Source organism: Kogia breviceps, chromosome 3 (assembly GCF_026419965.1).
Source record: "Kogia breviceps isolate mKogBre1 chromosome 3, mKogBre1 haplotype 1, whole genome shotgun sequence".
Lineage (NCBI taxonomy): Eukaryota > Metazoa > Chordata > Mammalia > Artiodactyla > Physeteridae > Kogia > Kogia breviceps.
In genome coordinates this window covers 31320008-31464186 of record NC_081312.1, presented here as the reverse complement: position 1 = coordinate 31464186, position 144179 = coordinate 31320008, and the positions used below count along the sequence as shown (strand labels likewise).

Genomic DNA, 144179 nt, shown 5'->3' with positions numbered 1-144179 from the left:
TACACTGGGTCTTTGTTGCTGCACACGGGCTTTCTCTAGTTGCGGCGAGCGGGGGCTACTCTTCGTTGCAGTGCACAGGCTTCTCATTGCAGTGGCTTCTCTTGTTGCGGAGCACAGACTCTAGGCATGCGGGCTTCAGTAGTTGTGACTCGCGGGCTCTAGAGCGCAGGCTCAGTAGTTGTGGCGCACGGGCTTAGTTGTTCCGCGGCATGTGGGATCTTCTTGGACCAGGGCTCAAACCCGTGTCCCCTGCATTGGCAGGCGGACTCTTAACCACTGCACCACCAGGGAAGTCCTCACCCACGTCACTGTTGCCTAAGCATTACAGCTTTTCCCCCTCAAAGCAAAAACTCCTAATTCTGACCATTTTGGTCACTGAGTCTCAGTCGGGAAAAACCAACTATATGGCATGTGACTCCTCCTCCGATAACCCCATAAAGAGTCACCAGCAAACCAGTGTCACTCGTTCAAGCGTCATTTAGGAAACATAGTCTTAAGGGTGATGGTGACCAGTTCAGAAAGATCAGAGGGAGAATTTGGGCTTTCCCATCATTGGCTTGAAGGAATAGCTCCCAGCCTGGCTCCAAGACAGCTGGCAGGCTCTGTGTTGCCACAAAACAAAGATTCCCCTCTGTCCAAAGCTAGGAGAGCTCAAATTCTTTCTCTACAGCCCCTCCTACCAGGCTGATGACCCCAAACAGAGCCAGTTAGAGAAGGGTGACCTGGTGACACTCAAGAAACGATGGGCCACTTCTTCACATCTTCATGCCTTGTCATGCCTATAGCCCTGGAGCTGACAGAAACATTTCATTTGTTTTCTGAAAGACAACTCACAAGAAACAAGAATAAAGACACCTGGCAACAAGAAAACTAAACCCTGCTGGCATCACCTTCTCTCATCCCTCCTTTCTCCTGACTTATTCCTTCTTGCCTCAAAGATGAGCATCTTCCACTCAGGCTGCCAAGCGAGGCCCATTGACAGGAGGATGATGAGCTCTCCAAGCCTTAGCCTGGTAATCTAGCTTGAAGGCATCCTCTCTGTCATCAGGCCATTTTGGAAAACTGTAATTCGCCTGGCTCTCCTGATTTGTAGGAGGCTAATCTTAAAAGAATGAGGACTCTGAAGAAGTCATGGCCAGAGAAGTAAATATCTCAGTTAACAAAATGCTTTTATTGCATAAACTTCACAGGCCTTTAGAACTTAAAAGGAGCTCATCTAATTGAACCCTTTATAAACAGACGGAGGCCCATGGTGACAGGTCTGGGACTCAAATCCATTTCTTTTGGAGCCCGAGCTCCATACTTCTTAGTGGCCCTGGACCTTCCATGTACTTCTACATTGGCAATTTGTTTCCTGGGTTGGGAACTCCCTCCTGGAACCCCTCAATGTGTACCTTAAAACTAAGAAGGGAAGGAAGAAGTGACTTTTGGGCTTCACTGTCAGGTCCCTGAACTGAAAGAGAGCTACCACCATAATAAAAATCCTTCATGCCTCCTCGTGGGGGACTTGGCTTCAGAGTTTCCCAACCACAGGAGCCACGGCTGTGACCTTAGAGATCTTAGCAGTTCTCTACACCTTGGGTCGCCATGGAAAGGGGGTGACCCCTGAGCATGTCTGACAGAGACATGCATGGGAAGGATTGGCTGGCAGGAAGGACCATGTGCCAAGTTATACTTGAGGGCCTGGAATTGGAATTTATGTCACTGCTAGCAAAACACAGCAGTAATTAAGCTGAGCAAATCCCATCACTTCTACTTTCAAAATATATCTAGAATCTGACCACTTCTTTCCACTCCTACTAGTACCACTCTGGTCTGAGACATGATCTCTAGCCCCCTTAACAACACCAGCTGGACCCAGTACTCCTGTGCTTGACTCCCCCAGTCTATTACAAAGTGATTCTGTTAAAACTTGATTCCAGTCATGTAACTCCTCTGCGCAAAACCTTCCATGGCTTCCCTCTCACTCAGAGTAAAAGCTGAACTACGAACCACTTACTATGAATGATAGGATCCAACAGGATCTGGATCTATAGTCTCTGACTTCATCACCTACTGCTCTCCATCTTCTCCAGCAACACTGGTCTCCCTGTGACTCCTTCTTGGTGCTCACCTCAGGGCCTTTACACTAGAAGTTTCCCCTATCCGGAATTCTCTACCCACCCCCATATGCCACCCTCACCCCCATAACATGACTAGCTCTATCACTTCTTTCAAGGTCTTTAATCAAAAGACACCTTCTTAGTGAGGCTCTCCCTGACTATAGCCCCATTTAAAATGTTAACACTCATCCCAGCCGGCTGATATTTCACATATCTCTTTCCCATTTTATTTCTTCTCCTTCACACCTGCCAGTGACACATTACATATTTTATTTATTTATCTTATTTGTCGTCTTCCTCTCCCACTAGAATACAAACACCATGAGGGTTCACTGCTGCATCTCCAGCAACCAGAATGATAATCCAGCACACAGTAGGTATTCAATTACCATCAGTTAATTGTTGAAAGGCCAGTGGATTACCCCCACTATTGTATGCTTATCATCAAGGATGCAAAAGCGAGCTCGACACATGGTCTCTGCCCTTGAAGAACTTGTGTCTAATGGGGGACACAAACATGGAGACTGATAACTAGATGATCAACTTCACTGAACAGCTAGAGATGACTTAAAAAAATTCAACCTGTCTGTTCCTAGAATAAACTAGTTCTTTTCCAGGTCACTGCCCAAACATTCTGTGGCTGAATGAAGGAAAGTGTGGTTTGGGTGCCCTTGACATGGTACCACTGACCTGCCCCCCAGCTGGGAATGAGGAGTCAGGCCCCCTGAAATAACAACATTTGAGCATCCCCATCCGCAACTGTTTACAACTCCGTCTCCCCCTGTAGACGATGAATAAAGACACACTCCCCAGGGACTTCCCTGATGGCGCAGTGGTTAAGAATCCACCTGCCAATGCAGGGGACACGGGTTTGAGCCCTGCTCCAAGAAGATCCCACATACCACGGAGCAACTAAGCCCGTGTGCCACAACCAGTGAACCTGCGCTCTAGAGCCCGTGAGCCACAGCTACTGAAGCCCACGCACCTAGAGTCCGTGCTTCGCAACAAGAGAAGCCACCGCAATGAGAAGCCTGCGGATGGCAACAAAGAGTAGCCCCCGCTCACCACAACTAGAGAAAGCCTACGCGTAGCAACAAAGACCCAATGCAGCCAAAAATAAATAAATAAATTTATTAAAAAAAAAAAAAAAAAAGACATGTTCCCCAAATTCCCATATCCCATCCTTTCAGCCTGACCCTCCTTTCCTACCCAGGCCCATCCAGCCTCAGAGATCTTCCTGTCAAGTCCAGTGAACCTCAACTTGAATAAGAGCAGTTGTTCAAGGTGCAGCATTTACTATGTCAGCCACAATGATAAGCACTTTACGAACAGTATTTCATTTCATCCTCATGAGGTAGGTAATATTCCCATTTTCCTATGAGAAAACAAAAGCTTGAAGACTGCATTGAACACCCAACTGAATGATTTTCCACTTCTTTCTCTTCTTTGAGGACCTGCCATCTACCCACAAAGGTGGGTCATTGCTGGCATGCTGGTACCAAGCATGCCCCACACTCCTCAGGCCACGGTGGAAACTTGACCCCAGAGCAGCAGGTTCAGTTTTGTTTTGTTTTTTTCCCAGAAATGTAGATGTGGATATAGAGACATTACTGTAAGGCCCTTCATGAAGCGGGGACTGGAACATCAGCCTGTAGTCATGTGTACCATGAAGGCTAAGCGAGAAAGAATCAAATGCACTGAAAATCAGGTGCACAGAGAACTTTGCAACTCCAGGGAAGAAAGAGGAGGAAGAAAGAGGCCACGCCATGGTCCATGGTGACTCTTCCACTGGCTCCCAGATTTTCTGAGACTCTTTCAATTAGGTACTCCATTCTGATTAAGATAACCCAAGTGGCTTTCCATTATTTGTAACCAAAGGGGCGTGACTCAGAGAAGTTAAGTAACTTACCAAATTCCACGTAGCCCCAGAAGAATGAAGCTGGACCTTCAAAGCCCATGCATTTCCATAACTGCCAAACCACCACTCGGGCTGTGTCTTCTCCCAGAGGCTGGCAGGACAGCTGTAGGGCATTCTCTACCAGATCACACTCTCCTTGTCTCTTCTTGTCCCTCCTTTCACACCCAATACATTGTCCTAAGGAAAACTGAGGTCACAATAACCTCCAGGGCAGCCTCAAATGAGAAAAGAAGTTAGTTAATGATAAGAATGTGTAGCAAGTAGAAAAGAGCAGCACCATATTGTGGGTAGGGAGGAGACATTATGGGATAATTGATGTTTTTACCAAGTCTCAGGTCTTTGGGGGAGCAGGTGAACCGTTTCCTTCCCTCCATCAGACACAGCTAAGCAGATGGCTAGGGTGAGGAGGGGAGAGCCCAGGAAGGAGTTATGGGGACAGTCTCTGGAGAGGGGACTTTGTCCATGAGGCCTCCAAGCCCAAATCCCCCATGAAGAGAACTGCATCCAGACTTGTCCTCAAATACGCAATCAAGCCAGGTGAAGGCCAAAGAAAAGTGGGCCAAAGGCTTCTCTGGGCAGATCCATTAGAGGTAGCTGCTCCCTCGGAGCCACTTGAAGTCTGCAGCTCCTGGAGCTCTGTTTATTGACTCTTTATTTCTCTAATTTGTCAAGTATTGTCTGCAAGGATGCGCTTGCTTCCTAAGCGCTCAGTTTCTATCCTGCCTCCCAGGCTTCTCCAATTTGATTAGTATACTCTGCCCTCCATCTTTTGAGTCATTAATGAAAACTTTGATGAATATTGGGCATAAGTCAGATCCCTGGGAGGCCTCTCCTCGGCTGCCATGTCTTCTTGACTTACTAACAACCCGGCAGGGATGACCCCTCTTTTCAGACAGGCTTTGCCTGTTGTTCAAGAGTTTTTGTCCCCTATTTTCATTTATCCATTTATTCAATCACTCATTCGTTAACTGTGCTAGGGCTAGAGACTTCCCACAATTTCTGGCAAATGCAAATTCATGGAAAATGCTTAACAAATACTAGTTATCACTACTATGAAGTGCTGTGGGGACACAAAGATGCACAGGACAGACCCCAGCCATCAGTAATGAGAATGAGGATAGGAATAACAGCTGCCACTCGCCAGTGCTAGGTTAAGTATTACACAGATATTATCGAGCCTGTGCTGGACATTATCCACTCTAGGGGGGCAGTTGTTGGTAAGGATTAAGAGTAAGAGTAAGGATTCTAATCTTATAATAGCCTATAATGGAAAAGAATCTGAAAAAGAATGTGTATATATATATATATATATATATATAACACATATATATTTATATATCTTTGAATCACTTTGCTATATATCTGAAACTAACACAATGTTGTAAATCAACTCTAGTTCAATAAAAAATAAAAGTAATAAAGAAAAGAGTAGGATTCTAAAGTCAAACTTTTTATTCTGGCTCTTCCACTTACTGGCTTAAACCTTCTTTATCTTAGATTCTTCTTCTGTAAACTTACTAAACTGGGTTGTTATAAAGGATTTAATTATTAAGTAAGATAATACAGAAAAGGTGCTTAGAGAATAGCCGAGCACATAATGAGCATTCAGTAAATGCTAGCTATTATTATTATTTCATGCCGTACAACTACCTGATATGAACTACTATTATCTGGGTTTTACCAACAAGAAAACTGAAGGTTAGAGAGACTAATTTGCCCAAAGTCCTACAGCCAATAACAGAACTAGGATCCAAGTTTGATGCCAAATCCCATTTGCTTAATTATTATAACCTAGAAAGGACAAAGACATGCATAAATAACTGTTCAACGAGATAGAAAAGCAGATGAGACTGTAAGGCACAGAATACTGTCATGACACAAATAGATTCTCAATAAATACTACCAAGTGGTGATGACGATGACACAATTATAAGTGCCATACTAAAGTTTTAAAAGAAAGTGTTTTAGGGTGTCAGAGGAAAGAGAGATCATTTCTGAACAAGGAAATAGTTGGGGACTTTGAGGGAGGAGGTGCCATTTGAGTAGGACTTAGCATATGGATAGGAGTTGGACACAGTGAGAAAAGAGAAAATGATCCCCCACGTAGAGGACACTGCATGAGCAAAGGCAAGAAGATGGGGACCACGTCGGGTGTGTTTGAAAAAAAAAAATAGCAAGAAGTTCCCTTTAGATAGTATGTGGTATATGCAAGGAAATAGTTGCGAATGAGCCAGAAAGGAAAGAACACACACACACCACCACCACCACACCAGTGGCCTCATTAAATAAATGAGGCCTTGAACAAAAAAATGGCCAGAGCAGAGAGATTCTCACATTCCAAGAGTCTCCTGGAACTCATACTGGGGAAGGAACCATAGTAGGGATTTGGGAAGGAGGAATGGGATTTCTTTGATATTCGGGCAAGAGTAATTTCCAGAACTCCTGTACAACAGGGCTTAAGTTTGAGGTGGAGGCTGGGCAGGGCTGACATGCAGCCAACACACATGCCTAAATATGGGTCCTTAAAACATCAATGGGCTTTGAACCTCGAGGACATCATGCCAAGTGAAATCAGCCAGTCACAAGAGGACAAATACTGTATGATTCCACTCCTATGGAGTATCTAAAGTCATCCAAATCATAGATGTAGAAACTAGAAAGGTGTCACCAGGGGCTGGGGAGAGGGAGGAGGCAGGAATTCGTGTTTAGTGGGTATAGAGTTTCAGTTTCACAAGATGAAAATGTTCCAGAGATCTGTTGCACAACAATGTAAATATACTTAACACTACTGGACTGTACTTTAAAAAGGGCTAAGATGGTACATTTAATATTATGTGTTTTTGACAATAAAGAAAAAAAAATGTGAACACCACCTCCCTCCAAATAGTGTTTCCCTTTCACATGGTAAATGGCACTGCCGTGAGCCTCCTTCCCCTGGACCTCTGGACCTCCCTGACATCCTGCTATAAAAGGATTCATGTCTGGCACTATTTTGAAAATCACCCCTGGGGCTAGGGGACTTGGCTCAAAGATGCTTTTGCACTGCATTTTTCTTAAGATGGAAAAACACAACCATTATATTGATGAATGGGGGAGGTGGGCAGAGCTGCTGCTGAAGAATATGGAAAAAGCAAACAGACCCAACCACTATCCTCTGGCCTCGGATTTTCCTGAGGCGGGATCCCTGCAAAAGTGAGTAAGCACTGCCTGGGACTCTCTTCCTGTTGAGTCACCAGGGTGGTAACCCCACCCAGCCATGCCACTGTGTTCTTTAGGAGTCTGAAGGTACAGACCCTGAGATGGTTCCTTCCTGAGCCCAGGATGATCACAAGGACCATATCAGGACATGAGGCATCGCCACCCCGCTGGGCACACACCCTGACTGTTCACCTTGCGGGCACCTTGTTTTCCTGATGCTCCCAGCATCAGATACCCCTGACCCCTCCATTAGCTTGGAAATGCTGCGGAAGGTGTCAGAAAAAAACAGTGCGAAAGAGTTTGTTCTTGGCAGCTCTGCCTCCGTCATTTCTCTTCCTAATGAACCAGCGGAAAGCTGCATCTGTAGGCACATCACAGCTCCTTGCCCGGCTCCCGGTTCATCATCTGCCAGGCAGGACAGGAGGAGAGGGGAGGTGAAAGCTTAAGGCCCTGCTCTCCCCTCTGCTCTAACTTCCTCCTCCTGCCCCGAGCACCGGCCTCTCTCAGTCCTGTGTTTCACTCTGATTCCACCCACCTCCCACAATCACCTCCCGCCAACCCCCAGTCCTTCACAAAAAGAGAACCAAGAACAGGGAGGAAGGGATCCTGAGACAGAGTCCCTGACTGGCCAGGGTCCGAGGGGTGATGCCGGAGGTCAGAGGTGAGCGGTGCTCCAGGATGGACGGTGGCCCCAAGCCCTGCCTTCAGGGGGCCGTGCGTGCCACATGCTTCTCCTCACGTGGGAAGCAGTAGGAAGAAGCCTAGACCTCCAACATCTGCCCTCCTGCTGGGTGAAGATATTCTTTCTTTAATAAAAGTCAAGGCCTTCCAGTCCTCCCATAGAGAAAACTTAGAAGACGCATAGAAGACCTTATCATTCACCCTCAGCTATGGCTGCGCTCAGGGCTTTTCCAAGGGGTCTCCCCTGGGAGGGGAAAGGAGAGCCCATGAATGGCATTGAGGACCTGAACAAGGGAGAAAGGGCACAGGAAATGGAGGGGAGGCAATTGTGACAATTAAAATGGTCTTTATTACAGTATGGAGGCTCCTCAAAAACCTAAAAATAGAACTACCATATGACCCGGCAATTCCACTCCTGGGTATATCTTAAAAAAAAAAAAAAAAAAAAAAACACTAATTTGAAAAGATACATGCACTGCAATTTCATAGCATCATTATCTACACTTGCCAAGATATGGAAGCAACCTAAGTGTCCATCAACAGATGAATGAATAAACAGATGTGGTGCATATACACAATGGAATACTACTCAGCCATAGAAAAGAATGAAATTTTGCCATTTGCAGCAACATGGATGGACCTAGAGAACATTATGCTAAGTGAAATAATTTAAACAGAGAAAGACAAATACTGTATGATCTCACTTATACGTGGAATCTAAAAGATACAACAAACTAGTGAATATAACAAAAAAGAAGCAGACTCACAAATATAGAGAACAAGCTAGTGGTTGGCGGGGGACTGCAATATAGGGGTGGGGTTAGGGGAGGTACAAACTATTAGGTGTAGGATAGGCTCAAGGATGTATTGTGCAGCACAGGGAATATAGCCAATATTTTGTAATAACTGTAAATGGAAAGTGACCTTTAAAAATTGTATAGAAATTTACAAAAAATTTTTAAAGAAATAACAGGAAAAAAAGGTCTTTTTTGGCACATCAGTCCTCCTTACGCAATGCCTCCTGCCTGCCCGTCTCCAGCAGCTTCCTAGGGAAATATATGTGTTTTCCATTTTGGCCATCCCTCCCCCTGCAGTGGCACACACTCTCTGTTCCCCAGCCCACTGCTGGCCTGATGCTCCAGTGAGTGCTGGAATGACGTCATCCTGCCCGTGCAGAACCCACTTTCCATTCCCTACCTCAGCTCCTCTTCTCTGTCTCAAGCCGACGGTGCTGATTTGGGGATTTGGCTCAGCCTTTCCTGGGCATCACCAATGTTGGCTTGGCCACTCTGATGGCAGCAGACGCTGATCTGCCCCCCCCCCCATAGCCTGGTCACCCCATCGTGGCTTGTGATTCAGCTTGTCATGGCTGGAAGGCGGCCTTTTCTACACAGAGAAGAGCTCTTGTTGAGCTATGGTACTTCGATTCATATTTATACAGATAACAACACCTAATTTTTCTAGAACTTCTCAAGTGCCAGGCACTATCCAGTGTTTACATGTATTATTCATTTAATCCTTACAACTCTGCGAGTTCTATACTATGGTAAGCCCCGATTTATGGATTAAGGAAACTGGTGCATAAACGTTTGCTAATATACGCAGAGCTGCATGTAAGGAATAGAGCCTGGATTCCAACCCAAGCTATTAAACTCCAGAGTGCAGGCATTTTCCAAAACATCATGCCATGAGGCCACTGAAGGTACAGAGGACTGGTACCCAATTCTTTCCTCAAAACAGGTGGCGATACGGTGGATGGAGAAGCGTCTGAGGAGGCAGATACCTGAAAGAGAGAGGGGAAAGAGTGTAGAAAGGGGATTGGAGCCAAAGATTTGGGATTTGCTTTCCTGTTCCCCAAGACTTGGATCCCATGGCAGATGGTAAGCTGTGGGTGGGATTGAGGAGAAGAGGAAATTAAGGACCTGGAAAGACAGTAAATGAGCAGAGGGGGCCTAGAGGTGAGGAACTCAGGCAGGCTTACCTGAGAGAAGCGGTGAGATGGATACAGCACATCCGGGAAGCATGATGGGAAGAGGAGCTGGGGAAGCAGTGCTGACCCCTCTGTTGAGGTCGTTGATCCCGGGCAGAGCCAGGCAGTCGCTGACTTTAGCTGTAAGCCATGAAAGCAATCAGTTTATCACTATAGCCCTCTTATTGACCAAATGTTTCCAAAGGCATGACACACCAGTGACCTCAAAACGGGTCTTGGAGAAAGGAGGGCCAGGGATGCAGAGATGGAGACCAAACACTAACATTTCTGCCAGCAGAGCTCAGGGCGTGCCTGGCAATGCTGGTTCCCTGGCCCTGAAGCAGGCTGCAGGCTGCCAGGCCAGGCCGGGGCCTAGGAAAGGGAGGAAGGCCACCCCCCAATGCCCTTGGGATACCTTGTCAACGGGCCCTTTGGAAAACACTCCAGAAAAAACAGCCAAAGTGAGACAGAGGATTTCCTTCCTCCTCTGACCTGTCAGAAATTCCCTTAGGGCTATTCCGGGAGCCACGTCTGTCTTTATAACAATCCTAGACACTGGTCAAACTTTTTAATCCATCCTGCAAACAGGAAATGGAGAAGGAAGCAAGATGGAAAAGACACGTCAGAGTCTGTCACTGTTGCTGGTTCTTGTCACAGGGGATAAAGCTGAGGAAACACAGATTTTTCTGAGTTGTACTTGATGGGGGTGGAAGCTGAGACCCCCACAGCCTAGAACTGGGGGTCAGGGGGAGACAGAGCACACCTTTACAGGAAGGCGTTAGTAGGAAAGAAAGAGAGTACCAGAGGCAGGTGGGGGAGGCGCTGCAGGGAAAAGAGGGAAAAGGGAGGGATGGGAAAGGAAAGATGGGAAGAGGAGGAGGAAGGGGAGGGAGAGGGGGAGGGGATGGGGGTGTGGCGAAAGGGGAGAGGAGAGATGGAATCCTCATTGGCTAGCCTGCCTTCACTTCTCGCTGCCTCTCCCATCTGCTATATGCTCTCAGTCAGCAAGTTCTTGCCACGGACACTTAAATTCTCTTCACTTTATCGGCTCCACTGCCCACGCCTCCAGGTCCTTCCTGCCTCTCACCTGGACCTTGTCAGTGGTTTCCATTAGTCTCTTCGCTTCAGTGTCTCCCATCTCCAGCTCGTCTTTCCACCCCTCTAGGCTTACCTTCCTAAACTAATTTTTTCATGACTTTCTTATCCTACCGTATCATTTTTTTCATAACCCCCTCTTCAACTCTCACCACCCAATTTGGTGTAACGGAAAGAACATGGGATTTTTGTAGAATAGACCTCAGGGGTTGTCAGTCTCAGCGCTATTGACGTTTGGGACCCGATCATTCTTTATTGTGGGGGGCTGTCTTGCGCATTGTTGAACATTTAGTGCATTCCTATTACCCAGTAGCACACCCCTATCTCCCCACCTGCAACGTGCTACAACCAAAAATTTCTCCAGGCATTGCCAAGTATCTTCTGGGGGACAGAACAGCCCCCAGTTAAGAAACACTGACCTAGATCCAAATCCTGACTCTGTTACCTACTAACTAGATTCCCTTGGTGATGTGATGGATGGAGAAGCATACGAAGAGATGTAACTTATTTCAACCTTTAGTTTCCCTGACATTAACACAGGGCTGATAATAGCTACCTTACTGAGCCATCGTGAGAATTAAATACTTCTAACACTAACACATACCTAAACCTAACACAATGCCTAGTACACAATAAGCACTGAGCAAATGTTTGTTTCTTTCCCTAATGCCCATTCTCTCAACCAAAAGACTTTGGCAGTTATCATCATATACAGTCCAAACCAGAGGTTCCACCAACATTTAGCCCCATCCTGTATGTATTAGTTAGCCATCTGTCTGTTATTATAAGGGAAAAACAACAGTAGATTAAACAACATAGGAGCTTCTCTCTCAAATAACAGTCTAAGCGAGATCAGTCCAGGCCTGATACAGCAGCCGCGTGTTGTCTGCGTGCAGGCTCTGTCTATCTCGTTCCTGCCATTTTCAACATCTCATGGCTTAAGACAGCTGTTTCGGTGCCCATTAGCACATGTCCTTCCAACCAGGGATGAGAAAAGAAGGGTGAAAGGGGAGGTTGCACTTCTTATTTTAGACAGTTTTTACAGTTGGGAGATTGGTCGCATCACTTCTTCCGCTCACATTTTATGGGCCAGAACCCAGTCACATGACCACACCTAACAGCAGAGGACATGTCTGGCCAGGGAGCCAAGTGCTCAGCTAAAGCTTCTATTAGCGTGGATGAGAGAAGAGATCTTGGGAGGACCTGTGGCTGTCATTGTCTGTGGATAGCCCCATCTTCCACAGTTCTCCTGGAGGAGCCACACCTTCGGCCAGCCTGCACTACTCCCTCAACAGACAGCCAGACTATCTCCCTCAACACCTCCCACTTTCTCCTCTCCACCCCTTTGCTAGCCTTGTCCCCCAACGGGGGCTTGCCTTCCCTTTTGCCCTGCCAACCCCAATCCTGTACATGCTTCAAGGCTGAGCTCAATCGCACCTACTCCTTTATTATTTCTTGGTTTTGGCCGTGCTGTGTGGCATGTGGGATCTTAGTTTCCCTGACCAGGGATCCATCCCATGCCCCCTGCGTTGGGAGTGTGGAGCCTTAACCACTGGACCACCGAGGAAGTCCCCCACTTCCTCCTTTAAACGTCCCCCAGATGTCCCCCACCCAGAGCAAGTGCTTGCTTCTCTAACCTCCAAAAGGGTTTATTACCAGCCTGATTACCCAAATCTGAGTCATACTGGCTAGAAGGGCCAGTTGTCAATCTCTGTGCCTCTTCGCTTCCTAAAAGACTTCTAAGTTCTCTGCGAGACTTAGCCCATGGTGTTTGCTTTTTCAAATCCCCACGTAAAGCATTGTATTAATTTGCTAGAGCTGCTACAGACTGGGTGGCTTAAACAACAGAAATCTATTTTCTTACAGTTCTGGAGGTTAGATGTTGGAGGTGAAGGCGTAGGCAGGGTTGGTTTCTTCTGGAGGCCTCTCTCTTTGGCTTGTAGATGGCCATCTTCTCCTTGTCTTCACGTGGTCTTTTCTCTGTGCCTGTCTGAGTCTTAATCTCCTCTTCTTGTAAGGACATCAGTCCTGTTGGATTAGAACCCGCATATACGACCTCGTTTTACCTTAGTTACCCCCATAAAGTCCCTATCTCCAACTACAGTCATATTCTGGTACTAGGGGTTAGGGCTATAACATATCGTTTTGGGGGACACAATTCAGCCCATAGCAACCATACTGTAGATGCTCAGGAAATATTTCTTATCTATCTGATTAAAAGACACTGAAGAAGAAAGAATAATCACACTGTTAACTAACTCCTGTGCCCAGGACCTCTCAGTAATGTTCAACACGGCTACTTCTCTTGCCTCCTCTTAGAACTCAATATTCTTTGGCTTCTATGACTCCACTCTCTCCTAGGTCTCCTTCTTCTCAGGCCACTCCCTCTTCAACTCCCTTGTGAATTCTTCTACCTCTATCATCCTCTAAAAAGTCAGTGTTTGTTGCTGTTCTTTTCTCCTAACCCTAGGCTCTTTCCGTGGTGATCTCATGTACTCCATTGCTGCAGTCATCTTTTGCATCCTGGCGGTTCTCAGACCCATAGCTGCCACCAAGATCTCTTCTGAACAACTCATTCAGAGCACTGCTGCAGAAAACTAATGGGGTACAAGAGGATGGTTATGTCCCAGGTCTCGAGTGCATCCCTGGGATGGGCTGCTAAGTGAAGGGCCTTGGCTTCCAGCAGGAAAGAATTCAAGAGCGAGCCATAGCAAAGGGAAAGCAGGTTTATTTAGTGAGATACACACTCCATAGACAGGGTGTGGGCCGTTGCAGAAGGTGGGAGCAGAAAGCTGGAGCTGCAGCCCCAGGGCCTCAGGTCATCTGGGAATGTGAGAGCAGTGGAGGTGGGGGCGGTGGTTAGTTTTTATGGGTTTAGTAATTTCATAGGCTAATGAGTGGAAGGAATATTCTATCTTGGAGAAGGGGCGGGGATTTCCAGGAATTGGGGCACCACCCACCTTTTGGCCTTTTATGGTTGGCCTTGGAACTGTCATGGTGCTGGTGGATATGTCATTTAGCACGCTAATGTATTATAACGTGCGCATAATGAGGCTCAAGGTCTACTAGAAGTAGTCTTCTGCCATCTTGGGCCTAGTAGGTTCTAACCTGTTTTTGTCGTATCCTGTTCTTTTTTTTTTTTTTTTTCTTGCGGTACGCGGGCCTCTCACTGTTGTGGCCTCTCCCGTTGCGGAGCACAGGCTCCAGACGCACAGGTTCAGCGGCCGTGGCTCACGGGCCCAGCCGCTCCACGGCACGCGGGATCCTCCCAGACCAGGGCACGAACCCGTGTCCCCTGCATTGGCAGGCGGACTCTCAACCACTGCGCCACCAAGGAAGCCCGTATCCTGTTCTTAATGGTTGTGTCATTCTTTTAACTGTTGTGCCTTGCCCCCTTCCTTCCAGTTTTAGCACCAAGTTCTGTTTGGCCATCCTGCTGGTGCCATCACCTCAATATGCACCAAATTGGATTATTTATCAATTCCTTCTGTCTTCTCCATCATGACACACTATCTTCCCCAACACACACACACACACACACACACACACACACACACACACACATTCTTTTTTCTCTAAAGATCCTTATCTCAGTGAACTGTATCACCATCTCCCCAGGACTAAACTCTCCCTCAAGTTTTACCTTCTTAATACTTATTTTCATTGCCTCTTCTACCAGTTGACTTTAGGTCACTGTCATCTCGCACTTAGATTACTGAAAGCAACCTTCTTTGCAATCTCCCTGCCTTTAATCCACTCTCTCCTCTTCCACCAAAGTGATTTTCGGAAACATAAATACAATGATATCACTCCCCTGACTGAGACCTTTTAGGAACTTACCACTGGCCTTAGACAAAATTCCAAATTCATTAGTCTGGCAAAAGAATTCTTCATGCTGTGGGCCCTTTTCTCTTCAGCTTCATCTCTCACCCATCCCCCTTGACACTATTATGTTACATTACTTTATCCCATTACATTATCATATTACATTACTTACAATGTCTCAAAGAGGTCTATACTCTCCTTCAGCCTCCAGCTTTTATACACATTTTTCACTCTGCCTGGACTCCTTTTCTTTTTTTCCTTCTCCTGGTCAATTCTTATTGATATTTCAGGTCTCAGTTCAAGATACTACTTCCTCCAAGAAGCCTGATCATCATTTGAGAAACAGGTTGTCTGCAAACCCTTTCCCAGGAACCAATCACCTCCCCCCACCTTCACACACATTAACATCCTCCCCGGCAGATTTCATTTCCTGACCGCTGAGCTCCTCCTGTCCTTTGCGCATGTCTTTGTTAAAGCATTTATCACACTGTAGTTTGCACTCCTGCCTCCCCTTCTGGTATGCAAGCTCCTGGAGGACGGAGGCTGTGCCTGATTTCTGAGCTAGAAATCTGTTGGTCCTTCCAGCTCCCCGTTCTGCTCTTCTCTGCCCTGCTGGGAACCCCAAGAGGCTGACAAATACCAACTACATCAACAGAGTTCAGCCAATGGAGGGAAGTGAAGGAGGTCAAGGTTTTCACCCCACCAGCAAGATAAGTCCTTCAACCTAAGGCCACACACAGCTCCTGCCAGGTGGCCCTCTCCACATGGCTCTCCCTTTTTGGATTCTGGGAATTTTCTTTCCTTTTACCCCTTTCAGCCCAGGGTTGATAACATCATCCTGATATTACTAGCTCCAGGGTACTACACCAGGCCTTGTTTTTCGACACTCTATCCACCTTTGAAAAGTCTCTTTAGTAACTCTCCTCCAATGACTAATTACCCAATTTAAGTTTGCCAGGATTTGACTAGTTTCCTCTTTGAATCCCTTGCAAATAATCTAGGACACAGAAGTTGAATGAATGAATGATGAGTAAGTGAATGACTCAGTGAGGAGAACCCAAGCCATTGGCTAGCTCAGCTTAATCAACCTCCATATCACCTCCATTTCACAAGGAGGGGGAAAAAAATCTCAGTTTAGAACTTGGAACTAAAGTGAGAGAGTTTTAGGGTTGGCAAATAAGGGGATCCCGGGGGCTCCTTTGGCGGGACGTGTGGTGGGGAATCGGAAAGGGGCTGTTGGGCAGATGAGCTTTTACAAGCAGTGCCCAAGCCCTTCTGCAGAGCTTCCAGAGGGCTGGGCATATCTCCCTGGTGAACCTGCAAGGGAAGTCCATTTCCTGCCGTGATGTTGTCCCAGGCAGTGACTATATGGGTGGGAAGGGCTCTCAAGCCTTCCTTTTGTTTGTTTTTTGTTTTGTTTTTTTGCGGTACGCGGGCCTCTCACTGCTGTGACCTCTCTCGTTGCGGAGCACAGGCTCCGGACGCGCAGGCCCAGCGGCCACGGCTCACGGGCCCAGCCGCTCCGCGGCATGTGGGATCCTCCTAGACCGGGGCACGAACCCGTGTCCCCTGCATCGGCAGGCGGACTCTCAACCACTGCGCCACCAGGGAAGCCCAAGCCTTCCTTTTGGAAGGACCACGTTCCTCTTGGTCTCACCCCTAGAGAAGTGCTTAGAAAATCACTAGACATGTTGCTTCCTCCATCCTCCCCCTCAAATCCAGCAGCCAGAAATTCAAGCTCTAGAGGTGTGGGAGGGGAAAGGCCAGCAATTGTCAAAACAGGATAGACTGTATTATTGAGGAGAGTGGGGTTAAGGCCACAGCTTGGGGGCAGGATGTTCCGTCATGATTCATACACCACACAACCTGGTGGTGTCCTCCCACGGTCCTGAGGGCTGTTTCGAGCTGGGAGAGACCTCAGTGCTCATCAAACCAGTAGAACCTGGGGCCCAGGGAGGGGACGTGATTACCCAAAAATCACACAGTAAGAACAAACCTACCATCTCTCTGCTACGTTTACCACGGTGCCTCCCGAGGACAGGGGATGCTTGCAAGATGTCAGGTTTCAATGGGAAGGACAGGTTCACAACAGAAGAGGGGACAGACGGGCCACAAGCTTCTTACACTCTGTGACTTGGAGAAGGGAATTAGCCCTGCCCAAGCCATGGTTACACAGCAGGCCCTGTGCACGATGCTGTCAGGGTTCCGAGTGCTGGCTCTGGGCTCAAACAAATATGGACCTGAATTGTGTGTGACCCTGGATAGATGACTCAAATTCTCTAAGCCTCAGTTCCTCTTCTGTAAAATGAAGATAAAACGAATGCCTCATAGGATTTGGGGGAGGATGAAACAAAATAATCCACATTAAGCATTTAGCACATTTGAAAACTGGCACTGAATAAGCAAGCACGAAATATATGTCGGCTGTTATTTTTATCTCCAGCAGTTGTCTTACTTAATTCTCACACCATCCTTTAAGAGAGGGAGGACAGGGCTTCCCTGGTGGCGCAGTGGTTGAGAACCCGCCTGCCGATGCAGGGGACACGGGTTCGTGCCCTGGTCCGGGAAGATCCCACATGCCGCGGAGCGGCTGGGCTTGTGAGCCAGGGCCGCTGAGCCTGCGCTCCCCAACGGGAGAGGCCACAACAGTGAGGCCCGCGTACCGCAAAAAAAAAAAAAAAAAAAAAAAAGAGAGGGAGGACATAGGCTCAGAAAGGTAAGTGACCTGCTCAAATTTATGTATCCATTTGTATTTGTTAAGTTCCTACCAATAGCCAGGCACTGTTCCAGACACTGGGGTTGGAGCAGTGAGCAACACAGATGAAAATCCCTGCCCTCATGGAGCTTACATTGTAGTTGGGGAAGACAGACAATAAATAAGAAATATAGGTGAATTGTACAATATGCCAGAGGGTGATAAGTGCTGTGGAGAAACAAAGCAAGGAAGAAGATGGAGTGAGGGCGTGGTGGACTGCAACTTTAGAGAGTGGCTGTGAAAGGCCTCCACCCGATCTCATTGAGCAAAGGCTTGAAGGAGGCACGGGTGTAGGCATGTGGATGTCTGGGGGAAGAGCATTCCAGAGAAAGGAAAGCACACGTGCAAAGACCCTGAGTCAGGCACCAAGGATTAGAGGGATAACCTGGAGGCTAATGCTCTGAAACAGCATTAGAAAAGTGTTGTCAATTATGATGCTGGAAGCTGGGGTTTGAACCCAGAACTGATTCCCAAACCCAGGCTCACAAACACACTCTGTCTTGCTCGGCCCCCGTCACAGCCTCCCTAGATAATTAGCTGGTGTGATTGTGAGGGCGGGGTGTTGATTCTGTTCTTTGTGTGGTTCAATGTCAGATACCAGGAAGGGGGTGAAGAGTTCCACTTCCAAATAAGTGTAATGTCTCTATCTTTAGAACCAAAAACGGGAATATAAATTTCAGTAAGTACAAGAACTTATAAAGACAGAATATTTGAAATCAGGGCATCCAAGACATCCAGGACATGGTCACCATAAACAAACAAAAATGCTTTTCAATCCCAGAGATCCTCAGCTATTTCTCCTTTATCCACCCCTAATAAAGAGCATATGAGAAACTCCTCCTTCACTGGACCGGGGAAGGGGAAACTGGGTCTAGTTCAAATCCTCTATCTGCTGCAGTAGCAACAAGGTCCAAATAGGCATCATGAAGGAGGGGTGGCTGGGAGGCTCAGAGACCCCATGCTGACTTCTGGTCACTCTGGGGAACTTCTGTGTGCCTTCCTTTTTGTCCTCTAGGAAGAGGCCCTCCACCTGCCCCCACCCACCCACATTTCTGAGTGCATTGCTAGGAAGGATCGAAGAGAACCTCTTGAAAGATTCCCACTCCAGATTATTGCCAGGTAAACACACAGTGTATTTATAATGTAATGGGCCTGTGCAGGCAGAGCTGAACAGAGGAAATTGCTCACTTTGGGGAGGGGCAGGAACTCTTCCAGGCCATTACGGTCCACTAAGTAAGTTGCCTTTGCCAAGGTGAAATGGTTCCCTCGTGACTTGAAAAGTGAACTATATCGTCTACCATTTCATAAAGCATTTAAGTTACCTGGGCCATGACCTTCCTCTTCTCTCTCCATGAAACATCTGCAGCAGGGCTGCCATACTTCTGGTCAAAAGACTGGGAGAACAGCAGTATTTCAAGAGGGTGGCAGTTCATGTGGAAGGAGGCTGGGCAGGGAGCAGGATGGAGAAGAGACAGCCTAGAGCTATGGGAGGAGCCTCAGGGTTATACCAGAGAGGACCCTGGGCCCAGGTTCCGGTCCCGGGCATTTCCTGATACCACCCATCACCTGAGCCACCTTCAGGAAGTCCACAACTCTGGCCTCAGATTTCTCATATATAAAGTGAGAAGGTAATTGCCAAGTTCATATTCAGCTCTAAAATGCTGTAATAGGGCTTCCCTGGTGGCGCAGTGGTTGAGAGTCCGCCTGCGATGCAGGGGACACGGGTTCGTGCTCCGGTCCGGGAAGATCCCACGTGCCGCGGAGCGGCAGGGCCCGTGAGCCATGGCCGCTGAGCCTGCGCATCCGGAGCCTGTGCTCCGCAGCGGGAGATGCCACAGCAGTGAGAGGCCCGCGTAGCGCAATAAATAAATAAATTAATTAATTAAAAATAAAAATAAAATAAAATGCTGTAATGATAATCAGAAGAAGACATTGCATGGGAGCATTTGCAATGACTGGGATGTCATGGTTGGGCTAAGATGATCCATCTTTGTTTCCGATCCATAAACCCCTTCCACTGAATGTCACTGCCACAGGACAGACTGAGACCTAGATGGGGTTTTCATCCGGGCACCAAAACAAAACATATGAAGGGAGCTGGTCATTTTTATGTGGAGCTTGGAGGCCCAGAGGGAAATTGTACAAATAGGAGAGGGACACACACACACTCAGCCCCTGAAATTTTAATATCAGAAGATCATAAGCTGTATCAACAACCTGGTATCCCAGTTGGTGCCAACTAAGCCCGCTCGCTTAATTACATGCCGAGAGCACTACAATGTAAAATTCTGGCAACCGTGTTCTATGCAATTAAAAACAAACAAACAGGCCTTCCTTGCGCCCCAGTATTTTGTTAGTTTGCTCCTGCTGTTCTCCCACCTCCCTGGTAACACAATGCTTTTCACCAAACCTCCTCACTCCCCTGTTCCCCTAATGCCTGACCATCATTCTCTGACAAGGGGCCCTTAGTCAGCTATGATTTATTGCCATAAACATTAGCTTTGCTTATTCCCGGCCCCAGCTGCCAGGTCACTGTGCTTCCATTTTTCCCCATTAAGGAACAAGATTCCTGGACTGAGTTGAGGATGCCAAGTGGATTTTGCATCATCACTGGCTTTGAAAGTGAGAATTGAGCATCCAGCCTCAGTTAGCCTCCATTCATTAATCAGCTCTGCTTTTTCTGCCTCTCCGGTTTTTTTTTTTTTTTTTTTTTTTTTTTTTTTTTTTTTTTTGTGGTACGCGGGCCTCTCACCGCTGTGGCCTCTCCCGTTGCGGAGCGCAGGCTCCGGACGCGCAGGCTCAGCGGCCATGGCTCACGGGCCCAGCCGCTCAGCGGCACGTGGGATCCTCCCGGACCGGGGCACGAACCCGTGTCCCCTGCATCGGCAGGCGGACTCTCAACCACTGCGCCACCAGGGAAGCCCGCCTCTCTGGGTTTTTGAGCAGAAATCTTGAGTGCCTAAGAGATGCTCTCCATCGGCCAGAATCATTGGGGACAGACAGCCCTGAGCCCAACACGCACACTTCCAGAGATCATCTCAACCAAAGGTTAACACCAACTACATATTCTCGCGAGAGCTATGAACCAGAAGCTATTGGGTCGGGCGTGAAGTTTAACATCTCCCCAACCTCCCACCCCTTCCTGCCCCAGCAAATACTGACGCTTCACCAGGGAGCAAAGGAGGCCCCATGGGGTACACTTAGGGATGGAATCTCCACATCAAATCCATCAGCAAGACCTGGGTGTTCTCCTTTTCTTCACCTCCGGTGCCACAGCCCCAGTCCAGGCCTTCCTGGGTGTTGGGCAGACAACTGTAACAGCCTTCGTTGACAGCTGTGACTTTCTCTGTTACTCTAGTTAATCCACCCTCCACTCCACAGCCTGAAGGAGCTTTTCAAAATTCAAAGTAGATGATGTCACCCATGACTAAAAACAAGGATTTCTTTCTACTTAGAGTAAAATCCAAACTCTTTACTATGGCCTCAAAGACCCCCAATGCAATCCTCTCTTGAGGGACTCCTCATCTTTCAGGTCTCAGCTTAAATCAGTGGTTCTCAATCAGGAAAAATTTTGGTCCCAAGGGACATTTGGCAATGTCTGGAGCCTTTTTTTTTTTTTTTTTTTTGGTTCTTACAAATGGGAGTGGAGGGTCCTCCTACTGGCATCTCGTGGGCAGAGGCCAGGGATGCTGCCAAATATTCTACAATGTGCAGGATAGTCACCAAAACAAAGAAATGTCTGCCCTGAAATGTCAATGGTGCTGAATTTGAGAAATCTTGGCTTAAATTCACTTTCTCAGAGAGGCCTTCCCTGACCATCTTTATCTCAAGTTGGTTCCACCCCGTTGTCCTTCACATCACTAACCACAATCTGTCAATATGTTTTTGTTGTTGTTTGCCTACTTGTATTGTTATTTATATACTTGTATGCTCCACCAGGTTAGAGACCAAATATGTCTTGTTCAGCTCTTTTGCTTCAGCACCTATCACTTAGGAGATGCTCAATAAATATTTGTGGGAAGAAGAAGGACAGGAAGGAAGGGAAGAAGGAAAAGAGAAAGGACAGCCAAGATTGAACAGCATCCCTTCCTACTATTTAGGAGCCTCTTGCAGTGTCACACCCACCTTCATCTTTATGTGGAAAATCTTCAGCTCAACTTGGCCAATTGCACTGATGGTTTTACTAGAGAATAAGCTTCCTGAACTTTGAAGCGTTTAAAAAAGTCTGTGCTGGGTGGTGGCATGAAGATATCTAGATTTCTTCAGTATTGACTTGGTTTCCATAAGATGTTACGGAAAACCCGAATGAACATTTTGGCCAACCCAATAGGAGTGGAAGGCACATATAAACCCCCAGCCTAGAGGGGAGGGATGGGCGATACCACACTGCATCCATTTCTCTAGCAACTGGTAAACCCATTCAGAGGGCCAGCCCCCACCCCAGTTCAGGCTCTAGTTCCTTTTCTTTGTGACCCTTAAAAGAGCATTGCCAATAAGCACTTCACCTTCGGAAGAGCATTCTGTCCTTTGTCAGCTATTTCAGACTGCCCTTGAAGGAAAAATAAATTTGGCTTCAAGTTTTCCCAACGCCCATTTATAGTGCCTCACACAAAGCCCAGCCATTTACACTATTTTGTCCTCCAGAGGTCAGCTAACTCTCTCAAAGATGACCTTCTCTCCACCTCCACCCAGTCACCTCTCCACCCACTCAGGGCCACCAAAGACCTGTGGGAAGGAGCTGGCAGCTCGGAGGTTACTACAATGCACTCCTTAACTGGAATGAATCTGTCTACATTTCACTCTTAAACCCCAGAGATTAATGTTATCTTATTAACAACATGAAATGGAAAAGACGGAGCTCTTTCAGTTTAATCTGCTTAGTTTCCAAGGCTGCACAGGACTTCTCCAGGGAATGCACTTGGCTTTTGTTAGAGGAAGTAAAAAAAAAAAAAAAAAAAAAAAGTCCAACATATTATTTGGCATAAATCTGCCTATTTAATTTATATTGTGAAAACCCACTGATTAAATCCTGGGCCTGTCACTTTCTTCCTACAGAGTCTACAAATATCATTGCTGTTAGGACGTCTCATACCATAAAACTCCCTACTGCAAATCCCACGTTTATTCACATGCGTGCGCGCGCACGCACACACACACACACACACACACACACACACAAAATCTGCTCTTTATTTTCATCAGCGCCATCTGGTGGTCTCTCAAATCCTCTAGGACTTTTAAAAATTATTGAATCCCCCAGAGTGCCTGTGTATATATGTGCTTTCTACCTATCATATTTGAAAATAAAACCAAGAAATTTTTAAAAAATTATTGATTCATTTAAAAATAACAATAAGAAACTTGTTAAATTTTTTAAAAATCGTATTTATTTATTTTTGGCTGTGTTGGGTCTTCGTTTCCATGCGAGGGCTTTCTCTAGTTGTGTCAAGCGGGGGCCACTCTTCATCGCGGTGCGCGGGCCTCTCACGATCGCGGCCTCTCTTGTTGTGGAGCACAGGCTCCAGACGCACAGGCTCGGTAGTTGTGGCTCACGGGCCCAGTTGCTCCGCGGCATGTGGGATCTTCCCAGACCAGGGCTCGAACCCGTGTCCCCTGCATTAGCAGGCAGATTCTCAACCACTGCGCCACCAGGGAAGCCCAAGAAACTTATTAAATTTTAAACATAAGGTATCTTAATGAAAAATAACTATATTTTTAAAAAATTCTATGAAAAGAGAGTCATTATTTTACATTTTTGCACATCCCTCTAATGTCTGGCTTAATAAAAGGCAGCCGAACTCTCCTATTTGCTTCAACATTCAGTCTGTTTCTGTTTCAACATCTTGTTTGGTTGAAACGTATGAAGAAAACCTGGCCTCACACAGATATGTAGTTGGAAAAGAGAGCCATATTTTAATAGTCTTTTCAGATAATTGTGGGTATTCTGCTTTGATACTATACCAAAACTCAACAAGTTGTAGTTTCTTAAAGATTAGTTGGAATGTAAAATCTGAAACCATATGCATGATCTTTTTATACTATGCTGCATTAGAATCCATTGCTCTATCCTGGGCTTTGAGTGGATTTTTGTTGTTTGTTTGTTTTGGCTGCACCGTGCAGCACACGGGATCTTTCCTGACCAGGGAAAGAACCCACGGCCCCCTACAGTGGAAGCACAGAGTCTTAACCACTGGACCACCAGGGAAGTCCTTGAGTGGGTTTTTGAATGCTTGATTTTGTAGCTTCATTCACTGTATTATGGAAAATATTGGTTCACTGAGTTATGCAGAACTTCTAGATGTTGACACATTTCATTATATGACATAAAAAAATCACAATCATTAATATTGCTACCAATCTCATCAGAAAAATCTTTTAAGTATCAGCAGGCTGTCAAGCACACGACAGACTCAAGTTTTACAAAATCCTGATTTTTACTTGAAAGCTCAAATTTTATCATTGGGGAACAAATACTGTCAGTTGTTTTCCTTGAAGTAACAGTCTCACTTCATTCATTTTCGAGAAAATATCTGCCAAATACTCAAGCCCGAATAACCATGGTTGGCTTGACAATCATCCTCTTGAGTAAAAATGGCGACCTATGAAAAACAGAAGCAGCCAGTGCAGCTAGCAACTCAATCACGTGTGCTTTCCCTCGAGACAACCTCTACAGGCAGCAGACGTGCTTTATGTGAACTTCACATTTCATCACACAGAACCTTCAAAAGATGACCTCGTGAGTCAAGATGTCATTAAGTTGGTAATATTTACTGTTTTATCAAGGATGTTCTTAAGTGGAATTGGCATTTCCTCCATTACTGTAAGCACGTGGTGGTGGAGAATACAGGGAGCTCTGTGCAGTTTGGTGTCGCTGCCATGGCAGGTGCCAAGGTGCCAGGAGTTTTACCTATCATTGTTTTTGTACTCCTGGTGCAGGTGTCAACACAGCAAAAAGACAACTCTTTAATATTATTGGGAAAATGGTTTTGATCTCGCAGATCCCGGGGCGTCTATGGGCCATACTTTGAAAACCATTGCTCTATGGGCTGTGGGACGAAGGAGGGAGGGGCCGTTATTTTCTGTCATTAACATCGTTTGGGGCTTCCCTGGTGGCGCAGTGGTCGAGAATCCTCCTGCCGATGCAGGGGACACGGGTTCGTGCCCCGGTCTGGGAAGATCCCACATGCAGTGGAGCGGCTGGGCCCGTGAGCCATGGCTGCTGAGCCTGCGCGTCTGGAAGCTCCGCAATGGGAGAGGCCACAACAGTGAGAGGCCCGCCTAGCACCAAAAAAAAAAAAAAAAAAAAACATCGTTTGCTCAGAGATGGCATCAGCAATAAGATACCCATGCCCAGAACCCACCTCCTAAACCCCACATCTCATTGCTGGCAGCCTTTTCAGATTCCCTATAGAAAGCCTCCTTAGAGATACATTTTTTCCTCGCTCCTGGGCAGCCTAAATAGCACAGGTGGGAACCCAGCTGGAAGCATCCACCCCCTGCCCCCTCCTCCCCCTTCCCCAGCGTTTATCACCTAACCTAACACAATGATAAAGAAAAGAGGACAAGAACAAAGTACCCTGTGAGTCGAGGAATTCAAGATAAGCAGTCTGGCAGAGACTAAAAGTCCCCTTTACATGGGCTGCTTGCAATCTTGGCATCTCAGTTACCTTCACCACCCAGTGCCTATTTCAGCCTTACTCATCTTTCAGGTCTCAATTTAGACATCACTTCCCACCTCTCCTCTCTCCCTATCCCCCTCTCCCTCCCCCCACCCCATTTCTCCCTCCCCCCTCCCTCTCCTTCTCTCTCTATATGTATATATACATATATATTTGAGAGAGAGAGACAGAGAAACAGTATATTCTCATAGCGCCTCATTTGTCTGTAGCTTACCTGATTTTTCCCCACTAGATGGTAAACTCCCAAAAGGGAGAAGTCATTCACTCTTGGGGTTTAAAACACAGAGGGGACGTGTTTAACACGGTTTTTTTCAGTGGATGCCTTTAGATGGGGCTTGCCTCTCATGTGCCACAGTTCCCCCACCCCCGCCGCCCCCGACTGCATCTTTTTGTCATAAGAATGCATCATTCGTTGACCTGCCTGACCCCCACAAGCCCCCCACATCCTGCATCCCAGACCAGAGTAGGCCCTCAATAAGCATTTATCAGAGGGATGATTTTTTTTTCTTTTCAGGTTGGGTAAAGCACAGAACAAGATGGGAGTCAGTATTTCTTTTATGACCCCTGCCCCTCACTAGCCATGGCCCTCAAGACTGGACTGTCTTTACCTGCAGGAGTCCTTATGCCAAAAGCTCAGCCTCTCTGTACACCTGTGCCAAACTAAATCTAAGAGACAGAGTTTTGGGCGAAGTAGAAAAGGATAACTTTCCTGCTTTGCCAGGCAAAGGGGAACACAGCGGGATCCTGCCTCGAAAAACTGTGTCCCAACCCAGGAGGATTTGATGAGAGGTTTTATAGCAAGAGTTCAAGGGTGGGGTTGCTGACAAGATTAGGGTGTGTGCAGGGCCTCAGGTGGTGGTTCTCCTAATCTTGATGAGCTTCTCTCTCCCATTAATCTTGCCTCAGGTGGTTTCTTGGCTGCTCCTCCCTTGATTAGCAAACGTTCAAATGTGTTCTTTGGAACTCAGGAAAGATCATGGAGGCTGGAGTCTTGCCTACAAGAAACAGGGGACAAAAAGGCCTCCGTGCCTGGGAGCCCCACAGGGCCGCACTCGGTTTCACTCCCATTGTAAACTTCTTCAGTGCATCCTGGTATATGTGGTCTCACCAGGGAGACTTTGAACTTCTAGGGGCAGAATCCAGCCTCTCTTTCTCTGGCCCAATTCTCCATTGCCTCTCCCCTCCCCAACCCAAATGTGGCCACTTAATTTGTCAACCACTTAAGTTACAGTCAGCTTCAACACGTGGGAAGATAGCAGAGAGTCTGCTTGAAACAGGAGGGAAGCGGGTTGGGTACAACTTTTAAAAGAATGGCATAGCCATAGGACATGACAAAAACTGGTTAGAACCAATTAAGTCCAAGATGGCAGAAGATTTGACTTCCAGTAGACCTTGAGCCCTCATTATACACTCATTGTAACACATCAGCATATGCTAAATGACACACCCACAGGCACCATGACAGCTCTGAGGCCAACCATAAAAGGCCAAAAAGTGGGCAGTGGCCCAATTCCTGGAAATCTCCACCCCTTCTCCAAAATAGTTGGAATAATCCTTCCCACTTGTTAGCCTATGAAACTACCCAGCCCATAAAAACTAACCACCCCATATTTCAGAGCCACTCGCCTTCTGAGATGGCCCACTGTCTGTGGAATGTGTTTCTCCCTTGACTGCTCTCACTTTCCAAGATGACCCCATACTTTGAGGATGCTCTCGCCTTTTGAGACAGACCGCATTCTGTCTATGGAATGTCTCTCTCTCTCTAAATAAATCCACTTCTTACCTATCACTTTTTATCTCACTGAATTCTTTCTGTGATGAGACATAAAGAACCTGAGCTTCACTGAGTCCTGAGACCAGGTGTGTGATCTCAGATGACTACAGGTTCAAGTCCCAGTCTGGGTTTCAGCTGGGCTCAAGTCCCGGCGCACGGGTTCAAGTCCGATCTGAGTTGCTCAGTTTCATGCTCATGAAGAAGAGAATGCTCTTCAAGCAGGAGGCCTCTGTTCCTGGAAGATCAAGTCTTACAGAAAACAGAAAGGGGTACAGTCTTATGTGTGGGGAAGGGCTGGGGGCAGGGAAAGTGTGGTAGGAGTTTGGGAAGGTAGGTTAAGAGCAGATCGTGAAGGCCGTGCTAAAGAATGTGGATCTTCTACAGGCGTTGGGGTGTAACATGATCAGACCTGTGTTCTGTGGAAGTCTCCAGAGCCTGCCATTGAGACTGCACAAGAGGCCCTGCTGATTGGGTGGTTGCTGTGTGACCAGCATCTGAGAGGAGGGGCAGGGCTGACGCCCACCCTTCACCACCACCACCCAATGCCCCTATGCCAAAACATGTTCTCCAACTCAAGCTGGTTAGACTAGATCGGGTGGGGACCGGAGGGCTCAGAGGATTAGTACATGCCAGCCTTGAATGAAGCACATTCCATAGTCACGTAAACAGGGTGTGGTGTACCTTGGTCCAGCCCAGCTCCTTTCATGGAGGGGTGTGTCCATGTGTCACAAACCTAAGGGCGCATTGCAGGCCCGACCAGGACCTGACATTCCTAACCAGCTATGCCCTCTAGGAGACCTGCATGTACCTTCTCTCTTAGAACTTTCTCTGTTCATGTAGTCTCACCAGGTTCTGCTTGTATTGTGCAGGTGGCTCACCTCTCTCAGTTGGGAGGAAGAGATGAGGAAGGGGGTGAGGAAGAGATTCCTTTAGGACCAGGAAGCTGGTCCTGGCCCTGGCCCCAATTCTATTTTTCAAGAGCAGGGCTTCTGTAGTTACCTTGCTATATTACTTAGGGCAGGGGGGCAGCCTCGAAGCAAGTGACCTCTGGAACATCTGCAGAGAAACCTGAGATCATGAAGAAGTACACTCAAACTACTGTACTCACCCTTGTTTTGCTGACTGTAAAGGTAACATATATTCACTGAAAAAAAAAAAAAAGGTCTTAAAAGTTCTGGCCTCTCCCATTGCGGAGCACAGGCTCCGGACGTGCAGGCTCAGCGGCCATGGCTCACGGGCCCAGCCGCTCCGTGGCATGTGGGATCCTCCCCGACCGGGGCACGAACTCGTGTCCCCTGCATCGGCAGGCAGATTCTCAACCACTGCGCCACCAGGGAAGCCCCAGAACCATTTTAGATTATCCATATACCTCTCCATAAAGATATCAGTAACTGACTACGTTTCCATCTTTTTCTTATGCCTACCAAGTGGTTATTTTTTTTAAAAGATAGAAAGGAAAGGAAACATTTTTTGTATATAATTGGGATCAAGTTATTTTTGAAGTTTTTGGTATCCTGCCTTTTAACTTTTGAACACTTCCCTATTTCCTAACTATTCTTGAACAATCTAATTTTAATGGCTATGTAACCTCACATATGGTTGAATAATAAAATCAGAGATAGGAATCAAGGGTAAGGTATCGCCTGGGGCCACTTTCACAAAAGGAAGAGACAGGCGTGTGCTGCTTGCTATGGGAGGAAGCCACCTCAAGCCTTTGTGCCTTTGTGCTCCTCCTTCCCTTAGGACTCAACTCAGGCGTCACTGCCTCAGTGAGGTATGTGAAGCCCCAGCTCAGGCTAACGCCAATCCATGGTGTTCCTGTAGCACCATCATAGCACTGACCACATCAGACAGATTTCTGTACATTTCATCTCTTCCAGCAGACCATAAAGTCTGGGAGAACTGGGCTGTATTTGAACAAGCTGTAAATCTCCAGTGTCCAGATGGCACCTGGCCCCAAGAAGATATTCAATAAATGCCTTGCAGAGAGGCAAAGTTTTAGCAATCCTGTTGCCAGGCATTTAGACTGTTTATAATTTGTAATTAAAAACATGCTCTCATTGGGACTTCCCTGGTGGCACAGTGGTTAAGAATCCGCCTGCCAATGCAGGGGACACGGGTTCGATCCCTGGTCCGGGAAGATCCCACATGCCATGGAGCAACTAAGCCCATGTGCCACAGCTACTGAGCCTGCGCTCTAGAGCCCGCGAGCCACAACTACTGAAGCCTGTGTGCCTAGAGCCTATGCTCCGCAAAGAGAGAAGCCACCACAATGAGAAGCCCCCGCACTGCAACGAAGAGTAGCCCCCGCTCACCGCAACTAGAGAAAGCCCAGCAACGAAGACCCAATGCAGCCAAAAATAAATAAATAATTAAATAAAGTTAAAAAAAAAAAAAACAACATGCTCTCTTGGGCTTCCCTGGTGGTGCAGTGGTTGAGAGTCTGCCTGCCGATGCAGGGGACACGGGTTTGTGCCCCGGTCCGGGAAGATCCCACGTGCCGTGCAGCGGCTGGGCCCATGAGCCATGGCCACTGAGCCTGTGCGTCCGGACCCTGTGCTCCGCAATGGGAGAGACCACAACAGCGAGAGGCCCGCGTACCGCAAAACAAAAAACAAAAAACAAAAAAAAAACAGAAACCACACGCTCATGTTCTCAGATTCCATGTTGACTGAGGAAGAGGGTAGAAGTAGACCCCCCCAAATCTTGTTTGGGTCATTTGTAGTCACTAGAACCCTCCTGTAAATAATGTTGAGATGACTTGTAAACAAGTCTTTGCATCTGACTCATTCTTTGATATGAGTGCAGAGGCTAGAATCAGACAAATCTCAGCTTCACTGTTTGAGAGTTCTGTGGCCTTGGGCCTGTTACTTGACTCCAGTCTTCATGTTTCTCAGTATAAAATGGAGAGAATAATGGGATCTACTCTTAGGATGTTGAGATGTTGTAAATGAGATAATGCAGGTCAAGTCTTAGCGCAAGGCCTGGCACGTTGTAGCTAGTTGTTATTATGAAATGAAATTTCTGGGCCCACGTTATAGAATTAATGTCACATGGTCAAACTGCTTTGCAGAAACATGGAGCAATTTATATATATACTCCTCTCATGGCATCTTCTCAAGCAAGGAGTTGGGTCAATTTTTCATCTTTGCCCAATCAGCCTGACAAAGGTTATGTGGCCCTGGTCAAGCCTACTTTGAAGTCCAGCACAAGGTCACCTTTCTCCTTGCAGTCTTAGCATCCAGCACCCACTTAGCATCCAGTCACTGTCCGTGGGTAGCAGAGGAAGGGGCTAAGATGGAGGGAGTGAGTGAAGGTCACAGTATTAAAGCGTGAAAGGGTCAATATAGAAATTCAGAAGCCACTTTTCCACATGCGGCTGAATAATGAAACAGTGGACTAAAGTGCCAAAGAATGCCCCCAAACAAGATTCTTCCATCTGTTTTCACCCTCTTCCCCACCCAACGCACAATCACGGAAAGTGAGAGCACAAAGGCTGCTCTGTGGTCAGCCTGCTCCAGAGGAGACCCAGAGAGATTAAGTGATTTGCCCAAGGTCACAGCGCTGGCAAGTGCCATTAAGAGTTATCAAGACCACAAGGAACCCATGACTCACAGCTGGCAAACCTCGTCCACAAGTGTACAAGTCCATTGGTGTTTGTCCTCTTAGCCACATTCACAGCTTCACCAGCAATGTCAGGGTGGACAGTGATAGGGGGTGAGAGACAGCACATACTTGCTAGGAGCTCTGAAAGCCAAAATTCACGACCTGTGCGAAAGGCGGTTATGCGAAGAAACTGAACTGCCCGGGGAAGGCACTGGTCAGTGCTATGCTTCAGAAAGGCTCCTGTGGTCCAGCTGGGGGCTCTAGGACCTTCAGGGAGGTTCCTCAGCCACCTCCTCTTTCCTGCACCATATCTGCCCCTCTCTCCAGTTATTTTACCCCTACATATGGAAATTCTCGAGAAACAGCCAGTTACTTGGACATCTTGTATAATTACAAAGAAAAGAGGGGGAAAAGGACAAGTTTACAAAGCACCACAGCAAACCAGAAGTCATTATTGTAATCGTTTTATTCAAGTCTGTGTGTGCTCTGGTGATGAGACCAGGCTGAGATCAGCATCACACTGTAATACGATAAGAGGTTTAGCCATTGAACCAAGCCTGCTTGGCATTCCTAGTTAACAATTTACAGTACCTTGAAAAACAAAAAAAAGCCAAAGAAAAGAACCTGATAAGTTTCCTTCAGGACTTTTCTATTTTTAAATATTGTTGACAAATTACAATAACTTAAATCCCAAAGCAAAATGGGAATTCAAGGACACGGGGTCATCACACATGGACAAGACACTGGAGCAGAGAAGGCTTAAGATGAAAACTAGGAGCTACACACTGAGGAACAAAACTAACGTGTATGTGAACTTCCACTTTACCTAGACTTGAAGGCTCTAAGGGGGAGGAAAATCCCAAAGAAAGGTTTTCTGTGAATTAAATAAAACCCATCTCCAGCTCCTTTCCTTAACCCTCTAGAAGATACAGATAAAGTCTCAGACTAAATCTCCGTGTGAGTGTGTGAACATGCATGTGTGAGATTGTGAGCGTGTGAGAGCGTGAGTGTGTGTGTGTGTGTGTGTGTGTGTGTGTGTGTGTATCATGGGTAGTTAGAGGAGAACGTTGACAGGTTCATCACCTCCCTTCTTTGCTACAAGTGGGTATCAAGAGCCTGTGGCTCAATACAATAAAAAGACAAAAGCCTGATTTCAAGTTCCCAAAAGGAGCTACAGTAAGGCTTCCAAACTCCAGAGGCCGGGAGGGATGTGGGTTGAAGCTGTGCTAAAGGGCAGTCATGGGGCAACTATGGGCTGGAAACAGAGGCAAGAGACACATAGGCCTTCAGTGGTCCTGGGAGAAGAGCTACAGGATGGACACGTTCAACCCTCGCCCCCGTGGAACAGGTCCCTGAACAACCGTGGAGAGGAAATGATGGAGGAGGAAGCAACAGGAGCAGAGAGGAGGTCGGCTGAGCTCCAGGGAGATTGCAAGTCCTGCTGGGCGTTTGCAGTCACAAAGGGAGGGGATGGGCTAGCCACAGGACAACTCCTCCCTGGACAGAGAGCTACCTCAGAGCCTCAGTGGACCTAAGCTAGGCTGATTTTATCCCAGAGCTTCTAAACAGTGCCCTGAAATGTGCTCAGAGGAAAATAAAGAGATGGCTTTGGAGCCAAACAGGTCAGCAACACTGCTTCCTAGCCATGTGACCTTGGGCATGTTTCACAACCATCTGAGCTGCAGTTTCCACATCCTTAGATGGAGGTAATATCCCCCACCCCACCCCACCCTCCCAGGATTATTGTGAGTCCAAAAAAAAAAATAAGAAGAAGAAAGAAAAGAATATAAACCTTTAGGACAGCACCTCTCACCTAGAAGAAATATAATGGTTTCATATAATTTATTGTTAGTCCCCATACCCAGGCCAGGATAAACCCATGCCTCATTCTGACAGGGATGAAGAAAAGAGCCATAGCCAGCATGGCTTCTGGAACTGGAGGGAAAGATAAAGGAGGAGAGTAACATAAAGATGACAGAGAATAATAATGGTATCGAAAAGGATCCCAAGGGAGGTGATATGACGGCTGAAAGTCACTGTAGGCCAGGCACAGTGCTAGGCAGGCAAAGGAGTAAAAACACCTCTAACTTCTGTCCTTTCTGGAACTGGGAGAGAGAATGATTTATTCACTTCTCTGCAAGTTCAAAGACGTCCCAAAGAGGTTTCAAATGAGACTCTGAAGAATCCCCTCCACTGTAATCCCTTCCCTTTCCCTTAAAACACACATACACTTCTAAGTGGCCTCAGGGTTTCAGAGAGGCTGAAAGGAAGCTGGGGGACATCCAGGAAGAGGCATCTCAGTCACAGGTCCAAGGCTGAAAAGGGCTCTAGGTGTTTCGCTGCTGTTAAGTCAACACATTCCTATTCAAACGCAAATACTTCCAGAGGGCTGCCACCTGACTCGGGACTGAAGGAAAGGCCAACCAGGAAAGACCTAACCCTACCTCACAGTTCTGCCTGAGCTTGTTCAGAGGAGGAACAAGTAGGGCTCAGACTAGGATAAGGTGAGGCACACGCCTTGGATACAGAATTTAAGGGGTCACCAAAAACAAAACAAAACTCAGTTATCCAGATGAATCGTATTTCAATGCAATACTTTTAAAAATTAAAGTTAATGAAAAGTGCATGATGAACGCAATATCAAAATTTTAAATAAAGTCGGGATCTGTCAAAGCAAGTACCTGGGTGTGAAGGATTTCAGGAACGTGGGCAGCACAGTACGGTCTTGGACTACAGGAAGTGCAGAGCAAGACCACCATATCCATGAGGCCATCACTCACCAGGACCCCTCTTGATAAATCAATCTGACCTCTGGGTTCAGATTTCCTGAATGTCTCCCTCACACGTCCCAATAGGAAAGGCCTATCTCTGAACCTCTGAAATTGTACTCTGGTGTCTGTCCTGAGATACCTATCTAGCTGCCAGGTTCACGCCTGCCAATCAGGCTAGTAAAACTAGGTTGTGGGTGTTTGCAGGGAGGGTGGGTCAGACCAGTCAGGAAGGAGACTGGGTCAGGGAAAAGGCAAGTCTGTTTCCAAGAGAAACAAAGAGAGGAGTAGAAAAGCTCATGCCTCTGCTAACCAGCTGGGCTCCGAGGCTCTTCTCTATTTCTAGCTGTGGTCATGAGCGAAAGACCCAAAGAAAGGCCATGGGCAGGGGATGCAGGGAACCACACAGCCAGTAAGAATCAGGAAGAACCAGTGCTACTGGCTCCAGATCAAGGAGCAGCCCAACCTTCGGAAGAAGAGATCAGGGCTCCCTGAAATGGACAAGGGACGGGGTGAGGCCTGTCAATAGTGTATCAGGACAAATGGAAAATAATCTCAGTGAAGAGAGAGACTCACCTGGCCCATATAGCCAACCAGAAGCCCAGGGCCGGGTCAGGCTAATTAGACACCTAAGCCCCGTTAATTAGCCTTAATCAGCTAGGACTCCAGTTTCTGCCTCCTGCCCTTCCAAAGCCAGTGCCTGGGGTGGCGGGCACCCAGGAGGCAAGGCCAGGGCAAAGCCAGGGACTGAGGGCTCCCTGGAAGTAGCACTGGGTTTCCCCTTCTGATGTGGATTTTTATTCATTTGAATTCCTGATCTAAGAAAACAATGATCTGTCTGAACAAAGAGAGACGTTTGGGAATGTGTTCCTCACAACAGCTGGGGCTTGAAAAGGAGTCACCTCAGGCCTGAAGCCAAGGAGAAGAGGCAGGTGGTCTAGTGGGTCAAACCACATGAAATTGCCAATATATGACTTTCTGACTTCCAACCACACGCGTACACACAGTGTTCTCCACAAAAGGAAGCAACCCAGCAAGGGGAGGCTTACCAGTGCTAGACCAGGGGCCCCAGGACCACAGATCTTCAAGCTAGAAAGGCTTCATGCTTCATCATCCTCAGTTCACAGCTGGGCTCAGAGGTCCAGAGCGGGGAGAGATGTTTGCGACATCACACAACTTGCAGGCGGGTAGCTCCGATCACCAGATCCCTGCCGCCCCTGCCGCCACGTTCACTTACAAGGCACCGTGAGCTCTCTCCCCCTGGCCCCGGTCTACAGTCTCCGGCAGAGTCCTCAGGAAAAGCCTGCCACTACGGAAGCGGCAGCATCTGCTCCTTCCCCGAAATTCTTCAAGAGACAATAATGTTTCTGACCCACCCGACCCACGCCTGAGTCAAAGGCACAGGCTAAACGAAACACATGCAGAAAAGGTCAAGGTTCTGCATTCACGGAGGGGCCTGCCGCACGGACATTTCAACCATGCAGTGTACCACTCAGAGCCCCCCAGCCCTCAGTACCCTCTGCTCTGTGCTTTGTGAAAATCGAGCTGGAAGAATTAGGAATGCTCAGGAGGGGCTCTTTCCCTGTGGCCTAGGGAGCAGGGAAGGAGCCTCCAAAGGGGGGCTGTGGAGTCAGAGTATTGATACCACTTCAGGCCTAGATGCCCTTGGGGTGTCTTATGGCGTCCGTCCCTGAGCAACTGTGGTCTGAGGCAAAAGGGGCCTTGTGAGGAAGCCCACACCATGAGCCGTGTCCCAAGCGCCAGAGGACCCTTTCCCAAGGATTCCTTCCGGAACCGGCCTGATTCCAGCCTCTAAACACATCAGACTTTGGGAATGACTCCGAGAAACAAGAGACCCCGAATCATCATTCGGATGCTGCCTCCAGCTCCCCGCCTCCCATCGCCCCCTCCGTAAGACACTGATGGTTGGACCATCAGCCTGACAAATTAGGTGGGGGAATTAGGAGGGATGCTTGTAAACACCAGGGGCTACGTAATGCAGTAGAAGAGCGTGTGCCTGACCACGGTCCGCATTAGTCATGCTAAGCCAACCCCAAATCGTTGTTCCTCTTCCAGAAGCCAGAGGAAGTAGGCAAGTCCCCTAGAGGCAAAGGCGGTAAGAACTGCACTGTCAACTTCAGCAGTTTGTCCTATTCGCTGGCAGGGAGCCATGGGCTTCACGGACCTGCTCTGATGCACACTCTCTTGCCCTTGTGAGGGAAGCAGGTGATGGTTGCTCTTACAGGAAGGAAATGTGAGAGGGACTAAGAGACAGGCCCAAGGTCAGACAGCAGGAGCAGAACGGAGAACAGAGCCAATCTGCTCAGGTCTCAGAGTCTGGTGCCCGACTCAGCAATCAGTCCAAGCAGCTTTCTAACTTCTCTTCACTTGAATCTTCATCTTTAAGCATTGCCCCTTCTCTACCAGTGAGTATAACAAATGTAGAAGGCAAATAACGTAATTTTGTAAAGGTCAGGAGGAAAGGTTAGCACAATTCTGAGTCATCCAAATGCAAGGGACCACCGTCATCACCATCATCATCTTCACTACCAGACCTCCGGATACTAAAAGATGCGAAGATAAGAGCATCTGTCAAAGCCTCTTAGACATAACATATGAAAATAACTGGGACATCTACTGAGCCCCTGGCAGTGGCCTGGATCCCCAAGGACAGAGGACAGTCCTGTGCAAAATCAGTGGAAGCAACTGAAGGAGCCAAGGAGAAGGGGCAGAGAGCAGTATCTGTTTCCCATCACCATCTTCCATGTCGCAGCACCTGCCAAGAGGGCTGGGAAAGTGTCTGAGGAAAGGGAAAGGGGGTCAGCTACTGCTGCTGCAGGGCTTTGACCCCCCGCTCCCAGGCCTGCCCCTGCCCATGACCATGGAGACAAGGGAAGCTGAGTGGACAGAAAGCAACCCACACCTGTTACTATATAGGATCCTTATCCCACCTGAGCCTTGCCCCACAGAGACAGAGAGAGTGTGGCAGGCAGGGGCCCCTCGGAGACCTGGTTTGGAGGAGCTGAGAGATGGTAAGTCCTCCATCTTCGTGGAAGCCCACAGACGCATCTTCAGAACAACCCCGCTTCTGCCTCTTGCGGGTATAATCGCTCCCTTAGCAGACACCCAGCCTTCCCTTGTCTTCCCCTGGATGGATGAGGAAGAACCGGGTTCAACCTCTTACTCAGCGGCAGCGAGCCATCAGTCTAATCCACACCAGTTACACTACACTTCCAAGACAGACAGCTGCAAGCCAACAAAAGGACAAAAAGCAGAAAATGAGCAAAGGAAGACTCCCTGCCTCCTTCCACAGAGCGCTGTCCGGAGCCAGCACGGTCTGGACTACACTGTATGCTGCACCCACCAGGGGGCCACTTAGTGGGGCTAAGGGTTTAGAGATGTGTTAGTGGCTTAGCGCCTGCGGCCCTGGAGAGTCCTGGGAAAGGGCACAGAACAGGCCACCTGTGTCCCTCTCCCCATCAGGAATCAAGGGGGGTCACGTGGTTGGCTGGAACTGCTGACGGGATTCACACTTTCCCCCTCCTGGCCGAGGAGTGGGGCACGGGGGCAAAAATAACCTCTTACATCCTGTCTTCGCTGAACAAAGAGACGGAGAGAGATGAGATGCAACAACAGAACCCTGGACAACAAAACCAACAGTGCCTCCCCACCCAAGACTACATGGGGCCCTTGAACCAAAGTGTCTGCCAGTGGGCTCGTAAAACAACGAACAACTTGAAAGCCAAGGTCTCCCCTTTTGTCATCCCCAGGGCAGGACTTCTATCGTAGTTACAGAGCGAGCAATGACCAAACCCATCACTCGTGCCCGGATGGCTGCTCTCCTGTCCTGGCATCCAGGCAGCAAACGCAAGGAACCTGCAGGTGGCCCTCCAACACCTGCAGAGAAATAGTCCAGGATAAAAGACAGTGGAGTGATGTGTAGAGTCTGGAGCGGGGAGGCGCATGACCTAAGGACTCTACTCCTGTCAAGCTGTTATTCTCACGCAAAGACAACTGTTCACACTTGCTGCAGGAGCCTGAGGGTAAGAGGAAGAGTGGAGATACACGTGAGAAAGCTCCAGAAGAAGCTCAACATTCAAGTTAAGGAAACGAATTCCAGAAAAGTCGGGGTTGGCCTCTGTTGTCCTTCCTACCCAGCTCTTGGTCCAGAGCCCAGCAGGAGGGGCTATCTGTGCACAGAGACAAGAGGCCTTGGTTGGTCTCCAGTGCTCGGGACTTGAAGGTTCCTGTACATCAGGGGCTCACTGAGCACCTTACAGACATCACTCACCACATCCATTCACGCAAGGAACTAAAAAGTGCTCCGTTTTACTTCAAGGGCATCGCAGAGTAATGATGGATGAGAAGGAATCCTCGCAGCTCCAACTCCCAGGGTCCAGGACCCCCCCCCCCCCATGTGCTATTCTGGTGCAGTGCAGAGATATCTCCCCGCCAAACACATAACCTGAAGTCCACTAATTCCAGGGGTTGGAAGAAAGATCAAGGGAAGGGAAGAACACATACAGATCAGATGACCCAATGGACAAACACCAGAACTTTGTCTCTGGTTTCAGAACTGTCACCAGTGAGTCTCCCTGGAAACTATTCCTGGGATGAGAGTGTGTTTGTATCAGAACCTGGTCGGACCACATTTGGACCCCAGGTAGGAGATGAGTGCCGTCAACAGGGGCTGGTTTCTGCCCTTCTTTGAGTGTTTACAGAAGGAATGAGGACAGACAGACTCCGTTACCCTCTTTACTGCAACTCAACTGTATTTCCTAATTCCCTCCCCTCCCCACCCCCACCCCCCACCCTGCCCCGGTCTCACAGAGGCAGGTCCCTACCACTGGGAGGCTCAAATGAATAAGTGGGGCGCCTGGAAGTGCAGTAGGTGGTGCTAGCTCCATCAATTCCTGTGCCCGACCCTTGGGCACTTTGCCTTCAGTCCTCCGGCCGGCACCGAAGGGCTCAGGGCACAGAAAAGCTCACATCTCACACCAACGAGATTCTGATTCATGAGTGTCAGGGAAGAATGAGGAAGAGGAGCAAAATCAATCACAGAACATCCAATACTGGTGTTTGGAAAGGCTGAACTCAGGGCCACCAGAGGGAGCCCGGGAGGGCACACCCAGGGGTCTGAGGAGAGGGGGCAACAGACAGATTCGGCTGAGTGACTCTGCAGGGTCACCGTGAAGGCAAGGAAGGCTGTGGAGGGTGGAGGACATGCACGCACCCCTCCCTGCCCTACACAGCCACGGTCCCCTCCAGTGGACCTGGGGAGAAGGGCCCTGCAGGGCACGAAGCCCCCTCCAGGGGCCCTGCTTCCATCCCTTCCATCTTCAAAGTGCATTATCAGTGCAAGAAGTAGAGCGGGAGCTCAGGGGGTCCAATTCTGAGACAGGGCTGTGCCAGCCAGCTCCCCCCACCTCCTCCTGCTTCCCCCTTGCCCGCCCCCGACCCTTTTTGTGCTAAGACCAGAACTCCTGCTGGATCTCGTAAGGGGCAGGCCTGTGTGTGTTCAGTGCGGCTCTGCACAGCGGCACGGTGCCGTCCTGACTCTGGCCCTCTGCGTCCAGGTCCAGAAGCGTCCGCTCGGCGGGCGGCAGCGGCCCCGCCTGGAAGGGGAGCAGGGCTGGCAGCCCAGGCCGCTCCTCCACGGTACTGCTGCTGCTTGCCAAGCACGAGTCCAGGTTGCTGGGCGTCTCCGTGCTGGAACTGTTGGCTGGCGAGGCGCTACGGGCGTGGCTGGGAGACACGAACCACCAAGGGTCCAGTCGCTGCCGGTTAGCAGAAGGACGCGGCCGAGGCAGAAACTCCAGGGTCTTGGGTCTCTCCAAGGCAGAGTCCTGCTGTGCGTTCCAGCGCCTTGGGGTCGGCGGAAAGACCACATTGGGGTCAGGGAGACGGGGGAATTCACCTGGGTCTCGGCTGGGGCTGGGAGTTTTCAACATTCCTGGTCAAAGAGACAAAGGGAGAGGCGTTCGATGACGGCACCACACTTCTGGGCCACACACGCTGCTTCCTCCCCACCTCGCCATGTCCCTGTCCACTTGGGATAACGCGAATTACGAGCGCCTACTATTTTTCATGCAGTGTGTTGGCAGGCACTGGGGATGTAACAGTGGACTACAAGGCCACAGTCCCTGTATCTGATAATAGTGGGACACACGGGGCTCGTATCTGTCATGAAACAACTTGAGCAAATGTCTGTTCATCCGCAGTGCATCCATTTAATAAACGTGTGACAAGAACAAAGCTAGGTGTCAGAAATCTAAAGACGAGAAATCTAGGGGTCGCTTTTCCCAAAGAGGTCGCCTATCTGATTGTAACAAAACAATCTCAGCAGGGGAAGGGCAAGCTGAATGGTCAAGTCCTAATTGTTATTCACACTCAAATCTCACTGAGAGTGTATTGCCATGTTCTCTTCTCCTACGGGATCCGAGGTGGTTTCTAGGTCAGACTGAGGTCTTCTAGGGTGCGAGGGACAGGATGCGGAAGGCCCAGGGTGACAGCGCACGTCCGGGTGTGTCGGACTTCAGACGGAGAAGGCGAGCGTGTGCACCGGCACAGCAGTTCACCTGGACTCATCTCCGCGTCTGAGCGATGGGCTGAGTGTGACTAAGGGGTGAGTGGTGGAGGGCGTGACGCCCGGGAGGAAGCTCGCCTTCCGAGAGCGTCTGGACTCACGCTGTAATCAGAGGCAAGAGCCCAGCTGCGGGGCGGAAAATACCCTCCTGCGTGCCGGGCAGGATTGCTCTCGGTATCTGCAGCCTCCTCTTCAGGGAACAAACAGAGCTGGACTCCTGCCCCCTTTGTCCTGAAAGCACCGCGCCGCACACTCCCAGACCCAGGGCCTGAGCATCCCACCGGAGGCCTGATGGGATTCTTCCCAGAACCTGCCTGTCTGCTCTCCCTCCTCGGGGCAGACTCCCCCTGAGGCACAGGATGGAGAGAAGTCGGTCACCTCCCGCGGCCCAGAGCAACCTGTCTTGACTGGCTGAGCCAGAGCAGAAGCGGAGCTGACCCCGGTATCTCCACTCCTGGGGGAAGCACGAAGGTGGACAAGAGGAAGGAGGGGGCGGGCAGGCCTCACCTGCTCCAGGGCTGGGGCTCAGCCCGTTGCTGGAGGGGCTCCTGCTGGCTCGAGGGGCCGCCGGCTTGAGGGCCCCATCGGAAGGAGTCCGCCGGTGAGCGCCGGGCTCGGCGCGGGGGGCCGTGAGGGTGACATGGGTGGGGGTCAGGGACTGCCTCGGGTCTCGCTTGAAGCGCTCCACTCGGACGTTGACCAGGGGGTTGCGGGTGCAGGGGCTCAGGGGTGGGGGCTCCCCGGGGCTGACGGGCATCTCGTACACCACAATCTCATCACTGTCAGAACGCAGCAGGGAGCGGGTGGAGTTGCACTCGGAGATGGAGGAGAGAGAGAGCAGTGTGAGGGAGGCCGAGGGGTCTCCTAGCAACAGCACGGGCTCCTCCTTCTTGAAGAGCTTCCGGGATGGGGGGCTGGTGCTCCGACGGGGACGGCTGGCTCTCTGGAAAAGGCCCTCGCGCCTCTTCTTCTCCTCCCGGGCTGGCGGCTCGGGCTCCTCCGGGGGGAGCAGCTGGCACTTGCCAGCTTCCAGCAGGTCACAGCCGAGGCCCGTGGCTGCCAGGACGGCCCCACAGCTGAGCAGCGCCACCTCACAGCGGCGGTGGTGGGGGCCGCCCCGCTTGAGGCTGTTGGTTGGCGTCAGCTGAGGGGTACTGGTGGCCGAGTTGACTGGGGTGGGCTCCTCGTGGACGCCGTCGCCAGGGTGGCCGTCCCCATCCTCTCCACGAGGGAATGGGATACAGAGGTAGGACTGGTTGGGTGACGGCTGCGGACGACTCTCCCCACCCCGCGGACCTTCGCTGTCCTCGTCCTCTGCAAAGACGAGAGGAGTGGAGGGGAAACAGAAAATGGGAAACGAAGCGGCAAGAATAAGAACCTGGTCCTTCTCCCCAGCCCCAGGCCCCTGGCCTAGTGCCAGGGAGGCCGACGTTGAACAGTCTGAGGTGCAGGACAAAGAGCCAACAGGACTTCATGCCTCCACACTCAACTGTGACCAACGTGGGGAAATCACTCTCCACTCCACAGCCTGTTTCCCTATGTGCAGAAAAGACGATCTGCTAAATTGCTCCTACTGTCGTAGGGACCCCTCAACACAAGAAGTGCGGTATGAGTTTCCTAGAACAGATAGATCCCTAATTATTTTACAACTTGAAACTGGAAGGGACCTTGGATTTCTAGGATAATGGCCTACAGACTTGTCTTAAGATTAGCATCCTGCAGGACGTCCCTGGTGGCCCAGTGGTTACGACTCCACGCTCCCAATGCAGGGGACCCAGGTTCGATCCCTGGTCAGGGAACTAGATCCCACATGCATGCTGCAACTAAGAGTTCGCATGACCCAACTAAGGAGCCCACAAGCCACAACTAAGGAGCCCACTGGCCACAACTAAGGAGCCGGCAAGCTGCAACTAAGCGCTGGTGCAACCAAAACTTTAAAAAAAAGAGAAAGACTAGTCTCCTGCAAAGGATTAGAATCCCCTGCATGGGTGAATGCCCATCTACTCTATGGACTGACTTATTATGATCTTGGAATTCTAGAGAGAAGAGTACTTTCTGAGAGAGCCTGGAGAAGGCCTTACCCATGCCACAATCACAGGGCAACACTGGAAAAGCTTCCTTGGAGGAAGCTAGCCTTGGTGTCTTCTATCACCATCTCCCATTCTGTGGACTCCCCACATTAAAATACACAGAAATAGACCCAGGAAAGGAAACTGCCTGATTCCAGGTCTCCCCCTTCTTCACTGCCCTAAGGAGACTATAACTGGCCCCTTGGGATAGGAGGCCAAAGGCAGGTTCCATGGCAGCAGTAGTGATTTGAGAAGACTTAATGGAATGGGAGTAGAGCAAACTGAGAAGGAACAAGCAGTGTGTCGGGTGGGGCGGGACCAGGAGTTGAGGAAAAGAGGAAACACCCCCATGAAGCCGTACTAGCGGTCCTTAAAGAGTCCGAGAAGCTTGGACAAGAATTCCCTGAGGGAACAGGAGGAGAGTCAAGACAAAGGCAGTCCTTACCCATCTCCATAAGGCTGGTGAACCCTGGCAGGGCTGGACTATTCCTCGGCCCCTTCCCCAGGTTGGGGGCACTGGACGACCACTGTTTGTATCCATCTACCAGGGACTTGAGGCTGAATGAGAGGAAGTGAGGAAACTGTGAGAACTGGGTACTTCCTTTACCCTCAGCTCCCTGGGCCTACGGAAATGCCTCTCCCTGTCTGCTTGATTACAGCAAAGCCCAAGAGCCTCGGGGTAAAGGCAAGAAGCCTTATTGAGCCCACCCGCTTCATTAGCAAAAGTGCACATGCTCTAGGGAGTGAAAAGCAGAGACATAACCCACCCCTCACATGCTGCTATGGAGCTGTGGGAAGACCTGCTGGGCAGGCTGGCAAGAGGACAGCAAGAATAAGGACTGCCCGGCACTGGCCGGGGTCTTGTCGAAGCCCAACTTAAGGGAGAGGCAATCACTCCGCAGGCGCTGATTACAACACACTGGTGACATTAGAAAAACTGCAGTGCTGAGATTTGCAATGCAAGGCAAGCACCGGGCAATGAGCTAGCAGAGATGCGCCAGGCCGGGCCACTCCACTCACACCCTTTCTCAATTTCTCCTTCCAAGCTTACGGCATGCTTAGGCAACTTTCAAAGCCATCCATGTTTCAAAAACAAAAATCAACCAACAAAGCTGCACCAACCCAGTGCACTTTGGGACAGACCTATGTGGGCAGTACCTAATGCTGGATTCAAACCCTCGGTTTGTCTGGGAATGGAGAGGAAAATGACAGGAGCTTGCTTTCAAAACCCTGTAATCAGCTCACAGTTGCAAGCCAGTAACTCCAAGGTCACTGACTGGGTACCCCGCTAACTCTCTTATAGGATAGGGGCATGCATCAGAGGCCCAGAAGCACTGGTCTTTCCCCTAAAGGACAGTAAAGAAGGAGGACTGAGGAATCTGTGGGCTATGACTGCCCTGGAGATACCAGTATATAACCAGGGGTGGCTCTCATTTTAGGGCTAGAGAGAGCCATTCAACTAAAGCCCACTCTTCCCAGCCCATCTTGAGGGAGGGAGAAGGACCAACTTTTTCCCTGGCTGCAGACCTCTGCTTCAAGTGCTATCAGAAATACCACTGAATTAAAGTACCTCCCAGCCACCAGTGGTTTCAACCAAAATACACAGCCAGAGAGAAGCGTGCTGCCCAACCCACAGCCTGAGACTTCTCACTGCAAGTCTTATAACATCACCTCCAGCTCTGGGTCCAAGGAATCCAGATCAGCAGAGTCAAAGCCAGTGCTGACGACCAAAGGATAAACAGCCATGGACTGTCTCCCTAAAACTAAGGATGCTGGGAGAATCCCAACAACAGGAGTGGTCAGGGGAACAAGGAAACGTCAAGTCAGACCGACACAGGAATTTTCCCAAGGTGCACGATGGTACCGCTTCCAAAAAAAAAAAAATACGAAGTCAGCATGGCCCTGGCAATAATGAGGCTTGATTCTGCGGGGTGCGCTGTGAGGACAAGGAAACGGAGGGACGGTTATTACCAGTACATGTGATGAGAGGGTGAAGATGAGACTCACCCCAAGTGGAAATGTGGAGATTCTGATGGGGTACTTAAACCATTAGCTTTCTCACGTCTCTGAGGGGATCTTCAATGAATAAAGAGAATCAGTAGCAGGCAACAGTGGGTACATGCAGCTCAGCCTCTCCCACATGAAAACCCTCAAGGCTGGGCTCCAGCCATGTCGCCAGCTGCCCTCCCCTTGTCTGGTCAGCAAAGCCCCACACCATGAAGGAATCTTAACAAGATGACCATGCCGGAACTACCACAGGCCCAGGACCTCCCAATCTGTGGGACAAACATCGCTGGGCAGCCACAGCTTACTTACAGGGGGCTTGTGAATCCATAGATCCCCGCTGTCTACAGACAGTGCACCTGTTTCCTACATATATGTACTATTTTTTTTAAAGGATGGATGGAGATGCAAATTCACTTAACATTACTGAGGTCAATACAGCTTTTTGTCATTACATATCTTCTTCAGTCAACAGGGACTAACATTAGAAATAGTATCATATAGAGGCTCTCAAAATTTTCTGACATGGAAGAGGTCTTTTCTTGAGACTGGGTGGATTTTCCTTATTTCTTCAATAGGAACTGAGAATCATGAGAAATTAAGTCACATATGTGGAACTGCTTCAAAAGTTTTGAGGGCAAATCTATGTAAGTTAATGTAATGTAAGAAAATTCCAAAGTTAATGTTTTGTGTAATGTGAAATGCAGTTAATTTACCAGCAGGACAAAAAGTACCTTTAAATGAAGCAGAACCAGAGAAACTAATGGGATCCACAGCCAACCTGGTAAAGCCTATCTGGAAACACACTAATGTCAGAAATACCAAGGGACTCAGGGTGACGGAGTTCCTCAGGCCCAGCTCAACCCTACTTCTAGCCAAGCTCAAAGGACAAACTGAGGAGTGCTTGTACCTACAGAACTTAGTATAGCAGAGCAACCTGCAATCCCCAGAGGACTCAATCACTGAATTCTTATACAGCTTAGGCAGTCTGCCCTACATATCTAAATATTCTGCTCTAAGGTAGCTAGTGATTTCCAAAGCCTGGCTTCAAAGAGTCCATCCTTCATAAACTAACCTTTTATTTTCACCTTCAGCACAGATCTGACATGGGGAAGTAGATTTTGGACATGAAATCATAGTATTCAGAGAAATACCAAGGCTAGTTACAGGTTCAGGGCACCTCTAAGTCTAATAGTCAACCTTAGAAGCTCTTTGAAAAGCCACTAAAAAGGATGAAGGGGGCCACTGCTTATCCTCCCACTTGGAAAAGTCAAGAAATATGGTTCTAGATTCTAACACAAGAATAAGAAGTATAGGGCTTCCCTGGTGGTGCAGTGGTTGAGAATCCACCTGCCGATGCAGGGGACACGGGTTCGTGCCCCGGTCCGGGAAGATCCCACATGCCGCGGAGCGGCTGGGCCCGTGAGCCATGGCCGCTGCGCCTGCACGTCCGGAGCCTGTGCTCCGCAACGGGAGAGGCCACAACAGTGAAAGGCCCGCGTACCACAAACCAAAAAAAGAATAAGAAGTATATCCCATGACAAGCATTCTTCGAGTATGAAGGAGCATTGCACGTAGAAGCACGGACGCATCATGAGAGCAAGTATTTACATATGCTTACTATGAGCCAGCCCATCTTCTAGGGACTTCCCAAATAAGAGCTTATTCATGATCAACTCCATGAGATGGGTATGGAGAGAATCCCCATCTGATAGATGAGAAAACGTAAGGTCCCACAGCTGGGCATGGAGGAGCCAGGATTCACACCCCGGCAGCCTGGGCTCAGCATCCATGCTCTTCACTACTACACTACAAGCAACTGGTCTGTGAAGGACTAGGACCCCTGGGTCATAAGCCCACAGTGAGAACACAAGCACATCCAAGGCACCGGGGCGTGCCATGCGCTTTGCCTAGAGCGGGCACTCATACACGTCGGCGTGGCTAGGGGGTGGGGTCATAAGGAAGTGCTAGTGGCCCTGGAGTCACCTCCAACTGCACCTCCAGGGCTGGGTTATTCTGCCTGCCCCTGCTTCAGGATGAGCCTCCATTCAAGAGGTGTGTCACCTCTGTCCTTCCTTCTCTCTCCTCTGGGCAGACGTTTTAAGGGGAAGAGCCAGGTGTAAACAGAACACTCAGGCTGAACTCCTCACACGTAGTGAATGCTTGGGCTACTTGCTACTCTGAACAGAAGGCCTCCAGGCCTGGGCAAACCGTAACTCATGGGCTAAATCCTGCCCATCCCTTGTTTTTGTACAGTTTTACTGGAACACAGCCATGCTCGTTCATTTACATATTGTCCATGGTCTGTGGCTGCTTCTGTACTACCACAGTAGTTACTACAGAGACCACGTGGCCCACAAAGCCTAAAATACTTACTATCCGGCCCTTTATGGAAAAAGTATGCCAACTCCTGTCCTAGGAGGTTCCAGGGAACAAGGGGATTGGAAAACCCTATTGTAAAGATCAAGAAGCTTGTCATTTCTCTGAACACAGCGAAACACGCAACAGGGGAAAAGGTATTCCACATCATATTTTTAAAGGATTTCCCATCATCTAGCTCTTACCCTTCATCTCCTGAGGCAAACTCCTTCTGACCGAGTGTACCTGGCCCCCACGTCCGTCCCTTCTTCTTGGGGGCCCTCTTCTCCTCCTCCTCCCCTTCCTCCTTGGGGACGACACAGCTCCGGCCCCAGGTTTTGCTGCTTTCGCCTGGTGTCACTGTGAATACCAAAGGTCGAATGGGAGCTGGAAAGCAGAGAGGTCCCCGCAAACTAGCCTCTCCCCTACCAGACACGCACGCTCACATAATTGGAGCTGCGGGGGATAGTCAGACCTTGTCAAAAACTCTGTGCCCGAGTGGAGCCTGCCAGGCGAGTAAAGGAGTTCCCAGCCACCTCTCACTCTGCTTTCAAAGTACCAAACGTGAGAAAACATCCCAGATTCTCCCGAGTCCAGCATAAAGTGGGCACTCAGGCCGGCCAGTCACCAGGGCTCCAAGCACACCTGACTTAGGGAACATGTTTTGTTGCCGGGGACTGGCTTGGGGGGCAAGGTGGCGGGTGAGGAAGTAGGTGAGAGATAAGGGGTAAGGAAGATGTAGAAGTGAAGATATTTTGGTAAAGTGCTGGAAAGGAAGAAAGTGAGGAATTCAACACCGTGGAGAAGGAAGTCAGGGGTAGGAGAGGGGGAAGGAACAGGCCTGGAGAAATATAACAGATAGGAGAGGAGGAGCCTTCTTCTGACCCTGATACCTTAGAGCAAGGGTTGAAAGCCAAATGCTTCAGAGACTGGTCTTATATCATAAATGAATGGAGTGACCCAGTTACCAGGAAGCAGGGAGTTGAGGGGACTGGGGCAAAATACAGAGCATACGAAAAAAAGAATCCACTGATTTGATTTGATTTTTCAAGGAAAGCCAGAAATCTAGGTCTTGGGGTTTTTTTGGATGAAATCTCTCTATCTTTAAATTAGGCCATATACACACTTTACATATATGCATCTGTGTGTGTTTGTGTAAGTTCTTTTTAATAAACACCGTCATAAAATAAAATCGGTTCGGATTTGGCCTATCATAAAGTAGGTGGCAAGTTTACCTCGGAACCTACACTTTGACAAAGCCCTTTCCTGGGAAGCATGGAAAAGGAAAACCAAGATGCCCCAAATACGGCAGCGAGTGCACAAGGTCCCCAGGCCAGGGTACCTTCATCGCATCCCAAATTGCTCTGTAATTCACTAAAGAGCCCGCGGATACCCACAAACCCCTTTGCTGGTATCTGACTAAGAGTGAAAGGGTCAAGGTCATGGAGAGACGAGGTGGGGGGTAAGGGTCTGCGTACACATGTCATGTATATACATATTGTGGAGGAGAGGTGGCAGAGTTATGGACAGAGCCAGTCTGGACCGGTTGGTGGCTGGACAGAGCAGGGGACAGGTGCCCCTGGATGTGTTCTGGCCCCAGCTAATTTGGGAAACAGCCTCACACTGGATGGCTCGCAGGCGAGGAATGATGGTGGGGCTTGCAGGAGGGCTAGAGCGGCTGTTGATGAGACTCTTCCTTTTATCCATGGTGGGCGAGGCCTGTACCGTGAACTTGTGCTGGAAATCTGCTTGGGGAAAGACAAACAGATGCGTGTGCATTAGAATTTTCCCATTATCAAAGTCCTATGAGCTACAAGGATATATACTGCAACACAGGGAATATAGCCAATATTTTATAATAACTATAAATGGAGTATATAACCTTTAAAAATTGTGAGTCACTATGTTGTACACCTGAAACTTGTATAATATTGTACACCAACTATACCTCAGTTAAAAAAAAAAAATTCATATGAGAGAACTGATACTTCCTGGCAGGCTTGAGGGACAGGCCCTATTTCCTGAGAAGCTCCTTTTCACCTGGGAAATGTTCTCTTTCAGAATCATTTCTTTCTCCCATAGGGACGTGGCAAGATGGACATATGAAGAGAAGGAGACTTCGTTACCCAAGTGAACTTCATTATATGGTTTTCATAAAGCCGTCTATATAATGTACTTATGTCTATACAATGTATATAGGTGTAGCAAGTACGTGTTTAGAATAGTTTTTAAAAATATCATGAGACCTTGTCGATTATTCTAGGAAATCTAACTTAAAATTCTCCATCTCATATAGTCTACCCGTATATGCCTCCTTTTCTCAGGGACCAAAGCGGGGAGACTGATGTTCTTTGCTAAGTGCGGGGTAATAGGACTAACCCAGAGAACCTGGGGAAGTGAGGGAGAAGCGGTTGATGGTCCAAATTCTGATGTATTCCAAAGGCATTTATAGCATATACATGAGGAGTGTAACATGTACTTTCTCTGAGTTTCTGAGTTTCATTCTCCCCATCTATCAAAAGGCTATAAAAAAGATCTGCATGTTTGCACCAAGGTCTCCCCTCTAGACTGTGATCTCCCTGTAGGTGAGCTCCATGGCTTTTCTATCTGCTTCCTTAGCACACAGCAAGATGCTGGCACGTGCCAGATGCTCCAGAGGTGCTTAAAGACTCTGTGTTGCCTGAAAAAAAAAAAAAAAAATGTGCAACGACGCATTCACTGAATTTCACTAGATGGATTCTCTTGTCTGTCCCTAAGCCACCATCCCACTGCTTAAAATCATCCACTACTACTCCTATTATGCCACTTCCCCTTGGTTCCTTATACTTCTAATAAGCTTGCTTCCTGGGGCCTTACAGACTCAGAATACAATGAACTTTATTTACATACCACACACTTGAGTGACTTACCTCCCTCTGTGGGTACGTTACGCCCCGCGGAGATTCTAATTCATAGTTTCATATTTCTTTGCATTTTCCCAAGGCTGTACCTACTGCAAATGTACCTTTGTTCAGCTAACGTGTGTCTGAAAGGTTATGTGTAAATCAAATTCTTAAACGTTCATCCTAATCTCAACTGCACACAGAGAGCTAATTATTTACAGAAACCCTGAGATGAGTTATTTTGCAGACTCACACGCACATACACACATACCCTGGGGTTTTCTTCCCCCAGTGACATATCCCTTCTCCAGGTTTGCCTAAAGTGAGATGTGCCTGTGTGCAAGGCCGTGCTTCTAGCAGCCTGGACAGAGCCTGCCTGTCACATTCAGGACCTTCCCCTCACATTCGGAGTGTAGTCACGCTACAGAGTCCCCCCGGAAGGCGGAAGCTTTCCAGCAGCCCAGGCTTTCCATGGAATAGAATGGACCTTCCTAAACCGGCTCCATGATGAGCCCCGGGGTCTCACGTTTCTGAGCTCAGTCCCTGGTTTCCACAGAACCCTTGCCACACCAGCCCCTCGGTCCACTTCCACTTCCCCCAGGTCCCCGGCCACCAACCCGAAGGGAGGCTGATGCGGTTTCCATCCTTGAGCTTCAGTCGGTTCTTCCTGAACTTGCCCTTGCGTTTCTTGACCCGGGGCTTCTCCTGGCACAGCTGGTGGATGATGATGTTGAGCTCCCGCTCCAGGATGTCGATCTCCCGCTCGGCCAGCTCCTGTTCCCGGCGCCGCAGCAGCTCCTCCTGGTTCTTCTGCTGGAGTGCGGCCCGCGTCAGCTCCTCCTCCCAGGTGTGCAGCTCCTGCCGAGCAGGTAGAACCATGGAGGGGGGGTGGGTGTGTAGCAAGTGGTCCATGCAGAGGGGGCTCACCCCTGGGGGGCCAGTGCTCACAGCAACCTGGACAGCTCTCCTCTAACGCCCCATGCTTCAGTCCCCGGCAGAGATGGAGGCTCAATAGCTGGCTGGAAGATGAACACCTGACCACCGCAAATTGAGGAAAGGCAGGCTCAGAAGAGCCATCCTGAGGATACAGCTAGAGCAGCCACAGGCCAAGCCCTGGAGACGGGGGCTGATAGTTCCCTGTGGCCCTTGATTGAGTGATTAAAATGACCTGTGACCAGGAAAAACGATGGAGTTTGGGTAGAAAATATAATCATATACTCACATTTTACAGATTTGGTTCTATTTCGATTTTTTTTTTCTGTTACATAAAGGAAAGTTTTTAAAAACCAGAGCCAACTTAATGTGATCTAGCTTAAAATGTGCGTGCTGTGAATGAATCACCCTCCAGGCATCGCCTAACATTCAAATGGAAATAAATATATTTCCAGGGTGGCTGTTCAAAAGGTTCGTGAGGTGCATCATCTAAATCTTTGTTCACTTGGTGAGTGAATCCACTGAGCGTGTGGTTTAAACTTGCATTTTATCTTAAAGGACAACCATTTGCTCTGGAAGGATGGGGACAGCACAGCAAAGAGAAGAGGGAACGTTTCCTGAAGTCTTTGCCAGGCACTTTCTCTAGAAGGTGGGCAGAACCTCTTCCCTCCCTCCCCTTTTTCCTCCTGCATAAATTTACAAATTCACCATGGAATTCCTGGAAAGAGGTGGGGGCTTATGGCATCAGGAGATAGGAGAGAGCCCAGGAAAGAGAACAAAGCATGCGTATAACATTTAAACATGTGGACTCTAAACTGTTAACACTGGTTACCGCAGGCCTAGGATTGAAGTGGGGTGGAGGCAGAGGACTAAAACTTAAGAAGCTTTCATGTCAACAACCTGAGACAACCATGTCTAAAAAGGGAGAAGTTTTTTTCAATAAAGCAGCCAGAGTAACACTTCTGTGCTTGAAATTCAAAATTCTCCATGAAATGCTCCCCTATAAGAAGTCATTCTGGACTAGAACAAAATATAGAAATGGAACCCAGGGCTAGAAAAAAGTATGTGAACACATAGCAGGGAAGCAGAGCAGCAGGCAGAGAGCAGAAGAGAAAACAGAAACAAAATGGGAATAAAATATTCTGATGAAAGGAGTTTTCTGTTCAACTTGCCTTCTATTCTCAAGAGTATATGAAAATGACCATAAAAATGACAGAAAGGAGAAAAATGAGAAGAGGATGAGCACCTTGAAAGTTGTCTGGTGCATGGTAGGTCCTCAGTAGTTGCTGATTAACTGTTGAGTCGATGAATGAATGAGAGAAAGGAGGAGGAGGAGAGAGAAGACAATTTTATAAATGCAGTCCTTCTTTATGAGAACATGGATTCATCACAGTGCCTGAGAAATGAGGCTGAATTTTGAACTTCTCCTTCTTTGATGAAATAAGCCCCAAATAAGCCCCAAAGATTAACGGTTGTACGCCCTCCACATCCTTGGCTTCCCGGTTTCACCATCAGAACAAAAACACATAGAAGATTCAGAAAAATTATTCCTGGTTGGTTATTTTGCTGCTAAATGGGAAAGCTGAAAATTAGTTCGAGCTAATCTCAGCCTTCCTAAGTCCTCTCTCCTGCATGCTCTTGTCTAAGGGATGACTTGGGTTTAAGCTCCTTCCTTTAAGGGAACTTGAACCCCAGCCCAGAGACCAATCCATCCTCACATACACAGAAGCAGTAGTAGGTTGAGCCAACCTGAAGAGTGAATCATATGGAAAAACAGGACATTTATGGAGTACTCAACTATGTCACCATATACCTGGAAACCCTCCAGCATGGTAAATCCCCTTCTTGCGAAACACCTATTTGGGTATCAACTACATAGTAGGCAAATCACATCTTCCACATACAATGATTTAAGAGGAATCTCTCCAGGGAGAAAGCTCATTATCCATTTCACCCTCACTTGCCCAACTCCAAGCCTTATAATGGAGAGGTATCACAGCATTGGTGTTAAAAGCAAGGACTCTGGAACAAAGTGGCTGATTTGTGGCCTTGAGCAAGTTAAAATGGGCATCACATGTTATATGGAGTTAATAGCACCAATATCACAGGACTGTATTAATTACATAAGGCAATTATTACCTTATTATGCAAGATTATGTAAGAATTCATATAAATTACTCATAAGAGAGCATGGCAAATAGCACATGCTCTACAAATGTTAGCTATTACGAGAATTGGTTTGACTTCTTCTAGTAACTACTTCCTGACAAAATCCAACTTTCATTTTTCTTATTGGCTGTTACCCTTATAATTTCATCAATCAAAAGAAATAACCACAGAACTATATTCAATATCCTGTGATAAACCATAATGGAAAAGAATATGAAAAAGAATGTAAAACTACCACTGGCATTTTTTACAGAACTAGAACAAAAAATTTCACAATTTGTATGGGAACACAAAAGACCCCGAATAGCCAAAGCAATCTTGAGAACAAAAAATGGAGCTGGAGGAATCAGGCTCCCTGACTTCAGACTATACTACAAGGCCACAGTAATCAAGACAGTATGGTACTGGCACAAAGACAGACATATACATCAATGGAACAGGATAGAAAGCCCAGAGATAAACCCACACACATATGGTCACCTTATCTTTGATAAAGGAGGGAAGGATATACAGTGGAGAAAAGACAGCCTCTTCAATAAGTGGTGCTGGGAAAACTGGACAGCTACATGTAAAAGAATGAAATTAGAACACTCCCTAACACCATACACTAAAATAAGCTCAAAATGGGTTAAAGACCTAAATGTAAGGCCAGACACTATCAAACTCTTAGAGGAAAACATAGGCAGAACACTCTAGGACATAAATCACAGCAAGATCCTTTTTGACCCACCTCCTAGAGAAATGGAAATAAAAACAAAAATAAACAAATGGAACATAATGAAACTTAAAAGCTTTTGCACAGCAAAGGATACCATAAACGACCAAAAGACAACCCTCAGATAGGGAGAAAATACTTTCAAATGAAGCAACTGACAAAGGATTAATCTCCAAGATTTATAAGCAGCTCAATAACAAAAAAAACCAACAACCCAATCCAAAAATGGACAGAAGAACTAAATAGACATTTCTCCAAAGAAGATATACAGATTGCCACCAAACACATGAAAGAATGCTCAACATCATTAATCATTAGAGAAATGCAAATCAAAACTACAATGAGATATAATCTCACACCAGTCAGAATGGCCATCATCAAAAAATCTAGAAACAATAAATGCTGGAGAGGGTGTGGAGAAAAGGGAACACTCTTGCACTGCTGGTGGGAATGTAAATTGATACAGCCACTATGGAGAACAGTATGGAGGTTCCTTAAAGAACTACAAATAGAACTACCATACGACCCCGCAATCCCACTACTGGGCATATACCCTGAGAAAACCATAATTCAAAAAGAGACATGTACCACAATGTTCACTGCAGCTCTGTTTACAATAGCCAAGACATGGAAGCAACCTAAGTGTCCATCAACAGATGAATGGATAAAGAAGATGTGGCACATATATACAATGGAATATTACTCAGCCATAAAAAGAAATGAAACTGAGTTGTTTGTAATGAGGTGGATAGACCTGGAGTCTGTCATACAGAGTGAAGTAAGTCAGAAGGAGAAAAACAAATACCGTATGCTAACACATATATATGGAATCTAAGAAAAAAAATGTCATGAAGAGACTAAGGGTAGGACAGGAATAAAACACAGACCTACTAGAGCATGGACTCAAGGATATGGGGAAGGGGAAGGATAAGCTGTGACGAAGTGAGAGAGTGGCGTGGACGTATATACACTACCAAATGTAAAATAGATGGCTAGTGGGAAGCAGCCGCACAGCATAGGGAGATCAGCTCGGTGCTTTGTGACCACCTAGAGGGGTGGGATAGGGAGGGTGGGAGGGAGGGAGACGCAAGAGGGAAGAGATATGGGAACGTATGTATATGTATAACTGATTCACTCTGTTGTAAAGCAGAAACTAACACACCATTGTAAAACAGTTATACTCCAATAAAGGTGTTAAAAAAAGAATGCATATATATAAATATAAATATATATATATAATATATAACTGAGTCACTTTGCTGTATAGCAGTAATTAACACAACATTGTAATTCAACTATACTTCAGTAAAAAATAAATTTAAAAAAAGAAAAAGAAATAAGCAGGAGTCAGTGATTCAGCAATCTCAAAAAAGGCCAGGAACTCTGGGGTTCTTCTAGTTGGAATAGAACTAGTCATTGGAACAGTCTCTTTTAATCATTGTGCTCAGTGGTCAGTACAGATGCACCCCTCTCTCCCCCTGGGTCCCTAAAGAATTGTCATAAGCTCACTGCATCCCCCTGCTGAATGCTCCTTGACTTGCCGAACAGTACAAGGATTGCTATGTTGCATCAAAAGAGTTATATCTTCAAATCAGCTCCAGAAATGATTTTTAAGTCCTTTGTTTAGGGAAACTATGATAATGGAAAGAAAATGGTTTTGGAATCAGAAGACCCCAGTTCAAGATTCTGCCTCCTCACTTACTAGCTGTGTGACTTTAGACAGACAGACCCTCAGCTCTGAGATGAAAAAGTTAATAACACCTGCCCTACATGCTGGCAGCAGGGGCCATAAGACTCCTGGATAAAATGGGTCCAAAGGTCTCATCAGACCTTCCAAGTGAAAGAACTGGGAAGCCATAAAGATAAGTTTAGATTCTACTATTATTGTACCGCTTCCCAAATTTCCACAGAGGGGAGTGAGAAGGGAAAGAAGAAATTAACCAAGTCTATCCATGGACATCCCTCGTGCCCCTGGCCACTGGCCCCGCAGGATAAACAACATAACTGCTTTGATTAGCTTCCTCTGTATGATGCTGACTGCTAGCCAGACACTACGGGCATAGAGAGGGGCCATTTAAGGAATGGTCTCCAAAACAAAAAGGCAGATCTCTAACGGGTTATGAGTCTCTGAACTCCTCAGCTGGTTCAGCCTTTGAGCCCTTTTCATAAAAACATGAAAAATGCCAAACAATTTCAGACTCATGGTATTTTTAGCCCATATGCTGTTTCTGATTCTGATCCCCAAAGACACTGGCAGGATGTTCTGATAATTGCTCTCAGTATTGAAGGATCCCTACATCCAATTAAACCCCTTCTACAAGTCCACTGCAGAACAAAGAAAGCTTTCTAGAACGCTCTCGTATTTCTAGCCGGCGGGGCGAGACACCCTGCTGGTACTTGCCCAGTGGTGCTCCTCCTCCAGTTTGGACAATGAAGTAGATACTCTGCAAGGAGAGCTTTGGATTCATGACTCCCCCCACTTATTCCTGCCACATCCCCAAAAGAAAGAAAAATTCTCGATCGTTTCAGGTCACACCTGAGGCCTGGAGAACTCTCCATGTAAAGCCAGGCAGGAAAAAGCTGCTCTGCCGCCACAAACCAAGCAGGAACGTGGTCGTGTCAGAATCGGTCCAGAGGCCCCAGTGGAGAAGATCCACTAATTCAATGCATGCCTTTTGCTTCTCTTTCGTACCTTTTCTTTGGCCCTGAGTTGGTCAAACATCTCCTGAATCTCATGTTTCCAGTCATCCTGCAGGCAGTGGAAGGAGTCCTTGGGCATTTCAAAGAAACCAGACTCCTCTATGGTAGTTAGCTGGTCCAGGATATTCGTGAAAGATGGTCGTGAATGGGGGTCAGGATTCCAGCAATCTGCATGGGGCACATGAGTCAGCAGGAAGCATTAGCGGACAGAGGCAAACGTAGTAAGGCTTAGGATATTACATGACCTCATTTGACAGAAAACCACCTCTCGTTTCTCCTTCCAGAAATAGAGACTGGGACTTAGGGAACCCCAAACAGGGCTCAGGAAGTAAACCAATCTGCCCCATATCACAATCATCAAGAGTGAAGCTGGAAACACGATGCAGCAGCTCTGCACCCATTCCATTCTGACTACTGATTTCACATAAGTAAGGCAAGTCCAAAGCATTTTCTTGAATGAACTACAGCTACCACAGTCTATCAAATTACTATACGATTCCGGTCCTGACAACGGGTAACTACACCTTGGGCCCCAATTTCCCATAAATAAATGAGCTACCCTTCCCCAACTCAACATGCTGATGAGAAGGCAAGGATGAAAAGCACTGGCGTGGGAGTCAGGAAAAGTGAATTCTACCTACTCTCAGCTGAGCCACTAACCAATGGAGTGACCACCTATCCATTTAACCTCTCTCAGCTTAGGATTTCTCACTGACAAAATCACAGGGCTTGCCTAGAGGAATTTTAGAATTCCTTTCTTCTTAGATCTTCATTTCTACATGTAAGACACTCAGAGGTCTTGAGATAAAAGTTGCTCTACCTTCTTACTTTGGATTAAATAATAACATTCTGAAGCACTGGATAGCAGCCTTCAGTTTCTAAGCTACGTTCTACAGTCACTAGATGGACAGAAGAGACATCGGTGACACCAGTGTAGCAGGGTGCTGACATCATCTTGAAGTAGCTCTTCCAACCATCCTCTGGATTCCTCCTTGACTGACTCATACTTCACCTCCTCTTTCAGTTACTGATCCTGCAGCACTGGCCACAATCTATCGAGTGCCGACAGAAAAATAAACGGTCTCCAGTTTTGTTCCAGCCAAGGGTCACTCACCTTCCATGAGTTTGGCAAAAGGTTCCGGGCATGTAGAAGGAACGGGAAGGGCAAGCTTGTTCATGGCCACTCCATAAGCGACTGCTAAGCCATCGATTCCTCGGAAGGGCACCTCACCAGTCAGGAGCTCCCAAAGCAGCACCCCATAGCTAAGGAGAGGAAGAAGACAGAAGCCGCACCATGAACCATAGGTGCAACTTCATGCAAATATCTCGCGAGGCTTTGACGAGCATCCCACATCCTCTCTGACATGTAGGGAGACTAACAAAACAGAAGTACTGCTATAATATAAAAGGGAGACCATAAAGCCTACTGGCTATAAGCGAAAACTCTGGAGTTAAGCACACTTGGTCTTATTCCTCAAATTCCTCATCTGTGAAGTGCAAATAACACAAGCAGTCTGACAAGGTTGTCATGAAATGAAATGCACTGCTCTCGTGTTTTAATCAGTGCTCAAGGGCCACATCTATTTTGTGGCTGCTGTTGTGAATGTAATAAACTGGAAGAAGAGGCACCCTTCTGGGAATACATTTTTTCCTGCTTTAAGAAAACTTCAGCTTAAGTCACAGATACATTATTTTTTATTTTTTAAAATTGCATTGAAGTATAGTTGACTTACAATGCTGTGTTTAATTTCTGCTGTATAGCAAAATGATTCACTTATACATATATATATTCTTTTTCATATTCTTTTCCATTATGGTTTATCACTATATTGAATATAGTTCCCTGTGCTATACAGTAGGACCTTGTTGTTTATCCATCCTATATACAATAGTTTGCATCTGCTAATCCCAAACTCCCAATCCTTTTCTCCCTCACCCCCTACCCCTTGGCAACCACAAGTCTGTTCTCTATGTCTATGAGTCTGTTTTTGTTTCATTGATATGTTCATTTGTGTTGTATTATAGCTTCCACATATAAGTGATATCATATGGTATTTTTCTTTCTCTTTCTGACTTAGCTTCACTTAGTATGATAATCTCTAGGTCCATCCATGTTGCTGCAAATGGCATTATTTCATTCTTTTCAGTGGCTGAGTAACATTCCATTGTGTATATATACCACAACTTCTTAAACCAATCATCTGTTGATGGGCACATGGGTTGTTTCCATGTCTTGGCTAATTCAAACAGTGCTGCTATGAACATAGGGGTGCATATATCTTTTCGAATTATAATTTTGTATGGATATATGCCCAGAAGTGGGATCACTGGATCATATAGCAACAGATACATTTCTTTTTAGCTTTACCAAAGGAGAGAGATGACCACCCGAAACAAACATATTTTGCTCCTGTGAAAGATTTCTTTCAGTGCCCACTAGGTTGAATAGACTCCTGCCCCCATCAGCGTGACTGCATCCTTAACGGTGACCTCTGTCTAATTCAAAGGGGAAAGTTTCATAAGGGTGGACTGCATCGGTGGAGCAGAGCAGCGCATCAGCTGTGAGGGCTTCGAGTTCTTTCCCTACCTTTCAAGTCCACATGAAGAATTTCTTTTCACATGTTCTGTGAGTTAGGGAATGGGGAGCACAAAGCTTACAGAATAATTATTCTATGAATTCACAATCAGAACCAGGCAAACTCATGTAGTGTTTAATCCTTCCAGGAATAAGTCAGGACCAGAAACCACAAGGCCATGAACAGTTGCAAGAGGGCCTCTCCTTATATTTTCAACACAAAGCTCAATTTTTTGGTAATACTCATCAGTAGTTTACAACCAACAAGAAGACATATTTATTAAAAAATAATAATAATAAACCCAGCAACTATTCGATCATGGTACCTTGTATGTGCAGCATGCTAAGATATTTACAAATATGATCTTGAATCCCTACAACAAACCTGCAAGATAAGTACTATCATCATTTTGCAGATGAGGAAAGCAAGTTTTAGACAGGGTTAGCAGCATATATTAAGGGCATATGTGGAGTAAGTCACGGTGGACCTGAACCAATTCTCAATTCTTTCTCCCTAGAATGCCCTTCGACCAGTTCTCTGCTTGGTAAACTCTACTAATCATCTTTCAAGATATGATTCAAATGCACCACCATTTATTCATTCATTTTAAACATCTACTAAATATTTACTATGCATCAAACTCAATGCCAAGAACTGGGATACAGGATAAAAAAACACAGATCGTATCCACAAAGAGACTAAAAAGAGGAATAGAAAAAGCATCAATTAGAATATGGAAAGAGGAGTCACAACAGAGATACTGTGACAGCACAAAGGAGGGTCACCTACACCACACCAGGATGGAGGCAGAAGGTAGCTGAACCCTGAGTGAAACTTTGCTAACAGAGGGAGGAGCCAGGGCTCCAGAGACAGGGATCAGAGAGCACAACAGCATGGGCTTGCCCTCAGAGGATCCCATGGCATGGCCTTGCATGGCTCCAAAGGAGAGCAATGTGCCCACCAATGTGCCAGGGCGTCCCGGGGGTCTCTATAGAGGGACCCTCAGAGTGGACTGGCCTGTGTCCTTGGACAATGGCTTTCCCCGAGTGAGCCCTCCAGATACTATCATTTTCTTTATGTATTTTGACAGGAAAAAAAAAAAAAGCCTAGCAGACTGGTAGTTGCAGGTCTTGTCTTGTCCTGACAAGAAGGCGGATCTTAGTCTGAGGCTGATGGGAACAGCTGGACACTTTAGGAAGCCTCCTGACATCCCAGCATGTTACTCAGCCCTTGTTTGTGCTGTCAGGTACTCTAGTTGTTTTTTTACCAGCCTGTGGGCTCCTAAGGGGCAGGGACAGTAGTTCCTAATCTTTGCATTCTCAGGGTCTTGCCCAGGCTCTGGGATGCCTAGGCCCTCACATAATGAATGAACTGGTGGGTGGGTGTAAGAGTGAGTGTGTAGTCAGATGGTCCTGCAGGCTGCACTGGGTGCCCCAGAGTAAGCTCCAAATATCATCAAGAACTACACTAGGACACTTCCTGACAAACCTTTCATGTGACTTATCCAGACAGCAGTCATGCTGGGCAGCGTCCACCAAGTGACCTCTACGAGCTCTCAGCGTTGCTAACTAGATTCCCGGTTAGAGAGACTCCCATCTTCAGTTGCCTGCTCTTGGCATTACTGCCCACTTCCACCCTGAGGAACAAAAACTCAAGGTTCCCAAAACCCCTTTCTTCCATCCAGGCAAAGGCAATCAATGTCTCAAGCCTAACTATCTGGAAAGACAGGGTGTTTTCGAAGATCCAAACACTTGTCCTGTTTGTGTCCTGGCGTTTCCTCTGTGATGGTGTTTACACTAAGCTCTACTCAGATGTCTCAGGCCACCTGGAAGGGAAAGGAGCCAGGGACCCTCCCCTCCCAGCTTCCACAAGGGCAGCTCTGCTCTCACCTGGCTTGGTCCTGTGTTCCTGGGCATTCCATTCCATTTGAAGGGCTCTACAAGTAGGAAAAGTGGGAGGAGTGCTGCTCAAGAAAGACTTAGGTAGACTTGAGTCGAATGCCTGCTTTACCACTTACGGCCGTGGGACCTTAAGAAAGCAAGTTCACCTCTCCAAACCTGTTTCCTCATCTGTGTAACAGAGACAGCAATCCCTACCTCACAGAAGAGCTGCAAGGTAAGAATAACAATTACTACCCTGCATCCTGAAACCGCCGTCTATGACTCGTAAACACCGTGGGCTTCCCTCTCGGAAAGGCCTGAAATGAGAAAGCGGCTGGGGAGAGCCATGCTGAGGGGTACCAGCATTCAGGGAAGAAGGCTTTCTGGGGATGACTAAACCAGTCAAAGTGTTCCTCTGCCAGTGTTCCTCTGTATTTTTATAACAGAAGGTGGGTGATGTAAATAAGGCCTGGTGCTCCTCTGGCAGGAACTGAGTCCAAAAAGGGGACTGGAGAAACACACATTAGATGGATCTGAGCCTCAGGGGGAGGTGGACAGTAGAAGTCCACATGATTTACCTGAGGTGTAGCCTACTTTCTTGTCCTCCCAGGGTTAAGAGAAGGTCAAGAGGTCTGTTCAAGACTGTTTACAAGCAGCCTCAAAGTACCAGCTCAGCTAGAACTCTGCCTCGGAGTCCCTTCCCCCCAGAGAAGGGCCAGCTCCCACAGTGCTGCCAATGATTTCCCAAGAGTCATAGCCTAAACCCAATCCCTCAGAAATGCACCCTGTGTCAATAACTAACCACCTCCAGAGGTGCAGTAATCTTTTCCACTGTTTGATAATATTGGATGTGGGAGAAGGATGTTTTTATTTTTTTTCAAAATGAAGGAAAGCCCTAGAGCGAATAGCAACCCTTCCCAACCGAAGGTGCAGCAATTCTGTACCTGTGCTGGGCCAGGGCTGTTTTTCTTATTAACCTGCATGGACTTTAAGACTGTCAACTCAGGGACCCACCCTCCAAGAGGAGAGGGTGTCCCTTGAATGGGCCCAGCATCCCAGGAACCAAGCTGACTGTTTAATAATCTTTGGCAAAGACAACTGAACTACCATATGTGAAAGTACTTTGTAAACTGTTAGGTAACACACAATTTACTATTCTTGCTGTTAACCAGACCCTCATTCAAAATGACAACATATTTACTAACTAATGTATAAATGTATATGTTAATATATTTATTGACATAATAAATACTTATTAACATGGCAATATGTTCATGCTCTGTTACATTCAAAAAGCAGCTTACAAAACAGAATGATCCCATTTTAAGGGATGGGTGGGTGATCACAGGAACAGGAATAAACACACCAAAATGTCCACATAGATTATCTTTAGAGGTGCGTTGTGGGTGATTTTTTTTTCTTTCCTTTTCTTTTTCTTTTTTTGTTTATCCATATTTTCTAATTTTTTTCTATAGTGAACATGTTTTCCTTCCGTAATTTAAAAAACGTAAAATGATTAATTAACAAAATGCCTCCACCTCATCCTACACACGACAGGCAGAGAGTCACCTTGGGACGATGGCCTCTGGCTGTCACCAGTGCCATCCCTGCACAACACAACCAAAGGGCAAGAACTGCTCTTCTTGAGGGGGTCTGGGCCATTCTTATCCTACGCTCCACCACAGCACAGAGGAGGCCTAGAGAACTATACTCGAAGAACAGTGAGACAAACTCAGCTGGCCCTGGGCACCCATCAACTGCAGAAGCCCAAGGCCCCGGATGAGCTCCAGGAGGGGAGTGGGAGGGAAGGGGGTTGGATTCAGGCTCAGCCCTGTACCTGACACTGAAGCCATACCCTTACCTTACACACTCAAGGCCCAAAAGGTAGAAACAAGATAGAAATAAAATGATACACGGAAGACACCAAGCTTGTTTTGCAGAATACCAGGGAAACCACAGATATGCAAACAACCTGCTGACAGCCCCTTCAGGCACACTGCGGGACTAGGACAACCAACAGTGAACTTTGACAGTGAACTTTAGACGTCACAGGCTGAAAATCCACCCCATGTACCACAGGAAACCCCCCTGAATTTGCACATGCAACCCATGAAGAGGCATGAAGAACAGTCGAGCCTGGGCAGAGAACTCCAGAAATGTACAAATTACTTTCCATCTACCATTTCCCAGCCCCCCCACCCCCGCCTCTTATTCCCTACTTCCATGATAAACATCCCACTCAACAGCTGATCAACTGGGGAGACATATCTGAGCATTGCCTCCTGCCTCCTTGCTTGGCCACCCTGCAATAAATCCTTTTTCTCTCTGCAAAGACCGTTGCCTCGGTGTTTGGTCTTTCCATCGTACAGCGGGAAGCAAGTCCACTTGCTTGGTCATAACAGAGTAAGTATGTATTCAACAAACATTTCTTGGAGGAATAAATGCATTACAAGTCAGTCTGGGAACCAGCTTTGTCCCGAGTTTCTAGACATGCTTTGGCCCTCTAGGGACAGGCTGCTGGGTCCCAGGCATGGTGGGCCAATCACCCTGGAAGAGGGTGCCCAAAGCGCAGGAGTAAGAGTATATAGATGGTGATGTGGTTACAAGCACAGAGTTTCAAGAGACACATATCTAGTTCAAATCACAGCTTTACCTCTACCACCTGGGTGAACCTAGGCAACTGATTTCAATCATCTAAGCCCTGGTTACCTCATCTGTAAAACAGAAATAATGATAGCTACTTTTGGAGTCATCTCCAAATTAAAGACAAGCTTCTTGCCATGGATAAACTCTCTTTCCCCTTTTCTGTGGGATATAATTATTCTGAAGTCACTTTCACTCAGATGTAACCATTCAGAAAAGAATAACATGCCGAGGGATGCTGAAAGGACCTGAGTTCCTGAATGATCTCAAGGTGCAAAGCCCACCAGCCTAGACAGGCTGGACTACTCTTGAAAAATAAGTACATTTCTACTATCAGTAGGTCTCTTTGCAATAGCAGCTTAGCTTAATTAATACGTTAACTAATCTCATTAGCCTACAGTTAAGCAATGAAAGTATAGGTTGAAGCATATGAAATTGCTGCTTTTGTGGGTGAAAAACAGTTGAATATCAGGATACAGCTCAACCTAATGAGATCTAGTCAGATATTTTAAGGAAAGGAAAACTCTTTTCTTCACAATAGGTACTTCACCCATAATTAATGTGTAGTGAAATAAGATTCAATATACAGAAGCTATAAAACATCATTGAAAGAAATTAAAGAAGGTCTAAATAAATAGTAAGATATCCCATGTTCATGGATTGAAAGACAATATTATTTAGATGGCAGTACTCCCCAAAGTGATCTACAGATTTAACATAATCCCTATCAAAATTCTAGCTGCCTACTTTTCAGAAACTGACAAAATGATCCCAAAATTCGTATGGAAATTGAAGAGATTTGGAATAGCCAAAATAATCTTGAAAAAGAAGAAAGTTGGAAGACTCACACTTCCTAATTTCAAAACTTAGTACAAAGCTACTGTTGTTAAAACAGGTGGAACTGGCATAACGGTAGACACATAGATCAATGGAGTAGAACTGACAGTCCAAAAATAAACTCTTTCATTTGTGGTGAACTGCTTCTTGACAGGGATGCCAAGAAAATTCAATGAGGAAAAAACAGTCTTTTAAACAAATGGTGCTGGGACAACTAGATAGCCACATGTAAAAGAATGAAGTTGGACTCCTACCTCACACCACATAAAAAGTTAGGTCAAAATGGAACAAAACAGAACAAAATGGACCTATATGTAAGAGCTAAAATTACAAAACTCTTAGAAGGAAACATACGTATAAAACTTCATGACTTCATTTCTTAGATATGACACCAAAAGCACAAGCAATCAAAGAAAAAACTGATAAACCAAACGTCGTCAAAATTAAAAATGCTTGTGCTTCAAAGGATACCATCAAGAAAGTGAAAAGAGGGCTTCCCTGGTGGCACAGGGGTTAAGAGTCCGCCTGCCGATGCAGGGGACATGGGTTCGTGCCCTGGTCTGGGAAGATCCCACATGCTGCGGAGTGGCTGGGACTGTGAGCCATGGCCACTGAGCCTGCGTATCCGGAGCCTGTGCTCCGCAACGGGAGAGACCACAACAGTGAGAGACCCGCATAACGCAAAAAAAAAAAAAGTGGGGCTTCCCTGGTGTCGCAGTGGTTGAGAGTCCGCCTGCCAATGCAGGGAACACGGGTTCGTGCCCCGGTCTGGGAAGATCCCACATGCCGCGGAGCGCCTGGGCCCGTGAGCCATGGCCGCTGAGCCTGCGCGTCCGGAGCCTGTGCTCTGCAATTGGAGAGGCCACAACAGTGAGAGGCCCGCATACCACAAAAACAAAAACAAAACAAAAAAAAAAGAAAGTGAAAAGAAAACCCACAGAATGGGAGAAATTATTTGCAAATCATGTGTCTGATAAGGGACTTGTATCTGGAATATATAAAGAACCCTTTCAACATAAAAATGGAAGGACATATAACCCAATTTTAAAATTGGCAAAGGATTTGAACAGATATTTATTCAGAGAAGATATACAAATGGCCAATAAGCACATGAAAAGATGCTCGATGTCATTAGGGAAACACAAATCAAAACCACAGTGAGATATCACTTCACATCCACTAGGATGGCTATAATAAAAAATAATAAGGGTTGAGAGGATGTGGAGAAATTGGAACCCTCATGCATTGCTAATGGTAATGGCCATGGTAAAAAACTGTCCGGGGCTTCCCTGGTGGCGCAGTGGTTGAGAGTCCGCCTGCCGATGCAGGGGACATGGGTTTGTGCCCCGGTCTGGGAAGATCCCACATGCCGTGGAGCGGCTAGGCCCCTGAGCCATGGCCGCTGAGCCTGCACGTCCGGAGCCTGTGCTCCGCAACAGGAGAGTCCACAGCAGTGAGAGGCCCGCGTACCGTAAAAAAAGCACAAAAAGCCAAAAAAAACCTGTCTGGCAGTTCCTGAAAAAGTTAAATACAGAATTACCATATGACTCAGAAAATTTCACTCCTAGGTGTATACCCATGAGAACTGAAAACATATGTTCACACAAAAGCATGTACACAAATGTCCACAGCAGCATTATTTACATTAGACAAAAAGTGAAATGACCCAAATGTCCATCAACTAAAGAACAGACAAATTGTGGTATACCCATACGATGGAATATGATTCAGCTATTAAAAGAATGAAGTTCTGAAAAACATACATGAACCCTGAAAACATTATGCAAATGAAAAAAGCCAGTCACAGGAGACCAAATACTGTATGATGCCATTTATATGAAATGACCAGAAGAGGCAAATCCATAGTGACAGAAAGTAAATTAGTGGTTGCCAGGGGGTAGGGGTAGGGGTAGGGGGTATTAGGGAATGACTACTAATAGGTATTGAGGGTTTTTTTGAGTGATAAAAAATATTCTGGAAATAGTTAGTGGTTGTCATGGCTTGAATGGTGGCGCTGAAAAGATATGTCCATGTCCTAATACCCAGAATCCTTATTTGGAACAGAATCTGCCCCAGTCTCTGGAGAGAGTATGGCCCTGCTGATACTGATTTCAGACTTCTGGCCTCTAGACTGTAAATTTCTATTGCTTTAGGCCACCAGGTTTGTGGTAATTTGTTACAGCAGCCTTAGGAAACTAATAACAGTGATGATCAGTGTAAAACATTGTAAATTTACTAAAAACCACTGGCTTATACATTTTAAAAAGTGTACTTTACAGTATGTGAGTAATATCTCAATAAAGCTGTTATTTAAAATACAAACACACACGAGCTCACTTTACAACACACTGAGAAGCAACGACTTCATAGATGAAATAGGATGATCATCTCATCTACAGTCCTTTCTTTTGCATACCGAGGTGATACTACTGTCTCACAGTCATAAGGATGCTTACTCTGTAGATGCTTATCCTCCCATCAGTGGGAAAAAGACTTTTAGATCCATGTCCTTGTGACCTCTTGGGCTGACATTAACTAAGGGGAACGGTTGGTCTAATCTTTGACTCTGCAGTTCTGGGTGCATGCTTGAGACCTATCTTTTCCCATTTCTATATCAATGCTCAACAGGCAAGACACAGCCTTGACTAAAAGCTTAACTGGATAACTGGGAAGGATACTTTCCAGCCCACCCAGAAAAAAAGAGACAGCACAAATAATACTCATGAGCTGAAGGGCTTATAGTGAGAACATGTCCAACAGTAACAGCCACTGTTGCTAAGGAAGCCAGGGTGACTGTGGGGAAGGTCTCCAGGAGTGTCTGGGTACCCTCACCACCCTGGAGGTCAGTACACACCGCCTCTAGAATCTCCTGGTCCTTCCTAGGGAGCAATCACCAACACAAAGGGGCCCGCATAGAGGTGGTACCTGCCCCATAGCACTGGGGAGATTTCTGGCAGATGAAGGTGTTAGAAACTGTCCTTTGGCAATGTGGGATTTAGTGTAGATTGCGCTGAAGGGGTCACCTAGACCTACCTGGGGTGCCTGGGATTCTATGCAACCTCAATTCTCCAAGTCCTGGAGCATCTGTGCAGCCAAAATAGATGTGGGGAGCGCTGACCCTGCACCTCTGGACCTTACCTCCACACGTCGCTGCCTTTGGAAAACATGGAGGCACGAATGACCTCAGGTGCCATCCAGGCATACGTTCCTGCTGCGCTCATCTTGGTGGTTCGGTGCCATTCCCGAGCCAGGCCAAAATCGGTGATCTTCAGAACCTTTTTGCTCAGGTCTCCATTCTCCACCTTCTGGAGGACCAGGACTGGGCAAGGAAAGGAATACAGAAGAAACCAGAGTCTGTGTTAATCACAAGGAAACCACACAATACAGAGCCCTCCTGCCATCCTCTTGACCTCTCCTGCAGACTCCATCATGTGGCTACCATGGGTGGATGGTGGGAACCACCATCCTTAAACACCTAGGATGCATCCATTTTGGTGCCAAGTACTTTACGGGCATTATCTTCAACCCTCACAACAACCTTATGAGGTACCTACTATTGCCATCGCTGCTCTACATACAGATGAGGAAACTGAGATACAGCACCACTAAATAAATTTTCCAAGGCCACTCAACTAATAAGCCAGGACTGAAACCCTGGCAGCCTGGCTGGAGAGCCTTCCCTGTTGCCATGACACCATACGGCCCACTCACACCCTACGAAAGAAGAGCTGTGGGGTCACAGCCTACCCTTCTGAGGAGCAGTTACCTGGCCTTCCTGACTTCCAGGCCACCGCTGGGCTTTAAGCACTGTCACAGCACCAGGAGTTGGAGGTGCATGCTGGGCTTTTAAGGTTTCCGACAGTGTCTCAACAGTTTCCATGAACCTCTCCACGTTACTTTATTTAAAGTCTTGAGAAAGCGTGTCTTAGTTTCAGGTGTACAACATTGTTAACCAACTATACTCCAATATAAAATAAAAATTAAAGAAAAAAAAGCATGTCATTTGGGCAGAGATTTTCCCTTAATCCAGGAACTCACCAGCACCCACTGGCTGACAGGTTGGAGGTCAGAGGGCACACACACTGACGCTCACCCACATGACGGCTCCAGAGAGAAGCATGCCCTTGTGGGAGCCAATCTCCCCCAAGAGAGCAAAAACGCCCATTGACTAAAGTGCTGTAAGCAAAGGCCAGGAACTCTGCCTGAGTCGGCAGCTAGCGAGCTCCTGGGATATGAGGAAGCTGAGCCTCCATTTCCACAGGTGGGACCGTTCCAAGGGCCCTGGGTCAGCACCACCTCTGTGGGCCAGACGCTGAGCCACCGGGAGTTCAGAGCTCTGTACACGGGATTTCAGGGAAGGAAGGAAGATTCTCTCTGCCGTTCAAGTCTAAATGGGGAGAGTGGGGTAAGGAGGCCGGATTTTAGGGCAAGAGCCGCAGGGAGTCCCTCAAGTCACACGACGGTACTTTTCTCTTTCTGCCCCCCCCTCCCAAACCCCGCCCTGGCACACGTCCACTGAAGTGTTACATAATGAAAGGACGTGGGCCAAAGATCTCTACGTCCTACGTGCTTCCCAGAAAATCAGCAGTAAAGAGGGATTACACGCAGCTATAGGGCTGGAAGCATAAAAGAAGTCAGTGTCAGTCACTCCCTAGATCGAATGGACTAAGTCTCCTTTCTCCACACCCTCTCCCCTGCTCCCCTGACACACCCCGCCCACTCCAAGCTTCCTGCATCCTGATGGGTCCAAGCCTCTAAAAGCTTGGGCAGATTAGAACAAACAAACAAAAAACAACTTCCAACATCTCATCTAATCACAAAAATCTTTCCAGATTCTTGTGTGCCTTTCTCCCCTTCTCTTCGGGTAGACAGATAACAGACTGACATGCATTCAGACTGCTGGGGAAGTGGCACCACAGAAACCCACCATGCCCTCTGCAGTGGCGGCAACCAGCTGCTGAGCATTTCCCTGAGTCACCCTTAAACCGAGGATTCAGAGAGAGTCCTTCCCCTTACAGATCTAATGGGGTTCAGTCCTGTCACCCGAGGCCTCCAGGTGGCTGGGACAGGGTGAGGTAGGAGGAGGGTAACAGTTTCACGATGCTGTATGGGTCCAGCTGAGCTTTCTCAGAGCCTCTGCGGGAAAGGGAAGGCAGAGAGGTTTAGATTCTGCGACAGGAAATTGGTTTTTAGAAATGGGATGTCATGCTGAAGATGATTTTAAAAATACATCAGTCTGTCAGATGGCTTAAGAAGGGTGGCTGAAAGATGAAGCCGGGGCAAGAACCAGCCCAGGGGCAGTTTGTCTAAACTGGAATGCATTTAGACAGTGCACGTCCAGCCCAGTTCCATCTAATCTCCATGACTCCCTGATGCCTTACATCCAGCTGACCTCAAACACTGAGTTAGAAAGCCCTGGCCCAGCAAAGGAGAGCGGCTATAATCCTGGCAGCTAGTAATTCTGGCAGATGGTTACAGCCAATGATTCTCAAGAACACTGTCCTGAAATACTGATATCTACCAAGTACACATTACTATTAACAATTAAAGCAACAAAGTTTGTGAAACCTTTACTTTTTTTTTTTTGGAGATTTAAAAAATTGAGATGAAATTCACATAACATGAAATTAACCATTTTAAAGTCAACAATTCAGTAGCATTTAGTACATTCACAACGTCGTACAACCATCCCCTCTACCTAGTGCCAAAACATTTCATCACCCCCCAAAAGGAAATTCCATACCCATTAAACATTATTCCCCATTCTCCCCTCTTCCCAGCCTCTGGCAACCACCAACCTGCTTCCTATCTCTATCGATTTACCTACTCTGCATATTACATATAAATGGAATCATACAATATGTGACACATCTGGTTATTTCACTTAGCATCATGTTTCCAAGGTTCATCCACATTGTTGCTCATACCAGCACTTTACTCCTTTTTCTGACTGCATAATATTCAATCATATGTATATACCACTATTTGTTTCTCCTTCTGTCCACTGACAGACATTGGGTTGTTTCCATCTGTTGGTTACTGTGAATCTGCTATGAACATGTGAACACATATACTTGTTTGAGTACCTGTTTTCAATTCTTTAGGAGTGGAATTACTAGGTTACATGGTAATTCTATGTTGAACTTTTTGAGGAATCACCAAACTATTTTCCACAGCAGCTGAACCATTTTACATGCCCATTAGCAATGTATGAAGGTTCCAATTTCTCCACATCCTCACCATACTTGTCATTTTCTTTTTCTTATTATAGCCATTCTCGTGGATGTGAAGTGGTATCTCACTGTGGTTTCGATTTGCATTTCCCTAATGACTAACGACGCTGAGCATCTTTTCATGTGCTTTTTGGCCATTTGTAGGTCTTCTCTGAAGAAATGTCTGTTGTTTTGTTGTTGAGTTATGAGTTCTTTATATACACTGGATACTAGACCCTTATCAAATATGTGATTTGCAAATATTTTTCCCTCTCTGTAGGCTGTCTTTCTACTTACTTGATAATGTCCTTTGATGTACAAAAGTTTTTAATTTAGATGAAGTCCACTTTATCTATTTTTCCTTTTGTTGCTCATAAAGTACTTTTGATGTAATACCAAAGAGCTGTCAAATTCAAGTTCATGAAGATTTGCCCCTATGTTTTCTTCTAAGAGTATTACGGTTTCAGCTCTTATATTTAGGTTGTTGATCCATTCTTCGTTGATTTTTGTGTATCATATGAGATAGGGGTCCAACGCCATCCTTTTGCATGTGGATATCCACTTTTCCCAGTACTGTTTGTTAAAGGGGAAAGCTTTACTTTTTAAAACAGAGTGGAACATAGTTCTCTCCAAACATGTTTTCCTGGGTAGGAGAGAAAGGTTATATTCACAGCAGCTTACTTATCTGTACCACTGCTGTGAGCCCATTCCAAGCTTCTACCACTGACAAACAACTGCAGCAGTAACGAACTATTGTGCTTTACTTCTTGGAACACTTAAGGGTGTTTTATCAAAATCTGGTGAAGTCCATGAAAGTGCATTGTGTAAACCTCCCCTTTCATGGGGGGTGGGCAGTGGAACAAATGCTGAAAACTAACAAATCCAAGTCAAGAGGGGCCCAGCCAGGATAAGAGAAAGAGGGAGAAAAAGATGCATTTGAACTAAAATCCTAGAGATTAACCAGATATAGGGGCTTGATGGAGAAGGGAGACATCTCCTGCCTTTCAGTCACGGATGACAAGTAGAATGGTAGTGCCCCTGACTGAGAAGTTGAAAGACAAAGCCCATTTGAGGAAACCAAGTTCAGTCTGGGACATAATGGATTTAGGGTGACAGTAACAACAGTCAGTGCAGAACAGAAAAAAGAAAAAAAAAAAAAAAAAAAGAGCAGACAATCTAAATCCCAGGCTTGACATTTTCTATGTAACCCTGGGTAAGTTTCATAGACTCTACATCTCTATTCCTGCTTCTATAAAATGGGGATAAAGATTAAAGGCAATACAGTTAATAAAGCACTTAGCAGAATGCCTGACACATAATTAGGAACTCAGGACATTAAAGCTATCATTACTACTATTACAACTACGTGTCTCATACATAAGTAGAAACCATGGGACACCATGTTCAAGGTATTGAGAACCCTGGTATGAAGCCTGGCAGGCCCTGACACATAATAACCATGTAATCTATTTTTACTGTATAAATAAATGGAATGGTTGATTAAATAATAATGATAGCTACCCATTATTGCTCATTTACTATGTACAGGCATACCTCGTTTTATTGTGTTTCACAGATATTGCATTTTTTACCAATTGAAGGTTTGTAAGAACCCTGCACTGAGCAAGATTATTGGTGCCATTTTTCCAACAGCATTTACTCACTTCCTGTCTCTGTGTCACATGTGGTAATTCTCACAATATTTCAAACTTTTTCATTATTATTACATCTGTTATGGTGATCAGTGATCTTTGATCTTATTGTTGTAATTGTTTTGGGGAACCACAAACCATGCCCACATAAGATGGCAAACTTAATCGGTAAATGCTGTGTGTGTTCTGACTGCTCCACCAACTGGCTGTTCCCCCATCTCTCTTCCTCTCCTCGGTCCTCCTTATTCCCTGAGACACAATAGTATTGAAATTAGGCCATGTAATAACCCTACTATGGTTTATAAGTGGTCAGGTGAAACTCTCTTACTTTAAATCAAAAACTAGAAATGATTAAGCTTAGTGAGGAAGGCATGTCAAAAGCCAAAAAAGGCCAAAAGCTAGGCCTCTTGTATCAGTAAGTCAAGTTCTGAATGTAAAGGGAAAGCTCTTGAAGGAAATTAAAAGTGCTACTCCAGTGAACACACAAATGATAAGAAAGCAAAACAGCCTTAGTGCCAATATGGAGAAAGTTTTACTGCTCTGGATAGAATATCAAACCAGCTACAACATTCCCTTAAGCCAAAGCCTAAACCAGAGCAAGACCCTGACTCTCTTCAAATCTATGAAGGCTGAGAGAGGTTAGGAAGCTGCAGAAGAAAAGTCTGGAGCTAGCAGAGGTTGGTTCAAGAGGTTTAAGGAAAGAAGCCGTCTCCATAACATAAGAGTGCAAGGTGAAGCAGCAAGTGCTGCTGTAGAAGCTGCAGCAAGTTATCCAGAGATCTAGCTAAGATCATTAATGAAGGTGGCTCCACTAAACAACAGATTTTCAATGTAGATGAGACAGCATTCTATTGGAAGAAGATGCTACCTAGGACTTTCATAACTAGAGAGGAGAAGTCAATACCTGACTTCAAAGCTTCAAAGGACAGGCTGATTCTCTTATTAGGGGCTCATGCAGCTGGTGACTTTAAGCTGAAGCCAATGCTCATTTACCATTCCAAAAATCCTGGGGCCCTTAAAAATTATGCTACATTTACTCTGCCTGTGTTCTCTAAATGGAACAACAAAGCCTGCATGACAGCACGTCTGTTTATAACATGGTTTACTGATTACTTTAAGCTCACTGTTGAGACCTACTGCTCAGAAAAAGACTCCTTTCAAAATATTACTGCTCACTGACAATACATGTGGCTACTCAAGAGCTCTGATGGAGATGTACAATGAGATTCTTGTCGTTTTCATGCCTGCTAACACAACATCCATTCTGCACCCCACGTATCAAGGTGCAACTTAGCCTTTCAAGTCTCAAAACTATTTAAGAAGTACATTTCTTAAGGCTCTAGCTGCCATAGTGATTTCTCTGATGGATCTGAGCAAAATCAACTAAAAACCTTCTGGAAAGGATTCAACATTCTAGATGTCATTAAGAACGTTCATGATGTTCAAAATATCAACATTAACAGGAATCTGGAAGTTGGTTCCAACCCTCATGGATGACTTTGAGGGGTTCAAGACTTGAATGGAAGAAGTAACTGCAGATGTGATGGAAACAGCAACTAGAATTAGAAGTGGAGCCTGAAGATGGGACTGAATTGCTGCAATCTCATGATAAAACTTTAACGAATGAGGAGTTGCTTCTTAATGGATGAGCAAAGAAAGTGATTTCTCGAGACGGAATCTACTCCTGGTAAATAAAGATCATTGAAATGACAAAGGTAGATTATTATATAAAACTTAGTTGATAAAGCACCTGCAGGGTTTGAGAGGACTGACTCCAATATCAAAAGAAGTTCTACTGTGGGTAAAAGGCTATCAAAAAGCATTGTAGGGCTTCCCGGGTGGCGCAGTGGTTGAGAGTCCGCCTGCCGATGCAGGGCACACGGGTTCATGCCCCAGTCTGGGAAGATCCCACATGCCGCGGAGCGGCTAGGCCCGTGAGCCATGGCCGCTGAGACTGTGCGTCTGGAGGCTGTGCTCCGCAATGGGAGAGGCCACAACAGTGAGAGGCCCGCGTACCACAAAAAAAAAAGCATTGTATGCTATAGAGAAATCATTTGTCTATAGATGAGAAATAAGAGTCAATCAATGCAGTAGACTTTACTGTCTTATTTTAAGAAATGGCCATGCTGATCAGCCAGCAGCCCTCAACACTGAAGCAAGACCCTCCACCAGCAAAAAGATATGATTCACTGAAGGCTCAGATGATGGTTAACATTTTTTTAGCAATAAAGTATTTTTAATTAGGGTATGTACAGTTTTTTGTGGACACAATAGAGTACACTCAATAGACTACAGCATAGTGTAAACATAACTTTTATATGTACTGGGAAACCAAAAAATTCATGTGACTTGCTTTATTGCAATACTCACTTCATTATGGTGGTCTAGAACCGAGCCTGCAATATGTCCAAGGAATATGCCAGTTGTGGCTTGATGCTCTTTACATGATGTATATAAAGAGCACAGCCTGACAACCACCACCTTAGTTAATCCTTAAACCAACCCTATGAAGTAGGCATAATTATTTTCCCTATTTTACTAATGCTAAAACAGACACAGAAAGGTTAAGTCAGTTGTCCACAGTTAGTGAGGGTTGGAGATGGATTCCAAAGCCAGATCTCTGTTCACATGCTGTGCCATCCAGAGGACAGAAAGGAATCCTATGAGTCTTTAAGGCTTGGCTCAATTTCCACCTGATCCCTAACACCGTCATTAATCAACTAGTCTTCACTGCTCTCCTTGTTCGTGAAGCACTCCTTCAGCACCCCAAACCAGTACCATACAACACTATATGCTTCTTTTAATTATTCCCAACTACTGCATGTACGTGTCTCATCGTTTCCTCTAGAATGTGATGGAATATGACTCCTAGATGGCAGAAACCCCATTCTCTTTCTTCTGAAACTCATACCATCCCCCTCCAGGAACCAAGCAGAGGACCAGGCTCTCTGAAAGAAATGATCCTTCACTGGTTACTCATTTCACTGAAGTAGTCATTGTGCATATTCTCAGACTATCCACTTCCCCATTCTATAGTTGCCAGGACTGGGGGTGGCATCCCTCCAATGTTATCCAACCCTGAGGAACTAAGGGGAGCTGGGTGGGTACCAGGCAAAACAAGGAGACTGGAGAAAGAGGGATACCTCGGCCAGCGTTACTAGTGACTACACATCCTGCTGGTGTCAGGCGGGGTGAGGGGACACAAGGATAGATAAGCTAGAGATTTTTGTCCTTAAGGGAGCTATACATGCTGTATGGAAAGATACACGACAAAACTGAGTATCACATTAGGATAACATGTGCTACAGTTAGGGCCCACCTTTTTACTAGAAGCAGTAAGATAATCACAGTTTTCCAAACCTCAGTAACACAAGGACGGACACTACTTCCAGATCAGGCCACCACCTATATACCATTTACTTAGTATTTTTCTTTAAATTGACTTTTAAAAAATTATGAAAAGAAGAAATTTTATATCATTATTATAAATGGAAAAAACAAATATCCTCCTAATGTCAGGTAACCTGTACAAACAAATAAAATGAGAACCAAAATAAATGTTATTAAGTTTCAGTAGATCCTGCTACTAGTCAAAGTTCTGAGCCTAAGGCCAGCTGCCTCTGTTAGAAAGAAAAGATTACAAGGGTTAGAGAGGAATAAAGGCAAACCAGCACCAAAATGAATCTTGATCCTCCATGAATATAGAGAGGGTGAATGACTTTCTATGGAATTCGGTGTTATCTAACACAGACCACCTGAAAGGACCTCAAGGCCACCCCCTGCTAGGACAACAGAGGAAGAAATGAGTCAGGCAGGGGTGGCCACAAAGGGCTTTGTGAGTCTGACCTAGAATCACTTAGCTGGAGGCCAGGCTCTCAAAACTTGGCATAACTGAGACTCCCATATGCCCTAATGGTAAATTTAGCTTTGGTTGATGATTTATCATTTTGAGATTTATTATTAATTATTCATCTCCATTAGCACAAAGGGCTCTGATTTGCTAAATGCTCACCTTGGCACCAAGGTTCCCACATCCCCAGGCCTTCATTTGGCCCAAATGATTCAACATCATCTCTCCCAGATTAAGCAATAGGTCTAACTCTGTTTTGAGGGCTGTGTCTTGTTTGGTTTAGTCTTTTTTTTTTTTTTTAAGTTTACTGTCAAAGGTATATACACATAAAAGAGTATATAAAAAACACATGATTTAAAGAAAATAAGATGAAAACCCATATGACTCCATCCAGTCCCTTAGAAGTTCCACATGTTCCTCTCCATCACATCCCTTCCCTCTCCCCAGACGTCTCACAATCTTGACTTCTGTTATTTATCCCTTTACCTCACTTTGTCATCTTACCACCTATGTGTACATCCATAAATTAAGATACTGCTTAGTTTTGTAAAAGTGAGTGACAAGCACAAATGTAGCTGTGTATACTAGTTTCCTAGGGCTGCCTAACGAATTAACACAAATGTGGTGGCTTAAAACAACCGAAATCTACTGTCTCTCAGATCTGAAGGCAAGAATTCTAGTCTAAAATCAAGGTGTCGGCCATGGCCATGCTACCTCCAAAGGCTGCAGGGAGAATCCTCCCTTGCCTCTTCCAGCTCCTGGTGGCTGCCAGCAATTCTTGGTGTTCCCCAGCTTAGGGCAGCATAACTCCAATCTCTTCACTAGCCATCTGCCTTCTGTGTCTGTCTCTGTTCTTCACATGGCATTCCCATTGCTATGTGTCTGTATCCAAATTTCCCTCTTCTTATAAAAACATCAGGCATTGGACGAGGTCCAGTCCTTATCCAGTAGGACCTCATCTTCACTTGATTACAAAGATCCTATTTCCAAATAAGGTCACATTCACAGGTTAGAACTTCATCATGTCTTTTTCAGGGGGACACAATTCTACCCACAATACAGTAAAAATATTGCCTTTGCTAGATGAAGGCTCTCAAGGAAATAAGCTAAACACAAGAGTCTGGCCATGGTCCCAGAGAGCTGACTAGAGCCCTTTCTGGGAAAGTCAGTAAGCAAGATCATCATACATGAGTAGTAGAAAAACTGTATAGATGGCCACAGTGGGGACATTTGGCAGCAGGGAACTGCGGGGAGAGAGGCAGATATTGGACATCCATCAGAAATTTGGTTGGAGAGTGGGCTCCCTGTATTTTCTCTTTCTAAATTCACTTGGGTTCTTGGGGTTGCGCAAAGAAAACACTTCTGTCTATCCAGCCAACAGGACAAAGAGCTTCATCAGCACATGAGCAAGACAGCCAAATACAGAGAAAAATCCTGACCAGGCTCCCCAGGTAGTCATTCGTCAGGTTAAATTGACGGAACACTGGCATTAGGTGAGTTGGTGATGAGAGTCCTGAGTCACACTATCGGATCTAAACTGCCCCCCTCTATGTCCGATGAACAGCTGCTCTCCTGCGATCTCCTTTCACAGTCCTCAGGGGTTTCCCTTCATCTATCTCCCACATCCTGTACCCCACTTTCTCTTTCTGCTGCTTTCTTCTCTTACTTTGGTGATATGCATTCTCCAACAGCTCTTTAGAAAGAACGAATGGAAGGTACATTTTTTTCTGTTAGAAAATGTCTACATTCCATCCCCATACTTGGCATAAAAACGATTGGAGATTTTCCTTCATCATTTTGAAGGCATCGTGTGTCAATTTCTTGCTTCCAACATTGCAGTTAAGGAGGCCCGAGCCATTTTGCTTTCTGAGGCTCTGTATGTGACATGTCTTTTTCTTTGGGGAAATTTTTAATCTCTTCTTAATCCCCAGTGTTCTGAAATATCAAAGGAACAGGAATGTGCCTGGGGTGGGGACTTCATGAGTACTTTCAAATCTGAACACTCATGGTCTTCAGTTCCAGGGAATTTTCTTGAAGTATCTTACTGTTACTTTCCTCCACTATATTTCTCTTTTCTCTCTCTCTCGAACCTCTATTATTTAGGTATTTGTCTTTCTTTACTGGTCCTCCAGTTTTCTTATCTTTTCTCCTCTATTTTTTATCTTTTTTTCTTTTTGATCTTCTTTCTGAGATGTCATCACTTTGTCTTCTAACCCTTCTATTGGGTTTCTTCTCATTTCCCCTATCATGATTGTAATTTCTAATAGACCTCTTTTTTGTTCTCTGAATTTTTTTTTCAATTCAGTGGCAAGAACACATGTAGCTGTGTAATGCCTGTTTTTGTAATACGGGCATAATATCCTTTCTTTTACTTGAGCATATTATTAATGGTTCTTTTTTTATTTCTTTGTTTCTCCCAGTGCAGTTTGTCTCAGCTGCTTTTTCTATTTGTGTTTTGGTCTCTAATGCACTTTTGCTCAGTTACTGTACTCCTTGATTGTCTGTTCATGATCAAGAACCAAACAGGGCTTATGCTTTAAAAAGGAAGTCCTTATGTTTCAAAGGTACATACTGAAATATTTACCCCAAAAAATATAATGTTGCAGATGTCCTTCAAAATAATCAAAGGTGGAAATGAGTGGAATGACTGAAGAGACAAGATTACCCATGAGCTGGTCATTATGGAAACTGCCTGAGCACATGGGGGTTCATTATGCTGTTTCTCCTTCCTTGTGTGTGTGTTTTCCATAATAATAAGTTTGGGCAGGGGTTGAGGGCAAGGAGTGAGGGATCAATAGCTAACTAGAACCTCTAAGCACATAGGAGGAATCTGTCAACTTTGAGCTTCCCTATAGGGAGAGCCAGGGAAGCCTAGACAAGAATACCTGCATTGTTTGTTTTTTTGTTATTGAGCTGCATGAGTTGCTTATAAATTTTGGAAATTAATCCTTTGTCAGTTGCTTCATTTGCAAATATTTTCTCCCATTCTGAGGGTTGTCTTTTGGTCTTGTTTATGGTTTCCTTTGCTGTGCAAAAGCTTTTAAGTTTCATTAGGTCCCATTTTTGTTTTTATTTCTATTTCTCTAGGAAGTGGGTCAAAAAGGATATTGCTGTGATTTATGTCATAGAGTGTTCCGCCTATGTTTTCCTCTAAGAGTTTGATAGTGTCTGGCCTTACATTTAGGTCTTTAACCCATTTTGAGCTTATTTTAGTGTATGGTGTTAGGGAGTGTTCTAATCTCATACTTTTACAGGTACCTGTCCAGTTTTCCCAGCACCACTTATTGAAGAGGCTGTCTTTTCTCCACTGTATATTCTTGCCTCCTTTATCAAAGATAAGGTGACCATATGTGCGTGGGTTTATCTCTGGGCTTTCTATCCTGTTCCATTGATCTATATTTCTGTTTCTGTGCCAGTACCATACTGTCTTGATTACTGTAGCTTTGTAGTAGAGTCTGAAGTCTGGGAGCCTGATTCCTCCAGCTCCATTTTTTGTTCTCAAGATTGCTTTGGCTATTCGGGGTCTTCTGTGTTTCCATACAAATTGTGAAATTTTTTGTTCTAGTTCTGTGAAAAATGCCAGTGGTAGTTTGATACGGATTGCATTGAATCTGTAGATTACTTTGGGTAGTAGAGTCATTTTCACAATGTTGATTCTTCCAATCCAAGAACATGGTATATCTCTCCATCTATTTGTATCATCTTTAATTTCTTTCATCGGTGTCTTATAATCTTATGCATTCAGGTTTTTTGTCTCCTTAGGTAGGATTATTCCTAGATATTTTATTCTTTTTGTTGCAATGGTAAATGGGAGTGTTTTCTTAATTTCACTTTCAGATTTTTCATCATTAGAGTATAGGAATGCCAGAGATTTCTGTGCATTAATTTTGTATCCTGCTACTTTACCAAATTCATTGATTAGCTCTAGTAGTTTTCTGGTAGCATCTTTAGGATTCTCTATGTATAGTAACATGTCATCTGCAAACAGTGACACCTTTACTTCTTCTTTTCCGATTTGGATTCCTTTTATTTCTTTTTCTTCTCTGATTGCTGTGGCTAAAACTTCCAAAAAACTACAATGAGATATCATCTCACACCAGTCAGAATGGCCATCATCAAAAAATCTAGAAACAATAAATGCTGGAGAGGGTGTGGAGAAAAGGGAACACTCTTGCACTGCTGGTGGGAATGTAAATTGATACAGCCACTATGGAGAACAGTATGGAAGTTCCTTAAAAAGCTACAAATACAACTACCATACGACCCCGCAATCCCACTACTGGCATATACCCTGAGAAAACCATAATTCAAAAAGAGTCATGTACCAAAATGTTCATTGTAGCTCTATTTACAATAGTCAGGAGATGGAAGCAACCTAAGTGTCCATCATTGGCTGAATGGATAAAGAAGATATGGCACATATATACAATGGAATATTACTCAGCCATAAAAAGAAATGAAACTGAGTTATTTGTAGTGAGGTGGATGGACCTAGAGTCTGTCATACAGAGTGATGTAAGTCAGAAAGAGAAAAACAAATACCATATGCTAACACATATATATGGAATTTAAGAAAAGAAAAAAAAGGTCATGAAGAACCTAGGGGTAAGATGGGAATAAAGACACAGACCTACTAGAGAATGGACTTGAGGATATGGGGAGGGGCAAGGGTAAGCTGTGACGAAGTGAGAGAGTGGCATGGACATATATACACTACCAAACGTAAAGTAGATAGGTAGTGGGAAGCAGCCGCATAGCACAGGGAGATCAGCTCGGTGCTTTATGACCACCTAGAGGGGTGGGAGGGAGGAAGACGCAAGAGGGAAGAGATATGGGGATATATGTATATGTATAACTGATTCACTTTGTTATAAAGCAGAAAACTAACACACCATTGTAAAGCAATTATACTCCAATAAAGATGTTAAAAAAAAAAAAAAAAAAGAATACCTGCAGTCATTCTGTTGAGCTGGTCAAGCACTCTTCCAACTGTAGGAAAATAAAGGTCTGGCTGCCAGTGTGCTGGGAATCAAGTTGGGGGAGGGCCAAGGTGGTCACAGGCTTCAATATGTAAACAGTTATCTCACCAGTCCATTTTTAAAATAAAGTCCCCATACCCATACCCTGTGCCTGTGTCCCCCAGTCCAGAAACCGTTTTCCTCTTCCAAAAGGAAAGGCAAGTCAGGTGGCTGCACGGAGTCGAAGAGGAATGCATTTCATATCATTGTTACCTGACCCTTTTTATCTTAGCACCCCCTTCACTCCAGTTCTGGAGGTAGCTGGTGTTGCCAGTTCCTAGACTTTTAGGGATTCTGTGATATAAATTCATTCTTTGTTTTCCTCACTGTCAGGTTAAAATTATCTTTCTCAAATGTCCGAAGTTAGTTACGGCTCATCTACCTGTTTTCCAGCTTCTAAAACTTCGCTACTGTTGTCTACTCTGCTGTTGGCCTTGTTGAGTTCCTGTAGTTGTAGCTGGGTTTTAAGAGAGAGCACAGCAGAGGTAGTATTTGTATGTGTTCAGCCTGCCATCCCAGCCCAGATCCTGCCTTTGGTTTCGTTTGTTTGCTGGGGTAAAGAGAAGGAAACTGATGTAGTCTGTATCCAAAGGTATCCTGCAGGGGCTTCCAGCTTTCCTTGGCTCGGTTCTTCTATCTCTCCCAGTTGGAGAAATCTGCCCTCTTGCTCGCACCTGTCAAAGCTCAGAGTTCAACCACCAGATATACATCACAGCATCCTCTCCCACCTTAACCAGAACAATCTCTGAGCTTCAACAAGGCAGAAAGGAAAAAGCAACAGATGAAGACCCAGAACGCCTGGGTTCTGGCTTCAGCACTGTGCGATCTTCACCAGGCCCCTGTGCCCCCATCTCTGACATTGTCAGAGTCTATAATTCCCTGAAACCTGTGTTGGTCTCTCCTGGGGTCAGCCAAGCTCCACCACCCACCTGAGCTGAAGGACAGCTACACTCAAGGGTGAAGAGGAGTTAGGCGAAATGATTCTACCCCAGAGAAAAGCTCCACTCACCAGACACAGCCAGGCCTTAGGGTGCCTGAGTCAGCACTGGAGATGCTTGCTTCCTGCAGCCCACTGCCTGCAGTGGAGGTGGGAAGAAGACCTTGGGCTCCAGCCCCACCCAGCAGCCCGGGGTACCAACAGGCCAGCAGTAAGCACACAGCAGGCCCTCTGTGGTGCTGAATCAGCCAGGGCCACATAGAAGAGCCTCACTCATGGGGCACTAGCATGCAGTGAGAGCACGGCCAACATCCAAGCCCCAGCCTCTCCTGTGCCCTGGCCCTCAGCCCACTCTCCCTCCAGGCAAGACCAAGAGAAGCCAGACAAACTTGCTTGCCCAGGCAAATGATTCACCGCCGAGACTTCTTGACTCTGCGTCTCAGCAGAGGTGTGGTGTCGCCATGCCGGCAGCCACTGAGGACCCAGCCGCGTTCAGCACTGTCAGCAGAGCTGCGCTGAGCCAGCATAGAAAACCATGCTTCGCAACAAACATTTGGGCACAGGCGGCCAGAAATCCCTGTCGGAAGAACTACGGAAAGGTGGGGAGAACCGGGTGCTTGGGGAGTTAGGTTCCATCCCCTCTTGGTAAAGAAGAGGAAACCAAAGTTAATGGATGTGTGCGATGCACTCCTGGCAAAGCCAGAGAACATTTGGTATAATGAGTGACCTTGTCCTATGACCCAGAGCCAGGGAAAAGCTGAACTGTAATGACCTCCCTTTCTGGGCCTGTAACCTGAAGAGGCATAATTGGCGCTCAATAAATACCTGTCCTGAATGAATGAATACAAACCATCCGCAAAGGTTTCTAATTAAGTCAGTTAAGGAGTGGCCCCCAAATATCTGTTTGAGGGCTGACTACACTGGCTTCACCAAAGAAGCTACGGTAATGATTCCTAATCTTTTAAAATATGTCCGTTCAGCTTACAAAATGTTATTATGATGGCAGATGTACTTTTAGTGTGTGTTGATTAAGAAAAAAACAATAAACAGAGCTCATGTTTAGGCAGGGGCCTTCGTGTGTGCTGCAGCTGAGCTAAGTTATTTAAATGCATAATCTTTTTTTAAAAAATAAATTTATTTATTTATTTTTTGGCTACATTGGGTCTTCGTTGCTGTGCACGGGCTTTCTCTAGTTGGGGCGAGCGGGGGCTACTCTTCATTGCGGTGTGTGGGCTTCTCATTGCGATGGCTTCTCTTTGTTGTGGAGCATGGGCTCCAGGTGCACGGGCTTCAGTAGTTGTGGCACGTGGGCTCAACAGTTGTGGGCACGGGCCTAGTTGCTCCGCGGCATGTGGGATCTTCACGGACCAGGGCTTGAACCCGTGTCCCCTGTACTGGCGGGTGGATTCTTAACCACTGTGCCACCAGGGAAGTCCTACGTGCATAATCTTATTTAATTCTCTCAACGATTCGGGAAGCCACTTCAGATGTGGAGAGTGAAATTCAGAGAGGCTCATCCACAGGTGCAAGAGGCGGGGTCAGGACACAGCCCAGGTCTGGATGAAATCACAGTGAGAGTCCAGGACCACCATGCTGTATTAAACACCCCGATGAAAAGTGCTTTTAAATGAATTTGTATTTTATCAACACAACAGCACCTACACACCTTTGAAAAACAGAAATAGGAATATTTACACTTTCTACAATGCATTTAGATTCAAAGGCACCTAGCAGGAGCCCCCTCCCCCAGGGGTCTTCAGCCCACCACTGGGAACTGCTGACCACAGTGCTGCCACTGGAAGACCGTTCTGCAAAAAAAAACAGCCGGTAAGTGTCCCTGAGGAAAGGATCCACCTGTCTGCCATCATCTCGCATCCAAGCAGGTGTCCCAAAGCCTCTGCCTCCAGAGGAGTGGATGGGAGAGCATCTCCAAGGAAGGGTTAAAAGAGAAGGACAGAGTCAGCAGCATTTGTGAGAAAGAGAAAACAAAGTGAAAACACAGCAGAAACGAACTGCTACTTTAGCAATCCTGGCAACGTATCATGAAAGGACTGACAAGGGATTAATGATAGGAAAAGAGCCTAAAATCTGTGACCTAGACTGCTAGTCGCCCTGCAGTGGTTACTCTCCCCTCCTCCCATAGTAATAGAGCCCTCCATCTCAAGATGGGCACCTGGCCACGGATAACATTAACATTTCCCAGGCTCCTTGTTCCAAGGTACAGCCAAGTGACTAAAAAGTATCATGTGGCTGCTTTCTGTAACCTGTCTTGAAAGACATCAGCTCAGGGCCTTTGGCCCTTCTTTTCACCCCTTCCTACACTGTGCTGCCCAGAACATGAATGTGACAGCTGGAGCTACCATCTTGGACCAGGAGGAGAAGATCATGCCCAAAAGTTGGCAGAGCTATGGATAGGAAGGAGCGTAGGGCTCGTGGAACAGAGATGGCATGCCAACCATGGACTGTCTCCCATCCAACTTTTACATACAAGAGAAAAACTTCTTATTTCAGCCACTGTTGCTTTGGGTCTCTGTTTCTCAGAGCGAACCTAATCTAACTAATACGAAGTTCAGTTCCACTACTACGAAATCTCTTTATAGCGAAACAGAAGCAGACATATTAAAATTGAAAATCTAAACCAAAAGCAATATTCTGGGCAATAAAATCTTCATAAGATATAGCCAAAGATTTGGACGGCCTCTCCAAGCTGCTATAAAATGATTCAACTTGAAACGTGTTTCAGCTGCATATTTTTTTTAAGTAGAATGTCATGTTCTATAATAAGTGTTTACTTAAATCCTTCCCCCCCAGAAGCCCACATGTATAGAGGGCCCCATATGCATTGTGCTAAGTACAGAGTGTTCAAATATAAATTAAACCAGTACCTCCCCTCAAGAAGATCACTAGCCAAGAGGGAGATTCAGGGAGTAAGAAAAGCTAGAGCAGGAGGTCTTTATATTTTATTATGAGCCTTGTGATATAATTTGGCTTGTTATAGATAATGTACATGCATTACTTTAAAAATACGTGTAAAAGAGATGTAGTAGGCAATTTAATAATATATGTGACTATATTATAATAAAGTATTAGTATACCAAAATACGTAATTTGATCATACTACTTTTTGTTAAGAATATGCTATCTATCACATAGAAAAACACGTGAAGTATATCTACCTAAATGCTATCAGTAGTTACCTCTGGGGACTGGGATTTGGGGTGACAAGTTATTATTTTTCTTTATGTTCATCTATATTGTTGAAATCGTCTAAATTAAACATGTTTTTTTTTGTTAAAAATTTTTAAAATTACGTCTTTTAATAATAACAATAGCTACCATTTCTTGCATGCCTGCTATGTCCCAGGTATAACACCAGGAACTTCACATACGTCACCTCATCCAGTCTTCATCGCAACTCTGCAAGGGAGTAACATCCTCATTTTATAAATGCGAAAGCTGGGCTCAAAGGTTAAGTAACCTTTCCACATCGAGGCAGAGAGAGAGGCAGGAGGTGACTCCTGTCTGTGCTCCTTCCCCTATACTTTGCTGCCCACTCCCCTCGGGGGTCCCAGTGTTTACCAGTTTCATCTCTACAACCCCTTGCATCTCCACAATGCTGGTCTCTCCTATGCCACGGTGTATGAACCACATCTGCATTTCACGTGTCTTGGGGTGGGCTCAGATCATACATTAATTGGGCAGGCTGCTCACCTAATCCTATGTCCTGTATGGACAGAGCCACTGCTAAGAGTGGTTTTCTCTGTCAAGTTTATGGCTAATTCTCACTAGGAGGGACAAGGAGGGATAACTGTGTTCAGAGCTGAAGAAAAGTGGCAGAGAAGCCCCAGAAGCTAGGAGTCAAACCTAATTCTACTTCTGAGTCCACTGTCCTTTCCACTAGAACCCTGAGGGTCTCTAAAACCAAACCATTGGAGTATTGCTCTAGATCCTTCTAAGGAAGGGAACCAGCCCCTTTACATTTAAATGGGAATGCTTTAGAAGTGAAGACTGTAAATACTCGAGGAGCTAGAAGACACTCAAACTAGGACAGCTTTGGCAAGGTGCAATGGCCAAAGCTTGCTGGGGGGGCAGCCTCTGACCAGCCTTAATTCAAGGCACAGGTGTGCTAAAAGCACTACAGCTGAGACAGTACATTAGCTTGAGGGTTGGGCGAAAGGTATTGACGGCGGGCAGGACAAGTAACCGTCCTGCACCACCATTTTAGACGTTTTGAGTTTTGCTTTGGGTCATACAGGCTGACCCTGCAAAGTCAATACCACGGATCATCTTTAAGTCACAGCCCTCTTTAGATGGCATAGCTAGGCAAACCATCAGTAAGGTCAGTGGGAGAGCTGGGGAGAGAAAACTTAAATGTTCAAAAGTGTGAGGATAAGAACTCATAAAGCAGAGAAATCCTAGGATCCTGAAGTTCCTACCAACACTGAGCCTTCATCCTCGAGACAGGTGTGTATCTGGTGCTAAGCAGTAGCAGGTGGGCCCAACACAGTTGTCAAGTGGAGCCCAAAACAAAATGTTCTCAATCCAGAATCTCCACTTCGATTTACAGAATCCTCTCCCATCAGCCCTTCAGCCCCTAGGAGGTAAGGACTATGAAACACCCAAGACTGACCCATCTCTAACTTTCCACCCACCTCTAGGGTCCCTGGTGCTTGGCCCAGTGTGTATCTAACTATCCCTTTCACAGGGCAATCTTTAGTTCCTGCCCCCACCCATACCAAGCCACCATCTGCAGCTCTTTTTCCTTTTCTAAAACGTGTGCCCTACCCAGTGATTCATCTCCCGAACAGCAGAAAGGCCCTCCACAGAGTGGTAAGAAAGGCTGAGTCTCATATGTGAGAAAGGCAAAGAATAAGCATCAACTCTGAAACTCTGGACCTGGGTTCCGCTGCCCACTAATAGGGAAACATTACTCATTGCTCATTCATCCCAGAAAGGACCATTCTTCAGATTCAAACATGGGGGAAAAGGTTATTTCAGAGAGGAAGATTCTCCTTGCTCCATCATAGTCCAGGGGTCAGAAAGTCTCCCCTATAAGTCCAGCCTGGAGCTATTAAAAATGGCCAAGGCACACTGGATGGAATTCTGAAGCACAAGGAGCAGCCCCTCACCAGAGGGTCACATGCCCCAGCAAGTCAACTCTTGAGATGCTGGGCTTTGTCCATAGACCTCAGGGCCCCACCCTGAGTAACTGGCATATCCACCTCCTTTCTGGGAAGGAAGCACTGCCACCATGGGTGGAAAGGGATCTGAGGTTAAATAAAGCCTCTAAAATACAACCAACGTCCAGGATTACAACTAGAAGTGGGAGAGTATCCAGGTTGTTACTCCAAGGGATCAAGATCCCAACTAACATTCCTGCGTGAGAATCCACTGGCTTTGGCCAGGAGAAGATACCAACTGCTTTGGTTACTGGAAGAAGTCAGCAGACACCCAGACAGGCAAAAGGGGGAGGAACAGAGAGGGATGAAGAGATGATCTTATAAAGGAAAATAGGATGGCCCTTCCCTCATTCTCACGTCTCTACGCCCATTCATTCTGGCCACAAGGCTACACCTGTAACCACTACCATCATCATCGCTAGTATTTATGGAGCACTTCCTACACGCCGGACACCGTGCTAAGCATTTTACATGCACTATCACATTTTAAAAACTCGGGGGCTTCCCTGGTGGCGCAGTGGTTGAGAGTCTGCCTGCCGATGCAGGGGACACGGGTTCGTGCCCCGGTCCGGGAAGATCCCACATGCCGCGGAGCGGCTGGGCCCGTGAGCCCTGGCCGCTGAGCCTGTGTGTCCGTAGCCTGTGCTCCGCAACGGGAGAGGCCGCGACAGTGAGAGGCACGCGTACCGCGGAAAAAAAAAAAAAAAAACCCACAATAAAAAACTCAGGAGATGGGTAGTGTTTTCATCTCTGTTTACAGATGAAGAAGCAAGCTGTGGCTGAATCAAGTGAGGATCTGCCTCCAAGTCACACAGCCAGGAAGTGGCAGAGCTGAGATGACTGGCTTCAGCTGCCATGCGCTGACTGGTGATCTGATTCTGCCCCATCTTATCTGGGGCACCTACTGTTGAGGACTCTGGAAATAACAAAGGAAGAATCTCCTCCGAAGATGGTCAAGAAACACATATGTGCTCTTGGAGCTGTAAAGAAGGGTCAGGGCTTAGTCCAAGGGAGAGCATCAGAAGGGCGCTCTCGGTAGGCGGAATAATGTGATTCCAATCCAAAGAGGGAAGAAACCTTGACGCCTTGGAGAAACAGGAAAGAGTCCCTTCTGGCTGAAGCAGAACCTTCACGAGAGGGAAAAGGAAAAGATGGAGCTGGAGCACTGGGCTGGGGCAGGAGTGAAAGACGCAGGCCACACGGAGGAGCTGGCATCTACCCTGGGGGTCACAGGCAGTTTTTAAGCAGGGGAGTGGTGTGATCAGATTTGTGTTTTAGCAAAACAAGGTTGCAGTGAGACAAATGGAACTGAAAAAGCAAGAGGCTGGCAGCAAGGACACAATAAGTGACGTATTACAGCTGTCCAGGGCATGTGGTGAAGAATGAACTAGATACTACTGGGGATGGGGATGGAGATGATGGGGGAAGAGACAGAGTCATGAATTACACGTACGGGGAGAAGGAGCGGCTGGCTAGTCATAGGAAAACCCTCTGGCTTTGCACGGCACACGGGAATGTATGAGCATTCAGTGAGTACAGGGGTTTTAGGGGCCCTATTCCCCTACATCTGCACCAACATCCTCCCACCCACCCTCCCCTTCCAACAGGGACCAAAGCTGCCCACCCCCCTCAGGCCTCTCCACAACCACGCAGGAACAGGGCTCCTTTGCTTCCAGTTGTAGCCACCAACTCACACATCACTAACTGCCTCTGTCTGGACCACATGCAGCTCCACGGTCCTGGCATGCTGAGACCAGACGTTATTTGCCAGAGCAGCTCCGTCCTGCACTGATCTTGCACAATGGGCCAGCCAAAGATGCCAGGGCCCCGTGCTTCACAGTGTCGGCCAAAGGTGTGCAGCTGAGAGCTCGGGGAACAGCCCGGGCTAAGAAGCGGGCCAGAGGGGATGGATTTGATAGATGAGCTTCCCAGGGCCGGCTAGGGTGTTACTCTGGAGAACCAGTCCTCAGACAGGCACCTGGGCCTTAAGCACAGTTCTGACAGGCTGGGTAGTTACCACGACTGCGATACGGGGGCAGCATCGCAGTACCCCAGGAGCGTCCAGGCTTCCGGGCCACGCCCGACTCTGGCTGGCTGTGTTGTGACTATGTGCCACGGGGAATAAGGGAAAATTAGGGGCACATGTGCAGACCAGCGCTTGAGAAACAGCTCAGAGCACCAGTCTTCTTCAGAATGTTCCCACATGTGTGCTTGGCACGCAATTCAACAGCAAGAGAGGTGGATTTCTGCTGCCTTTTTGGGCTGAAGGATAGAAGGGGACAGGGTAGGGAACTACTCTATTTAGAGACTGACAATGGCTGGTCTCAAGCAGGCACAGCAATTCATCAGGCTGTTTCAAGCTATTTTTCAGTGACCCCTAGACCAGCCCCAGCTTTCCACAGGAACTTCCTTTTCATCTCTTCTTTGGATGCTCTACCCACTTCCCACCTCACTCATGCTGCTGAGGAAAAGTCTTCTCACAGTCAAGCTTCCTGTGATTAAAACAGAAAAGCCAGTGCCACCTTGCTGGCCAGAGCCCCCAGCGTGTGTTTGCCGGACACCTTGCTATCGGCAGCATCCTAAAATATGACTATTTCAAAAGACATCCGTCCACTTGGGCACCTATAGCCACTGCCATCTTGTGCAAATTAAGCCCAGATACACAGCTGGGACTCCAGCCCTGAGCTCATCCAGACACAGATGGCACCAGCAGGAGACAGAAAGCCAAAGGCAGAGCCCCCCTGCAGCCACTTTCCTTATTAAAAAAACATCTCCAACACCCGCCTGCCCTGAATACTCCCACCATCCTGGCTCAAAGTGACTGAGGACAGATGCCAGATCTCTGTCAGGCCTTGGACGCACCCAGCTACAAACTAGATAAAAATAATCACAAAAGAGTCAGCACCTCAGACCGTTGATGATTTTGTCAACAAAGAGTCATTCTTCTTTCTTGGCATGTGGGTGTGGGGTGCTGCTACATCACCAGCTCCCCAGAACCTTGTATCCCCAGCTCTGCCACCAGAGTTCCCGGGTAGGCACAGGAGGTTGACTTTCAAAATGGCACAACAACATCTCCCATCTTATATGCTTCCTCTAGTGGGACCCTGACACCCCTCCCACTGACAGGTGGGTCTACTTCGCCTCTGGGTGAATCTGGGTGGGCCTGAGACTCACTTTAACTGCCAGGATGCAGAGGAAGTGACACTGTGGGACTTCCAAGCCAGGCCAGAAGAGATGATGCAGCTTGTTCACCAGATCACCTGTGCTTGAAGCCTTGAGCCACCACATAAGTAGCCCGAGAACCCTGAGACAGCCACGCTCAGGGAGGAGTGACACACGGGTAACCCCACCAGCCATCCTAGCCTTGAAGTCCTCCCAGCCCAGGCACCAGACATGTACACAAACAAGCCTTTCAGAGGATTCCTGTCTCCATCTGTGGCCTCACCCAGAGCCTTCACATCTTCCCAGCTGAGGCTCCAAACACTGAGAAGCAGGAACAGGCCATTCCTACTGAGCCTTTTCCAAATTCCTGACGCCAAATCCCCACGAGCATAATGAAATGGCTCTTGTTTGGGGTGGTTTGTTCTGAGGCAATAAGAATGGAAACAGTTGGTGACATACTTGTGAGTCTATTCTCATATCTGCTGCCACCAAAGAAGCAGCTGCTCTTGGAAACAGAATTTGAAGAAAAGGAAAAGCTCCCTTTTATTGAGCATTTACTTTGTGCCAGGCATTGTGCTAAGGGCTTACATGCATAAGTTCACTTAATGCTCATTACAGTGCTATGAGTTAAAGGTAGGATTATCCCCATTTGACAGAAGAAGAAATGGGCTCAGAGGCTGAGGACCTTGCCCAAAGCCAGATCTGCCTGACTCAGAGGCCCTCACACTGTACCACACTCTGCTCTCCAGCCACATAGAGACAGGAGCTGTATCTACAGGGAAGCCTCAACTACTTGGGAGCCTGGCTCTCCTGTTCAGTAGCCCAGGTCTGGGAATTCCCTAAAGAACCCAGGTGACAGGGACACAGTGTCGACAAACACTTGGCCTTGTCTGAGCTGGGACAGGCCCCTTCCCTGGAAAGTCATTGCTGTGGCCCCACCACCCTGTTACCAGTTCCCCCTGAATCCCACTCCTTCTTCTCCTAACTCCTCCATCAAGGCCTTCCAGAGAATTCTGACTTCTGCAGACACCATCTCATATTCCCTTGGCACACTATTCCACACTGCTTCATACTGTTCTGGTTGTTTGGGTGGGTTTACACAGTATGGCTCCTGAGGATGGGAAGAACGTGGTGGAAGAGACATCTATGTTGGCCTGTGATAAAGTGACCTGTCATATTGCCTACAGCATCTTTATAATAGCAGACACATCCATTTCTCACAAGGATCTGTTGGGTTGAGATTCATCACCCGGGCACAATGCAAACACTCCAGGCTCTGTGACCTGCACTTCACCCAGGGCATCAAAGGGGAGAAAGGATTTGAGGGAGGAGGAGGAAGCAGCACGCCCACCGCAGACACCCATCACCATCACCTTGCAAGCAAGGAATCCCCAAGCACAAAGGCTCTCAACACAGTGGGAGTTGCCACTTTGAACCATAAGTCCTTAATCGTCCCGGAAAGCTAAGAAACACAGATTAAAGTTTCCTGTGAGTTATCCCTCAACCTCTCTGCCTAAGAGTAGAGAGTGACCAACCTCCAGGCCTCCGCAGGTCAGACTATCTTTGTTCTGACTCACCGTCTTCCTCTCTATGCTATGGATGTCCTTCCTAGTACCTTCCTTCCACCTCCGTGCCCACTGGGCTGGGTGAGACAAGGTGTGCGCCTGCACCTTTCCAGCCTACCTCCAAAGAGTACTCTACAAACCCCACTCCCTGTGGGATGGAGTTGAGGATCTTACTAGGGCTGGGAAAACTCAAGACCACACAGATTCTCAAGGTGGTACAGCTCAAGTTTCCAGGGGAAAGCCGGTCTGTTCCTTCCATCCCTGCTACCTGGGAAAGTGCGCATATTGGGCACAGCCAGAAACTGCTGGGATAAGCTCAAGTGCCTTATTTGCTGTACTTAAGGGACGTCCTTCCTTCTTCCTGAGCGGGGACATTCTTACTCTTCCCAGAAGGTCATTATGGTTGACTTTCCCATCTCAGCCGCTCCTCCCATATACTACGTATCAAATCGAGCCCCAGAAAGCTTATGAGGGGCCTAAAATTGGCCAGATTCATGATCCATCTAACCTAGAGCCATGCATATAAAGCCAGACTCACATGTTAGAATCACAGGGCAGACATGTGTTCATTGCAGGGAGGATCCTAAAATAAATCTAACTTAGGTGGATGTGACTTATTTTGTCAGGCACTGGAGGGCTCACAGCAACACTTCTTCTTTTTTTTTTTTTTTTTGCGGTACGCGGGCCTCTCACTGTTGTGGTCTCTCCCTGTTACAGAGCGCAGGCTCCAGACGCGCAGGCTCAGCGGCCATGGCTCACGGGCCCAGCCGCTCCGCGGCACGTGGGATCCTCCCGGACCAGGGCACGAACCCGTGTCCCCTGCATCGGCAGGTGGACTCTCAACCACTGCGCCACCAGGGAAGCCCAGCAACACTCCTTAAATCCTTCTTTTTTCTCCCACTCATTGCCCTTACACAAAGAAGCTCACAAATTTCCTGCTTTGAATTCCTTTTTAAAAAGTGTTTCTGTCGGGCTGAATGTGTAGGCTTCTAGTCCTTGTCCCCTCTCCTTTCCTCCCATCACAAAAGCTCAAAAGTAGTAGTAGCAACAGAGTCAAAATTCTCTTTGTGAGGCAGAAAGGAAAAGGGAACAGCTGGGAAGCTTTGCTCATAAGAGTTTGGGTGCTGTTCCCCCAGCAATCAATCCAAATCAGAGAACTAAGGAATGAATGGTGAAAAGTCAAATTTCTTTTTCATAGTGTTAATCTAAAAATATAAGTGGGCACCACAAAACATGCCTAGCGGTCTGTCATCCTTGGGGCATGGAATTGCCACACTGGTCCAACACGTTCCATCTGCTTACAAACTCAGCTGCAAAAGCAATGCCCCAGGAAGGCCTGCTCACCTCCCAGATGATGCGGAGCTAAGAGTCATGGCATCTGAAAAACCACAAAGGGCTCTGCCATTAACAAATGTGTCCAAACCCTTTCTGAATGTTTACATTACTCTTCTGGTTAGAAATTTTTAAATTCCATTAACCAGCATCTGTGAATTTATCTGAAATCTATACATACATCCCTTGTTTAACCAAAAACAAAACCACAACACAAACACAGGCAAAAACAAGAGTCAATGAAGCAGAAACTTCTGTTATGGCCCAACTTTTGCACTGCTGTAAGTAAGCATAATTTCGGTTCAGGGCCAACACTAACAAGAAGCAAAGCTGAAGCAGGCTGCACAATGACAGCTGAGGTTCATGTTGTGCTTCTGGAGGGGGAAAGGAGAAATGAGAAACTAGCTCTCAGCTCCTGTGCATTTTAGGACCTCAGGTCTAGAGGTGTCAGAGGCCCCTGAGCTGGAACAGTGAAGGATCCCCTCCCTGCAATTCTAGATGCGGGGATGATCTGCCTGACAAATGCCCAGGCTTCAAGTTCAGGCACCACCATTCTCTAGCTCTATTCTTGCGCAAGGCAGTAAACCTCTCGAAACCCCATTTTCCTCTACTGTAAAATGGGGGTTATCACCACCTCTGCCTGGAGTACCTTAGATACTGTTCCAAACAAAATTCTATAGCACCAAATACAAAATGTGATTATTCTTCCTCCTATCTCTAAGAACACTGGGGAGTGCCCTTTATTGCTTCACCATGAATAATAAGCTAAGGGGGAAAAATCAGACAATGCCACATTAGACTAATAATCTTAAATCAACTGAGAGAAGTTTTATGGGAAAAATTTTAAGTTGATTTTCCAATACCATCCATGGGACTTGATGGGGCATCCTTCCTTGTCACTAGCTGCTATGCACATGGGACAGACAAATAATTTAATCCACATAATTAGAAAGGGTAGGTCTCCTATGGGGGCGGGGCAGCGGGGAGAGAAGAACCTCCAGTGGTAGGGAGATTGTTACTGATCCACCCCCGGGACTCCTATCCCTAAGCTCAGGTAGCCAGGAGTTGACTGCTTAAGATATAAAAATATTTTTCAATCTGATTAAAAAATGGGCAGAGGACCTGAATAGAAATTTTTCCTAAGAAGATATACAGACAGCCAACAGGCACATGAAAAGGTGTTCAACATCACTAATATCAGGGAATTGCAAATTAACAACACCACAATGAGATATGACCTCACACCTGTTAGATGGCTATTATCAAAAAGACAAGAAACAAGTGTTGGTGAGGATGCGGAGAAAAGGGAGCCCTCGGGCACTGTTGGTGAAATGTAAATCAGTGCAGCCACTATGGAAAACAGTATGGAGGCTCTTCAAAAAATTAAAAAATAGAACTACCAGGGCTTCCCTGGTGGCACAGTGGTTGAGAGTCCACCTGCCGATGCAGGGGACACAGGTTTGAGCCCCGGTCCGGGAGAATCCCACATGCCGCGGAGCGGCTGGGCCCGTGAGCCGTGGCCGCTGAGCCTGCACGTCCGGAGCCTGAGCTCCGCGACGGGAGAGGCCACAAACGTGAGAGGCCTACGTACCGCAAAAACAAAACAAAACAAAACAAAAAACTACCATATGATCCAGCAATCCCAATTCTGGGTATATATCCAAAGGAGATGAAATCACTATCTAGAAGAGATATCTCCACTCCCATGTTCATTACAGTGTTATTCACAATAGGCAAGATACATAAAAAACTAAATGTCCATCTACGGATGAATGCACAAAGAAGATGAGGTGTGTATGTACACACACACACACACACACACACACACACACACACACACACACCAGAATATTATTCAGCCATAAAAAAAAGGAAATCCTGCCATGTGTGACACCATGGCTAAACCTTGAGGGCATTACACTAAATGAAATAAATCAGAGAAAGACAAATACTGTACGATCTCACTTACATGTGGACTCTTAAAAAGCCAAAGTCATAGAAACAGAGAGTAGAAAGGTGGTTGCCAGGGGCTGAGACATGGGAGAAATAAGAAGAACGGTACAAGCTTCCAGTTACAAGATGAGTAAGTTCTGGGGATGTAATGTACAGTACGGTGACTCTAGTTAACAGCACTGTATTATATACTTGAAAGTTGCTAGGAGAATAAATCTTCAACGTTCTCACCATACAAAAACACGGTAGTTATGAGAGGTGATGGATGTGTTAACTACCCCTACTGTGGTGATCGTTTCGCAGTATATATGCGTGACATCACATTGTGCACCTTAAACGTACACAATGTTATATGTCAATGATATCTCAGTAAAGCTGAGGAAAAAAAAGAAGCAAAATGCTTCTACTGGTTTTTTTTCCTGAAAATTCAACTACCTAGAAGAGCAGTGAATACTGTTATCCTTCTATAGAACACAGTGAACAAAATGACCAAGTTCATGTTGGCAAGCAGTGTCTAGGGCCTCATGCCACCACTGTCTACCATACTGTGGACTGGCTGGAAAGCCAGACAGAGTATCCGGCCATTGTCAGGGTCTGGGGGTGGCTGAGAGAAAGAACACAGTCACGAGACTCAGCAACCCCGAGAGCGTGGCTTTAGGTAAGCCACTCGATTTCTCCAGGTCACAACCGAAGGCTCCTTTAAGCTCTAACCTTACCAATAAACACAAGAGAAAATCAGAATCACTGGAAACTGAAGACTATCCCTATTTTCCCCAGCCATGCCGCTTTCCCCTTCCTCTGGGATTCTGAAGGTTAATAGAATGCAGAAACAAAAAATTATAGGAAGTGTCCAGACAGCAATGTGCACTGTGACTAAAAGGGCAGGAGAAGATGAGGTATATTGAGCAAATGAGAAAATCATATATAACCATTAAAAAAGCCAGATTTGCACGGCAGAATCTGGGATAACTTCTTGTCTTTTTTCAATCATCCTTCTTCCTGTTACACTGCCTTATCAGATAGATCAGGTTGCAAAAGTCTCAAGGATTTGCAGGGAGAGGTCTGAGCTACAAAACCCATCACTGCCAGGGCCCTGCAGCCCCACTGGTGTGGCAACAGGCCTCGCCCCTGCCTCACCCACAACCGTGTTCCCAGGGATGGGTAGACAGACACAGCCTTCAGAGGTGGGCAACTCCAGAGGCAAACAGTAGGCTTTTGACTTTCCCAGCAACTCCGAGGAACCCCTTCCTTAGGGTCCCAAGCTCCTGAAAAGTTTATGAAATGAATATATAAAAGCCAGGGCTGGACAAGAGCAAAGGCAGCTCACTCAGTAAAGGAGTTTGAGTCCATCCAGAAAGGAACTAGGGACAGAAAAGGCAAGATTTCATAGCAAAATTGGAATGTCTGCCAAACATCTGAACTGCCGTATGCAAGTCCTGTGTTAGGCAGGATTTGAGGGATGGGGGAGGTAGGGAGCAGGGAAAGGTGGAAGAAGGAAAAACAATACCTCTGCTGTCAAGCATCCTAGTGGGGGGGAGGGATAAATTAGGAGGTTGGGATTAACATATATGCACTACTATATATAAAACAGATAACCAACAAGGACCTACTGTATAGCACAGGGAACTACACTCAATATTTTGTAATAACCTATAAGGGAAAAGAATCTGCAAAAGAATATATATATGTATGTTCTGTATACCTGTAACTAACCATGACATTGTAAATCAACTATACTTCAATAAAATTTTTTTAAAAGGAAAAAAAACAAATTCTTCAAGCTCAAGGCTTAAGCTATATATACTTTACTATATGTAAATGTTATGCTTTAATAAAAAATTAAAACACTAAGAAAGAAACAAACACCAAAAAAAAAAAAAGAATTCTGTTGGGATTCTTGTTTTCATGAAAAAGAAATTGTTAAAGGGGACCAAAAAACCCCTTAATTTCCTTTGCTTCTAAGAAATAAATTTAGGGTAGGAAGGAGACTGACTTTTCTTTATATTTCAATTGTACTATTTTGACCACGTGTATGCAATGCATTTTGTGTTGTAAAAATCTATAGTGCAGGGGAATTCCCTGGCAGTCCAGTGGTCAGGACTCTGCAGTTTTACTGCCGAGGAACTAAGATCCCACAAGCCGCGCAGCATGGCCAAAAAAAAAAAGCTTACTGGAAAAAAAAAAATCTATAGTGCAATTGGAGAAAATATGACTAAAATATTGAAAATGCAAGTATAAGACAAGTTATACTCAAAAGTACAAGATCACAAATTGTGGATCTAAATACTGAGGGAATAAATAGCTGCTGGAATTACAATACTACTGATCGCTAGATATATGGACAACTTACTTTGTGCCAGGCACTGCTAAGAGCTGCACCAAGATGATTTTATTTAAACCTTACTTCTACCCTATAAAATGAGAGAGGTGGGATTATGATTATTCCCATTTTACTTTTACAGAAACTAAGCAAGTACATCCTTTTCTGAAGGTCCCAGATAGCAACAGAGCCAGGACTCAAACCCAGTGTCACCCAGAGCTCACGTGGGTTCATCTCCAGCGGAAAAGGGGGTTTACATCTCAAGTGTGGGCTCTAAAGGAGGAGAGTTTGGGCATTGTTTGGAGCTCTGGGGAACACTGGGAGGCACGGGGGTTCATGCATGGGAAAAGGCACAGGGCTGGAATCTGTGATGATCAAAACCACAAACATTTCTTGAGAACCTTTTAAGGGCTGGGCACACCCAGATTTGGAAATAAAGCCGCAATACAGAGAAGGAAAAGAGACAATCACACTCCATTCTGCTTCCAAAAAAAGACAATAATACTCAAAATAAAATCTCTGAATATTCCAGAGTCTTAAAAGAGACTGTGCCACAAGAATGCTAAGTTGATTTGGGGAACCCAGGAGGGGGATCTGAGAAAGGGCATTCTCTTTGACCCTGGCAGCAGACAAGGGAGCGACAGAAATATACTGCCTTCCTCCTGGGGCGAAAGCATTTTAATTATCAGCTGAGAGGCCAGCAGAGCCATAAAACTGGCCAGCTGTCCCATGCAATCGGGCCAAAGGCCATAACAAGAGGAGGCAGCATTTCTCAGGGGGCCGAGCATATGCGAGTTAAGGCTGGGTCCAGAGAGAGCAAGAGGCCCACGCACAGTAGGAAGGAGCTGCAGGGGATCGATGCCTTTCTGTGGCTTCCGCTGAAACAAATCTGCCCATCCATAAAACTACCCCTGGCTGACTCAGGAGAAGGCAGCACAGGGCTGCCTAAAATCCCCATACTACTTTCAAAAGGGAAACCCAACTATACCCTGGGTACACCTAAAAGAACAAGGCGTAGAAAGAGGGGGGAAAGGGGTGGCCCCTTCACTGAATGTGGTTCCTGGGTGATACCGGCTAGACATCCTTTCATGCCATCTTAAAACAGCACTGCTCACTTCTGTCTTCTCCACATTTTACAGATGAGAACCCTGGTGCTCCAAGAGGCGTGCCCCATGTCAGGGACTCAAGAAGTACTTTAAATCCCAGTCTCTGACTCCCAAGCCGGTGTTCCTTCCATCAGACCACAGTGGCTCCCGAGGCTAAGCTTAAGGGGGAAATGCTTCCTTCTCAAATCAAAACCTCCAAGTTTCCCACAGAGAGCAAAAATCCCAGGGAAGTCGGAAGAGAAGGGGACGCGTGATCTACAGCTTTAATGCCTCGTTTCTGTGTCTCACGGCCACGTCTAGTGCACTGCTCAGGCACAGCCTCCGGCTATTCTGTGGGTGAGTGGGCACAGAGGCACACGATTAGAACCATCTGAAAAAGCCTTATGTTGATTCGGAGAACTGAGTGGGAAAGCAGCAGCAGGGCTCTGAGACACCAGGATGCCCCTCGCTTAGCTCCAAGGACGGAAGTGGCATTTGACTAACTGCGCCCTGCTTCCAGGATGAAGGCTGCCCTTGGTGTACTGTGAGTCCCGGTCATGACTCACGTGACCGGAGTATCTTGTCTCCGCAAGGCCATCTGTCACGCCCCCGGGAGCCAAGGGGGAAGGGAGCACCTGTGGGCTCCTGTCAGCTGTTTCCCCGCTGAACCGCTTGGCGAAGACTCCCCATCAGAAGCTTTGGCCCCTGCCGTGAAGCCAGGAAGCGGGGAGCCTGGGTGCGCTGTAGCCTGACACACAGACTCAGAGAGACCGTGTGGTCATCACGCATACTTTCGCACTTCAGATCATGTCATGTCAGTCCTGGGAGGGAAGGACTTTAGGGACCGTCTCGTCCAAACCTCTCAGTTCATAGATGAGGAATCTGAGGCCCAGAGAGATCACCAGACATGCCTGGGAGCACCCAGCCGGTGCTCTGCCCCCATCTTCTTCTTACCCAGATGCCCAATTAAAAAGTTCTCCTTTCTTCATAACCTTCTCTGAGTCTTAGATTAATAAAAGCTGTAACCCTCTTCCCCCAAAATGAGCCTACACACATTTTGTACAGATCCTTGCTTAGTAAGAGGAGTACGTGTGGTTCAACAGGAAGCCGATGGGGGTCCTGACAGGGACTCCAAGGTAAAGAGATGGGTGATTTGGGGAAGAAGTTACATTTCTCTCTTGCCTCAACCAGACCGCTGTCACCACTCTGTGTCCCAGGTTTCCCCATCCGTAAGTGACCCTGAGCTACCTCACGGGAATGAGGGAAAGCACCAAGTCAGGAATGGAAAATTTTCCAAGAGCCGTGGACGAAAGGAGACACAGGCAGGCTCTTGTCTCCTTTGAGATCCCGAAGCACAAATCTTGACCCTGAGTTATGACAGTGCCAAAGGCCACCTGCGAAAAGGGGAGATTGCTACTTAGCTGTTGCCAAATTTGTTTGGGGAGGACTCTGGGGAAGGGAAGACATAATAATTGACCTGACTTTCAATCGTGGCTCAAATCACAGGAAACAGAGATAATGGGGAAGAGACTAAAGAATCATGTGGACATCAGAGCCCGTACACCTTGCAAAGCCCTTCTTGCCCTGAACCCAACCCCTCTCTGTGGCTGTTTTTCCCAAGCTCAAGGCTCAATCACAGTCCAGAAATACCTACCAAGATCCTTCGCACAACACAATCCTCTGCTCCAACTCCAACACCGGCTTTCTAGGTGTCTAAATGCTGCCCAGGGCCCCAACCTTCTCCCTGCCCCTGAGTAAGCTGCAAAGAAGCCCCCAGAGTCACCAGAGGAAGGAAAGGTAGGCAGCTTCCCCAAGCAAGCTGGGGAGAATGAGGGCAAAGGTTCCATGAAGTGGGCAGTTACCCTCATGAATCCTTAGAAGGGGTCCCTCAGCCCCGCAAACTTTGGGAAAGGCCTGAGGCAAGAGAATCCAGGGGGATTGTCCAGGGCACCATCGTCTCCTGGAGAGCCACGCTCGCACTGGGCATTTGTGTGCTGGTTTTAGGTCCTTCTCCGTGACCCCATGGGGAACTCCTCGAGGGCAGGGACCGTGTCTGGTTTTGCTTCCTGTTATAGTCCCAACACCAAGCGCTCAAAATGACACACAAATCAGAACCATTCTCGTCACAGGAGACAGCCACGGCCAAGCGAAAGGGGGAAAGCAAGCCTCCCAGGCAAAGTTAAAGAAGTGAGAGGTGCAATGAAGCCTGCAGGTCAGACCTCCTGGCCTCGCCAGCTTCTCCTGCTGAGTCACCTGACTGGTTATTTGCCTCATTTCAGCTTTATTCACTTATGTATTTATTTTGACGTGCAGAACGTGTCCCTGTACTCATGGAAAATGCTACCCATCAACTGAACACAATACTTTGGGACGTGCCTGGTGCCTGTTGGCCAACCTTAGGTATAGCCTCCTGTAACCAACGGAGAAATCTAATTCATTGAGTGACTGCTTGTACACTTTTGCCAGGAAAAACTCTCAAAACATGACATCCTCCAACTCTCTGTGCAAGGGAACTTGTAGCAAAGAACCACAAAGAGCAGAAATGGGGAGAATAATGGGGAGAGAGACTTGGCAGTACCTGAGCCAGGTACTGTTGGAAGTATCTCATTTGGGGATGCGTTCATGAGGCACAGAAAAAGTCATTTATGCACCTCTCGAAAAGAAATGGGAATTGGGTGCTCTGGCTGATACTCTGCTGCCTGCTAGATCTACCCTGGGAATGTCGTATAGTTTATCTCATTCTCCTATAGGAAAATAACAGCTACTCCTCATTCTTGTCTAGGTAAGTCCTTTCTGCCATATGGCCCCTTGCCAGGATGCCTGTGCCTTAGCAGCTGCATCCCTCGAGAAGGAATGGGTTCCACCTCAGTGTACAGGAGAGAGGACACTAGGGCGTGGATTCAGTGGGTCACAGAGCTCCACAAGCCTCACAGCAGGCAAACCCTCAGCCTGGAGAAATTCTGCACAGGAAACGCAGTCAGGGGCCGTGGCCAGTATCCGGTCAGGGGGCGCTCCAGGGATTAGAAGGTGATAGCCAGCCTGACGCCAAGGGCGAGATGGACGCTCTGTCCTCCTCACACTTTAAGAAAGCAGGTCTTCCGCTTCCTTACCTTGGGAACTTTGAGGGAAGGCTGGAGAAAGGCACAAAGCACATATGAGCACAGAACTGGGTGGCAGGGGGGTGCTCCAAGGCATCCAGTTGCAAGAGGATCAGCCAATTGAACAATTTAACAAAACTGGAATGGATGTGGTGAGGAGCAGGGCAAGGAATTCATGGCTGGGAACAAGAGGAGAGCTGAGGTTGGAGGGGACAGACAGGCAGTGGACCCAGGTGATGGGGGGAGTGGCCTGCTCCTGCAGCACCTGGCAGCCTGCACCTGGCCACAGGGGAGACATCGGCCAGTGAGAGTTATTCGGGCCTGGCATCCAGGAAGGGTGTGGGGAAAGAAGAGGGCAGGGGCGTTAGAGGTTGGAAACGAATGCCCTGTAAAAAATGCCACACATGGCACCTGAAACAGGTTGACATTAGGAAGGATCAAGGGCCTGCAGATTATGAGGATGAAGAGCAACTTCCATGCCAGTGAGGCACGAGGGATGTCCTCCAACAAGACAAGGGAAATCTTTACCCTTTGAGATCCTGCAAATAGACCAATTCAAGTGATACTTTCTTCACTCGTTCATTCATTCATTCATGTACCTGGAAGCTAAAGACACAAAATCCATTTGGAGATGTAGCGGATGCTCCTGACAGCAGAGCCAACAAAGAGAGGAGGCCAGGGGATGCAACAGGGCAGCGGGCTGCAGGCCAGCACAGTGTTTCAATCTGTCCTTCAATGGCCTGTGCTGGATAGAGCCTGCACTCACTTCACCATCATGCCCACCAAGCCCTACAGCATTACACCAGCTGCTTCCCAGACTATGGGCCCTGAATGGAAGGCATCTGAGCTTGCAACCACTGGACTAGCGGCTCTGGTCTCTTGTCCCCCTAGTATTCTTCTACATGCTATCAGGTCATCTAGATTTAGCACCAAATGACTACTTAGCATTGACTCCAGTGACAGGCCAGTGGGAAGGAGAAGTGGCCAGGTTTGAGTTGAGCACAGGAAAGTGAGTAGGGTAAGGACAGGCAGAGATATGAGGTGAGGGTACTCCTGAAAGCAAGGTTATTCCCATAGCAACAGTAAGTGTGATGAGGGCCCAGTGGTCAGGAAGTAGTACACAGTATATTCCAGGGGAAGGAGGAAACCGGCTTGGCTTAAGGGGGAAAGGCCTTCAGAGGAAGAAGAGGGCGATAAGGCAGCAAAGACCCATGAGAAGTTTACATTGACATTTGAAAAGAGGAAGGCAGGGATGGCTAGTTCCAAACCAAATACAGCTCACCGCTCACCTCTGCTCTTTCAGCTATGAAATTAAGAATGAGTTTATCACACGTCAATGAAATGTGGATGCTCCCTGTGCACAGAGGAATATTATTCCTAATTATACAAAACTAAAGCACTACAGGGTCACACAAAATAAACAGGGGGGCAGTGAAACACCCTAGCTGCCCCACTGCAGAGTGCCAGCAGCAGTGCAGCCATGAGGAGTCAGACCTGGGCCTAACATCTGGTCTTAGGACTGGCAGTGAGAGCCTAGAGAACTGGCTGCCCACCCTGAGCCTCCACTTCCTCATCTGTAAAATAAAGACATTCACAGTCTTTACTCTGCAGGGCTGCTGTGAGAATTAGATGAGAAGCCACATAAAATGCTTAAGACAGTGCCTGACCTAAAGAGAGCACTCAATAAGCATTAGTTGCTTGTTGTTGTTATTATTATATATAGGGGTTTGGTGGTTGTTATTATTATTACTATTATTATTATTTAGGGCTTTGGTTATGATGATGATGATGATGATGATACAGGGGTTTGGTTTAGTTAATATACTGTATCTAAATAATGGAATAATGTAAAACTTTTAAATATCTTGTGGTAGAAGACCAGTGGGGCTTCCCTGGTGGCGCAGTGGTTGAGAGTCCGCCTGCTGATGCAGGGGACATGGGTTCGTGCCGCAGTCCGGGAAGATCTCACATGCCGCTGAGCGGCTGGGTCCGTGAGCCATGGCCGCTGAGCCTGCGCGTCCGGAGCCTGTGCTCTGCAATGGGAGAGGCCACAGCAGTGAGAGGCCCGTGTACCACAAAAAATAAATAAATAAATAAAATAAAATAAGAAAGTGGTCACAATACACCAAGCAGTCGGGGGCAGTGGGGAGGGGAGAAAGCATACTACAAGCAATGGACTTATTAGGGTCTCCTGTGTAAGATTTAGGGGTGAAAACAAATATGCATAAATGCCAAAAAAATGGAAAAACATACATTGTGTTTAGCTCTATGTTCTTCTGTGCTTTCTAAGGGGAGGAAATAAGTTATTTAATAATAAAATAAAAGTAATAACACTACCTTCACTTGGAGTAAGGCTTTTCATTTTCCAAAGCTTTTTCACATATCTCTCTTTTTTTTTTTTTTCTTTTTTTGCAGTACGTGGGCCTCTCACTGTTGTGGCCTCTCCCGTTGCAGAGCGCAGGCTCTGGACGCACAGGCTCCGGACGCACAGGCTCAGCAGCCATGGCTCACGGGCCCAGCCGCTCCGCGGCATGTGAGATCTTCCCGGACTGGGGCACGAACCCGTGTCCCCTGCATTGGCAGGCGGACTCTCAACCACTGTGCCACAGGGGAAGCCCTCACATATCTCATTTATATACTAATTTTATTTTTAATGGCCCCTATTAAACTGCTAGTCTGCCAAATGCCCTTAAACCAAAATCCTAAAATCCACTTATCTACCCCCAAAAGGACAATCTTTCCACTAAAAGACCATCTTTCACTAACACCTTTGCTAACAATCAAGTAGCTGGTTTTCCCCGACGTGAGGGGCAGAGACACATAAATCCACTTTTATAGCCAGGGCTTTAGTGAGTAGTTTCATGAAGAGATGTTTAAGTTAACGATGCACTGTAATAAAGCAGTAGAAACCATCAGTTAAATCAGGGGTCTGAGCCACACGTCCCAGGGCCTGGCTAACCCTGCTCATTTGGCTCTAAGATGCTAAATATCTAGGATAACACATCCTCCCAATGCATGTCCCCAGATTCCCTGGTAAGACTGCCAGCTGCTTCCCCACCAGCCATGTTCTCTCTCTTCCTTGATACCAGACCCTGATTATTAGCTAGGCTCCACGCCACCCAGAATAAAATCCTCCATCTCCCAGCGGCCCCTGCGCTAGCCATGGCTGTGGGACTCCATTCTGGCCACTGAATACATGCAGATGTGTTGTGCTAGACTTCTGGGAAGTTAATGGGAGTCGACTCAGCCACAGGAGCAGCTTTTTCTGTGCTTCTGCTTTTCCTGCTCCTTCAGGCTTGTGACTTGGACCAAATAACTGGCATTTCACCAGCCATCTTGGACCACACGACAGCACCAAGATGCAAGCCATGTACTGGGATGATGGAGTGAAAAACAGGAGTCTGGGTCCCTGATGACATGTGGAGATGCTCTCAAACCCCATCCCAGCCTTCTTTTCAAAGACAAATGAATGGATACCTTGTTTTAGCCACTGTTATTTTGCTTTGTTTTTTTAGGTTATGTGCGTCAAACCTGAACTTACTACAGATGATATGTGAACGTAGGATATTATATGCTATACACATCTGGCAAACAGCATATGACTTTTTAAAGTGGGTCATCAGGATAATGAAGCATTTTTTTTTTTTTTTTTTTTTTTTTTTTCCGGTACTTGGGCCTCTCACTGTTGTGGCCTCTCCCGTCGCGGAGCACAGGCTCCGGACGCGCAGGCCCAGCGGCCATGGCCCACGGGCCCAGCCGCTCCACGGCACGTGGGATCCTCCCAGACCGGGGCACGAACCTGCGTCCCCTGTATCGGCAGGCGGACTCTCAACCACTGCGCCACCAGGGAAGCCCGATAATGAAGCATTTTAATAAATCACTTTTTTACTGAACCTTTTGTAACAGCTAGATGTTTATCACCAACTACTTTCTTTTTCCACAAAGACAGCCCCCCTATAAACTTTACTCTTTTCTCTAGTGGTTCAAAGTCAACTAACACATATAATTCATAGAATTCTGCCCTCACATGACTGTGATCAAAATCCAACCCTCTGGAGCTCCTAATAAAAACCAAGAGAGGGCTTCCCTGGTGGCACAGTGGTTGAGAATCTGCCTGCTAGTTCAGGAGACACGGGTTCGAGCCCTGGTCTGGGAAGATCCCACATGCCACAGAGCAACTGGGCCCGTGAGCCACAACTACTGAGCCTGCGCGTCTGGAGCCTGTGCTCCGCAACAAGAGAGGCTGCGACAGTGAGAGGCCCGCGCACCGCGATGAAGAGTGGCCCCCGTTTGCCACAACTAGAGAAAGCCCTCACACAGAAACGAAGACCCAACACAGCAAAAAATAAATTAATTAATTAATAAAAACCACGAGAACCTGGCCAGTATCCCCAGGTGTGCAAAACACGAAGAAGTTATGACACTCAAACTGGAGGCAAACAAGCGGCATAACATTTCTAAAATGATTTTCAAGTCACGTACACATAGCAAGGGAGTAAAAGCAATGGTGTCGTCAGGGCTCATATTGGATAAATTCAATCCCAGGCAAACACCCGCCCACAGACAAATGTCAAGGAGCCACCCCAACTCTACATGTGAGATTTATAGCAGGCATTAACATCAGCACCACCCATGCAGCCCAGGGCACTATGGACATTTCAGGGCCTCAACTGTCTTGATGAGGTCCTTTAAAATACTGCCCTATGTGTAAGTCCAACTCCTGCCACCATACACTGTACCTGAAGATCTCCCTCAGCAATCCTAAAACCCACGTAAGGACAAAGAAGGACCAGGGCTTTGTCTCCAGGGTGACAGAATGACATTTAGGTCCCTTGTTGTCTCCTGCAAACAGCAAAACCTTGGCAAGTTAGCTTTTCCTTCACAAGAGCCTAGACTTCTAAACACAAGTCACAAAAGGTAAAACCTTGTACTACATCTTGAAATCACACCTAGATTTAACACTTCGCAGAGGAAATTATTAACTTTTACAATCACCCTAGCCCAAGTTTTTAAATGGGCTCAATTACATAAGGTTAGTGCACTTAGCCTTATCTCCCAGATAAGGATGTAAGAAAACATTTTAAAATTCAGCTTCTATATCACATTTTCTACCAATACACCTGCTTATGCTTACCCCATCATCCAAAGCAATCTCTAGGTAGAAATTATTTTGAAAAGGGGGTCACCAAAAGTTTTAACTGATTTAACACATTTATAGAACAGAATTTTGCAGGAGGGATGAGAATAATCATACAGTAAAGAGACAGAATATGGCAGAAGGAAAAGAGAAACCAGATTTTATTCTATGCAACTTAAATCCCTCACATGCATTATGTCTAAAATACATATCTAATGCTCCATACTCTCACAAGGATGAATCTTGCTTTTATTAAAGGGGAAGATGGTGCAGGCAGAAGAGGTAAGGGTGTTAAGTGCTATTTTAAAGTAAACCAGAAAGTATATTTGTGTATATATAGGCCATATATGCTTTTTATTTTTATTTTATTTTATTTTCTGGCCGCACCACAAGGCATGTGGTACCTTAGTTCCCTGACCAGGGCTCGAAGCCATGCCCCCTGCAGTGGAAGGAAGCATGGAGTCCTAACAACTAGACCGCCAGGGAAGTCCCCACATACGCTTTTTAAATGTCTGGAAAAATATGCCAAATGTAATGCTTATACTACTGGGAGGAAAACATTACGGGTGATCTTTCTCTTCTTTTTGTTTATCTACACTTCCTAACTTTTGTACAACAAAAACATTTACTACCTATGTAATTTAAAACGTATTTTTTAAAGTTAACAGATTCACAATAGCATCAACAGAAAAACAAGCCACATCTGGAACAGCTCAGGACAGAACAAAGCCTGAAGGATTTCTGAGCTCAAAGCTGAAGGATGCAGACAGTGAAGTTCCTGGGGCCCCAAAGTCCTAATGCCCTCCTCTCCGGACAGGATGCTCAACGTGATTTTAAGCATATGCCATTTAGCAAACCGTATCCTCTCTACCATGCAGTTTAGGCAAAGGAAAGTCTAAATTACCATACAAAAGAAGCATACTCCCAGCGCCTGCTGTCATTGAGCCAAGGAAAGAGACTGAAGTTTCTACCAACTCACCATTTAATTATGTGTAACACTTGCTTTACAATCCAGTTTATGGGTCCTAGATGTTTAATAAACTTACTTCTCAGTTCCCTGCTATTAAACACTGGGTAGTTATGACAATTAATTAATACCACGCCAAGGCTACCAGGAGGGCTGTAGTTCTACCAGCCAGGTCGTGCTCTCCAAGTTGACATGGCCATCTGAATGGGCCTCACAGCTTGAACAACATGCCTCTTCTTCCTTATACCCCTTCTCTGGTGGGGACCTCAGGTTGGGGAGTTAGGTAGAAATGCGAACAGGTGGTATTGGTTTGCTTTACCTGTTGTTCCACCAAAGAGGAAAACCCCTTTTGTGATCACAGGCACCCCTTCCTCAAGTGGAAAAATAAATCTATATGTTTTGTTGGCACAGTGCATCAGAATGACACACTGCCAACCACGCCTGCGAATAAGAGCTCAGAATTATCCCCAACCCCTCCGGTGCCTCATTCTTCTCCTCCTAAACCAATTCTTCCTGGTATTCATCCCACACCCTACATCTCAAGTCAAGGATGGACTGGTTTTAAGCAAGGCGTTTTGCTGCCCACTAAGATTCCTGAGGAATCCACTCCAACCGAAGCCATGGACCTGAGTCTGAAAGTGCTTGTAAGCCCTCCAGTCTCATCTCTCCGTACTCACTGTTGCTGGATTTAAGGTCGCGGTGGATGATGGGGACAATTGCCTCATCATGTAAGTAGTTCATCCCTCTGGCAATCTGCACGGCCCAGTTCACCAGGATGTCTGGGGGAATCCTTTTCCCAGATAACACTCTATTCAAAGGCCCTCCACGAGCAAACTCCATGACCAAGCAGAGGTTGGGTTCCTTCAGACACACCCCCCTAAGGGCAATGATGTTGGGATGCTTCAGCATGGCAAAGAGCTTGGCCTCCTGGCGAACATTCTCTATGGTCTGGCTGATGTCCTCGTCTGGGTCATGGCGAGCTGCTTTCACGGCGACCTCATCCCCTATCCAGAAAGCACGGTAGACCTTCCCAAAGCCCCCGATGCCAATAATCTCTTCCAGGGTTAGCTCCGCAAAATCAATCTCTAACACTGAGAAAGAAGAGAAAAAAAGAAGCAAGTCAGAAAAATGTGAAAAACACCATTTTATCATCCATTTACCTGGGTGGGTAAACACAGCAAGTTGTCTGTGCACTTAGATTTTCTGTCTTCTCACTATAAACTACCTGAAGACAGGAAATGTGATTAACTTTTTTTCTGTTACGTTATCCTTAGTGACTAGCACAGAGTAGGAATTCAATAAATATTCATGAAATAACTTCCACTTGGGAATTCATGCAGAATCTTGTACTGAGATCAACCATTCTAACTAAAAGGAAAATTGGGGGAGATCATTTTTATGAGACTTGTTCACATTTTACTGTGTACATATTAGGTAGTGAGAAGCATAAAATCCAGTGCCACGGCAGACACACAACAACCAAACCACTTTAGTAGCAGCATGATCCAAAGATGAGGAAAATCACTAATTCCCACCGCAGGACAGGGATTAAGGGAGAGTGGGGAAGGGATTCTCAAGGAAGGAAACATTTGAAATGGGCCCTAAAGAATGAGTGGGAGGGATCTCATCAGGCAACGAAGATCAGGGTAGAGAAGGACAATCCAGGTAGAGAGAAGGTCATGAGCAAGAACCGTGGGGCATGGAGTACATTCACAACAGCCAAGACATGGAAACAACCTAAATGTCCATCGACAGATGAATGCATAAAGAAGATGTGATACATATACACACTGCTATACATAAAACAGATAACTAATTAGGACCTACTGTATAGCACAGGGAACTCTTCTCAATACTCTGTAATGACCTACATGGGAAAAGAATCTAAAAAAGAGTGGATATATGTATACGTGTAACTGATTCACTCTGCTGTACAGCAGAAACAAACACAACATTGTAAATCAACTATACTCCAAAACAATTTTTAAAAAAACAAAACAAACAGCATTTAGTTGAAAAAAAAAATGTGATACACACACACACACACACACACACACACACACACACACACACACACAATGGAATACTACTCAGCCATAAAAAATGAAATAATGCCATTTACAGCAACATGGATGGACCTAGAGATTATCACCATATGTGAAGTAAGTCAGACAGAGAAAGACAAATACCATATGATGTCACTTATATGTGGAATCTAAAATACAACAGAAATGAACATATCTATGAAACAAAAACACTCACAGATGCAGAGAACAGACTTGTGGTTGCCAAGCAGAGGGTGGGGGAGGGAAGGATTGGGAGTTTGGGATTAGCAGATGCAAACTAGTATATATAGGATGGATAAACAACAGGGTCCTACTGTATAGCACAGGGAACTATATTCAATATCCTGTGACAAACCATAATGGAAAAGAATATGAAGAACAATATATATGTATAACTGAGTCACTGTGTTGTACAGCAGACATTAAACACAACATTGCAAATCAACTGTACTTCAGTAAAAAGAAAAAAAGAACATAGGCCATGAGAGTATATGGCCTATTAGGAACTTCAGGGAGTCCAGGGCAGCTGGATTATAAGCATTAGGGTAGATGAGGCTCCAAGCCTTGCTGGGGTCAGCCAGGTCATGAAATGTTGTTAAAGCCATTCTGAGGGGCTTAAACTTCACACTGTAAATGGTAGGAGTCATGTATCTTTAAAAAGGAGAGTGTTGGACTTCCCTGGTGGCACAGTGGTTAAAAATCTGCCTGCCAATGCAGGGGACACAGGTTCAAGCCCTGGTCCAGGAAGATCCCACATGCCATGGAGCAACTAAGCCCGTGCGCCACAACTACTGAGCCTGCGCTCTAGAGCCCGTGAGCCACAACTACTGAAGCCCACGTGCCTAGAGCCCGTGCTCCACAAAAAGGAGAAGCCACTGCAATGAGAAACCCGCGCACCGCAACAAAGAGTAGCCCCCACTTGCCGCAACTAGAAAAAGCCCGTGCGCAGCACCAAAGATCCAACATAGCCAAAAATAAGTAAATAAACTCAACTAGAGAGCCTGCGTGCCGCAAACTACAGAACCCAGGTGCCGCAACTAGAGAGAAGCCCGTGCATCACCACTAAAGATCCCGCGTGCCGCAACTAAGACCCGACACAGCCAAAAAGAAATAAAAAATAAGAAAAAAATAAAATTTTTAAAAAATAATTTTTTTTAAAAAAAGGAGAGTGTTGTCAGTCTTGTGACTTAGAAAGGAACCCAACAGCAAATGGAGGCCACTGCAGTAACCCAGGAGCACAAGCACAAGGGTCTGAACCTCAGCAGCCATGATGACAGGGGGACAAAGTAAGGAGGAAATTGGGAGATCTTCAAAACTTGGTTCTACCAAGACCTGGTGACTAAGATGCTCGAGGAAGGAGTCTCCTAGGCAACATCTTACCCCAGCAGTTACCTGGGCCACAGGTCCACCCCTGCGATTTCCAGTATCACACCCAACCACTCATTCCCCATCCCAAATCCAGAGTTTGAATCTATGGTACTTGATTCTATCTTTAGGTCTGCTTAGAAAGGCTTCCATGGATAGGTAATAATAACCACCAGTGATTATAAATCTTGGGCTAGATATGGTGCTGCTAAACGAGCAAAGTGCTATTTCATGTTTCTCTCATCAAAACCTTATTCTCTGTCTTCTAAGTCTCTTTCTTTGTCTTTATCTAGCTGACTCATAGGCATCCCTCAGGTCTCAGCTTAACCATCCATCTAATAGAGGAACTTTTCCTAACCCCCCAACTAAATGAGGTCAGGCCCAAGTCAAGCACTTCCTTAGCAGTCTCTATTTGGCAACACCCAACAAGGTTACACTTGTTCAACACCTATCGTCCTGCTAGACTGCAAGATACACAAGGGAGGATCCCGTCTGCCTTACTCACCACTGTCCTTATCGTGCCAAATATTCAGCTGGTGATCAATAGACAGGAAAGTAAAATGAGGGAAAAAGAATCTATCTCAGTATGAAATAAACCAAACTCAGATCTGGGGGGAAGAAATTGAATTGGACCTCGTGAAACAAATACAGAGAATAGTCACACTTTGCTAAAAAACTAAGAACACAAAGATATATTTCTGAACTCTTGGCAAGACCCAAAGAGGAACTGCGCACCGCTGAATGCTCTCTTCCATTCTCAGCCAGCACCATGATGCCTTCACTCTCCATTCAGATGCGGGTGGTGCTCAAAACTCTGTTTTTGCTTAGTTATAGCACTTCTATCCTATCTAGGGCTAATATTCATTTGTATTTTGTAATGCACCCAGCAGTCTGCACAAAGGAAACTCTTAGGAAAAGTTAGTTGGACTCTCTTTAGGTATACAAAAGATTATCACCTCATCTAGCGCTCTTTTTGAAGAATAAATGGTGTGGCAGGTCCTGCAGACTAGCAATCAACATCCATTCTACAATCCTCCAGCATACCTTTCAGTACTACAGAGGTCAGAAAGATAAAACACTACATTTTCCAGACTCCTTGACAGAGTGCTGGTTAGCCAATGAGATGCACAAGATTCAGAAGGCAGAAGTGAGATGGAGACCATCTCCTTGCTGCTGCTTCTGGCAAGCATGGCTGTGGAGAAGTGGGGTTTTTCCTACAATAGCATGTCAATGTCCAATTAGCTCTGTGGATGTGGAAAGGAATGTTGCAAGGCCAAGCAGTCACCTAAGCAGACAGCAACTACGACAGGGTGTTTGAGAAGTCAACAGCTGCAGTGGCAACTCCTGATTCTGTACCTTCTCAGTGAGAGAAGCAGCAGCTTGCCTGGTGGGCCAGGTCTGCAATGTTCTGGGAGTTGCTCCTCTAGGTCCAGCTGAGAGCCCCTTCTCCCCAGCCTTCCAAAAAATCTATAAGCAACTAACTCCTTGTGCTAAATCATTTTCTGCTTAAAATAGCTTGAGTGTTTCTGGGTTCTAAAATGAATCCCGACTGATTACTAATTCTTGCCTTACCTCATCTATATGAATGAGAAAAATATGCCAATGTCAAAGAGAGATTAGAAACCCTCTTAGAGAAAACTGTAAGTTATCCTAGGAGTCCCCATGGTCATAGATGGAAGAAACACTCGTTTTTTCTGCCAGATTTTTCACTGATGAAAAGATATGTGCCTTTTTAATAAATGTGCATTTACATACCTTATTTCCTCAACTGAATATCTGAATTCTCCTTAAGGGAATTAACTGTTGTATTTTCTCTTGTACCCACCCTCTTCTTTCATCTGGTCTGAAGCATAGCTGTGAACACACAGGAGGTGTTAGATATTTATTTAAACATATGAGGATTTAAAAGATGTGTTTCTGAACCAGGGTGCTGAAAGGACAGCTCCTCCAATGGTATTTCACAGAAGATAGAAAACCTCTGTGGGGAAGGCGAAGCAATGACCTCTCTCTGGGTAGAACAGAAACTCTCAGGTTCTTGCTATTTCGTCGAGGAAATATTATGACCAGCCTTCAGGAAAAGTATAGAACAGAGCTTACAAGCAGACAGAAGACAAAAGAGTGGGGGATGTGGGGAGGGTCCTTTCTTTTCCCTTCCCGGCTCAGAAGTCCCTTTGGATAGAAACTAGACCTTCACTGCAGCTGCAAGGATGTGGGACTCTCCTCCCTTTCCCTGCCCCAGTCAAGACCTGGTTGTAAGTAAGAATCAGGTCAAGTCTCATACAGCACATTTTTCAGTTTCTGTGGAAGAATATTTTCAGGAATATCAGGAACAAAACCTTCTCTCTTTCAGTCTTGGAGTCAAGATGTTATTCCCTCTCAATTATATCCTTGGAAACTAAATATACAGGCACATTCTGGTGAGTTTGGGGCAAGTGAATGGTACATACCTCACTCATTTAAAAATCTTAAGTACATCTGAAAATACATCCTTATATTGCTAGTGAAGGCAAGAAAAAGAAATGTAAATTAGTAACATCCTTAATTTATGCCCTGCTTGAAAACAGACACAACTCTCCTGTAAGAGAAGCTCTTTTTTAATACCTACTGTTACATATCTCTGAAGATGATACATTTGGAACTTTACATTTTCCATCTTTCACTAAAATAAAGAAGATGAACAAGCTCCTCGGTTATTTATATTTGTCAGCCCCGTGGAGAGCTAAACTCTAGTATCTACATCGGAGAGGATAAATGCACTCTATAAACGTTAGACTATTTATAATATCGCTCCTATATGCTTTCTTTGTCACAAGATTTAGTAATTTCCCCCTCTTCTGTTTTTTTTTTTTTTTTTTTTTATAAATTAAGTAATTTATTTATGGCTGTGTTGGATCTTAGTTTCCGTGCGAGGGCTTTCTCTAGTTGTGGCGAGCGGGGGCCACTCTTCATTGCGGTGCGCGGGGGCCTCTCACTATCGTGGCCTCTCCCGTTGCGGAGCACAGGCTCCAGACGCGCAGGCTCAGTAATCGCGGCTCACGGGCCCAGCTGCTCCGCGGCATGTGGGATCTTCCCAGACCAGGGCTCGAACCCGTGTCCCCTGCACTGGCAGGCGGATTCTCAACCACTGCGCCATCAGGGAAGCCCCCCTCTTCTGTTTTGATTAAAGTTTGAAACGGAAGTTTCACTTTGAAAAGCAGTATTTGAAAGTAAAACTGAACATTATTACTTCACTTTGTGTCTTCTATTCACAATCCAATATCAAAACTCATGTCCCAGAGAGGAAGTTGAAAAAAGTAACCGGGGAAAAGTTCTCAGAGGCTCAATTTCATTCTAAGTCTTTGGAGACCAGGTCAACAATCACCTTTATTTTCTGAGTGACACTAACTGAACCAGTGGACACAGCATACAGACCAGAGGCCCTTTATCAGATCACCAACTTCCTTGAGCAAAGCACTGCACTGAAATTATATATTTACATCACCAATTTCCCTCACGTGTGACTTCTAAGTACCTCCTCATCGTCTCATTTCTTTATCCCCTGGTATTTAACACAGTATCTCTCTTTCACTAGGCACTCTAATTGGTTTTTGACTAGAATTAAATTTTCTGAATTATCAAAAATTAATTCCAGTCAAGATCAGAATTTAGTGTGGCTAAATAACTTACCAAGACCTTCAAATGCTGTTGTTCAAGTCAATTCTTTCAATAAGTACAAGGTACTTCCTACCTTCTCATCATCTGAGTTTTAGATATCAGAATCTACTCCATCCAAGGTAACTTTTGTTACAGTCAGGGTGAAGTCCTGGGCACCCAATGGAGAGGAAGCTTCTAAAGTGGCACAGTGTAGACCTGTCTGGCTTTCTGTGCATGGGTTCTTCCAACCTAAGTCACACTCACTCCTGACTGCTCTGACAGCAGGGAGCATAAGATATTAAAGAAAAGAAACTCAGCTCCTGCTCATGAACCTCACAGAGCTCTTCTACTGATATTAGCTGTCTCTGGAAAAAAAAAAAAATCACCAAACCTCACCCACAAAGACCCTCAAAATCTAACATGTTTAAAACTACACTGTTGGGCTTCCCTGGTGGCGCAGTGGTTGAGAGTCCGCCTGCCGATGCGGGGGACACGGGTTCGTGCCCCGGTCCGGGAAGATCCCACGTGCCGCGGAGCGGCTGGGCCCGTGAGCCATGGCCGCTGAGCCTGCGTGTCCGGAGCCTGTGCTCCGCAACGGGAGAGGCCACAACAGTGAGAGGCCCGCCTAGCACAAAAAAATAAATAAATAAAATAAATCCACGTTAAAACTACACTGTTTTCTAACATGCCAGGCCAACATCTCTTCTGGTATGTGACCAAGTTCATCTTCAACACTATTTGAGACATTATCTGCTAGGACCCTTAGCCTTGATCTTTCCAGCACTAATGACAAAAAGATGTAACACCTAGAAACAATTTAAAGTCATTTGTCACCTGCAGGTAGGAGGAAGTTTTAAACTGAATAAGAGGAAGAGAGACAAAGGAAATTAAACATTTTAACATGAATTTGACAGTCAAAACACCAATAAAAAAAAAAGTCAGTAGAAAAACAAGAGGTTATGATTTTGATATTAATAAATGGTATTTAATAAACACCTTAAGATATAATATAATTGTTCAGGTGAAAATAAGTTACAGGACCAGAAAAATAACTGTAACAAATAAAACTTTAAAATTACATGTTTAAAGTTGGCCCTTGGTAATGATTTTTTTAAATCATCTAAGAGACAAAGTATACAAAATATGGAATAAATAATGATATAAGTGAATTAACAATACTTTTTTAACAGGAAAGAAATTATGGAAACCCTCAAATACAAAATAGTGTAAACTGCACCGGGAGTTACATCTTTCTTCTAAAACTACCTAGCATCACTGATTAAAGGATTCTAATGGCAATTTAACTCCTTTGAAAAAACAAAGAGAATTTCATTTCAGGGTGTGGAAAAGGGGAGCTCCTAGAAAACTGGTGAAAACCAGGACCCTAGAAGAAAGGCCCTGGGAGGGACCCCTGGGCATGGTCCCCCTGAGATCTGGCAAATACCAAATATAGGCAAGGCTCTAGGGTGAGAAGAAAGCAGAAAATATATTGTCTGGGTGCCAAGGCCCTGGGATTTAGCCACTATACCTTGTGCTCCTGATCTCTCATGGGGGAATGACATACTCTTCCCTTGCTAATCATTTCTCCACTTATCACCTGCCCCTACACACACACAACACACACACACACACACACACACACACACACACACACACACACACACACACACACACACACACACACACCTTCTTATAGCACATTATTTGGTGAGACTCCTTAAGGGACCACTTTTGAAATAAAAGATTAGGATCCAAGAAATCAACACGGTATTTCGAAGATACTTCAGCCTTGAGTTCACTTAGGCTTCCGGGACTTGTGAGCCAGCCCAGCCCTGCGGGAGACACCCCCGTCTCCTTTAAAGCAAATGCCTTTCAGGGGCGGGGACAGGCGGTAGAAGAGGTCGGGAAGGTCCCTGATTTGGGGACTAATGTTATGACAGAAACCACCAGCTTGCCTAAAATCCTTCCAGATTGGCGGGGGGGGGGGGGGGGGGGCGGGGAGATTGCGGATAGGAAGATTCTCCTGCTGGGGCTTCCAAGATGTGGAATCAGGAGCTGCTGCTGAGGCGGTCGGGTGAAGGTGAAGAAGCCCAAGCGCCCGAGATTCCAGGCGAGGCCTGCGGCATGTCTATCTTACTGATTGCACCCGCCAAAGCCCCTGCAGCCCGAGCGCGCGCACACACCCCCACCCCCAGGTCAATCATTGCCCACCCAAGCTTAACCCTCGAGGAGGGCTCCCCTCCCCCCCGCCGCCCGCTCCCCGCCGGGCTCCCGGGCCCCGCCTTCGCCTTACACTGAATGGGCGGGTAGCAACTGGGGTCTTCGCCTCCGGGCTGGCAGCGGCTGGAGAAGGCGCTGCGCGGGGTCACGTAGTTGCTGGGGAAGATGCCCACCCGCTGGTTCAGCTGCCCGGTCCACCAGCCCTCGTCGCCGGACACCTGCGAGTCCTTGGACAGCACCTCCACCACGTCGCCCAGCCGCAGGGTCAGCTCGTCCTCGCCCGCCGCCTCGTACTCGAACACGGCCGTCCAGTAGGGCAGCGGCGCGTCGGAACCCAGCTCCCTGGGGACCGCCGCCGCCGCCTCCTCCTCCTCTTCCTCCTCCTCCTCGGCCCCGGCCCCCGCTCCATCCTCCCCCGGCGGGGCTGCAGCGGCGGCGCTCGCCAGGCAGCCGAGAAGCGCTCTGGAGGGCTCCATGGAGCGGCCGATCCATAGGGTGCGGGGCTGCTGCCGCCCGCAGGAGCCGCCGCCGCCTATTGTTCATGCGGCTCCGCAGAGCTGGGGGGACCCCCCTCCCCCGACGGCGGCCGCAGGTACGGGCCGGGCTGGCGGGGCGGGGAGAGTCGGCTCGCTAGGGCTGGGGCTGGGGCTGGCTCGGCGCGGCTACAAGTGCGCGGAGCGCGTAGTGCTCACCGCAGCATGGGGGCGCGGCGGGCCGGAGCCCCCGCCTTCGCGCTCGCCCCCTGGGGCGGCCTGGCCACCTCCGCCGAGGGTACCTGCTCGCGCAGCTGGTGCCCGGTGCCGCCAGCCGGCCGCCGCTCACCGCTCTGCGCCGCGCCCCGCCCCCTGCGCCGTCCGCACGCCCGGGACCACCTGACGCGAACCTGGCTCCGCCCCAGCCCTGCGGACCCTAGGAGGCGGGGCTTCACGGCGCCCGGGCCCGCCCCCGCACCATCCTGCCTTCCCATTGGCCGCCGCTGACCGGTCCGCAGGTTCCTCCAGCCGCGGTTGGGGCTGCCCTGTCAGCCGCCCGCCCCGCCCCTCTCCGCCCCCTGCGCCTACGTCGCCCTCCCCCCACCCCCCCCATCCCGCCCCAACGTGCGGGCTCTCTCATTCTCAAACCCCAGGTTGACCCATTTCTCTCTCCCATTGGATCCCCTCATCTCCAACCATTGGCCCGAGGTACCTGTCCGTTTCCTGCGAGAGTTCAACACCGCCCGTCAGGAAGAGGCTGCGGCCTCATTGGGCGCCTGAGGAAGGATGGGTGGATACTCAAAGGTAAAGCCGAGCCCTCGTTCAGACCAAAAAGGGTGAAGGAGACCGTTCCCTTTGTTTGCCGCTGAGAGGTAGGGATTCCACTGGGCAGCACCTGTGTTCTTCATCCTAAAGTGAGCTTTTGAGAGTGCGCAGAGGAGAAGCGAGCTGGGTTGCGCCCCCCGGGAGAGCTCTTTCTTCTCCAGCTCCTTTCTTATCTTTGGATTTTCCGTTCTCTTGGAGCTGCCTCTGCCCTAGTCCTACCAGGTGGGTCAGCTTCCACTCCAGTACGACTGAATTGCTCCCCGACTCCTTCCGTAACCTTTCATCTAGTCAGACCTTCAGGCCCACTGGAATGTCCTTTAGAACTCTTAAAACTACAGTTCTCGCCTCTGTGAAGACTGCATACAGCTCGCCCTTTCCTAGGTTCCTGTAAGAAGAGATTACAATACCGTTGATTTTTAGAATTCAGACGAAAGACCACTTTACTGGAGCGCAAACTGAGGGTGGGACAGCTGTCGGTGAAGTGGGCTTGGTCTCTCTGAAGAGGCTCAGTTTCTCTACAAATCCTGGAATTTTTTGGCCTGGGGGAATTGCACCTTGGATCACAGTGACCTTAACAGCAATCAGATTAAGAACCAAAGCTGAATATACATTCAAAACGATACTGCAGTTCATGAGCAAGGCTGACTTTTCCTACATCCTTTCGTTATCCTCCACTTCTCAAACATTAAGAAAGAAAGAAAGAGATGGCCCCTAATATTTCTTCTGTGCTTTAATCCTTTCACGGCAATATAGATTTCCAGTGAGATGGTTCTCTGACATTTCAAAACAAGCCCATGCTGAGAGATCTAGCCTGATCTCTACTAAACTTTTCCCCTTGCATGGTAGGAATAGATCCGATTTATTTGGCATTCACTGAGTGTTTTTTGTCTAATTATAGTTTGGGGGTAATTGTTAGACACACTGAAGACGGGCAATTTGGAAAGATAACCAGGGCTGGCATCTCCAGCTTTGCTGCCACCAGCTGCAAGATCTTGGGCAAGTACTCAACCGACTGCTCAACCTCAAAGTGAGGGGGTGGACAAGAAGATCTCCTATGATCTTGTAGGCCTGACATTCTGTGGTTTGTATATGAGTATGGCTCATATGAGCCATTTCAGGCCTTGAAGAAGTTAGGGTAGAGCACCATACCAAAGGTCAACTGCAGTAGGTCTGGAGAAAGAATGTGAGTAAATGCCCTAAAAGTGTGTTCAGATTCTTATTGTACATAGGATCAGTGAACTGGAAAAGATACGGATGAGTCTTTGAGTAAACTCCCTAAATTTTGTTCAAAATAAAACTATGGCACTCCCAAACAGAAGAGAGCAAATAAGGAGGGGGTAGAGGTATTTCATGTTTTAAAAAAGACCATAAGATAAAATGGTAAAAATTTAATTTGGAGGAAGAAGGAATTTTCCAAAATGATCTAGACACACGGAGAGAAACAAACAGAAAAAAAAAAAAACACTAAAAAGATAATAGAGAAAAATTGTCAGTGGCGATCTCTTTCAAGTGGTAGGATTATGAGTAATTGGGAAATTTTTATTGTCATTTTGCTTATTGATAATTTTGTATGTTTTACTATACAGTTTTGATCTCTACTTCTTCCCCACCCAGAAGAGAAGATGAAAAAAAAATCCTTGATCCCTCTCAGCAGGAAAAGTCTAATTACCCACATAACTTAAATCTTTCATGAAGTGTCATTCATCAGACATTTCAAGAAGTCATTCAGTAAATATTTGTTGAATGGATAAGTGCTAGGAATTCAAATGAGGGAATATCCTTCAGGCTAAAGCTGTCTAGCAGAAGTTGTCTAGCCAGGTTTCATGGAAGAGGCAGAACTAAAGCCAGTCCTGGAGCTGGATGTAGGGGACAGGAAGGAACCTGCATTCAGGGTTGGAGGGTGAACATGGACCCACCACAAAGGTGGGGAAGCCTGAGTAAGCCCAGGGATACAGTAAAAGGATGAGAAAGAACTCTGAAAAGATAGGTTGAGACCAGATTTGTCGAGGGCCTTGTAATTACTTGTTTCAGACAAGTAAATATTTAATTGACTATTTGTAATTATTTAATGTCTAGCTTGTTCACCATGAGGGCAGGAACCCTCTGGTTCTCCACAGTTGTCCCAGCACCTAGAGGGCTCCTGGCACATAACTGGTTCTCAGTACATATTTGTGACTGAATGACTTGCTTGAATACCAGGCTGAGAAAAAAAAGTCTGTGTTTGATTTAGCAGATAAAAGTTTAGCCCTGAAAGCTTTTGAGTAGGGCTAGGAGGTGATCAAATGTTACCATCTCTTGAGGATAAGAATAGATGAGGAATGGATGAGGAGGTGCTTAAGTCGGGCATCCAAAGGTGTATACAGCTTGATTAGTGGAGAATAGGAATTGTGGAAATGGAAATTAATGTGGTGGCTAGAAATAACAGAAATACCAGCTTGAGAAGAGGTAAGAGAGCAAAGAGGAAGTGATGGAAAATAAACTTTACTAAGTAAAAAAAAGGGCAGATTGCAAAAGACTTTGAAAGGAAAGTAGAATTACCAAGATTTCACCACTATTAAGCAAGGGGTGACAAATGTCACCCCAAAAAGAATCATTTTCTCTACCACACTGAAAGGTGTAGCCATAAGGCAGGGAGAAAATACTAGCAATTGGTGATGCGGCTTGGCAATGGACTTATGTCAGAAGATCATGCTTTGTCCTGGCTCTGTCCTTTGAAATCCATGTGACTTGGGGCAGGGTACCTGTTTGAACCCCAGTTTCCTTATTTTTAAAGAGATGTAAAAGTAGAACCTGATTTTTATAGAAGTTTGTAAGATTAAATGAGACGAGTCCTACAAAAGCTCTTAGCATGCTGCCTAGCACCCACTAGATATTCAATGTATTTATTTTCTTGTTTGCTCTACCCATCACACTCAGAAACACTCAAGGGAAGTAATTAGTTAATTGCACCCTAGGAAACTGCAGAGGCTTCTTGACTGGGAGTTAAACCAGGGTTTTCCTCTTTAAAAAAAAGGGGGGGAAGGAAAGAAAAGGGAGAAAGAAGGAGGGAGGGAAGGGAAGGAGGGAGGAAAAAAACAAACAGGCATCATAGACTGATGGTTAAAGTTTGGGGCCTTGGCTTTTAACTGAATCGGAATCCATACTCACTGTTTGCAATTAGGCAAGTTAATCCCCTGGTCCCCCCAGCTCCCTCATCTGGAAATTCGGGATAACTATCTCACTGGGCTCCTAGAATGATTAAATGACAGGATGTATATTATGTGCTTAGCACAAAATCTGTCAAGTAGTAGTAGTTATTGTTATTATTATTATTTGAGCCTAAAGCATGATTTGGTAAATGAATGTCACTCTCTCCTCAGGTCTTCTGGGAAGTATTTTTAAATAAGTACTTTGGTGCTAAAGTCCCTCAGACTTTAGCTTTTCCAAGAGTCAGCCCGCCCCTCTCACCTCTCACAGTACACTATTTCAGGAGAGGAGCCCTAGTTCCTGATTCATAAACCCCATTTGCAGTAATGACATTCAGTAAATGTTTTGGGACAATGTGCAGTAGGGCTGATAGGATAGAAGTTGGAGCCAAACACTCGGGTCCAAATCATTGTCAATGTCACTGTCATTGTCACTGTGGACAAGGCACTTCATTCCTCTGAGTCTCCATTTCATTTGTTATAGAATGAGGCTGTTTTGAGGATTAGATGAAGTCAGGAGGACTCCTTGTAGTACCTAATACGTAATAGGTGCTCAATAAATTGTAAATGTTCTTATCACAATCGATAGTATTTTAATTCCTGTCTTCTGAGAGTTAATGGGGCTTGAAACAACAAAATGGTAAGAAATCTTCCCTCCTTTCTTCTCCCTCGAATCTACAAAAACCTCAGTTCAGAAAACAACTGTACCATGGCAGCTCTTTGTTTATTTTTTTTTAAGATTTTTTTTGATATGGACCATTTTTAAAGTCTTTATTGAATTTGTTACAATATTGCTTCAGTTTGTGTTTTGGTTTTTTGGTCAGGAGGCATGTGGGATCTTAACTCCCCAACCAGGCCTCGAACCCATACCCCCTGCATTGGAAGGCGAAGTCTTAACCACTAGACCACCAGGAAAGTCCCATGGCAACTGTTTAGAATGTCTCATCCCTGGAGACCAAGTTGCATTTTAACAATGATCAGAGTCTTTTAATCAAGGAATAAAGATCAAACGTAATTTCTGTTTCTTTCAGCCTGGTTGCAGAGCTAGCCCCGTGGGATGGCTTTCTATGAAATTACACCTCTTACCGCCATGCTGGGTCTGAAAGGATTTCATTTAAGCCTTTAAGTCAGGGACCCCAAATAGGTCCAATCAAAAGAAAATTAAAGGGAAGATTATCCATACAGTTGAGGTTTTTGAAGAACATGTAATGACTGGGAAAATGATCACATAAAGTGGAAAGGAAAAAAGGATAGAAAACTATCTGTTGTAATCTTAAAAAAATTTTTTAAGTAAATTGGATAAATCAAGAAAAAGAACCGTATATGTAATATATTTCTAATTTTATGGAATGTATACTTGCATTAATATTATTGAAAGAAATATATCAAAATGTAAATTGGGCTTCCCTGGTGGTTCAGCGGTTAAGAATACATCTGCCAATGCAGAGGACACTGTTTCAAGCCCTGGTCCAGGAAGATCCCACATGCCACAGAGCAACTAAGCCCATGCACCACAACTACCGAACCTGTGCTCTAGAGCCCATGAGCCACAACTTCTGAAGCCCACATGCCTAGAACCCATGCTCCACAACAAGAGAAGATCCCCACATGCCATGTAGCCACTAAGCCTGTGCTCCACAACTATTGATCCTGCACTCTAGAACCCGTGAGCCACAGCTGCTGAGCCCGCATGCCACAACTACTAAACCCCACGCACCTAGAGCCCGTGCTCCACAACAAGAGAAGCCACCGCAGTGAGAAGCCTGTGCACTGCAAAGAAGAGTAGCTAGCCCCCGCTTGCCGCAACTAGACAAAACCTGCGTGCAGCAACAAAGACCCAACTCAGCCAAAAATAAATAAATGAATAAATTATTTTTTTAATGTGAATAATTATCTCCAGTCTAGATGATTATCTCCAGTCTAGGAGTGATATTTTTTCTTTGTCCTGTACTATTCAGTATTTTCTACCATTAAAATGTACTGATTTTCTAATCAGAAAAGTATGTTATTATTAATGATCATTATAAAAATTTTAAGGATGTGGAAATGTGCATAGTATAACAATAAATGAAAAAGTAGTGAAAAAAATCCTTCATACAATACGATTACAAATGTGTGTGGGTGCGTGCGTGCATCTGTGTGCATCAAGTGTAGTACCCAAAAGCTCATTATTAGTTATTTCTGAGCTGAGTGGTGGAGTATGGGTAATTTGTATTGCCTTCGTTTTACTTTTATTTTCCATATAGCTAAAATAACCATGCAATACTATTATAATTAGAATAAAGAACCACAAAATCTTTTTTTTTTCTTTTTGGTAATAATGAAATAGATTTCAAGCTGAAAGCGTTATTGCTAATTAGAGAGATGGTAGAGGAGGGAGAAAAGATAGACCCTGAGGATGACAATAATAATAATAACAATATCGATAATGACTCCTATGAATTGAGGGCACCCTGCGAATGCCATCACTGTTTACAATCTTTTTTATTTTTCAGAGTCTTTAATGACTCTTCCAAGCAAACAAAATTTCCTGGAATATAAACAGTCCATTGCTTGCCTATCTTTTCCACCTCCTGGAGGTGACATTCTTGGTTATATGCAGACAGACATGTGGCTAGGTACTTTTAGAACTATTAGCTTAGCTATTAACTATTTAGCTTAGTTGTGGTCTTACTCACCTAACACAGGCATAGACTTCTTTTATTCCTCAGCTTTTCAAATCTCCGTCTTTAAATCATGTTGGTGACCAAGACTGAATTGAAACTTCAGCTCACTGTTTCGCTTTTGAGATTAATGCCTCCTTATCAGAAAAAAAAAATCAATTTAAAGGTTTTCGTTATTTGTTATTTAAATAAACCAGTAAGATCTGATGAATGAGCAACTCTCACAGTGGTTCATGAAAAATACATTTTATGAGAGCAGGAGCTGTGTAGTTATGGACGTGGCACAGCAATGCCCTCTTAGAGACCATGGTGGACAACCTTGCCACCGTGTGGTATTGAGGAGTATGGTGGCCATATTTCTCTCTTTTTTAATGACATATTTTTTCTAGTTTTACACTTCTTTTTATTTATTTTTATTATTTATTTATTTATTTATTTCCGGTACACGGGCCTCTCACTGTTGTGGCCTCTCCCGTTAAGGAGCACAGACTTTGGACGCGCAGGCCCAGCGGCCATGGCTCATGGGCCCAGCCGCTCCACGGCATGTGGGGTCTTCCCAGACCGGGGCATGAACCCATGTTCCCTGCATCGGCAGGCAGACTCTCAATCACTGCGCCACCAGGGAAGCCCTACACTTCTTTTTAAAATAAATTTATTTATTTTTAATTTTGGGCTGCGTTGGGTCTTCGTTGCTGCGTGCAGGCTTTCTCTAGTTGCAGAGAGCAGGGCCTACTCTTCGCTGTGGTGCACAGGCTTCTCATAGTGGTGGCTTCTCTTGTTGCAGAGCAGGGCCCTAGAGCGCAGGCTCAGTAGTTGTGGCACTCGGGCTTAGTTGCTCCATGGCATGTGGGATGTTCCTGGACCAGGGCTCGAACCTGTGTCCCCTACATTGGCAGGTGGATTCTCAACCACTGTGCCACCAGGGGAGTCCCTAGTTTTACACTTTAAGTGCTGAAAGTAACCTTCGTGATCACTGGGTGGAGACCCTTCAATTGTTGTGGAAACCAAAACCTAGACCATGGATATCACTGGGGCTTGAACCCAAATCTTCAGACCCTCTTCTGACCCTTTCTTGCCACACAATTGCTTCTAGTTCTTCAAGTTCACTCAGACTAGCTGCATGTCATTTGCGGGGAAACAGCGCCATCTAATGCAATAACTCAATTTTACATCCAAGGAAGCGCAAGCCTAGAGAGAACAAATTGTGTCCGTTGTTTTTTATTCCATTCATTCATTTACTCACCAAACATTTACGCATGTGTCTACTAAGTAACAGGCACTATTCAAGGCACTAGAGATACAACAGTGAACAAAAATAGACTAAAGGCCCTTCATAAATCACATCTTCTAATAGGAGAGACAGACAAATAGAAAGTAAAATACACAATATAATATTACAGAGGGATCAGTGTTAAGAAGGGGAAAAAGGCAATGGAGGGAGAGAGTGGAAGATGAAATGTTAGAAGAGGTTATATTTCAGAGTGGCCAGAGAAGGCCTCCTTAGCAAGGTGACATTTGAAATAAAGATCTGAAGAAATTTAGGAAGCCAACCATACAGATATGGGGGAAGAGCATTCAGGCAGAGGAAACAGCAGTGCAAAGGCCCTGAGGCAGGATCGTACCTGTGTATTGAAGAAAAGAGCAAGGAGGCCAACCTAATGGGTATGAGAGTTCCAGGGTAGCAAGAAGTAGGAGAGGTAATGGGGTGCCAGATCATGGGGTACTTTCCAGTCAAAGGAGGACTTTGGCTTTTACTTTTGTGAACAAAGAAGAATAAAAAACATTACTCATCAGCCAGTTCTACCAGGGTGAAGTAGCAACCTACTGGGGTCTCCCACTCACAGTGTGCCCTGAGAGGAATTCAGAATGCAAAATAAGATGAGGCACTCTGCTCAGGATAAATGGGTCGCTAGATAGTAGACACATGTCTCAGGAAGAATTTCAATGACCCCAGATTCTTGCATCTTCCAAACATAGAAAAGCACTAAAGTCATTAACTTGAGATGTCTGTTCTTTGTGACCAGCAACACTCTTCTACCAAGATGCATGCTTGACTGCATGTGTCCCCTAGCCCCCAAAATTTGTATGTAAACTGACTCCCTAATTTGGAGCAGTTCCTCAGAGCTCAGTGGCTGTCTCCTGGGCTACAGTCCTTAGTAAGTCCCTGAATAAAACTGAAACTCAACAACTCTTATGTTGTGTGTTTTTAAGTTGACACTTTGAATGAGATGGGAGCCATTGAAGAGTGTTCAGCAGGGGAGTTGCGTGGTGCGACTTTAACAGGAACACTCAGGCCACTAGGTTCACAATGGGCTGCAGAAACAAGGGCAGGGGCATGAGATGAGGAGGCTCTTCAATAATCCTGGCAACAGATGACAGCAGGTTAGGCGAGGGGGGTGACCAGGAGTGTGGTGAAGTGTGGTTAGAATTGTAAACTATATTTTGACATAGAGCAGCTAGCTTTGCTGGTGGATTGGAAGAGGTGGGAAAGAAAGAGGAGTCAAGGATGACACCAAGGTTTTTGGCCTGAGCAACTGAAAGCATAGCATTGCCATTAATGGAAAACAGAGAGCCTCTCAGCAGCTCACTGTTAGGCATGCTCAGTGTGAGATCACCGCCCCACCCCCAAGTGGAGATGTCGGGTGGGCAGCTGATTATGTAGATCTGGAGTTCAGCCAAGAACTGTTAAGTAGTAACAGTCCAGTCCAGAAAACATGAACTCCATAAAATGACTAAGGGCACCATAGAAAACATTCAAGCCCAAATAGTAAAATACTTCCTATTTTATCATGGAGCTTTCCAGATTTCTATCCCCCAAAATTTGTTTTTTATTTTCATTGAATGAAAGATTCTTTAAATTCTATAGTGCTTTACAGTTTTCAAAAGTTTCACACACATAATTTCATATAATCTCATAATAACCCCTTTTATCCCCCACCCCTAGATTCCCCCTCCCACCCCCACTGGTAACCACTAGTTTGTTTTCTATATCTGTGAGTCTACTTCTTTTTTGTTTTATTCACTAGTTTGTTGTATTTTTTATTTACTTTTTATTTTTTATTTTTGGGGAGGCTGCGTTGGGTCTTCATTGCTGCGTGTGGGCTTTCTCTAGTTGTGGCGAGCGGGGGCTACTGTTCGTTGAGGTGCACGGGCTTCTCATTGTGGTGGCTTCTCTCGCTGTGGAGCACGGGCTCTAGGTGCCCGGGCTTCAGTAGTTGCAGCACACAGGCTCAGTAGTTGTGGTGCACGGGCTTAGTTGCTCCGCAGCATGTGGGATCTTCCCGGACCAGAGCTCGAACCCACGTCCCCTGCACTGGCAGGCAGATTCTTAACCACTGCGCCACCAGGGAAGTCCCATTTGTTGTATTTTTTAGATTACACATATAAGTGATATCATGCAGTATGTGTCTTTCTATGTCTGACTTATCCAAAGAAATGTTTTAAATGGCTCTGCCTTGCAGGGTTGAAGGCTGTTTTTGCTCACAGAAGTGACATGAGTCTCGCGACACTGGTCAGGTCTGTGGGATGACATTTGTGTGTTTTCTGGGTTACAGAATGGAGCCCCGCGTGGGCCAGTGGGAGCCCCAGAGAGTGGCCTGTCAGGCCAGTGGAATGTCAGGGAAATGATCTTGTGCTTCCTGTTGAACTAAAGGTGGCTCAATCCCAATTTGAAGACTTCCCTTCTTTGCTTCTTTGGATTGTGTTGATGCCCAGGTAAGGTGCAATTGCTTGCAGCAGTGTGGTCTGTCTCTTTATTATTTTATTACTTGCCCTTAACCCAACCCCCTACTCCACCCTCCCATGGCTTTATACGTGATGGAATTGACATTCTTTCTTTTGCATCTTGTCGTCTCTTGGGGACAACAGAAAGGGATTGCAGAGTGACTGAGAGCTTACTGAGTACCAGGCAATAGGTTAGGAGTTGATTCACATGCCCTCATTTGGCGTACAAGGACAATGCCACTGACCTACCAACTAGGCCACCACTTGTAATAGCAACCAACATTGAAACAGCATTTTCAGTTCCAAAAACACTTTTACATATAGGTGCACTGATTAGGAGTATAGCTTCTAGAACCAGACTGTCTGTGTCTGAATCCCAGTTCTGTTATGACTGGCTGTGTGTTCTAGGACAATTTATTTAACATGTCTGTTAAACCTCAGTTTCTTCATCTGTACAATGAGGATTTAAAAAATCGTACCTACCTCCTAAAGTGCTTTTCTATAGCTTTATTGCAGTATAATTGATATACAAAGAACTGCACGTACTTAATGTTTTAAATTTGATAAGTTTGGATGTATGTAAACATCCACAATCTGAAGTGGTTTTAAGGATTGAGGTAATGCATGGGCAGCTCTAAAAACTGTGCCTGCAGTCTAGTGAGCCCTCAATAAAGGCAGATGGGATTATATTACCTCTTCAGGCCCTCAAAAAAATTCCTATAAAGCAGGTATTCTTTTTTTTTTTTTTTTTTTTTTTGTGGTACGCGGGCCTCTCACTGTTGTGGCCTCTCCCATTGCGGAGCGCAGGCTCCGGACGCACAGGCTCAGCGGCCATGGCTCACGGGCCCAGCCGCTCCACGGCATGTGGGATCTTCCCGGACCGGGGCACAAACCCGTGTCCCCTGCATCGGCAGGCGGATTCTCAACCACTGCGCCACCAGGGAAGCCCAGGCAGGTATTCTTTTTAACCAACTTTGCTAATATGGAAACTGAGGCTCAGGGAAGCTATGTAATGTGATAACTCAGTAATAAGTAGCAGAAGCCCTAGACCCAGTCACAGGTAACAGCCTTTGATCCCCAAACTTTTCCTACTTGGAATCCATTTCCTCCAGAGGGTTGGTTTTTGTGTTAACTTTCTCACCAAGTCTTCTGGTGTCCGCTGGCTTTGTGAAAGAACACACTGAGATTGGAGGAGAATAACAGCAAAGATAAACTTTCTCGGACACATCAGTGTGTCAGGCCGGTGTCCAGCACTTCTCATGCCTTTCACATTTCTTCTTCACCAAACAACTATGTGCTGGGCACTTTTTTTTTTTTTGGCGGTACATCGGCCTCTCACTGTTGTGGCCTCTCCCGTTGTGGAGCACAGGCTCCGGACGCACAGGTTCAGTGACCATGGCTCATGGGCCCAGCCACTCCGCGGCATGTGGGATCCTCCCAGACCAGGGCAAGAACCCATGTCCCCTGCACCGGCAGGCAGACTCTCAACCACTGCACCACCAGGGAAGCCCAGTGCACTGGGTACTTTTAATAACCCCTTTGTATATAAACTGGGGCCCAGAGCCACTAGGTTACAGGAGTGGTGTGAGTTGGGGCAGAATCCAAGATCCACCCGTTTATGCACAGGAAGACTTTCAGGTTCCGATATGGGAAGGCTTTCAGATCTGGTCTGGGGGAGGCAGATTGTCTCCCGCCCCCTATGCTAACCTGTCCCCAGGCCAAGCTGTGACAGCCAAACAGTGACACCTGGGACAGCCCCACCCACCCTTCAAGCTCAGAGGCTATGCAGGCTCTCAGCCCTCCCAGTCCAGGGCCAGGCCGAACCCCTCCACTTGAGACGCAGTGTAGCCTCCAGTTCAGAGAATCCCTGGTCCAGAGGGTGTCTCCAGGCGCGGAGGATGGACTGAAGATGTCTGTTTGGGGCCAAGGAGAGCGCAGAGGAAGTCTGAGATTTGGACTCAACCCCACGGCCCATCCCCATCCCCGTCGCAGGCCTCACCCACCCTCCTGCGTCAGGGTTGGCAGTCCGCGTTGATTCCTTGCCTCTTGGCATTTAGATTCCCTCGCTCCTCTTCTGGGCCTACTTATGACGTCATAAGTAGAAGTTCTCATGCGTCAATGGGACAATTTCCCCACTCAGACTGAGGCTAGGTGTGGGAGAATAGAAACCTATGAGGGCTTGGCCTGAGATTAGATTTTAATGTGAGCAACCTGGTGTTTCTCTCCCTCGCTCCTTCCTTCCTCCCCCTCCCTCCCTTCCCTCTTTCCTCTCTTCTTGCCTCCACTCTTTCCTTCTTTCCATCCTTCCTTCTTTTTACAGAGAGGGGCAGAACCACAACGTACAGCTTGAGCAAGCCCCGAGGATCTCCCTCCTCCCGCCAGAGGCAGCCTGCTTCCGATCCTGGGCGAGCTGGATTCAGAACAGGCACTTTGCCCACTTCAGGGGTCTTTGGTGTGGGGTGCGGACGTGGCCGGGTGTGACTGTTCTCCCCCTAAGTTAAGCCACTGATCGTAACTATATGTCCGAGTGCCTATTAATAACCGCAGGCAGCCCACTTGTCCCCTGTCACTCCAGCTGCTCCAACAGTGACTCACTCTCTGCCCTGCCGTCCTCCCTCATGAGCTACAGCTGGGTCTACAGATGCCATCTGCCCCACGTTCCCCTCTCACGTGTCTCATCCTCCATCCCTGTGTTGCTCTCTTCTGGGGCCATGACACCAGGTCACTAAATGAAAGGGGAAAATAAAATAATAATAACAACTGGGGGCTTCCCTGGTGGTGCAGTGGTTGAGAGTCTGCCTGCCGATGCAGGGGACACGGGTTCGTGCCCCGGTCCGGGAGGATCCCACATGCCACGGAGCGGCTGGGCCCATGAACCATGGTCACTGAGCCTGCGCGTCCGGAGCCTGTACTCCGCAGTGGGAGAGGCCACAACAGTGGGAGGCCCACGTACCACAAAAATAATAATAATAATAATAACTGATTCTGATAAACCCTCCAACCCTTAACATTTTACATCCGGGTTCCTTCCAGTCATTGACTGAAAATAGCACTCCTGGGTCTCAGAGTTCCCAAGGCCTGTGGTTTGGATAAGGAGCCTTTCCACTGGGTAAGCTTGCTACAGATGCTGAACCCACTAACAGCCGAGAAAACTTAACCTTCTTGTTGGTGAAGCCTTCGGCCCTCCCATTCTGTTTGTTTCTTCCCTGACTCAGCTTCTCACCTTTTTTATAAACTGCTACCAAGGAAGGACTTGAAATTTGAAGTATAAATAAATAATACCTCAACTATTACCTGAAATGAAGATTTGAAACTTAAAAGGGACCCAAGAAGAGAAGCATCTCAATAGAGAACAAGAGCTCTAGGAGAGTCGGTTTTAGGTTCCATGTCCCCAGTTACTGACTGGAGCACCTCTCATGCACATTCGCATTGTCAATAATACCAACCCATTCCTACCTTGGAGCAGAGGATGGCACCAGATCGTCCTCAAGATCTCTTATATCTCTGAAGAAACGGAGATGAACAGAGGAATGGACGTCACCAGCAAGCTGGGAAAAAGGAATCTTAAGAGCCTGTGATTTCAAAGAGCCTTCTGGTTGGGACCCCTGAAATCAGATGGCCAAGTGTGGCCTATACAGCATAAATATTATGACTCTGACAGTAGTGATATCAGCCTCAGGCCCTTTTGTAAGAGTAGGGTCTAGTGGCTGCTACTAGAAGGGGAGGGGTGATGCGCACACAAATGTCATGGTGTCCAAGGCTCCAGAGCCTCTCAGGAATAACTGCAAATGACAGCATCATCAAGTGCCATCAAAGTGCTCCCAGGGCACAACTGGGGAATTTCAGGAGCTCTGAGAGATGGCTGGCCTGAAGGCTGACACCGAGTGCCTGGTTTTTATCATAGAAGATGCAGGCAACTCCTCTTCTTATGAATCTTGTAAATAGTTGGCATTCAATAATATTCATTGACTGATTGACTGACTGAATGAATGAATGAATGAAAGAATGGCACAGCTCTTACATGGGCTAGGGAGGGACTTCTGTTCTACATTAGCCTGAATTGAATTTGTTTAGAAACTGCTTAATGACAAATCTTTTAGTTGCAAGGGATTGAAGGCCATCAGAGCTATCTTTAGCAAAAGATGGTCCTTACTGGGATGCCATTTCTGGCAGCCAGGGACAGACCTGAGCTAAGGCCTGTCAAGCCACCTATCACTAATTTCCAGAGCAAAAAGAACCAGGATCCAGATTCCAAAGCAGGATGTAAGTGATGCTTAGAGAAACAGTTGTGTGATTTTTGTCATAAATTGTCTTAATATAATCTTTCCAGTCAACACAGATGCCTCATGAAAATGCATTTCTTATCTTACAAAGGTTGCCTCCCAAAGTAAGACTCATAGAATCCCCCCAAATAAACCATAAGTCCAAGCGCCTCATTTTACAAATGAGGAAACTAAGGTGCAGAGCAAGTAGCTTGCACACTCGATAACATGGAGCTAACCAACAGCAGATCCAGGACCAGAATTCAGGTCCTTTCGCCACTAGGTTAGAGTTTTTACACTATTTCATTCCTCCTCTCACACTACAACTCATTTTCTTTAAATATAAGAATTTCCTTAATCTGTATATATATAAATATTCCATTGGGCGATAAAGAGAGAATCTGTATACAAAAACCCTGAAGTATGTGCCTCCACATACTTTATGCAAATTGTCAGTATGGATATAGAATTCAAATTGCACAATTTAATGTACATTCAACTCTTAACTAAATACAATGTAAACAAAGTTACCTGGTACACAGTTATTATTTTTTTTCACTCCCCAAAGTGAATGGTAGAATTAGAACCAATGAAAGAAAAATGACAAGGAATTTGATTTGGGCAAGACGTGTTTAAGGGGATGCTCAAAGGTGGTGAGTTCTCCATCACAAGAGGTCAAGCAGAGGTCAGACAAACAATCGTTTGTCAGGGATGTTGGAGAGCACTGGTTCTCCAACTCTTTCATAAGCACCAGAATCATCCCAAGAACTTGTTAAACAGAGATTGCTGGGACCAACCCCTGAGTTTCTGATTCAGGGAGTCTGGGATGGGGCTTGAAGCTGTGTATTTCTAACCAGTGCCCAGGTCATGTGATGCTGCTGGTCCAGGACCACACTTTAAGAACCACTGTGGTGATTAGGATGAGACATTTCACTCCAGCTAAGGTATACAAAGCTAGGTCACATTTCTATTCAATGTCTTACAGACGGCTTGGGTTCAGTGTTGCCATATGAAACTGGGCTTCTTTCCTGCCTGGGGCTACCTTTGGTGATAGTCGAAATCTTGCACATACCTCTGTGCTCACCTTGAAGCTGGGACAAAGAGAGCCTCCTTGAGGCTGACAGACACCTAAAGTTGCTTGTAGTGTAGGATAGGTGGCCAGAGACACAGTGTCAAAGCTCGCACCTGGACATGACAATCCTCTGAAATCAGTACCATGGGCACTGGAACACACTGTTGATGGTCATGACGAAGAACCAGTCTTTACTTGTTCCAAGTGCCTCTCTGAGGGAGAGCCAGAGAATCTGTTATTGCTGCCCATGGGACCACAGTTGAAAAAAAGGACATTTTGCTCAGTCCTGTGATCTTTGCCTACACCTGTGAAAGCACACATCCAACATTTACTGATCTTTCACTCCATATGAAGTATTGCTATAAGCAAGTAACACGTAGCTCTTATTTAATCCTTTTAACAACACTATAAGGTAGTAATTGGTAGAATTGAGTTTTGCACCCAGGTACTTCAGCTCTACACCCCACACTCTTTTCTAAAATTGAAGTATAGTTGATTTATAATGTTGTGCTAATTTCTGCTATACAGAAAAGTGATTCAGTTATACATATACATACATTCTTTTTTATATTCTTTTCCAGTATGGTTTATCACAGGATATTGAATATAGTTCCCTGTGCTATACAGTAGGACTTTGTTGATTATCCATTCTATTTATACTAGTTTGCATCTGCTAACCCCAAACTCCCACTCCATCCTCCCCCAACCCCTGAAACCACAAATCTGTTCTCTATGTCCACGAGTCTGTTTCTGTTTCATAGATAAGTTCATTTGTGTCATATTTTAGATTCCACATATAAGTGATATCATATGGTATTTGCCTTTCTCTTTCTGACTTACTTCACTTAGTATGATAATTTCTAGCTCCATCCATGTTGCTGCAAATGGCATTATTTCATTCTTTTTTTATGGCTGAGTAATGTATATATATCTATCTATATCTATATATAGATATAGATAGATAGATACCACATATTGTTTATCCACTCATCTGTTGATAGCCATTTAGGTTGCTTTCATGTCTTGGCTATTGTGAATAGTGCTGCTATGAACATAGGAGTGCATGTATCTTTTCAAATTATAGTTTTGTTCAAATATATGACCAGGAGTGGGATTGCTGGATCATATAACAACCCTATTTTTAGTTTTTTGAGGAACTGCCACACTGTTTTCCATAGTGGCTATACCAATGTACATTCCCATCAACAATGTAAGAGGGTTCCCTTTTCTCCACACCCTCTCCAGCATTTGTTATTTGTAGACTTGTTAATGATGACAGGTGTGATGTGGTATCTCATTGTAGTTTTGATTTGCATTTCTCTAATTAGCAATGTTGAACATCTTTTCATGTGCCTGTTGGCTGTCTGTATGTCTTCTTTGGAGAAATGTCTAGTTAGTTCTGCTTATTTTTCTATTGGGTTGCTTGGCTTTTTGTTGTTGAGTTGTATGAGCTGTTTGTATATTTAGGAATTTAAGCCCTTGTTGGTCTCATTGTTTGCAAATATTTTCTCCCATTCCATAAGTTGTCTTTTCATTTTGTTTATGGTTTCCTTTGCTGTGCAAAGGTTTGTAAATTTGATTAGGTCCCATTTGTTTATTTTTGCTTTTATTTCTATTGCCTTGGGAGACTGACCTGAGAAAACATTGTTATGATTCATGTCAGAGAATTTTTTGCCTATGTTCTCTTCTAGGAGTTTTATGTACACCCCACACTCTTAATCAGAGATAAAATTGTTGTCAGTGTAAGGAATAGAGAAAGAGGTTGTCCTTCCTCACACTGTTACACTAGGCCAGAGTTTTAGCCCCTGGTTGTTTTAACGGTCTTCCCTCACCGCTAAAGACCTGGGCTCCTGAAGTTTCATCTGTGTGTTTCACACATGCACACAGTTATTGATTCCAAAGCTCACTCAAAGTACTAGGTGACTAGGTCAGGAAGGGTTTCCAGCCTTAGACACATTCTGCCCACAACAGCCTTTCTAATCTGATAATCTCAGTACTAGTGTTGAGCCCAAATGGCCTTTCTAGGCTCACCCTTGCCATTGATTTAATTTACCCTTTGGGGAGCCTTGGTGTCACTTCCTGCCTGCTGACTTTAGCTGGGACCATCTCAGGCATCGGACGTGTTGAATAATATTAAAGTGTAAAGAGATGTAGTCTGAGTATTAAATCCCTTTCATTCAGGTAGACTCCTTGACCCCTGATGCATATTTCTCCAACCTCTTAGTCAACCACACACAAGGCATCAGACCAAACCCTAGCCACAAAGCTTGCCATATTTGATTCCTTCCTCCAGGACAATGGGCCACCACTGGCTCTATCTTTGCATAATTAAAGGGCCAACTCAGACAATTCTTGCAAAACAGGATTTGCCCCAAGGTCCTTTGTAGTACCCATCCTAGACTTTAGCAGGTGCCTCTTTGAATAGGCAGCTTCTCTCTCTAATGAAATAACTAAACTTTTACCTTCCTTAGGCCCTTCTATCCAAGCATTGGCAGTTTAATAGTGTCATCATTCAACATATATTGAACACCTATTATATGTAGGGCACAGTGCTAGGGGCAAAAGACAGAAATAAGATTAAAAGCTTTCCTAAAGGTAAAGGATAAAAGCTGTACAAGGCTGTAACATCCCCAGGTCTCCTGCCCCAGAGATGACAGGAAGGGCATGGGGAGGAGAGAAGGAAGGGAGCGGCGGTAAACAAGAGGGAAGAGACAGTAATCAGTAGTCTGAAGACTGTCTGCTAGTAAAACCAGAACAGGCTGACATTAAGTCTATTTAAGAACAGCCTCAACAAAGAAAACTTATTAGCCAACACTACCAAAATAGACCCACTTTCTAAATATGTAGCTAAACTTTTCACTCCCCCACAACTGCATATAGAAACATCTCACAAGAATAACTTTTTACAACACACCCTCTGCAATACATGATGCTGTTCCCATTTGAATAGCAAAATAATTGAGGTGCGATTGGCAAGTGACTTGCCTGCTATTGTGATGCAAGGCAGTGAAAACACTAGAAACTGGTTCTAAGGAGCTTCCTGGGAACTGTCTTAGATTTCACAAAGGGTCCTTAGATAAGCATTGCAGTTACCTGTGACTGCATAACAAATAACCTATCACCCCAAAACTGAGCCACTTACAACAATAACCATCTTTTTCTCATGATTCTGCATTGGGACTGGGCTTATGAGAGCAGTTCTTCCAGTCATGCTTGGGGTCTCTCATGAGTTTGCAGTCATCTGGTGGGTTGACTAAAGCAGGATGATCTAAGATGACCTCACTTATAGGACCAGGGTCTTGATGCTAGCTGCTGCTCCTCTCCAGTTGATGTCATTCAATTGTCTACTGCAGGCTACATGGCTGCAGGAGCATGCCAAGAGGGCTAGGGTGGAACTGCAAGATCTCTTAGGCCTAGGTTCTCGAACTTGTACAGTGTCACTTTTCCAACATCTCATTGGTCAAGAAGCAAGTCACAAGACCAGTCCAAATTCAAGAAGTGGGGAAATAGACTCCACCTTCTGATGGTGGGAGCTGCAAAGTATTATGGCCATGCTTTTCACAATGAGACATAGCTAGGCCTCATTTTTACCAGGCTATACACATTGGCTGTTATTGTCACAGCTGGGACCCAACCAGCATCCACAAGCCCCTGCTACCTATGGGGATGGTTGCAAGAAACATCTTCTACATTGGAACTTGAGCACTTGGGGACTTAGCTTTAGCCCCTGGATGATGCCTGAACTCCTGGGATATCATCACATATATATGCTGAACTTATAAATGAAGTCGCAGACCAGCAATCATTGAGTAGACACATTAGTGATAATTGCTGCCATCAACGCACAGGTACACAGAGCAGACATCGTACATTCATCATCACATCATCACATGATTTCTCAGGTGATAGCCTCGCATCCCCAGACATGGCACATCACTTCTTCAAAGACAAGTTAATACAGAGCAAACTAATTTTCTTCAGATTTCACAATATGTTTTAGAAGAAAATACTTTGCTAGACCTGATTATTGTTTTTCTTTATAGGCAGGCCTCTCAATATTTGGTAGAACACAAGAAATTCCTGGCTCAGGCAAGGAGATGAAGGAGTGAGGAAGGAGCCAGAAACGGCTCTGTACAGGATACCTAAGAGAGGCCAACCTTGCTACAAATGGATTAAACTTGTCCAAGTGAGGGCTAATGAAATCTAAAAGTTTTACAGCTTCATTGAGGTATAATTGACACAGTAAGCTGCATGCATTTAAAGTAGACAATATGGTAATGAAACCATTACCTACGAAACCATGGAAACAATCAAGAAAATGAACATACTCACCAAGCCCATAAATTTTCTCATGCCACTTTATAATCCCTTCCTCCTGTCCCTCTCCGCTTCACCCATCCCCAGGCCATCACTAATCTGCTTTCTGTTGCTAATGATGACTTTGCATTTCTAAATGCAAATAGGAATACCTAGTATACACTCTTTTTCATGATTATTTTAAGTTTCATCTACAGTATTGAGTAAAGCAATAGTTCATTTCTTTTAATTGGTGGGTAGTATACCATTATATGGCTACACCATAATTAGTTTGTTTATCCTCCTGTTGATGGACATTTGGGTTGTGCTATGTACTGAAGTATGTCCTGCCAAAATTGAAGCACTAACCTCCAATGTGACTGTATTTGGAAATAGGGTCTTTAAGAGGTAATTAAGGTAAACTAAGTCATAAGGGTGGGGCTCTGAGGGGGTTCAATTAGTGTTCTTAGAAGAAGAAACACCAGAAAGCTCTCTCTCTCTCTCTCCAAGCATAATCAGAGGAAAGGAAAAAGCAGCCATCTGCAAACAAGGAAGAGAGCTCTCAACAGAACCAGAACCCTGCTGGAATCTTGATTGTGGACTTTCTGGCCTCCAGAATTGTGAGAAAATGAACTTCTGTTGTTTAAGTCATGCAGTCTGTGGCATTTTGTTACAGCAGCCTGAGTAGACCAATACAGATTGTTTACAATTTGGGGCAATTCCAAATTAAGCTGCTATGAACACTTGTGTCCAAGTGCTCGTGTGGACACATGCTTTTGTTTCTCTTGGGTAACTAAATAGAAGTGAAATGGCTGGGTCATATGGTCCGTGTATATTTACCTTTTTAAAAAACTGTCCACACTATTTTCCAAACTGGCTGTACCATTTTGCATCCCACCAGCAGTGTATGGAATTTCCAGCTACTTTACATTCTTGCCAATACTTAGTATGATCAGTCATTTAAATTTTAAAATTTTAATTTTAAAACAATTTAATTTTGTATAGCAATTTATTCTTCACCAGTCTAGTGAATATATGGTGGTATCTCATTGTGGGTTTAATTTGCTTCTCCCTAATGGCTAATGATGTTTATCATCTTTCCATGTACTTGTCATTCCTGTATCTTCTTTAGTGAAGTATCTGTTCCAATATTTTTGCTCTTCTATTATTGATTGAGAGCTAATTAAATGTAAATTTGAATAAGCATAAGCATAGAAAATTACACCCAGAATCTTACTGGCTGTCCAGTTTGGGCAAGCCTGGGAATGGGGACCAGAACATGCAGGAAGAGTGTGTGGGCATTGAAAACTTGGAGGAGCGTGGTCAGGGCTGAACGGAGAGTGGGCGGTAGGTCTGAAGATAAGTTCTGCCAGCTTCACAATTTTGTCTAAGTTTGGTCTTGAGCCCTGCCTAACAGTTTTCTCACCATTGACACCTAATTCCAGCCCCCAGATGCTTTGAGAGCCCCAATTTCATGACACTTTCTGTGGGAATTTATTTTAGGAATGCACCATATGTCACCCTTGCCTGAAGAAGCTTGCCAAGTTTGTAGGCAAAGACAGAGACACCCACAAGAAGTATCTAGATAAGATTTGGCCCAGAGTCCTGTCTGGGAGTAGATTTGAGAACAAAATAGTATCTAAAACACATCCACTAAAGCGAAGACCTAGGAAAGGAGGAATGAAAAGAAAGGACTGAGGGATGATAGGTGTGAGAAAGTATCACACACTTGGTGCTGTGATCAAGGACACTGTGCTTACCATGGATAACTGCTTGCCACAAAGAGACAAGTGGGAGAGAATCCAGGAGAGAACAGAATAAATGATGAAGGATTGGAGAAGCTGATTTATGAAGCCAACTTAATAGAGCTCATTGAAACTAGTTCATGTGACAAAATGCGACTGAAGCTGATTTTCCATCAGAGTCTGAGAGAAAATGGAAATGCTCTTTAGAAAGATTAGGAAAATAGCAAATGTAAGAGTCAGCTTGTCTAGCAAGCCCATTAAGTAAAGTGAAAATAACTTTTGCATTAAGCAGACTAATTCTTTTTTTAAAAAACATCTTTATTGGAGTATAATTGCTTTACAATGTTGTGTTAGCTTCTGCTATATAACAAAGTGAATCAGCTATATGTATACATATATCCCCATATACCCTCCCTCTTGCACCTCCCTCCCACCCTCCCTGTCCCACCCCTCTAGGTGGTCACAAAGCTCTGAGCTAATCTCCCTGTGCTATGCAGCTGCTTCCCACTAGCTATCTATTTTACATTTGGTAGTGTATATATGTCAGTGCTACTCTTTCACTTCATCCCAGGTTACACTTCCCCCTCCCTGTGTCCTCAAGTCTATTCTCTACATCTGTGTCTTTATTCCTGTCCTAAGCAGACCAATTCTTGATCTAAACATGTCCTTTCCATGTTCTGACGAGCCACTCATTGGCATTCTCTTATTCTCTTTGATCTTTCTCCTCATTCTGTCCTTCTTTCTTTTTGTCTGGTGAATGTCATAATTATACAAAAATCTTCAGCTCTGGGAGTTTTTATTTCTTCACCTTTTAGAGGAATCTTCCTTCTTGGCCCCCATTCATAGGTCTGCCCATCCGTGCCATATCTGTATTCCTTTGGCTCCATGTAGTTGGCATTGGCTGAGGTTTACCCCACCCCTTCCCTTATAGACCAACTCTTCTTGAATTAGGACTTTCTTCAAGCCAGGAGCTCAGGAAAAGATAATACATGATCTTTAATTCCACCATCCTAACTAATACAATCACCCACAGCATTTTGGAACACTTCCTCCTAATCATTTTTCTTCTGTATTGGAATAGCTCTAGCAAAATTACATCATCTCAGATTGGAACCAAGATGGTGGAGTAGAAGGATGGGCTCTCACCCCCTTTTGGGAGAGCACCAGGATCACAACTAGCTGCTGGACAATCATTGACAAGAGGACCCTGGAACTCACCAAAAAAGATACCCCACGGCCAAGGACAAAGGAGAAGCCACAGTGAGACAGTAGGAGGGGCACAATCACAGTGAAATCAAATCCCATAACTGCTGGGTGGGTGACTCACAGACTGGAGAACACTTATACCAGAGAAGTTCACCCACTGGAGTCAAGGTTCTGAGCCCCAACTCAGGCTTCTCAACCTGGGGGCCTGGCAATGGGAGGAGGAATTCCTAGGGAATCAGACTTTGAAGGCTACTGGGATTTGATTGCAGGACTTTGACAGAACTGAGGGAAACAGAGACTCCACTTTTGGAGGGCACACACAAAGTGGTGTACGCATCAGGACTCAGGGGAAGAAACAGTGACCCCAGGGGAGACTGAACCAGACCTACCTGCTAGTGTTGGAGGGTCTCCTGCAGAGGCGGGGGGTGGCTGTGGTTCACGGTGGGGACAAGGACACTGGCAGCAGAAGTTGTGGGAAGTACTCCTTGGTGTGAGCCCTCCCAGAGTCTGCCATTAGCCCCACCAAAGAGCCCAGGTAGGCTCCAGTGTTGGGTTGGCTCAAACCAAACAACCAACAGGGAGGGAACCCAGCCCCACCCATCAGCAGTCAAGTGGATTAAAGCTTTACTGAGCTCCACCCACCAGAGCAACAGTCATATCTACCCACCACCAGTCCCTCCCATCAGGAAACTTGCATAAGCCTCTTAGATAGCCTCATCCACCAGAGGGCAGACAGCAGAAGCAAGAAGAACTACAGTCCTGCAGCCTGTGGAACAAAAAACACATTCACAGAAAGGTAGACAAGATGAAAAGGCAGAGGGCTATGTATCAGATGAAGGAACAAGATAAAACCCCAGAAAAACGACTAAATGAAGTGGACATAGGCAACCTTCCAGAAAAAGAATTCAGAATAATGATAGTGAAGATGATCCAGGTCCTCGGAAAAAGAATGGAGTCAAAGACTGAGAAGATGCAAGAAATGTTTAACAAAGACCTGGAAGAATTAAAGAACAAACAAACAGAGATGAACAATACAATAACTGAAATGAAAACTATACTAGAAGGAATCAATAGCAGAATAACTGAGGCAGAAGAACGGATAAGTGACCTGGAAGACAGAATGGTGGAATTCACTCCTGTGGAAAAAAATAAAGAAAAAAGAATGAAAAGAAATGAGAACAGCCTGAGACCTCTGGGACAACATTTTTTTTTTTTTTTTTTTTTTTTTGTGGTATGCAGGCCTCTCGCTGTTGTGGCCTCTCCCATTGCGGAGCACAGGCTCCGGACATGCAGGCTCAGTGGACATGGCTCACGGGCCTAGCTGTTCTGCAACATGTGGGATCTTCCCGGACCAGAGCACAAACCTGTGTCCCCTGCATTGGCAGGCGGACTCTCAACCACTGAGCCACCAGGGTAGCCCTGGGACAACATTAAACGCAACAACATTCGCATTATAGGGGTCCCAGAAGGAGAAGAGAGAGAGAAGGGACCTGAGAAAATATTTGAAGAGATTATAGTTGAAAACTTTCCTAACATGGGAGAGGAAATAGCCACACAGGTCCAGGGAGCACACCTAGTCCCATACAGGATAAACCCAAGGAGAAACATGCTGAGACACAGAGTAATCAAATTGGCAAAAATTAAAGACAAAGAAAAAATTATTAAAAGCAGCAAGGGAAAAACAACAAATAACATAGAAGGGAACTCCTATAAGGTTAACAGCTGATTTCTTAGCAGAAACTCTACAAGCCCGAAGGGAGTGGCATTATATACATAAAGGGTTGAAAGGGAAGAAACTACAACCAAGATTACTCTACCCGGCAAGTATCTCATCCAGATTCAATGGAGAAATCAAAAGCTTTACAGACAAGCAAAAGCTAAGAGAATTCAGCACCACCAAACCAGCTCTACAACAAATGCTAAAGGAACTTCTCTAAGTGGGAAACACAAGAGAAGAAAAGGACCTACAAAAGCGAACCCAAAACAATTAAGAAAATGGTCATAGGAACACACATATCAATAATTACCCTAAACATGAATGGATTAAATGCTCCATCCAAACGACACAGGCTTGCTGAATGGATACAAAAACAAGACCCATATAATGCTGTCTACAAGAGACCCACTTCATTCCTAGGGACACATTCAGACTGAAAGCAAGGGGATGGAAAAAGGTATTCCATGCAAATGGAAATCAAAAGAAAGCTGGAGTAGCAATACTCATATCAGATAAAATAGACTTTAAAATAAAGAATGTGATAAGAGACAAGGAAGGACACTACATAATGATCAGGGGATCAATCCAAGAAGAAGATATAACAATTATAAATATATATGCACCCAACATAAGAGCACCTCAATATATAAGGCAACTGCTAACAGCTATAAAAGAGGAAATAGACAGTAACACAATAATAGTGGTGGACTTTAACACCTCACCTACACCAATGGACAGATCATCCAAAATGAAAATAAATAAGGAAACACAAGCTTTAAATGAAACAATAGACCAGATAGATTTAATTGATATTTGTACGACATTCCATCCAAAAACAGCCGATTACACTTTCTTCTCAAGTGTGCATGGAACGTTCTCTAGGATAGATCACATCTTGGCTCACAACTCAAGCCTCAGTAAACTTAAGAAAATTGAAATCATATGAAGCATCATTTCTGACCACAATGCTATGAGATTAGAAATGAATTACAGGGAAAAAACATAAAACACACAAACACATGGAGGCTAAACAATACGCTACTAAATAACGAAGAGATCACTGAAGAAATCAAAGAGGAAATCAAAAAATACCTAGAGACAAATGAGAATGAAAACACAATGATCCAAAACCTATGGGATGCAGCATAAGCAGTTGTAAGAGGGAAGTTTATAGCTATACAAGCCTACCTCAAGAAACAAGAAAAATCTCAAATAAACAATCTAACATTACACCTAAAGGAACTAGAGAAAGAAGAACAAACAAAACCCAAAGTTAGCAGAAGGAAAGACAACATAAAAATCAGAGCAGAAATCAATGAAATTGAAACAAATAAAACAAGAGCAAAGATCAATAAAACTAAAAGCTGGTTCTTTGAGAAGATAAACAAAATTGATCAACCATTAGCCAGACTCATCAAGAAAAAGAGGGAGAGGACTCAAATCAATAAAATTAGAAATGGAAAAGGAGAGGGTACAATAGACATCGCAGAAATACAAAACATCATAAGAGATTACTACAAGCAACTCTATGCCAATAAAATGGACAACTTGGAAGAAATGGACAAATTCTTAGAAATGTATAACCTCCCAAGACTGAAACAGGAAGAAATAGGTAATATGAGCAGACCAATCACAAGTAATGAAATTGAAACTGTGATTAAAAATCTTCCAACAAACAGAAGTCCAGGACCCGATGGCTTCACAGGTGAATTCTATCAAACATTTAGAGAAGAGCTAACACCCATCCTTCTCAAACTCTTCCAAAAAACTGTGACAGAAAGAACACTCCCAAACTCATTCTATGAGGCCACCATCACCCTGATACCAAAACCAGACAAAGATACTACAAAAAAAGAAAATTACAGACCAATATCACTGATGAATAGAGATGCAAAAATCCTCAACAAAATACTAGCAAGCAGAATCCAACAACACATTAAAAGGATCATACACCATGACTAAGTGGGATTTATCCCAGGGATACAAGGATTCTACAATATATGCAAATCAATCAATGTGATACACCATATTAACAAATAGAAGAATAAAAACCATATGATCCTCTCAATAGATGCAGAAAAAGCTTTTGACAAAATTCAACACCCATTCATGATAAAAACTCTCCAGAAAGTGGGCATAGAAGGAACCTACCTCAACATAATAAAGGCCATATATGACAAACCCACAGCAAACATCATTCTCAATGGTGAAAAACTGAAAGCATTTCCTCTAAGATCAGGAACAAGACAAGGATGTCCACTTTCACCACTATTATTCAACATAGTTTTGGAAGTCCTAGACACAGCAATCAGAGAAGAAAAAGTAATAAAAGGAACACAAACTGGAACAGAAGAAGTAAAACTGTCACTGTTTGCAGATGACATGATACTATACATAGAGAATCCTAAAGATGCCACCAGACAACTACTAGAGCTAATCAATGAATTTGGTAAAGTTGCAGGATACAAAATTAATGCACAGAAATCTCTTGCATTCCTATACACTAATGATGAAAAATCTGAAAGAGAAATTAAGGGA

General features: G+C 45.9%; 1 protein-coding gene and 2 long non-coding RNA genes across 3 annotated transcripts; 2 read left to right on the top strand and 1 right to left on the bottom strand.

Annotated features, from left to right (window-relative positions):
• Positions 1–38111: 38111 nt before the first annotated feature.
• Positions 38112–117038, bottom strand: MAP3K9 (mitogen-activated protein kinase kinase kinase 9). The gene is made up of 12 exons (XM_059055790.2): positions 116548–117038; positions 107868–108281; positions 66861–67041; positions 56901–57049; positions 55779–55954; positions 49887–50127; positions 48010–48132; positions 46594–46747; positions 44033–44101; positions 42471–42583; positions 40464–41270; positions 38112–39323 (listed from the first exon to the last, which is right to left on the bottom strand). Exons 1-12 carry the CDS (start codon positions 116948–116950, stop codon positions 38839–38841), a joined length of 3315 nt encoding a protein of 1104 aa, XP_058911773.1. The 5' UTR covers positions 116951–117038; the 3' UTR covers positions 38112–38838.
• Positions 117039–117559: 521 nt separating this feature from the next.
• LOC131752786 (uncharacterized) lies at positions 117560–137963 on the top strand. The gene is made up of 2 exons (XR_010840002.1): positions 117560–117751; positions 137484–137963. It is a non-coding gene; the product is annotated as an uncharacterized lncRNA (long non-coding RNA).
• Positions 117783–129829, top strand: LOC136793918 (uncharacterized). The gene is made up of 3 exons (XR_010840003.1): positions 117783–117819; positions 127175–127334; positions 129664–129829. It is a non-coding gene; the product is annotated as an uncharacterized lncRNA (long non-coding RNA).
• Positions 137964–144179: the final 6216 nt, after the last annotated feature.

What these genes read in the sequence shown, in the direction of transcription:
- MAP3K9 (XM_059055790.2), bottom strand. Translation starts at nt 116,950, where the DNA reads ATGGAGCCCTCCAGAGCGCTTCTCGGCTGCCTGGCGAGCGCCGCCGCT. An exon ending in AACTCAGGGCCAAAGAAAAG is followed by an intron (nt 50,128 to 55,778) that starts GTACGAAAGAGA and finishes CCTGCTCGGCAG; the next exon opens with GAGCTGCACACCTGGGAGGA. An exon ending in CACCAGCCTTATGGAGATGG is followed by an intron (nt 41,271 to 42,470) that starts GTAAGGACTGCC and finishes TCGTCTTTGCAG; the next exon opens with AGGACGAGGACAGCGAAGGT.